The 139137-nt window shown below is 47.5% G+C and overlaps 9 protein-coding genes across 18 annotated transcripts in view; 6 read left to right on the forward strand and 3 right to left on the reverse strand.

The window, feature by feature from the left end:
- Positions 1–19159: 19159 nt before the first annotated feature.
- PVRIG (PVR related immunoglobulin domain containing) lies at positions 19160–20798 on the reverse strand. The gene is made up of 5 exons (XM_027961230.3): positions 20699–20798; positions 20260–20613; positions 20051–20174; positions 19891–19951; positions 19160–19789 (listed from the first exon to the last, which is right to left on the reverse strand). Exons 1-5 carry the CDS (start codon positions 20757–20759, stop codon positions 19454–19456), a joined length of 936 nt encoding a protein of 311 aa, XP_027817031.1. The 5' UTR covers positions 20760–20798; the 3' UTR covers positions 19160–19453.
- A 1945-nt stretch (positions 20799–22743) lies between these two features.
- Positions 22744–40154, forward strand: LOC121817855 (fatty acid-binding protein, brain-like). The gene is made up of 4 exons (XM_060405651.1): positions 22744–30538; positions 31423–31519; positions 31669–39164; positions 39276–40154. Exon 1 carries the CDS (start codon positions 22843–22845, stop codon positions 23239–23241), a length of 399 nt encoding a protein of 132 aa, XP_060261634.1. The 5' UTR covers positions 22744–22842; the 3' UTR covers positions 23242–30538; positions 31423–31519; positions 31669–39164; positions 39276–40154.
- On the reverse strand, positions 32521–61279 carry STAG3 (STAG3 cohesin complex component). Of its 7 annotated transcripts, XM_042240228.2 has the most exons (34): positions 61106–61279; positions 59477–59665; positions 58096–58198; positions 57611–57724; positions 54717–54813; positions 53944–54020; positions 53463–53667; positions 52936–53087; positions 46964–47037; positions 45993–46116; positions 45404–45502; positions 45120–45199; positions 44691–44798; positions 44336–44450; positions 44087–44192; positions 43803–43906; positions 43470–43562; positions 43271–43360; positions 42818–43018; positions 42627–42697; positions 42447–42534; positions 41900–41980; positions 41722–41814; positions 41410–41578; positions 41168–41304; positions 40305–40406; positions 39648–39796; positions 39274–39402; positions 39017–39174; positions 34921–35095; positions 34569–34670; positions 34184–34262; positions 33133–33192; positions 32521–32923 (listed from the first exon to the last, which is right to left on the reverse strand). In XM_042240228.2, the coding sequence occupies exons 2-34, from the start codon at positions 59653–59655 to the stop codon at positions 32915–32917; spliced, it is 3723 nt and encodes a 1240-aa protein (XP_042096162.1). In that variant the 5' UTR covers positions 59656–59665; positions 61106–61279; the 3' UTR covers positions 32521–32914. The 7 variants fall into 7 exon arrangements, with proteins under 7 accessions (XP_042096162.1, XP_060261630.1, XP_060261629.1 ...); XM_060405647.1 differs by having other exon boundaries at positions 59477–61279; XM_060405646.1 differs by having other exon boundaries at positions 41722–41829; positions 59477–61279.
- Positions 61280–61766: 487 nt separating this feature from the next.
- Positions 61767–74545, forward strand: GPC2 (glypican 2). Its single transcript, XM_027961984.3, has 11 exons — positions 61767–62112; positions 62766–62924; positions 63242–63564; positions 64372–64452; positions 65186–65348; positions 65600–65730; positions 65953–66102; positions 66214–66353; positions 66450–66622; positions 67376–68911; positions 70084–74545. The coding sequence occupies exons 1-10, from the start codon at positions 61947–61949 to the stop codon at positions 67618–67620; spliced, it is 1731 nt and encodes a 576-aa protein (XP_027817785.1). The 5' UTR covers positions 61767–61946; the 3' UTR covers positions 67621–68911; positions 70084–74545.
- Positions 68805–74545, forward strand: GAL3ST4 (galactose-3-O-sulfotransferase 4). The gene is made up of 4 exons (XM_004021022.5): positions 68805–68911; positions 70084–70396; positions 70571–70874; positions 73107–74545. Exons 2-4 carry the CDS (start codon positions 70272–70274, stop codon positions 74127–74129), a joined length of 1452 nt encoding a protein of 483 aa, XP_004021071.3. The 5' UTR covers positions 68805–68911; positions 70084–70271; the 3' UTR covers positions 74130–74545.
- Positions 74546–74755: 210 nt separating this feature from the next.
- Positions 74756–79153, forward strand: TRAPPC14 (trafficking protein particle complex subunit 14). Of its 3 annotated transcripts, XM_027961982.3 has the most exons (11): positions 74756–75370; positions 75584–75679; positions 75773–75902; positions 76069–76155; positions 76311–76431; positions 76535–76682; positions 76829–76911; positions 77016–77179; positions 77697–77851; positions 78062–78255; positions 78368–79153. In XM_027961982.3, exons 1-11 carry the CDS (start codon positions 74960–74962, stop codon positions 78519–78521), a joined length of 1743 nt encoding a protein of 580 aa, XP_027817783.1. In that variant the 5' UTR covers positions 74756–74959; the 3' UTR covers positions 78522–79153. The 3 variants fall into 3 exon arrangements, with proteins under 3 accessions (XP_027817783.1, XP_060261633.1, XP_042096164.1); XM_060405650.1 differs by lacking the exon at positions 75773–75902 and having other exon boundaries at positions 75274–75370; XM_042240230.2 differs by lacking the exon at positions 75773–75902 and having other exon boundaries at positions 75274–75679.
- Positions 79154–79369: 216 nt separating this feature from the next.
- LAMTOR4 (late endosomal/lysosomal adaptor, MAPK and MTOR activator 4) lies at positions 79370–82628 on the reverse strand. 2 transcript variants are annotated; one of them, XM_004021023.5, is made up of 4 exons: positions 82571–82628; positions 81998–82078; positions 80048–80165; positions 79370–79699 (listed from the first exon to the last, which is right to left on the reverse strand). In XM_004021023.5, exons 1-4 carry the CDS (start codon positions 82571–82573, stop codon positions 79602–79604), a joined length of 300 nt encoding a protein of 99 aa, XP_004021072.1. In that variant the 5' UTR covers positions 82574–82628; the 3' UTR covers positions 79370–79601. The 2 variants fall into 2 exon arrangements, with proteins under 2 accessions (XP_004021072.1, XP_060261635.1); XM_060405652.1 differs by having other exon boundaries at positions 79370–80165.
- A 12035-nt stretch (positions 82629–94663) lies between these two features.
- Positions 94664–112837, forward strand: LOC105604792 (NXPE family member 3-like). The gene is made up of 6 exons (XM_027961694.2): positions 94664–94943; positions 102013–102127; positions 107860–108584; positions 110859–110932; positions 111038–111250; positions 111906–112837. Exons 1-6 carry the CDS (start codon positions 94939–94941, stop codon positions 112436–112438), a joined length of 1665 nt encoding a protein of 554 aa, XP_027817495.1. The 5' UTR covers positions 94664–94938; the 3' UTR covers positions 112439–112837.
- Positions 112838–136438: 23601 nt separating this feature from the next.
- Positions 136439–139137, forward strand: part of LOC105604793 (paired immunoglobin like type 2 receptor beta) — a 14614-nt gene continuing 11915 nt past the window's right edge. The window contains 2 exon segments of the mRNA XM_042240138.2: positions 136439–136623; positions 136935–137324. Of these exon segments, the coding sequence (XP_042096072.1) occupies positions 136569–136623; positions 136935–137324 (445 nt within the window). The 5' untranslated portion in view covers positions 136439–136568.

A 139137-nucleotide genomic window follows, 5' to 3' on the forward strand; every position in this document is an offset into this window, starting at 1 on the left:
TTAACCAATCTGATGTGTGTGAAAATGGCCATTGACATGTCTTTGATTGCTAGAAAGAAGAGCATCCCTCATGTTTTCACCATTTTAGCCTTCTCTTCTGTGAACTGCCTCTTTGTATTGTGTATGTTGGAAATCTCAGGGTGATCATTAGTTAGATCCGTCACACCTGCCCTCACTGAGCAAGCTCATTTTGTTGCTACAGAAGGTTTGCATGGCCTCCAAGCTTCACGTAGCCTATAGAATAAAGATATTTGCCCAAGTTGGTTTTTTAGTAGCTTGGAGTCAGCTGTGTCCAGTTTGAGCTTGAACCAGTTACGACTGTTAAGACCACTGACCCTCTAACTGGGGCATGTTCAGCGAGTGACCACTCAGGGAACTTTAGATGACAGAGGGCCCAAACCGCACCGCCTCCCCCTACCCCAGCATGGTAGCACAATCATTTTCTGCGCGTGTGCCCCGCGAAGCAGCCTTGGCTTAGCTATGCCTGCGCAGAAGGACAACTGCCTCACCCCTTTCTCTCCAGTCACGTTCCCCATGTTCCCCAGTGCTCAGCTTTATCCCATCAGTCTCCTGAGCCCCTCCCGTTCCCGGAGGCAGATTTGGGGTGTTCGCCGCTCTGCTGGCATGGCTGCCTCCTGAAGATGCTTTTTCTCAGCTCTAAACCTCGGAGTCTCAGTGTTTGGTTTGCTGCCTGTTGGGTGAACAAACCAGGTTCGGTACTGTGTCTTTCTATTTTTTTTAAAGTTAGTTAATATATTTTTGGCTGTGCTGGGTCTTCGTTGCTGGTTGGGCTTTTCGCTAGCTGTAGCAAGCAGGGTCTGTTCTTCGCGGCTTTGCTCAGGGCTTCTCACGGCAGGGGGCTTCTCTTGTTGCAGAGCACAGACTCTAGGCACGAGGGCCTTCAGCAGTTGCAACGCACAGGCTCAGCAGCTGTGGCGCACAGGCTCAGTTGCTCCCATGGCCTGTGGGATCTTCGCAGATCAGGGATTGAACCCATTTCTCTTGCATTGGCAGGGGGATTTACCACTGAGCCACGAAGGAAGCCCGTTTTTCTATTTTAAAATTGGTTTGCCAATCATTAGATATTTGGAATTTTAATTGTCAGTCATATGTGTTACAAATGTCCTCTTTCTGTCTGTTTCACTTATCTGACTTTTGAGTTATAGAAATTTAAACCTGATCTCAGGTTCATCCATCTCCCTTTATGTGTCTTTGTAAGAAATCCTGTCCAACTCTTAAGGTCATAAAGACAGTCTCCTGTATTTTGCATTAAAGACTGAAAGTTTGCTTTTCATATTTAAGTTTTTCATCCAGTTAGAACTGGTTTTTGTGTAAGGTATGAAGTTGTAACTTTTTTATTTTTTCCCCCAGATGAATAGCCAGTTGTCCTGGTCATCCCTGCCCATAGAATTGTAATACCATCTCAAAGTTTCCAAAAGCACAGGGATCTGTTTCCAGGTTCTCATTTCCCATTGCTCTGTGTCTGTCTCTATGCAAAGCCACATCTTGTCTTTTTTAAAAATTATTTTAAAAACTGATTGAAATATAATAGATTTACAATGTTGTGTTAATTTCTTCTGTACAGCACAGTGATTCAGCTGTTGTTCAGTCACTAAGTCATGTCTGACTCCTTGCCACCCCGTGGACTGCAGCACCCCAGGCTTCCCTGTCCTTCACCATCTCCTGGAGTTTGTTTAAATTTATGTCCATTGAGTTGGTAATGCCATCCAACCATCTCATCCTCTGTCGCCCCCTTCTCCTCCTGCCCTCAATCTTTCCCAAAATCAGGGTCTTTTCAGTGAGTCAGTTTTTCCCATCAGGTGGCCAAAGCATTGTCAGCTTCAATCCTTCCAATGAATATTCAGTATGTATATTCTTTTTCATATTCTTTTCTATTGTGGTTTATCACAGGATATTGAATATAAGCTTCTGCTATACAACAGGCCCTGTTGTTTATCCAGTCTTCATATAACAGTTTGCATGTGTTAATCCAAGAGGGCTTCCCAGGCGGCCCTAGTGGTAAAGAATCCGCCTGCCAGTGCAGGAGACATAAGCGATGTGAGTTAAATCCCTGGGTTGGGAAGAGCCTCTGGAGGAGAGCATGGCAACCCACTCCAGTCTTCTTGCCTGGAGAATCCCATGGATAAAGAAGCCTGGCAGGCTATGGCCCACAGGGTTGCAAAGAGTCTGACGAGACTGAAGAGGCTTAGGATGCATGCGCCATCCCAAACTCCCAATCCTTCCCTCCCCCACCCCTTCAACCTCCTTGGCAACCACACGTCTGTTCTCTCTGTCTGCAAGCCTGTTTCTGCTTTGTAAATTTTCATTTGTATCATTTTTTGAGATGCCACATATTAATGATATCATACAGTATTCGTCTGTCTCTGACTTTGTTTTTACTGGTATGTCCTTGATGGCTAGAGAGAACGTGTCTCACGTTTCCCCCGTTTTAGTTTTCTGTATTTATACTCTTTTAGAAATACTCTTTGTATTTATCTTGTTTATACTGGAAACTGAGGGTGATCGTTAGTTAGGTTCACTACACCTGTAACCTGCCCTCACCGCTCAAGCTCCTTTAACTGTCGCTGCAGAAGGTTTGCATGTCCTCCAAGCTTCCCTGTAGCCTAAAGAATGAAGGTGTTTGCCTAAGTTGGTCTTTTAGTAACCTGGAGTCAGCTGTGTCCATTTCAAGCTTGAGCAGGTTATTAAGACCGCTGACCTTCCAGCTGGGCATGTCCAGCGAGTGTTCACTCAGGGACCTTCAGCCACGAGAGGACCCAACCACGCCCCCTGCCCCCGCATGCTAAAGCCATCATTCTCTGCAGTTGCCTCCAGTGAAGCCGCTTTGGCTTGACTGCGCCTGTGCAGAAGGACAATTGCCTTACCCATTTCTCTCCAGTCACCTTCCGCGTGCTCCCCAGCCTCAGCTTGGTCGCATCAGCATCAGACTCCTGAGCCGCTCCGCTTCCCTTTCCGGAGGCAGATTTGGGATGTTCTCCCCTCTGCTGGCGTGGCTGCCTCATGAATACACAAACCTCAGAGTCTCATTTTTCTGCCAGTTACCTGTCCAGCAAACAAACCAGGTTCAGTAACGTATTTCCCTATTTATAAACTGGGTTTGCCGTTCACTAGGTATTTGGAATTTTAATTATTTGTTAATCTTATATGTTACAAATGTCCTCTTCGGTCGGTGGCTTGTTATTTCACTTGACGTTTTTATTTGGCTGGGCTGCGTCATTGCTGTGCACGGGTTTTCTCTAGTTGCGGGGAGCCAAGGCTACTCTCGAGTTGGGGTGGGCTAGATTCTCGTTGTGGTGGCTTCTTCGTTGCACAGCACAGGCTCTAGGGCAGCGATTGTGGCCCATGGGCCTCGTTGCCCCTCGGCATATGGGATCTTCCCAGACCAGGGACTGAACCCGTGTCTCCTGCATTGGAGGACAGACTCTTAACCACTGGACCATGAGTAAAGCCCTTCACTTTACTTTTGAACTATAGAAATTTAAATCAGATCTCAGATTCATCCGTCTCTCTTTGTGTGTCTCTGTAAGAAATTTTGACTGCTCTTAAGGTCATAAACACAACCTCCTGTATTTTGTGTTAAAGATGAAAGGTTTGCTTTTCACATTTAAGTTTTTCATCCAGTTAACTTGGTTCTTGTGTATGGTGTGAAGTCGGGATTTAACTTTTTCCAGATGGATAGCCAATTGTCCTGGCTATTTTCCCCGTTGAATTATAATGCCATCTCTCTAATACATGAAGTTTCCATTTCTGGGCTCTCTTCTCATTGCTCTATTTGTGCCAAAGCCGCATTGTCTTAATTTCAATAACTTAAAGTAATATCAGTATATGAGACCTGGTATTTGAGACCCTCATCTAATTCTGGTTCTTCAAAATCTCATTTAGTCTAGGTGTTTTGTTCTTCTATTTGCATTTCAGAATCTGCTTGTTGATTTCCGTGACAAGACCTGTTGGGATTTTTATTGAAACAGTGTGCATTCATGGACTAATTTGAGAAGAATTGACGTATTTATGATATTGTCTCTATCCATGACCATGGTGTAAAATTAAATTTCAATAGTTTCATACATTTTCCAAAAAGGTCTTACATATCTTTTGACTTATTCATTTTATTCCTATTAGCATTTTTTAAAGATAATTCTATCTTTATTAATTCAGGTCTGTCCTGTACTTTACATAGAGTAAACTGTATCTGTTTTAGGTGTTACAATTCATTGAACTTTTAAAAGGTATAAGGTTCTGTAGCCACCATCACAGTCAAGACATGGAGAGCCCCACTGCCCCGAGGTCCTTCATGCCCCCGTGTCGTCAGTACTCTCCTCCCATTTCTAGCTGTTGGCAGTCACTGCCCTGAATTCTGTGTCTGTACTTTTGCCTTTTCCAGAATGTCACATAAATGGAATCATGCAGTATGTAGCCTCTTGAGTTTGGCTTTTTTTTCACTTAGCAAAATACTTCTGAGATTTGCCTACATCTTTGTGTATTGGTAGTTGATGTCTTTTTACTGCTGACTTGTATTCACTGTTTGGATGTGCTGTGACTTACTGACCCACTCACCAGTTGCTCAGCTGAGGGACAATCTTCCCTTCATTGTGAATAATTATGAGTAAAGTTGGAATGAACATTGGTGAACAGATTTGCACGAGAACGTGTTTTCATTTCCTGGCATAAATACCTGGCAGTGTGGTTGTTGGGTCATATGATAACATATATTTACATTTATAAGAAACTGTCAAAATGTTTTTCAAACTGGTTGTGCCATTTTTCATCCCTATCAGTAAAGTATGAGAATTCTAGTTGCTTTCCATTCTCACCAATTCTTGGTACTATAGTCTTGTCTCTTTGTGGTTTTATTCTGCATTTTCCTAATGACTTATAACTTTGAACTTCCTTTTATGTGATTGTCATCTGTATCTCTTCTTTGATAGAATAGCTGTTCAAGTATTTTTCCAGTTTTTAAAACTTGGGATTTTTGTGATTGAGTATTGAAGTCTACATGTTGTGTTACAAGTTCTTTATCAGGTGTGTGTTTTATAGTATTTTCTCCAGTTTGTAGGTGGTTTTTTAATTTTCTTAATAGCATCTTTTGAAAAGCGGAAGTTATTAATTTTGAAAAAGTTCAGTTGATCCATGTTTTTTTTTAATGGATGGTGGTTTTGGTATTGAATCTAAGAAATCTTTGCCTAATTCAAGGTCACAAAGATTTTCTATTTTTCCCTCTAAAAGTCTTAAGTTTTTACATTGCCTATAGTCTGTTGTTACATTGTCTGTAATCTATCTTAAATTTTTTAAAATATAAAATGGAAAGCATGGGTCAAGGTTCAGTTTTATTTCTTTGCACCTGGACATCCAGTTGGTTCAGCACCACTTGTTAAAAACACTACCCTTAAAAAAAAAAAAAACAAAAAAAAACAAACCACTATTCTTAACTTATTTAAAACCTTGGCACTTTTGCTGAAAATCAATTGAATACACAGTCCTTTGGTATCTGTGGGCTTTTCTGATAGTTCAGTTGGTAAAGGATCTGCCTGCAATGCAGGAGACCCTGGTTGGATTCCTGGGTCGGGAAGATCCGCTGGAGAAGGGATAGGCTACCCACTCCAGTATTCTTGGGCTTCCCTTGTGGCTCAGCTGGTAATGAATCTGCCTGCAATGCAGGAGACCTGGGTTCAATCCCTAGGTTGGAAGATCCCCTGGAGAAGGGAAAGGCTAACCCACTCCAGTATTCTGGCCTGGAGAATTCCATGGACTGCATAGACCATGGGGTTGCAAGGAGTCAGACACAACTCTTTGCATATCTGTGGAGGTGATTGGTTCCGGGACCCACCCTGTGAATACAAAAATCTCAGGATGTTCAAGTCCCTTATATAAAATGACATAGTATTTGTATATAACCTACACAGTCTTCTCATACATCTTAATCTTAATTATTTTATACTTAAATACAACTGACATACAGTTTGTTTCAGGTGTACATAATTATTTGACATTTGCATACATTATGAAATAATAACCTTAAGTCTAGTAACCATCTGTCTCCATACAAAAGTTTTACAATATTATTGAAAGTAAAGTTAGCCATTTAGTCACATCCAGTTCTTTGCAACGCTATGGACTGTAGCCTGCCAGACTCCCCTTTCCATGGAATTCTCCAGGCAAGAATACTGGAGTGTGGGTAGCCGTTCCCTTCTCCAGGGGATCTTCCTGACCCAGGCATGGAACCTAGGCCTCCTACATTGCAGGCAGATTCTTTACTGTCTGAGTCATCAGAGAAGCATGCCCATGATTTATAGCTGAAAGTATGTACCTCTTCATCTCCTTCCCCCATTTTGTCCCCACCCTCAACCTTCTCTTCTCTGGTAACCATCAGTGTGTTGTTTGATTCAATTTGTCTTTCATTTTGTCTTGTTTTTTAGATTCCATATATAAGTGAGGTCATGTACTATCAGTCTTCCTCGGATTTATTTCACTTAGCGTCATGCCCTCTCCATGCATCCATGTTGCTGCAGATGGCAAGATGTCATTTTGTTACGGCTGGGTAATACTCCATTGTTTAAATATACCACATCTCGATTCATCTGTTGATGGACACTTCGGCTGCTTCCATATCTCGGCTACTGTAGCCCTGCAGTGAACATAGGCATGCAAATGCTGTTTCCAATCAGTGTTTCCATTCAGATAAATACCCAGAAGTGAAATTGCTGTATCATATCCAGTTCTGTTTTTTAGTATTTTGAGGAACCTCCACCCTATTTATAGTGGTTACACTCTTACATTCTCAGCAGCAGTTCACAAAAGAGTCCTTTTCTCCACATTTTCACCAATACTTCATTTTTATATTCTTGATGATGGCCATTGTGGCAGATGTGTTTTTTGTCATTTCGTTGTGGTTTGATTTGCGTTTCTCTTATTAGTCATATTGAGCTTTTCCCCATGCGTCTGGAGGCCATCTGTAGGTCTTCTTTGGAAAAATGTCTATTCAGATCTCCTGCCCACTAAAATTTTTTCAATTGGATTGTTTGATTTTTGATATTGAGTTGTGTGAGTTCTTTGTATATTTGGATATTAACCCCTTATCAGATGTACCATTTGCAGTGATCATTTCCTGATTCAGTAGGAGATCTTTATGTTTTGTTGATAGTTTCCTTCTCTGTAAAATAGCTTTTCAATTCAGGGTAGCCCCATTTGTTTACTTTTGCTTTTGTTTCCTTTGCCTGAGGAGACAGATCCAAAAAAAAAAAAATTGCCAAGACTGATGTCAGAGAGTCTACTGACTATATTTTCTACTAGAAGTTTTGGTTTCAGGTCTTGCATTTAAGACCTGCATTTGTGTTTATTTTCATACGTGGTGTGAGAAACTAATCCAGTGTGTTTCCTTAGCATGTTACCTTGCTGCTGAGTTTCCCCAATGCCATTTATTGAAGATTCTGACTTTTTCCCCGTTGTATAGTCTTGCCTCCTTTTTGATATATTTATTGCCTGTATAAATGTGAGCTCATTTTCTGGTCTCTATTCTGTCCCACTGATCTAGGTTTCTGTTTTTATGCCGTGCCATACCGTTTCAGTTACTGCAGCTTTGCAGTATGGTTTGAAATCAGGGCATGTGATACCTTCAACTTTGTTCTTACTCAGGATTGCTTTGGCTATTGGGGTCTTTTGTGTTTCACTGCAGATTTTAGAATTATTTGTTCTAGTTCTGTGAAAAAAGTCATGGGTATTTTGATAGAGATTGCACTGAATCTGTAGATTTCGTCTGGTCATTTTAACAGTGTTAATTCTTTCATTCCATGAGCATAGTGTATCTTTACATTTGTGTCAGCTTATATGTCTTTTATCAGTGTCTTACAGTTTTCAGAGTACAAGTCTGGTTAGATTTATTCCTAAGTGCTTTATTCTCTTTAATGCAGTTGTAAATGGGATTGTTTCAATGTGTTTTTCTCACAGTTCATTTCTAGTCTATAGAAATGCTGCATATTTTGTTCTATTTTTTATATTGCACTTCACTGAATTCACTTATTCTAGTAAAGTTGATTTTTGCTATCATCTTTAGGATTTTCTGTATATAGTATCATATCATATGAAAACAGTGACAGAGTTACTATTTCCTTTCCAATCTGGATTTTTGTTTTCTTTCCTGACTTCTGCAGCTAGGATTTATAATATACTATGTTGAAAACAAGTGGTACGAGTGGGCATGCTTGTCTTGTTTCTGATCTTAGAGGAAGGGCTTTTAGTCTTTCACCATTGAGTATAAAGTTGGCTGTGGGTTTGTCATATATGGCCTTTATTATACTGAAGTAAGTTCCCTCTGTACCAACTCTGTGGAGACTTTTTATTGTAAATGAATGTTGAATTTTGTCAAAAGATTTCCTGCATCTGTTGAGGTTATCATGTGATTTTTATCACTCAATTTGTTACTGTAATGTAACACATTGATTTAATGACATTGAATCATCCTTCCATCCCTGGAATCAACCCCATTGATTTTTGGGTTTGATGCTTTTAATGTGTTGTGTTTGGTTTGCTAATATTTTGAAGACTTTGCACCTATGTTCATCAGGGATATTGCCCTGGAATCTTCTTTTTTGTGGTTCATTTATCTGGTTTGTGTATCAGCGTGATTCTGGGCTTCTAGAATGACTTCAGAAGCATTTCTTCAATGTTTTGGGATAGTTTGAGGAAGATAGGTTCCTAAATGTTTGGTAGACTCCACCTGTGAAGCCATCTGACTCTGAACTTACATTTATTGGGAGGGTTTCTTTGCTTTTATTACTTAACTCAATTTCATTACTGGTAATCTGTTCATGTTTTCTATTTCTTCCTGATTCAGTCTTGGGAGATTATACTTTCTAGGAATTGGTCCGTTTCCTCTAGATAGCCCATTTTATTGACGTAAGTTGTTCATAGTAATCTCTATTGTGATCTTTTATCTTGTATATTATATCCTTTTTGCTCATTTATTTCATGCACAGTACTTTGTATCTTTTAATCTCTTACCCCTGTCTTGCACTACCCCCCGCCACTTCCTACTGGTAACCACTAATAACATCTGTGAGTCTGTTTTGTTATATTCATTTATTTTATTTTTTTAGATTCCTCATACAAATGTTAACACACAGTATTTGTCTTTCTCTGTCTGGCTTATTTCATTGAAGAGAATGCCCTCTATTTCTGTCCACGTTGTTGCAAATGGCAGAATTCCCTTCTTTTTATTGCTGAGTAATAAATTCACTGTGACGTGTACGTGCGTAGGGGCTTCCTGGTGGCTCCGTGGTAGAGAATCTGCCTGCTAATGTGGGAGATGCAGGTTTGATCCCTCCGTCAGGAAGATTCCTCTGGAGAAGGAATTGACAACCCACTTCAGTATTCTTGCCTGGGAAACCCCATGGACAAAGGAACCTGGTGGGCACAGAGTTTCATGGGGTCACAAAAGAAACACGACTTAGAGACTAAACAGCAACTGTTCATAGTACTCACTTATGATTTTTTGTGTGTGTCTCTGTAACACTAGTTGTTATTTCTCCTTCCATTTCTTATTTTGTTTATTGGGTCCTTTTTCTTGATGAGCCTGTGTAAATGCTTATCAATTTTGTCTTTCAAAAAACCAGTCTTTTGTTTCATTGATTTTTTTTTTTTCTTTTGGGTCTCTATTTTATTTCCTCTCTGGTCTTTCTTTCTGCCAAATTTGGGCTATGGTTATTATAATTCCTTTAGATGGTAAGTAAGGTTGTTTGAGAGCTTGTTGTTTCTTGAGGAAGGCCTATGTAGCTATAAACTTCCCTCTTAGAATTGCTTTTCTGTATCCCCTAGATTATGGAAAGTTGTTTCCCTCTTCATTTGGCTGGAGGTATTTTCTGATTTCCCTTTTGGTTTCTTCAACCCATTTCTTTTTTTTTTAGTAGCATGTTGTTTAGTCTCCGTGTGTTTGTGATATTCCCTTTTTTCTTCCTGTTATTGTTTTCTGGTTTCATACCATTGTGGTTAGAAAAAATGCTTGATATAATGTCTTTACTCTTTGTTGACACTTCTTTTCTGGCCTAGTGTATGATCTGTCTTGGAGAATGTTTCATGTGCACTGAAGTGTTGGGTAGTCTATTCTTTTTGGATGTAATGTCCTATAGATATCTATGAAGTCTAACTGGTGTAAGGTGTCATTTAAGACCATTCAGTTCAGTTCAGTCACTCAGTCATGTCCAACTCTTTGCAACCCCATGAATTGCAGCACGCCATGCCTCCCTGTCCATCACCAACTCCCGGAGTTCACGCAGACTCACGTCCATTGAGTCGGTGATGCCATCCAGCCATCTCATCCTCTGTCGTCCCCTTTTCCTCCTGCCCCAAATCCCTCCCAGCATCAGAGTCTTTTCCAATGAGTCAACTCTTTGCATGAGGTGGCCAGAGTACTGGAGTTTCAGCTTCAGCATCATTCCTTCCAAAGAACACCCAGGACCTATCTCTTTTAGAATGGACTGGTTGGATCTCCTTGCAGTCCAAGGGACTCTCAAGAGTCTTCTCCAACACCACAGTTCAAAAGCATCAATTCTTTGGCGCTCAGCTTTCTTCACAGTCCATCTCTCACATCCATACATGACCACTGGAAAAACTATAGCCTTGACCGGATGGATCTTTGTTGGCAAAGCAATGTCTCTGCTTTTGAATATGCTATCTAGGTTGGTCATAACTTTCCTTCCGAGGAGTAAGCGTCTTTCAATTTCATGGCTGCAATCACCATCTGCAGTGATTTTGGAGCCCAAAAAAATAAAGTCTGACACTGTTTCCACTGTTTCCCCATCTATTTGCCATGAAGTGATGGGACCAGATGCCATGATCTTTGTTTTCTGAATGTTGAACTTTAAGCCAACGTTTTCACTCTCCTCTTTCACTTTCATCAAGAAGCTTTTTAGTTCCTCTTCACTTTCTGCCATGAGGGTGGTGTCATCTGCATATCTGAGGTTATTGAAGACCATTTTTTCCTTATTATTTTTCTGTTCGAACAGAATGTCCATTGATGTGATGTGTTGAAAGTTTCCTACTGTTTCCTTATTATATTGTCAGTTTCTACTCCTAAGTTTAATATTTGCTGTGTATAAATGGTGCTCTTATATTAGATGAATATATGTTAATGAATGTTATAGTTTCTCGTATTAATCCCCTTACCATTATATAATGCCCTTCTTTGTCCTTTGTTATAGACTTTGTTTTAAAATTTATTTTGTCTGATGTGAGTATCGCTACTTTTTTGTCATTTCCATTTGCTTGAAATATCTTTTTCCGTTCCTTCACTCAATTTGAATGTTTTCAGCTCTGAAGCAAATCTCTTATAAAGAGCATATAGATGAGTCTTTTTAAATCCAACCAGCCACTCTTTGATTGGAGCATTCACTGACATTTAAAGTGATTTTTTTTTTTTCGTTCTACCAGTTTATTGCTACCAACCCGTCTCCCTCCACCCTCATGCATGCTCAGTCATGTAACCCCGTGGACTGCAGCCCGCCAGGCTCCTCTGGCCATGGACTTTTCCAGGTGAGAATACTGGAGTGGGTTGCCATTTCCTTCTGCATAAAGTGGTTGCCGCTCTGTGTTACTTACTGCCATTTGTCCCTTGTTGTCCAGTTGTTTTTGCACTTCTGTCCTTTCGGCTTCTTCCCCTTCGGCTGGTTTTCTTTAGTGGGGTGGTTGTATTCCTTTCTCTCTAGTGTTTGTGTGTGTGTTGTAGATTTTTGACTTGTGGTTCCCACGGAGTTCATATATGTTGACCTATAACTAGACTCACTTGTTTTAGACTGGTAGTCATTCAAGTTCACATGAATCCTAAAAGATCTACATTTAAAAAATTCCCATATGTAGGAGATGTTCAGTGGGGCCCAGCAGCATGCTCCCCTCTGGTCACCAGACCTGTGTGTTCTGGGGTGGCCCCTACGTACACGCCTGGGCCCTTCCACTGCAGCAAAAATACTGCAGTGTGCTGGTCGGCACAGCATCCCCGCCCAGCGGCTACCAGGCCCACTGGCGGGTGGGGGAGACGTATCCTGCGGTTGGCCTCTTGGCCTGGGGTAGGGCCTAAGGCCGCTGCTGGCCTGTTGGCAGACAGGGCCTCGGCCCCGGTGCTCGTAGGCTAGAGGGAGGATTCCGAAAAGGTGCCCGCCAGCGCACGTGTTACCCTGGTGGAGTGAACTCCGGAAAAGGCGGCTGCCAGCATCTCTGTCCTTAGGGGGAGACCCGGTTGCCTTCAGCCTCTCTAGGCGGCTCACCAAGATCAGTGCGTGGGACTGACCCAGGCTCCTTTCGAGCTGGGTCAGTTGTTTTCTGGTTGTTCCTTGTTTTCTGGTTGTTTTTGTAGTTCTGTTCTTCTTTTTGTTTCTTCCCCTTTGGCTGGTTTTCTTTAGTGGTGTGGTTGTATTCCTTTCTAGTTTTTGTGGGTCTGTTGTAGATTTTTGTGTATCTGCCTCCCTACTAGGACTCAGTGTGAGGTTTTGCACTTGCCCTTTAAGAATGGCGTCTCTTTCCTATGGCCTTCATGCTGTCCTGAACAGAAGTCCCACTGGTTTTCAAAGCCAGCTGTTCTGGGGGACTCGTCTTCCCCGTGTAGGACCTCTGGGATTGGGGAGCCTGATGTGGGCCTTGGACCTCTTACTCCTTGGGGAGGACCTCCAGGATTGTGATATTCCTTCCATGGGTGGGTTGTCAGCCTGGGGGTCTGGGTCCTGACTGTACTGCGTTTCTGCCCCTCCTATCCAGCTCAGTGTGGTTCCTTCTTTGTCTTCAGTTGTGGGGAATCTTTTCTGCGCATTCTCATAGATAGTGGCTCTGTAGGTAGTTTGGATTCTGGTGTATTCATGGGTGGAGGTGAGTTCAGGGTATTCCTTCTCCACCATCTCAGTCACCTCTCTCCTGTATAGTTCATTTTTAAAAATTTTTATTGTGATAGTTTCAGATGTATAGCAAAGTGGGTGATTCAATTATATGTGTAAATAAATACATGTATTCTTCTTTTACATTCTCTTCCATTATAGGTTATTCTAAGATATTTCATATAGTTCCCTGTGTTATACAGCAGGTCCTTGTTGATTATTTGTTGTATATATAAAGTGTATCTGTTAACCCCAAACTCCTAATTTATCTCTCTCTACCCTTCCCCTTTGGTAACCATAAGCTTATTTTCCGAGTCTGTTTTATAAATGAGTTCATTTATATCATTTTTTTTTGATTCCACATACAAGCACTATCATATGATATTTGTCTTTCTCTGTTTGACTTACTTCACATAGTGTGATAATCTCTAGGTCTATCACGGTTGCTGCAAATGGCATTATTGCATTCTTGTTATGGCTGAGTAATATTCCATTGAGTATATGTCCTGCATCTTTATCCATTCATTGTTGATGGACATTTAGGTTGCTTCCATGTCTTGGATATTGTGAGTAGTGCTGCAGTGAACATAGAGGTGGATGTATCTTTTAAAAGTATGGTTTCATCCAGATATATGCCCAGGAGCAGGACTGAAGGATCGTATGGTAGCTCTGTTTTTAGTTTTTTAAGGAAGCTTCATGATATTCTCCAGTTTACACTCCCACCAACAGTGTAGGAGGGTTCTTTTTCTCCACGTCCTTTCCAGCATTTATTATTTGTAGACTCTTTCCTGTTCTATACTTTCTTCTCAACCGTCTTGGCCACCTCCCTCCTGTACACTGTAAATCATCTCTGGGTTACTTATAATACCTCATACAATATAAATGTTATGTAGAGTTGCAAACACGTGGCTAATTCAACTGTTGCTTTGTTGAAATTTCTTAAAATTTTTTTCCAAATACCTTTGATCCACAGTTAGTTGAATCTGCAGTTGTGGAGGGCTGACTGTAAATATACACGTGAGGGGGTCTATTTAAGACTATTCTGTTCCATTAACCTACATCTGTTCTTCCCCCAATATTCCTCACTGGCCTGATTACTTTAGCTTTACATAAGTTTTGAATTCGATAATATGAGTCTCCAACTTCATTTTTTTCAGAATTGTTTTACTTTTTCCAAATAAATTAAAGATATAATTGCCACATGATATAGGAATTTTACTTCTGTATTTTCCAAATACAGTTTAAGTTTTAAAATCAGCTGGGCCGTTTCTACAATGCAGCCTGCTGGAATATCAATTACGAATGCTTTGACTCTGTAGATACGTTGCATGCTATGCTGAGTCGCTTCAGTCGTGTCCGACTCTATGCGACTCCATGGACAGCAGCCCACCAGGCTCCTCTGTCCACAGGACTCTCCAGGCAAGAACACTGGAGTGGGTTGCCATTTCCTGCTCCGGTAGATACATTAGATAGAGATAGTCTTTAAACAATGAGTCTTCTGATCTATAAACATGGTATATCTTACCATTTACTTAGAACTTTTATTTCTTCCCAACATTTTGCATGTAATTCTTGTCCCTTCCAAAGATGCTGCCTGGGCTGTTAGGAGGCGCTGACATACCTGCACCCAGTTTGAGCCCAGGCATCTCAGCTATCTCAACTTAAGTGTTTACTGGCCCCTTAATCACCCTTTCCCTGGGACGTGCTGCTGTCGATCTTCCATCTCAGTGAATGGCATCTCGCCCTACCTAGTTGCTCAAGCTGGAAAACTGGGCTTTACCCATAAGACCATCCCGATCCCTTCTTTCCACAGCCGGGAACAACCCTCTGCCTCCAAAACACATTTTTAATCCATCCACTACTTTTAATCTTTCCATCTACTTTTCACCATCCTTGACTCAGACACTCCATCTCCTACCTGGATTATGTGGTAGCTTCCTAATTGTTCTTTATTCTCCCTCTCATGCAAGTGTTCTCTACTCAGCACCAGAATGATATTTGTATAATGTAACTCTGATCATCTTACTGTTCTGCTTAAAGCCCAGCAGGAGTGACTCCTGCCCTAACAGTAAAATCCAAATCCCTGTTCTGGGCTTTGCTTACTGCTCTCTTTCTCACCTCGTTTTCTGACCTGCCTTGGGCCATGCTAGTGCCAAGCTCTTTTTAACCATGGCGCCTTTGTACGTACTTTTTCCTGCCTGGAATGATCTTGCCACAATCTTTGGATAGAGAACTACCACTCGTGTTCAGGGTTAATTTTAATTTGGGGGGCGGGTGCTGCACCGTGTGGCAGGTGGGATTCTAGTTCCCTAACCAGGGATCGGGCTTCCCTGGTGGCTCAGAGGGTAAAGCATCTGCCTGTGATGTGGAAGACCCAGGTTCGATCCCTGGGTCAGGAAGATCCCCTGGAGAAGGAAATGGCAACCCACTCCAGTATTCTTGCCTGGAGAATCCCATGGACAGAGGAGCCTGGTGGGCTACAGTCTATGGGGTCGCAAAGAGTTAGACATGACTGAGCGACTACACTTATACTTAACCAGGGATCGAACCTGTGCCCTCTTCCTGGGAATCGTGGAGTCCCAACCAGGGACCAGGGAAGTCCCTCAGATTTTATTTTAAATGTCATCTTGCAAATCAAAATGACTATGAGATACCACCTTAATGCCTGTCAGAATGACTGTCACCAAAAGGACAACAAATAGCAAATGCTGGCAAGGATATGGAGAGAAGGGAACACTTAGGCACTGTTGGTAGGAATGTAAATTGGTGCAACCACTGTGCAAACCAGTATGGAGGATCCTCAAAAAATTAAAGAGATAGTTGCCATATGCCCTCAATCTTTCCCAGCATCAGGGTCTTTTCCAATGAGTCAGCTCTTTCAGCTTCAACACCAGTCCTTCCAACGAACACCCAGGACTGATCTTTAGGATGCACTGGTTGGATGTCCTTGCAGTCCAAGGGACTCTCAAAAGTCTTCTCCGACACCACAGTTCAAAAGCATCAATCAGTACACCTGGAATTACCGTAATATTGTTCCTCAACTGCATTTCAACTTTTCCCTTAAAAATGACTCATGTGGTAAATTTTGTATATTTTGCCACAAGAAAAAAAAAATTGGGGAAAAAAGGTCATCCCAGAGGAGCCCTCCTCCTCCTCCTCAGAGCATCCCAATCTTTTGTAATGTCTGTTTATTTTATCCAAATAGCTTTTTGACCCATTTCATGGATGCTGAAATGAAGCTGTTGAGGGGTCACTAATGGAAATTCCAGATGTCATGCCCACCCTCAGCAGGGTTTGAGTGGAACCTGAGGTTGGAGAGCCTTCCCACCCCTGGCTGCGCCAGCAGACAGTATCCTGTGCTTTGGGGCATCCCCGTGTTGGGGATGGGGCACAGCCTGTGCTTTCTCTCTGGAGAGTCACTCCCCAGGGGCCTAGGAGAGGCCCAGAGACCAGCAGGGAGGCCAGAGGCTCCCCTAACTCTTCAACTCTGCCCCTTCCAGCCCCCGGCTCATCCAGGCCAGCCCTTCTCTCTGGAGGTGCTGGGGCTGGTTAAGCCCTCAGACACCACGTCCGATTTCTGCTCCCTAGGTCCCAGACCCCTCCCTTCCTTTGCTAAGGTCAACCCCAGCTGGTGGGCGCCTGGACTGGACTAGGGGCGAGGCCACGACGTTGCCCAGCCCCTGCAGCGAACCAGCAAGGGTGTGAGGCTCCCCGGACCCACAGGAAGCCCGAGGTCACACCCGGCAGGTGGTGGTGATGCCCAGGGTCCAGCGCTCCGTCTGGGCGGGCAGCAGCACTGGGCCCTGGCAGCCGAGAGTCGGAAGCCTAGAAAAGCCGTCGCCGTGGGCTCCCCGGAGGGAGGGTGGGAGCTGCGGCGCACCGGGTGGCAGGCCGGCTGGGGGGTGGTGTGCTCCCGAGCGCTGGGGTCGGGGGGCGGTCTCAGGGCGGGGCCGCGGGGCGAGCCCGGGGCTGGGTGGGGCTGAACTGCAGAAGGGGCGCTTGTGGGTCGCCGAGGGGGAGAAGGTCGGGTGCGCCCCCAGGGGCCCCTGCCCGCTGTGGTGGGATGGCGGCGGGAGGAGGAGCCGGTGGCCGGGGGTGGCAGGCAGTCACGGGGAGGAAGGGTCCCGAGGGCTGAGGGTTGGGCTGGGGTCGCAGGCTCTGGGGCGGGCTCCTGGGCCAGGCATGCGGGGCGGGCTAGAGAGGATGGGGTCCCGGGTCGGCGCTGGGCCCACAGCTCTGTCGCGCCTGGAGTCCGCCCTTCGCTCCCGCGGGCTGGGCAGGCGGCTGCTGCGGAGGGGCCTCCGGGCCGCCTCGCGTGGCCGCACAGTCGCGTCAGTGGCGCCACCTGGTGGCCCCCGCACGCCCGGCCCGCGTCTCCGCCGCGGGCTTTCTGCCGCTGCCCGAGCCCAGCGGCGGGCGTCTCCCCTCTTCCCACTAAGAACGCCTCTGCCTCCCAGCTGTGGGACCTGGGGCTCTGGCTCCACATCTGTTAAGTGGGTGGGCTGTTAAACACCCCGAGGGGCAGGTGTTTTCAAAGTAGTAAATAGGATGCTCCGGGCGGAGTTGCTTAGTACCTGGGCCTGGTTCACCATCTCCTCATGCCCCTCGGGCCTTACCTCCCCGGGAGGCGCAAAGTGAGCCTCTTAGAGGTGAAGTGAGCCCCCCGGGCCTCCCAGGCGGGGCGCGGCGTCTGGGGTCAGAACCCAAGCCTTACTCCGGATCGGCTGAGGGCATGTCCCTGATGCCCAGGGGAAGTGCTGGGGCTGGCTAAGTCCTGTCCCCTGGCGCCAGTCCTTGCCCCTTTGGGCCTCAGGGACCCCGCATGTTGAACGAAGGCTGGGTTTTGAGGGGACTGTGCGCAGCCACATCTCGGCTCTCAGCCGGGCCCCTCCCCACCCCTGGCTCTGACTTCGGGCCGGCTAGGAACAGGCCCGAGGCCCAGACCTCCTGGGTCCCGAGGATGAGGGTTTCATCGCCTCCTGAGCTGGCAGACTCTCCTGACTCTGATGGGCTGGTGGCCTGGCTGGGGGCCCAGGAGCCCTCAGAGTGGCCCTCTCCTCCCATGAACAGTCTCTTCTAGGCAAGTGAGCCTTCCTTCAAGGCCTCCCCTCAGCCCCACTGCCCACCCCTCTGTCCTTGGTCTTGATGTGGTCCCAAGGCTGCCGGGCCCCAAGCTACTCCCTTGCTTACATCTGTCTACCTTGGCTTACCATCAGGGACCTCCTCAGCACCCCCACCTCTTGCCCATGAGCCCCCAATCCTACATGGACCACTGAGCTGACCAGGCCAGTGCTGCAGGCTCCTCAGAGGATGCCGATGACCCTCAACTAACCCCTCGCCCTGTCTGGTTCACCCTCTCCCCTGTGTGGTGTAGATCTGCTGGCTGGTGGGGCTCCTATGGGTTCCTTGAACAATACCTGCAGGAGTAAGTGAGGTTTCTGGAAGATTCTGTGGTCGTAGCCTCTGAGCCAGGCAGAGGAGGCGGTTCCTGGGATGGAGGTGGCGCTCCTGGGGTTTCCCACAGGCAGGACCCAGGAAGGGGCCAAGCAGCAGGTGCCCCCGCCTGGCTGGGTGCTGTCCGAGCCCGGCTCCAGGCCCATTCTGCGGCCCCCCACCCTGCCACCCAGAATCCGTCACGGCCGGTGAGTCCTTGCGGTTGCAGGGCTCTCACCATGTCTCCTGTGGGAAAGGCGTGAGGAGGCCCAGGCCCAGCTGAGGGCCGTTGGGCCTGTTTACAGGAGGAAAACTGCTTGGGGGGTGGGGGGGGGGAAGCGTGGGTTCAGGCCGTGTCTGAGCGGCCTCTGCCTGCCCCCACCACCCTTCAAGGAGGCCAGTGGGGAGCAATCCTGGTGCCCAGGTACCAGAGAGGAGCCAGAGGAAGCTGGTGTGGGCAGAGCTGAGGTGGGTCCCCTGCCTCTGAATGTCAGCTCTGGAGGAAGGGCATCAGGGCCCCACCTCCAGGCCATCTCGGGGAGCCCCTGACCCGGGCACTTTTCTGAGGTTGAAGCCCCAGAAGCCTTTGCTGCGGTCCCAGAACATAGTGGGATTTGAGGTTGGGCCACCAGACCCCCAACCTGTCTTTCCACCTGGCTTCCCTCAGCCAGACCTGCAGGGCCAGGACACCCCCACCCGCTACCCCCGCCGGGGGTGGGGCAGAGGAGAGGTCCCCATGCTGACACCCCCTCCCCTCCGGTCCTAACCTGGCCCCTCACAGGGGTTGAAACGCGGCTAAGCTCTTACAAACCTGCCCCCCCACACCACCCGCACCCCCAAAGAAGAAAAGGCCCAGGTCAGAGAAACCATTTTTGTTGACAGTTATCGCCCTCACCTGGGGAGCTGAGGACTTAAAAACAGGAAACCACGTGGGATGGGGTTTTGTCACCTCACACATACACCCGCGTGCCCACGCTTGCACACGTGCTGCCCACATCCGCAGCCCGCGGGGTCTGTGTGGAGACGCTCGCTGGAAGCCTAAGGATAAAACAAGCTGTGCAAAGACGGTGGCCCCCGGAACGCAGACATCCAGCAGAGGGGGGCGTCCCAGAGGCCCGGAGAGGAGAAAGGCAGATGACCCGGGGTCCCTCTCATCGCACTCCTGAAGGCCCCAAAGCGGCTCTGCGCCCCAGACGGTCCGGGAGCGGGATGCGGTCGGCGCGGGCGTGGAGCGGCCGCTTTTCCGTCTGAGCGTAGAGTCGGTTCTCGACCGAGACGAAGCTGCTGCGCGCGGAGGCCGGCGGGGGCGCCCAGGCGCCGGGGCTCTGGGGTCGGCGCGCGGCGTAGGGGGGGAGCGGCACCCACCCGGGCAGTGGCTGGGGTGGGGGGACCGGGTGCAGGGTTGCCGGGCTGAAGTAGTTGGTGGTCGTGGCGGCGGCGGCGGCGGAGGGGACGTGGAAGGAGGTCAGGGAGGCTTGGCCGGCTGCCTGCAGGGGTGATGGGGACGGAGGCCCGAGTGAGGCTCTATCTCCTGGCCCCCCAGCTGCAGTTCCCTCCGTTCCCCTCCGAAACCAGCCCCCATCCTCACACTGGCTCTCCCGTCTGTCTGGGGGCTGCTGTGTCTCGGCGGCTGAAGCTTCATGACCGACCTGGGGAGAGTGAGGGTGGTCAGAGGCAAAGCGTGTGGCCGGCCTGGGATGGGGGGAGATGGGGGCGGTGGACTGGGCTCAGCGGGGGCTGCGTCTCACCAGTGCCTCTGCCGACGCAGGAGGTAGAGAAGGTAGATGCAGCCAGAGAGGAGGACCCCCGAGACCCCCAGGATCCCAGCCAGGTCGGCCCGCAGCACGGGGGCTGGACTGGGAGCAGGGAGCTCTGTGCACAGAGAGACATACCAGTCAGGTGGCTGGCGCCCCAAGTCCCTCCCTGTCCCACCGGCCCCCCTCCTCATCCGCCCCACCTTGGTCTGTGCTGAGGGACAGATTCCCACAGGCCTCCTGGGAGCCCTCAGGGAAGGAAGTGAATTTGCAGCAGAAGGTGGTGTTGGAACTGGAGCCCCTCCCTGCCGTGGGAGCCCTTTCCAAGGTGAGGGAGACGCTGGTACTGGTTTCCCAGCGGGCCTGGCAGGCAGCTGTCCATTTCTTGGTGCCAAATATGGGGTGCAGCACAGCCAGCGTGGTCCCCCCAGCACCGTCGGGGCCCCCGTAGCTCACAGTCACCAGGGAGATGGAGCCCGAGCCCAGGAATCCACAGCGGACGGTGAAGGAGGCCTCGGTGGCCTCCCTCTGAACCTGCAGCCACACCTCCGGAGTCCCTGCGGGAGAAGGTGCAGGGACAAGGTCTGGGCCTGGGTCTCCACCCGCACCCAGGGCCTCTGCTCCTCTGCGGCCCCCACTCACCAGCAGTGAGGCAGAGAGTCAGCAGTGCCCAGAGCAGGCCCAGGGCCCGGGGCCTGTCCATGGCTCCCCTCTGGCCCGGGCTCCAGGGGGCTGTGGTCGTGGGGACAGCACTTGTATTTCCGGTGTCATCGCAGGAAGTTTTACGTATGAGGATGAGCCTGCCCTGGGAGCAGCTGCTGGGTACTCTCTGCAAACCTGCCCCACTTCCTTCTCTGAATCTGGGGTCGAGGAATGCCCCCCCGCCAAGAAATTTAAAGTGACAGTGACAAGGTTTTCCCTGTTCCCACGCTGAGCTCCTGTGTGAGCGGGACGGGGGCTCAGGTTCCCAGCCCTGCCCTGCCTGTGCGTACCAGCCCTGGGGGGAGATATGCTTCAGGGGGACCTGAGAAGATGTCCTTCCCTGGAGAGGGATGGACCCCCTGGTTTGTCTTTAGGAAGAAGGCTGAGACACACACCACCACCCCCAACCTCCCTGAATGGAATGTGGCAGAACTTGGGGAGAGGAAGCGGAGCCCACCAGGCACAGCTGGGCTGTGACCTGCCTGCAGAGCCCTGCTCCATCTGCGCCTTCCTCCCCACAGCTGAGGGCAACTGGCTTCCAGCTGCTAAGGCCAAAGGCGCAGTCGTCTGCAACTCTTCACTCATCTCCAGCCCATCAGGAAATTCTGAAGGCTTCCCGTCCTGACCACCTGGCCTCTCCTTAACCACCCTCACCCCCTCCCTGCCTCGGGCTCAAGCCGGCTCTCCCCCTCGGAATCGCTCTGGGTCGCTCTCCTGTCCATCTTCCTTTACGGAACACACACTGACAAGAGGGCTGCTGTCCCAGTGACAGGTGCTCAGAATGCTTTGTGTCCTGTCTTGTCTTCCGCTGAACTTGCACCTGGGCTGAGAGTGGCTTGTTGAGCTTAAGGGATAGAGCCACGGGTCTGTGTGGAGGACTCCTGTCCGGGGTGTGGTGACAACTCAGAGGGCAGTGGTGCCGAGGCCTGCCCTGCCCACATGCCCCTGATTCAGCATCTCTTCAGATTCCGTGGTGCCAGCCATCAGCCCCCCAGTCTTTCACATCCACACCGGAGAGCCAGAATAAGCAGGGCCTCCGGGCCCGTCGCTTCATGGCACCCAGCCCAGCTGGCGTGCATTCTCTTACCCTTCGACCTTCTCTCAGGCTGGGTGCCGGTCTCCAGACCTGACTCAGACCTGCTCTCTCACCCGCTTTCTCCCCTCCTGCTCCCCTGAGGTGAGGGAGACCTGTGCAGAGCTCGCCCACTTCACGGAGGCCCAGCCCAGCGCGAGTGCCGAGCACCAGGGCACACGGGGCGGACTTCAGCCTCTCTAGCCGGGAGGATCCTTTTCTTCTCCCCACTTTGCGAGGCCCAGGTCAGGCCCCCCCAACTCTAGGAAGCCCCCCCACTCTAGGAAGCTGTCTCGAGAGTGCTTTTCCTTCACGGATAGCCACCCGCCCAGATGGCGGGCCCTGGGTGGTGGCTCTTTTATTAGCCTCCACACGGTCAAATACTGGGTGACGGATGAATGAAAAGCCCCGGCACAAAGTTAGCCATTCACCAGCTTTTTGCTGTTTTTTCAGTCTTGTAAGTCACGTCGTCCCCAGTAGGTTCTCATCGTGTGGGATTCGGACTCCACATGTGGTGGTGGTTGTGTTTGAAGAGTAGAGAACGTTACTGTTCTTCGCCAGCCGCCCACTCCCTTTTCCCTCTGCGTGTTAATTTTCAGTAAGGTTAAGAATGTCCATCTTTTATTGTTTCTAGATTTTGTGTATTGCTTAGGAGGGCCAAATTATAACGTCATAGTTTTGTTTCTATGCTTAACTCTTATGAGAGTTTATGTTTGATCCATGAAGAATTTTAATTTGGAGCTGGTGTTATTTTACAATTTAGGATGCCAGCCAATGTCCCCAAGCCCCTGTTGAATAGTCACTTGCAATCTTTTAAAATTATTATTGGTGGTTGATTTATAACATTAGTTTCAGGCATACAGCATAGTGATTTAAATTTTTTATAGATTATGCTCCATTTAAAGTTACAAAACAGAAAAGGGGTCTTTGGAATTGCAGTGGCCCTGCGATCCGGAGATCCCCGTTTCCGCCGCTTTTATCTGCTTCTGAAGCAAACGGGGAAAGGGCAAGGATGGTGGAGGCTTTCTGTGCTACCTGGAAGCTGACGGAGAGTCAGAACTTTGATGAGTACATGAAGGCGCTTGGTGTGGGCTTTGCCACTAGGCAGGTGGGCAATGTGACTAAACCAACAGTGATCATCAGTCAGGAGGGGGACAGAGTGGTGATCAGGACTCAAAGCACATTCAAGAACACAGAGATTAGTTTCCACCTGGGAGAAGAGTTTGATGAAACCACCGCTGATGACAGAAACTGTAAGTCTGTTGTTAGCCTGGATGGAGAGAAACTTGTTCATGTACAGAAATGGGATGGCAAAGAAACAAATTTTGTAAGAGAGATTAAGGATGGCAAAATGGTCATGACTCTTACTTTTGGCGATGTGGTTGCTGTTCGCCATTATGAGAAGGCGTAGAAAACATCCTGACCTGGGGCTGGAGAAGCTCTACAATATTTCTGTTTACTCAAGTCTCAGTGTTAAACTGCGATTACAGTGCGGCTGATCACTAATTAGAAGGTTATCTTGGTGTGGAGGTGGAAAATGATGACTTTAAATCTTGTTTTAAAAACTTGTTGCTGCAAGCAATCAAAGCTATCTTTGATCTGCAAATTTATCACATTTTATAATTCACGTTAAATTTTTAAGCTACTGTTTTTAAAATCAAGAAGGGAATATGTGCTATAATTTCCATTGGAATGCAAAGCGAATTGGAATAAAAAAATCTTACACCCGTGAAAAAAAAATAAATAAAAATAAAGTTACAAAACATTGGCTATATTCCCTGTGCTGTACAAACCTTGTAGCCTTATGTTTTTAAATTGAGGTATAGTTTATGTCCAATATTATATGTTTCAGGTGTACAACAATGATTCACAATTTTAAAGGTTATATTCCATTTCTAATTATAAAATATTGGCTATATTCCCTGTATTACATACTAATATCATTCTAGCTTATTTAATTCATAGTAGTTTGTACCCCTTAGTCGCCCACCCCTGTCTTACCCCTCTGCCATCCCTCTCCCCACTGGTAACCACTAGTTGTTTTCTCCATGAGTGCTTTTTTGTTATAGTCACTGGTCTGTTGCATTTTTTAAATCCCATTTATAAGCGGTACTGCCCAGTACTTGACTCTCTCTGGCTCATTTCGCTGAGCGTTCGTGCCCTCCAGGCCCATCTGTTGTGATGCTGTCACCTCCCCCCTTATGCCGGTCGCTATTAGTTTGTGCGTCTAGGCGCTCCTGTGCCGGGTGCATGTGTATCTGCAGTTATTGCTCTTGGAGTGACCCCTCGATCATGACATAATGCCCTCCTTTGCCTCCTATTCGGTCTTTGTTGTGAAGCTGGCTTTGTCTGCCATTAAGTATTGGTGCCTCAGCTTTCTTTTGATCCATTTGCATGGATACCTTTTTCCATCCCCTCTCTTGGTCTCTCTCTCCTCAGATTAGAAGTGAGTCTTGCAGGCAGCATATATACGGGTCTTGTATCCATTTAGCCACTCTATGTCTTTTGATTCAAACATTTAGTCTGTTGACATTAAAGTAATTACTGATAGGTATGCACTTATTGCTGTTTTATTAACACATTACTGACTGGGGAATTTCTGCAGAAACTAACACCTGTGGTGTTAATGTTGACGGGGATTTTTGCAGAAACTTAACACCTGTGGCATTAATGTGTCTCCAGTCCAAGTGGTGTTTTCTGCTTGTTTTTGTAGTTCTTTTGTTCTTTTTTTGCCTTATTCCCTTGTGAACTGATGACTATCTTTAGTATTTGAATTTCTGTGTGTGTGTGTGATAGATTTTTGGTTTGTTGTTACCATGAGGTTTACGAATAGCAATCTATATATATATATGTGATTAAGTTGCTGATCTCTTGATTTCAGACACATTTTAATATCTTTTTGTTGTGCATCTCTTAACTACTTATTGTGAGTATAGATGATTTTTACTACTTTTGTCTTTTAATCTTACTAATAGCTTTGTGTGTGGTTAACTTACTACTTTTCCGGTATACTTGCCTTTACTAATGAGGTTTTTCCTTTTGTAATGTTCATGTTTCCAGTAGTTAGCTTTTTCTCGCTTGGGCAAGCCCCTTTCAGGTTTCTGTTTGGTAGTGCTGAACTTGTCCAGCTTTTGCTTGTCTATAAAACTTTTGATCTCTCCATCAAATCTGAACAAAAGCCTCGCCGGGTAAAGTATTCTTAGTTGTAGGTTTTTCTCTTTGACCGCCATATCACGCATCTCCCTTCTGGCCTGCAAAATTCCTGAAAACTCAGCTGATAGCCTTACGAGAGTTCCCTTGTATGAATCTGGTTGCTTTCCCTTACTGCTTTTAATGTTCTCGTTCTGCCAGTTTAATTACAGTGTGTCCTGGTGTCGTCCTCTTTGGGTTGATCCTGTTTGGGACTCTGTGTTTCTTGGACCTGAATGTCTGTTGCTGTCCCCAGATTATGGATGTTTTCAGCTCTTATGTCTTCAAATATGTTTCCTGCCCCTTCCCCCCTCTCTCTCTCCGCCTTCTGGGACCTCTGTATGTACATGTTAGTGTGCTCCATGTTGTCCTGGAGGTCTCTTAAAACCGTCCTCATTTTTTATTTTCTTCTGTTCAGCTCTAGCAATTTCCACTGCTGTCTTCCAGCTCTCTGGTCCATTCCTCTGTATCATTTAATCTGTTTTTTTCTAGTGTATTTTTCTCTTTATTTATTACTCAGTTCCTCTTTATATTTTCTAACTCTTCCTTAAAAACTTCTAACTTCTTACTCTGCTTTTCTATTTTTCTCTGAAGTTCTTTGCTCGTCTTTATGGCCATTACCTTCAACTTTTTACTGAGTAGATTGTCTCCACTTCACGTACTTCTGCAACTTTGTCTTTTTCCTTCTTTTGTAACATGTTGCTGTGTCTGTCACCTTCCTCCGCTTAATTTGCTGTTTTTATTTCTATGTAGGGCCAGACTCTTTTTCATGAATGTATTGGAATTCCTGGGCTTCCCTGGTGGCTCAGACAGTAAAGAATATGCCTGCAGTGCAGGAGACCTGGGTCGGATCCCTAAGTTGGGAAGATCCCCTGGAGAGGGAATAGCAACCCACTCCAGTATTTTTGCCTGGAGAAGTCCATGGACAGAGGAGCCCAGTGGGCTACAGCCCATGGAGTTGCAGAGTTGGACATGACTTGAGTGACCAACACACCATCTGGTAGATGGCTTACGTTTTCTGGTCTTGGAGAAGTGGCCTTTGGAGGAGACGTCCTATGTATCCCAGCAGCACACTCCCCTCTGGTCACCAGGGATACACGCTCTAGGGGTGGCCCTGTGTGGGTTATGGTGGCAGGCTAATTACTGTGGGCAGTCTGGTAGGCATAGCTGGCCCCTAGTTGCGCTGGCTTCTAGGCCCTGTCTTGTGCAGTCTACCAGCTCCTAGTTGGGGCCTGATCACAAGGCAGCTAGCTGACTGCAGAACCCCAGGGGTCCTGGGACCAGTGCTGGTTTACTGGTGGGCAGAGATGGGTCCCAGGGTCTCTGGTTACTGGGCCCTGTGGATCCTGACACTGGTGTCAACCTGCTTGCTGGGTGGTGCTAAATCCCAAGTTCTCTGGTCAAGGGGCCCAAGGTGTCCTAGAATTGGTGAGCAGGGTCCAGGGGGATGCCAGGGCTGGTGCCTACCTGCCTGCTGATGGGCGGGCTGGGTCCCACTATGGCAGACTATGGGGTTAGCACTGGTCTGGGGCTAATATCTACCTGTCGGCAGGTGGGGCTAGGACTTGCCAGCTCGCTACTAGCTGGACCCAGAGCCCAGGGGTCTTGGGGCTGGTACTTGCTGACTGATGGGTGGAATTGCGTCCCAGAGGGAGGAGTCCACATGGGACTTGCCAGCGCCAGTGTCCTTGTGGTAGAACAAGCTCTTCTGCCAGCACTTATATCCCCAGGGTGGATGCCGGTTGCCACCTGCCTCTCTGGGAGACTCTCCGAGGTGGCCTGCCTCAGACTCTTCTGCCCGGAGTCCCCCACCGTGTGTTTCTATGTGCCCTTTAAGAGTGGAGTCCATTTCCCACAGCCCTCTGGCCCCTACAAGCAAGCCCCACCAGCCTTCAAGGCCATTCTGCAGGCCCATCTTCCCAATGGCTTTGGCGCCTGATGTGGGCCGCCAACCCCATGGTCCATGGGGAGAACCTCTGCAACCATAGTTACTTTTGTATCTGAGGGTTGCTTGCTCTGGGTCGACTCTGTCCTAATTCTGCCCCTTACCCATTTTGTGGTTCCTTCTTTATATCTTTAGTTGTAGATCTTTTCTGGTCTTTCTCATTAATTCTTCTGTGGTTAATTTTGGTGTGCCCATGAGAAGAGGTAACTAAGAGCCTTTCTACTCCATCTTGCCAAGTCCCCTCGGTCTCTTGGTGTCCTAATCACTAATTCTTACAAAGGGGCCTACTTCTGGGTTCTTTCCTCATCTACCCATTGATTTGATTATTCCAGTGTCAATATCACATGGTCCTAAGTAGAATGCTTTTCTGTTCTGATGTATGTGAAGGTGCTCATCCTTTCTCAGAACTTCCTTGGCTATTCCTGAACAGTCTCCAGAATTTTGCGCTCTGGAGACACAGAGGTCATTAAAATCTTAAGTACAGTGAGCCCTGTATTCACACCACTGTTGGCCTTTGCCCTCTGGCCTGGAGGTACAGGTTAGATAACACAGGTCTGGTACTGGCCACCTCCTGCTCTGACATCTCCTGGTGAAACCCCTGTGGTCACAGCCCTAGTCCTCCTGCAGAGCAAGCAGCGCCTGTGATCAGTCTCTGGAAACCTCGAGGGTTTGAACTGGGGCTAGGATTTCCCAGGTCTTCACGATCAGGCAAAGCAGCGGGAAAGCTGCTTGAGTGTGACTGGAGGACCAGGTGAATGGCACGGGGGCAGCACTCTGCCCACGACAGGCTCCAGCCCTCAGTGGATCCTGGTGACCATCCACAATGACGACCATCCTCATTTTGAGTTTGTAGAGACAGACTCATTTTTACATCTATTTAAAATGTGTATAATAGGCCACTTAAGTTCTTGCATCAAAATAATGTAAAATATTATATCTGAGTGTATCAGTTCAGTTCAGTCACTCAGTCGTGTCCGACCCTTTGTGACCCCATGAATCGCAGCACGCCAGGCCTCCCTGTCCATCACCAACTCCTGGAGTTCACTCAGACTCAAGTCCATCGAGTCCGTGATGCCATCCAGCCATCTCATCCTGTCATCCCCTTCTCCTCCTGCCCCCAATCCCTCCCAGCATCAGTCTTTTCCAATGAGTCAACTCTTCACATGAGGTGGCCCAAGTACTGGAGTTTCAGCTTTAGCATCAGTCCTTCCAAAGAAATCCCAGGGTTGATCTCCTTCAGAATGGACTGGTTGGATCTCCTTGCAGTCCAAGGGACTCTCAAGAGTCTTCTCCAACACCACAGTTCAAAAGCATCAATTCTTCGGTGCTCAGCCTTCTTCACAGTCCAACTCTAACATCCATACATGACTACCGGAAAAACCATAGCCTTGACTAGACCGTAGCCAGCAAAGTAATGTCTCTGCTACTATGTGCTAAATTTGTTAACTATGAAACTAACATATGTGAATTGCTCCTAACAACTGCCTTAAGAGCAAATACTTTATCCAGCATCACAAAGCTAGCAGTACACAGTGAACAAAAGTTGTAGTTCCCAAACTGACTCTAACCACTACGCTCAGCAGCTTGTCCCAGTGAAAAATTTAAGTGGAATAATGTTTTTGTCCCGAAAGCCGCAGCATCTGCCACCTCAGCAGAAAACCTGTGCTGAGTCCCCACCTCAGGTGCCCTTGCCATCCTGATGGGGGAGGCCAATGCACGACCCTGTTTTTCTGCTTCTGCCACACCACTCAGCCCATGACCAGTCTAATCTCCTGAAGTAAATGGACTGTCCTTTAGGTCTCCCCAGCATCCTGAGCCCTGCCCTCTAGTTTCCTGAGGTCCCTGGGTTCATCTTTGGCGAGTTTGCTGGCTTTCCATTTCTCCCCTCCTGCCTGAGCACTCTTCAGGGCCTATTTCTCAGCAATCCCACTCCACACACAGGGTTTTCAGGGAATCTGAGCTAGAGAATTGCTTTGTGGCCTCTTCTCAGGATCCTGATGTTCCCCCCTTTTCCCTGGGAAGGAACTACACAGAAGGCCTTAAAATGTATTTATGAAAATACCATCCCATTCTCTCACGTCACCCAAGCACAAATTCTTACATCCTGTAACCCCCAGGGTCAGTGTTGCCTGGAGTTCAAAGGACAAAGTGAAAACTTTAAATGTTTCTTAGTGGAAGGCTTTTCTCAACAAACTGGAAAAACCCTCTTCACTTTAGGAGAGAACACCAACTCTTCCAGGGCTTCCCTGGCGGCTCAGATAGTGAAGAATCTGCCCACAGTGTAGGAGACCTGGGCTCTATCCCTGGGTTGGGAAGATCCCCTGGCGGAGGGCATAGCAACCCACTCCAGTATTCTTGCCTGGAGAATCCCATGGACAGAGGAGCCTGTACAGTCCATGGGGTCACAAAGAGCTAGACATGACTGACACTTTTTCAACAACTCACCTTCTGGCAGAGTTCATGGTTGCAAAGGAAGAAAAAGTCTTACTGAAAAATATTTAAAATGATTTAAGCAGTGATTCAGCAGACAGGCCAGGCACAGCAACGCCAGTCCCCTGCAAACATTCGTGTCACTGTCAACACGGGAAGGTTCAGCCGTGCAGAGGCCTCCACCTCTCCTGCCCGAACTGGCCTCAGCTATGGTTCCATCCTGACCTGGGCCTGACTGTCTGGAGCTGCTGCTTAGGAAGCCCCAGCCCTACCTGAGCCAGCATGGGGCTTACTGGCACAGAACCCTCCAGAGCTGCAGCTGTCAAGGTGGGGTGCCTGCAAACTCAGGTGGTACAAAATATCCACTGGTGTCACGTAGGAAAAATGGACATTTCTAAAGATAACTAATAAAAAGTTAACTTCATTGTATTTTCAAGTGACACTGGTGCCCTCACTTGGGTACACCTGCCACGGTTCACCACTAACAAGGGCAGTATCATGAGGTCAGAGAAGTAAACTCAGCTCGCGTGACCAACTGCAACTTAACGTGCTACAGGATGTAGGGAGTTTTTGTCCCAAACAATGTGTTTTTCCCTCTAAGAATGCTGTTATTTCAACTTCGAAATCACTTTCTCACCTGTTGACAAGTCTTCCAAATGAAGAATCTCAGTGGGTTTTGATTCATCTGTTTAAAAAGTAACAAATGCAGCCAAAGCAGCACTGGTTCCATTTGGATTTAAATCTGTTAGAAAGATACTCTTTTCGATGACCCAGAGAGATGTTATGGGGAGGGAGGTGGGAGGGGGGTTCAAGTTTGGGAACGCATGTACACCTGTGGTGGATTCATGTCAATGTATGGCAAAACCAATACAGTATTGTAAAATAAAGTAAAAATAAAAATTAAAAAAAAAAGTTTATTTTGATAGTTTTAAACACACTTTTAACTAGAACTTCAGAAAATAAGCCATGATTTAAAAAATGTTTCTCATAACAGGGGCGGAGATAAGATGGTGGAGAAGGACATGAGTTTACCTCCTCTTATAAAAATACCAAAATTGCAGTGAACTGCTAAACAGCCAGTGGCAAACGCTGGGACCTACCAAAGATATCCTGCATCCAAAGACCAAGTAACCACAAGGAGACGGTAGGAGGGGTGCAACTGCAATCAAAATGCTTCCTCGTTGTTTCTCACTGTGCTCAGTATAATGTTTCTTTTAGAGCAAAAAAGGGGTTTTTGTACTGTTAACCAATAAAATACTTTAAAACATTCCATAAATTCATCCATTACACGTGAATGCATAATAAAAGAGGTGGTAAATTTTTACTTTATAAATAATTTTTAAACTGACAAATATGTCCAAAGCATCTTGTGACTCTAAGGTTCTGTTTCAGTTACTAATGATGCATAATGAACCCCCCAAAATGGTGTAAACACCACTGTTCAGTTATGCTCTTGGATTCTGTGGGTCAGGAATCTGGAAAAGGTACTGGGAAGATGGCTTGTCTCTGTTCCCTGATGTCTGGGACCTTAACTAGAAGACTCAAAAGCTGAGCATTAGAATCACCTGATTCACATCTGAACCCCGTCTGGCGGCTGGTGCTCAGTACAGGCTAGGACCTCAGGGCTGCTGGAGGGACAACTCCATGTGACCTCTCCACGTGGCTGCTGGAGCACCAAGAGTGAGTATCTCAAGAAACAGGATGTGGAAGCTGCCAGTTTATTCACGGTCTGGGCTTAGAAATTGGCCCAGCATCACTCCACCATATTCTGTTTACCTAGCACTCACAGAGCCCATGTTCAAAGGAAAAGGATGTAGATGCAAACTCTCAATATATGGAGAGTGGCAAAGAATTCGGGGAACATGATGTAAAGCATGCACAGATTCTAAGGCTGGGACTCAGGCTCCTACACTGGTCTGTTGGCTGCATAAAGATCTCCGCATTTACAGAGCTTCCAACTTTCTTTTGATCTCATGAAATACCAGCTTGACTGGTATTTAAGTAACTTGGGATTCTTTCTCCTCCTAGACCCCTGGTGACCTCTGTATCTTCACCTTGGTCTTCCCACTCTGCTCCCAGACCCCTCAGAAAAGGCTCCTCTCTGGACCCGCTCCACTGAATACAGGTAAAGGTGCCCAGGGCACTGGCACTCTGCCTTTCTAAAATGGGACTCACAAACCCAACTTCTAGCTTTTATCTGGAGGGACGGAGAAGGAGGAAGAAATTAGTTTGGTTGAGTGACCTCATCACAGGAAACCATGCATCCTTCTGCAGAAACCATTAGACTGGTTGGATGACTGTGTCCACCCTGGGACGCCACACAGCGAGAACGTGAGATTGATTACAGCAGATGGGCAGGACGGGGAAGAACTGAAGTTGTATCTAAAAGGAGAGGCTGAAGAGTTCCTTAAACCACACAAGGAAGCAGTCACAGCAGAAAAGTGACAACAGTTTTCAGGTATTCGATTACTTGTTAGAGGGAATGGAGAACAGTGTTTCAAGAAGCAAAATGAGAACAAGTCAGTTCCTAGAAGTCCAGTAGCCAGAGGCTATTCTATGGAGTCTGGGTGAGAGATGACGGCAGCACTGACAGGAGAGAGATGAGAGAAATTCTGGAGAATGACTTGCCAGGACTTGGTGAGGAACTAGCTGGGGAATGAAAGGATGAGGAGAGGGTGGTGGTGAGGGTTTGGGGTTGGACATTCAGAATATCTTCTGAGTTTCTTCCCAACTCTCAGATACTGAGGTTCTATAATAAAGTTCAAGTTACAACAGCTGTCTCTGGGATGAGGGCATGAAATTATCCCTAGAAAGAAGGACATGGGTGAGGGCTACCAAGACACGGAAACTGGCCTGGTCTCAGTGGAGGCACACGGTCCGCCCTTCGGGATACTTCCCCTACCTTCCCTCTTCGACCTAAACTCGTTCCACCAGGCAAGCTGCTCGGAGGCAGCGAGTCTCCCATTGACTAAGCAACACATCCCTGAGAGCCAGTGCACAAAGCACCTGCCAGGGGCAGGGGCAACGCCAGCACCTGTACATGGGACCACAGGGCTGGGGAGAGCTGCTTAAGGCTCCAGCAAAGAACCTGACCTCCCATCAGTTTAACAGTCTCAAGCCACATCCTGCAACTGACTCATACATGTTTATTGAGCTAAATCAATAGGGCACAAAAGAAGCTCAGAAACTTTCCCACAATACAGAAAAATATATGGGCTCCTTATTTTCAACACAGGTGTGCAGTGCCCCTCTCCACAACTGAGGTGATGTCCCCCGCCAATTCCAAACAGCAGAAAATAGACACTCTGCTCAAAGAAAGGGACGGAGCCCCAGGAAGGACAGGAGCTTGTGACTGCTCCAGTCTAGCATCGCCAGAGAAGGCCAGGGTAGCAAGGCACAGCCCACCTCTTTCCCCTCAGAGACCAGGGGTGGGGAAGCAATGATTCCTTTCATTCCATCTTTTCTGCTGGCCTTTTCTAAGTGGTCATGTCCTGGAGATGGGGAAGGACCTAGGGTTACATCAGAAATCCTGTAATGAGAAAGAGGAAAGTAATTTACAGAGACCTAACAATGGACCAGAGGTCAAAGAGATGATTGCAACGTCCTCCAGGTGACAAACACTCCTCTTCCGGTACTGCCCCTCCCCCAGGACACGCTAAAGCCCCAAGCGACTGAGACGGCAGCCCAAGGCTGCGGCCTCTTAACTTGCCTTCTGCAGTCTGTTCTGGGGACACTCACCTCCATGTTCAGCTCTGTAGAATCTAAAAGGTCCAGCCTGTGCTCACTGGAGGAGGAGGACTAGAGAGAACGGGGTCAAATGTCAGAACAGTCCCTCCCCACTCCCATCACCTACAGACAACAGAGGGTCCTTTCTCTCTCATGTGGCAAATTTCAGGCCGAGTGGGTTCCTGAAGCCAGGGAGGGCAGAGGAGCAAAGTGAGAGTCATCAGGGCAGTGCCCCCTCTCCTGGCCTGCCGGAGACCTTACATTTGCTCAGCTCTGGAACCAGAGATTGGGTTTTCCTGGGGGAACTTTAGCACTAAACACCTAACAGAGGTCCTGCTGTCTAGGCTCTGGGTGGAGCATTTTGTCTGGTTTTGCCTTCGTGCACAAGACCCCCTCAACCTCCACCCTGCTCCGCTATGCCCGTTCCTCCTCAAAGAGCGGAGAAGGGAACAGCAGCAGAAACACAATCCTCTTCTGTTTATAAGGTGCCTTTTCTCTGTATCTTATGTAAAGGTCCATTTTAAAGATGAGGCTTAGAGGGGTTATGGAGTTAACTTGATAAAGCAGGGGAACCTAGGACTCCTACGAGACATCTCATTTGAATTCCATGTGTTTCCTACTGAACTGGCAGCATTTCTTCCTGCGGAAACAGGCAGGCAAGAGCAGTGGAGTGAGTGGGGGAGGGGCTCGGGCAGCCCTCTCAGGAGCAGAGGTTGGTTGAGCCTGCGCTGGGACACGAGAGACTTGCTGCCAGGCTCCAAGCACTGGGTAACCTCCCATTTCTCTCTAGCTTGAGGGCTTCCTTTAATTCTGGGGCAATTAAGAAACAAAATACTTACATGGGGACTGAGAATGGGAGTGTGGTTCCAGTCCTTTTTGGTACTTAAAGTCCAAGCAAAGTGAACAGAAACTTACAAACCCTTACTCTTTTATGACTCTTTCAAAGCGTCTGGGGCAGCTTCCAGGGACAAGGCATCACAGGACAAAGGAGAATCACTCTAGGTTCTGTCCCTCGCATCTGCTTCCAGTTCTAAAGGGAGAAGGGACTACTGGGTCCACTCACCTTGCCTGAACCTTGCCAATCTTCACTTGAGTCGTTCTGAACTTCTAATTCTTCCTCATCCTCTTCCATCAAGCTGAGCCTGGAAGCAGTGGCCAAGAGTAGAGGTTTTCAAGGACCCAAGAGGAATGGGGCACCCCAGGGGAATGGGGAAGCAGGGGCAGGGCAGTAAGCAGACCAGGGGTCCAGATTCGCACCCCTGCTCCCATCAGAGCAGCTCTACTTCTGTCCATTTTATACACTAGGGCTCCACATTACACTGGAAGGAAGTGCTGTGTGGTTAGAGCCAGTCCAGAAAGCACCAGCACAGCAGCACTGATGAGGGAGAATCCCCTCGTGACGGGGGACAGACTTGAAGTGAAGACAGAAGATGACGAGAAAAGCTCACCGGGTCAGCTGCTTGCCCAGACCAGGACCTGAAGGGTTGAGCGGAGTCTGGAAATGCTGTGGACTCAAGGACCTTGACCTTGGGTTGCCTAAAATGTATAGGCTGTTGGGAATGAAGTTGGATTAGTGACAAGGGATAAAAATATAGGGTAAAAAGAGGAGGTAAAGTGGCCAGCATTAAAGCCAGCACAAAGTTCAGAGTGGAGGGGAAAAGAGAAAATGAAAAGCTGAAAAACGGGGAAAGGACCTGAGAAGAACCAAGAATGAGGGGGTCCTGTGGCAGGCAACAACACAACACAGACAGGGAGACACCAGACTGGGGAATCAGAGCCAGGTTTCCCCGGGGGACACACCCTTGGGGAAATGCCAGTTCTGAGCTGCTGCCTTCTTCCATCTCCTCCGACGCCCCAAGGGGCTGCCCACTCTTCACAGCTGTGGAGGTGAGGGCAGGTGTGGCCGGGATGCTGTTCGGCTGTAGGCTTTCCTCCTGGGATGCAGAGACATCTTCTCTGTGCTGCCTGGAGGGCCCTGAAAAGCAGCAGAGGCACATGCTTACTGGAGACCAGGTACCACTAGACACTTCAGATTTTCAAGATCTGCTCAGGATTTGGTAAGAAAAAGTTAAGTAAGAAGGCAACAGAAAATCTAGACGGTCTCATTACGACATGACTAAAACTGAGCACAGCCCTACGTATTAAAAAGTAGGGGTTATAGAATTGTATCAAGGGCTTGTCCAGGAGAAATTCATACACACCTTAGAAAATAAGATGGAAAGAGACATACATTCCACAGATAAACAGTAATGTACAAACACAAATGTGACACAAGGCTGGAGTCGCTGAGACTGAGAGGTCTCAGGTAATCAATGAAGAAATCTGAGATTCCATTCATTCAAGGTTTCTGTAGTGAGAAAAAGTTTAGAATGGCCTGAAACTAGGCAGGAAGCATGAGAGTTAAGGAGAAACAGAAAAATGAAAGACTGGATTTTCTAAAAGCCAGAAAAAAAATGAAATGACCGTAATGTCAGCCTAGTTCTAATATGAAGGATAAAAGGAAAACCTGGGGCTCAAAATATTAAGGACTGTCTCTTATAGAGACTGAGGAAGGCAAAGGAGAAAGAAGCCAAAACGTTTAGAAAACCCAGGTAATGCTATTTTAAAACATAAGTCAAATTGATATTAGTATTCATCAACTGGAAATACTCATACACCTATTGTCTCCCTCCCCACAGCCTTGTTTGCACTCTGAAACCAATAACCAGAGAGTGAGCTGCTTCTGGTGTAAAGCAGAACATCCCCTAAACAGGGAAGAGCCACACCTGTGAGCTTGTCTTCCGAGAATAAACCTGAGCCGCCATATGACTCCTAATCTCCCAGCCTATTTAACTGGTGTAATGTCCAAGGATTCAGCCCTAGGACCTCTCCCCATCTCCATCCTCAGTGGCTTTCTTCGCCCTTCAGGTTCATGACTTTAAGCACCAACTCCTGCATCTATCTCAAGCTTCTGCCCCCATCCCACCTGCACTCCAGACTCCTGTCTCCAGCATCTCCCCCGTAACATACCAAAGTCCTGGTCTCACTTCTTACAGACTTCCCCATCTCAGCTGCTATCAACTCCAGTCTTCCAACTGTTAGGCCAAAACCCTTGGAGTCATCTGCAACTCCTTTCTCACAACTCCTTTCTCTCATATTTTACATTCTCTTATTATGAGGCCCTGTTAGTGATAGCTTGGAAATATGTCCAGAGTCTAGTCACTTCTCACATCTGTCTCTCCCCAGTTCACCTGCTCCCTGCTGTCTGGGCCCCTGCAGCAGGCCTCCTCAGCAGTTCTTTGCCTTCAAGCCCTGCCTCTCCTTCAGTCCGTTCTCCACACAGCACCCAGGAACCCCTTAAAATATAAGGCGGATCCTGTCACTCCTCTGCTCAAATCCCTCAATGTTTACCCACTTCACTCTGAGTAAAAGCCAGAGCTTTTATTCTGACTTACGCTTGGGACCCTGACAACCTCTTTGGTCCTATATCCTACACAATCTCCACTCAGCAATACTGGCCTTCTTAGCTATTCCTTGAACAAGCCAGAGACACCCCACCATGGTCTCCGGACTACTTGCACCCGCCTGTATGCTATTCCCTTAACTGCCCCCTTTTTTTTTTTTAACTTTTTGGCTGTGTTGTATGTGGGATCTTAGTTCTTTGACCAGGGATTGAACCCACAGCCGCTGCATTGAAAGCACAGAGTCTTAACCACTGGACTGCCAGGTTAAGTCCTCATCTGCTATTCTGATAGACACCAGGCACCCCCCTCACTCTGTCCAGTTTTTGCCCTGCATTCATACTCTCTGTGGCTTTCCCCGATCACTTTTTGTAAGACTCTCCCCACCCTCCTCCACAGCACATCGCTATCTGACACTATTCCAAAGAAAGCTCACTCCTGGGTTCCAAGCACGACTGAATGCAAGGCGCGCAGTAAGTATGATGAATGAGCAATGGAACCAATTTTTTCAGTTTTATCCTAACTTTACAAACCCTCTGTTTTAGGCAAACCAATCTATCTATTCACGTGCTTTGGCAAACACTGACCTGTTTTGCTTGTGCTGTTCTGCTGGTCCATGGTACTTATTCTTCCTCTGTTCAGCTTATATAAATCTTACCCATTTTTTAATATCTAGCTTAAATACCATCTTCTTGATAAAGCCTTCATAGATCAACTGAACATAAAATGATACCTTTCTTCTCTGAATTCTATAGCAGTCATCTGTCCAACCCCGGGGAAGTTATCACTTACTGGTGACTTCACAGCTCAGATTTTCTATAAATGTATTTTCTTTCTTTTCTATTAGATGGTAAGCTGCTTGAGAATCTGTCATGGCCTCTAAAACACCTAATACAGTATCTTGCGTATGGTAGGTCCTTAACAAGTATTACTTTACTGATTAAAAGCAGAGTTTCCTAGTGGTATGAAAGATAACTTTAGGTGGTATACAGAAGACCTTAAAAAGAATTCACACCATATTTCACACCACACACAAAAATTAACTCAAAATGGATCATAGACCTAAATGTATTAGCTAAAATTAGAAAACCCTCAGAAGAAAACACAGGAATATATTTTCTTGACTTTAGATGAGGAAAGTTTAAGATATGACATCAAAAGCACAAACAACAAAAAAACAGCTAAGTTGAATTTCATCAAAATTAAGAACTTTTGTATTTCAAGGACACCATCAAGAAAATGAAAAGACAAAAAATGGGAGAAATTTTTTCTGTTTATCTGGTAAGAGACAACTCAACAATAAAAAGACAACCCTATTTTTAAATGAGCAAAGAATTTGAATAGGTATTTCTCTAAAGAAGATATACAAATAGCAAATAAGCATGTGAAAAGATGCTCAACAGTATTAGTACTTAAGGAAATACAAATTTAAGCTAAAATGGATGAGATACCAATTCAGTCACTAAGAGATGGATAAAATAAAAGACAGACAATAACAAGTTTGGCATGTAGAGAAACTGGGGCCCTTGTCAACTGCTGTAGGAATTGCAAAACAATGTAGGCACTTTGGAAAAGTTTGGTAATTCCTCATAAAGTTACACATAGAGTTACCACATAATCCAGCAATTTCATTCCTACATATATCTAAAGAGAAGTGAAATCCTACATCCACGAGAAAACTTACACATGAATGTTCACAGTAGCATCATGTGTTACAGTCAGAAAGTTGAAACAATCTAAATGTCAATTAACTGATGAATGGATAAAAGGACATTTCCATACAAATGGGATATTATTCAGCCATGAAAAGTTATGAGGTACTGATAAATGCTAAGAATGGGTGAACCCTAAAAACATGCTCATTAAAAGAAGACACAGGCCACAGACTATGATTCCAGTTACACAAAATGTCAAAGTAAGCAAACCCAGAGACAAGAAATAGGTAAGTATACCACCTAGACCTGGGGGAATGGGGTATGACTACTAGTATTTTAAAATGTACACTAGAAAACTAACTTACACCTCAAATTTGTGATTTCTAGGGTATTATCACAAGATGAAACTGCATTTGAAAAAATTCACTTTAAAGAAAAAACTTATGTAAATATGACAGGTAATGATCTGAAGACTATAAAAATCATGAAGACTGTATAAAATTTTTAAAAATTGCAAAATAACAATATGTCAACAAGAGGCATCATAAATGTACAGATTTTTTAGTTCAATCTTTGGTTTTATCATTAGTTTCTATTTAATTTTTCATAGAAGTTGGCTATTTTTACTTGGCTAGATAAACCCTGAAGAAAATGAGTAGCCTTAATGATAGTAGGGGCGCCATGAATATTTGACCAAACGCAAGACTGTGAAAGAGGAAGACGACTGCGTGCTGCTTTGCTCAGCAGCGGCAATCAAGGCAGTAGCTGAGCACCCTGACACCCACACTCAGAGCACTTCACCTTCAACTCGCCTCTTCTTGGAGCGGGGGTAGCGCTGAGGGCTGACCTCTGCCGTGTTCTCTCCGGGGCTGAGGGAGTGGCAGTAAGTGGTGACTGGACCCCAGGGATGACCAGGTGCCTGGGAGGCACGCTGCAGACACTTTTCCAGGTAGGACAGTCTAAGAGAGAGGCGGGATGGAGCCTGGCTGAAGTGGTCACAGCCCTCACCACACCCTTCCTCTCTCACCCACATCTTTATCCACCCACCCCTAACTTACAGCAGCTGCTTGTCCTGATGGAAGAGTCGGGGGGAGAACTCCGAAAGGAGCTCCAGGAATGCCAGATTTGGGGGCTGACTGGAGGAGCCAGCTGGAGGAAGCTCAGACAAGGAGAACTTGATGCCTTCCCTTGGTTGAGAAGAATCATTTTAGGAAGACAGGCCCCTCCCAACTCTCTCCCAGGGCTGAGGCATCCTGTCCAAATGCTTCTTCCTCCCCCTGGACCCAGCCTGTCCCCCAGGGATACCCGCTCACCCGTGTGACTGCTACTCCTGGGACCCGATGACCCTCCCTCTGAGACCTCACTCCCAGCCAGTCCTGTACACAGACTCCGGAAGATTCAAGTACCTTGCCTTCTATCAATACTTCCTTACTTGTGTAGCATGACCACAAGGTCACGGTTCTGTAACTGCTGGGGTCCAAAGCTCAAGGCAAATCTCCTGGCCAGGTCCCTCATCTCGATGAAAGCTGGAAGCTCACTCAGGCCCTGGGGCCCTTGTTCCTGCAGCAGTTCTGTGTATAACTGAGACATGGCACACGGAAAGGGAGGAACAAGATAGAACAAGCAAGTACAGCATTCCTTTCTCTGTCCAGAAATTCTAAAGGGCTTGGGACGCCATCTGCTGTTTTTACTTTCTTTCCTCCGAGGACACTGACCCTATCCCTGACTGCCTTGCACCAGAGAAGGCTTCACTATGCTCTGTAACAATAACTTAAAATGTCTGTAGTAACTGAAGGAGCTGAGAGACAACAGACTACAAGAAAATCAGGAACTGGCTATCACTTTATTGCTGGTGCTCCCAGGTACTAACTCACATAGGAGTTCTATGGGAGTGGGGTAGAAACTGCCCCGACAGTTAAAATAAATTACTTTTTATGGATCTACTAGTTATGAAGGAGACTGTCATGTGAAATAAAAGTCAAAATAAGTTAGAAACGTCCTGCTCTGAAAGAGCTCACGTTCTGAACAGCTAGGGGTGGGCCACAGAGGGGGGACAGAAGGTCTGAGGCCCCCCAGGCAGAAGGGGTACCTGCTTGAGGCTGAGCAGCAGGATTCGGGAACAGTGGCTTCGGTCAATCTGCCTTGCTCTAGTTAATGTTTCCTTGATAATATCACCATAGTCATTGTAGAACTGATGGGAAAGAAGTAGAGAAAATGATGTTGACCACAGGAAAGGACTGTTTGTGTTTTGATTTTTTCTTCACAGCCCTATTACCTCCTTCCAAAAGGACATGAGGTAGGGAATGTGAATCTAAGCATGAAACAACTCATACTAGACCACAACTCCAGCCAGTAGGGACAAAGCCCCAGAGAAATCACGGTTTAGGCAAATAATGAAGGGAAGAAACCCTGCCTGGAGTCCATTTCTCAGAGAAGAGTAGGAACCTGCCAGAACACACTGCTACCACACTGAAACCTTCGCTGTTTGTCTCCCCTGGAACAGAGGCTCCAGGGGGCAGGAACAGTTGACTTTTGTTCACTGAGGAGCCCTTAGTGCCTGGGATACTAGGTACTCAATAAACAGAAATCAGCACGATGGTGGGTTGAGGAGACCAAGGTAGGTATCTAGGTACCTTGGAAGGACTGAACCCTCTTCTGTTCTTTTTATTCCCCTTCTTACATCACCCCATTCCACAGACTAGGCTCACAGAAAGAAAAATTTCTGGACAGGAAGATTAAGGTATTTTCCTTCCAATGAATTTCTTCCTAACAGCTTTTTCTCCACAATTATTTACTACTAAGTCTCTTTTCTTTGTCCCTTTATTCTAAACTACGGGCCTTCCCCTGACTTCTCCTTTAAGCTTGGTACTATCATCTCCCCACCCTTTCTATAGCGCTACAATGTCTGAGGTCAGGGGTCAGAGCCATTCTCAGCCTGGCGCCATGCTGTACCTTGTTGTAGTGTTTGAAAACATCCGAGGCTGCGTCCATCTCCAGCACCCCATAAAGCAACAGCTTGCAGAACCCAGCCAGGAGGCGGCGCCGCTGGTGCAGCTGCTCAATCTGTAAGCGATCCTCCTGGGAATGACCTGGCTCCCCGCAAGTGCAGAGTGGAAGCGTCAGAATCACAATTCAGGCCTCTTGCCCTCCAAGGCCGCAGGCCTGAGCCTCAAACCCTTCCCAAGCCCCGGTACCACTGCTCAGCTCCCCAGGCTGGATGAAGACGTGGTCCATGAGGAAGCTGGCCAGCTCAGACTGCAGAGTGGCTTCAGGAATAAAGACAAGAGGCCTAAGGAACTCTCGTCCCCCTACAGTCATCTGAGGACTGAAGATGAGAAGCAGGTCACTTAACAAGACAAAAGCCTGTCGGGGGAAAAAAAGAATGCTTAAAAAGGACAGAAAATTGACCACAACAGAAATTATATTGCTAATTTCCCCTCAGAATGGGTTTCCTCAGACCATGGGAGTGGGGCTACAGACGACATGCATCCTTGACAAATGCTCACTTGCTCCTGGATCTCAGAATCCACGTCTGAGAGGCAGCTCTGGCAGAGTTCACAGAAGGCCACCATCCTGCCCTTCAAATCCAACAGCTGCTTCTGTGGAGACAATGACTTCAGGGGAAGGAATGAAGGAAGACATTGGTACTCCATTCCTGTTCCCCCTCCTCAGACCCATATTCACCTGGGAAGCATCTGATCCAGAAATGTGGGTTAGTGTCCAAAGAATGGAAAAATAGACCAGAGTCAAGGCTGGCAGGGTCACCTGTAAGAACCACATGTTAAAGAGCAAAGATCAGCAGAGTAACGGGCAGGCGCGGAGAGACACAGATAGGCAGATACACATGAAGGAAACAAGGAAGAAAAAAGCAGACCAGGAGAGAGAATGAGATGAGGAGAGACCTACTTCCTTTTCTGGTGAGGAAAAAAGTGATTCTGGACAGTCTTCAGAGGATTCTATCCTGAGCAGGAATGCCATCTCTTCCTGATTTAAAGTCTCCTATAATCCCTCAATATTATCCTTGACTCCCCAGAAGCCAAAGAGAATGACTGTTTTCAGGTGCTGAAAAGTACATTCACGTTCCAAGAGTGGGACAGAGGAACAACATGCACGACGGAGCTCTCTCGTCCACTCCACGTCCCTGGGGCTGGAACCACCTGCAAGGTGGCCACCTAGGACATGGGGCCCTTACAACTCCACTTGACTCCACATTTCCAACTTGTCTACTTGCCTGGTGAGGAACCTCTCCTGTGTCCACAGCCTTTCGGAGGAGTTGGTAGCAGGGCTCATAAAGCTCCCAGCGGGTTAGGTCGTGGGCACTTGGTGGGGGGTGGAGGCAGGAAGAGGGAAATGTTACACTCCAACAGACACCGGCAGCAATAGAAGAGGGAGCAGGAGGGGAGCTGCTCACTTGTAGAAGGCAGAGAGGCGCTTCAGAGTGGCTGCCAGACTGTATACCTCATCTTCATCTAGGAAGGACGACTGAGGAAGAAAGGAGGTCCACGTGGCATTTCCCCGAGAACTCGCGGATGCACACCCCCATATCTCGTGGCCTCTCCCACACAGGTCTGGGGAGTCCTGTCACGTGGCCCTACTTCCAACCTGAAGCAGTTCTTCGAGCTCCTGCTGGAAGCGGTCGGTCAGGAGATCCACCAGCTGGCTGCGGGCAAAGTCCACCCGGGTGAAGAACGTGAACTCAGGATTACACAGCAGATAGAGGGCGTGAGCACCAGCCTCAAGCACTGCAGGCTCCGCGTGCTTTACCACCACCTCCTGGAGCTGCTGCAGGAGCAGCTCCAGATGCTGAGAGAGAAAAGGTGGGAGAACAGTGTCGTGGGGTAGCTGGGGAAGAGAACTCCTCCTGAGGGGACTAGAGACAGGAGAAAGGAAAAAGCATTGACATTAAACTTCAAGGATAAGATGCCTAAGAGAAGGAAGGCTTATTGGTTTTTCTAGAATCTATGTCCTTAAGAAAAACCAGGTACTGGCGGTGGAATCTCTGGCTCTGGGACAAAAGCAGCAAGCCAGAGGGAATGTGTTGTCCTCTCCCCTCACTTTCTCCAAACGCCTGGTACAGTAGATGTTGAGGTCGAAGTAGTTGAGAAGCTGCAGCAGGGGAGCCACCTTCTCTGCGTCAGCTGAGAACTGCAGTGATTCAGAGGGAAGCCTGCTTACAACCTGCCACACTGCTAATTTGGAGGCCACTTCCTTCCACCCGCTCTTTCCCAGTGGCTGAGCAATGAGGCACCTCTACCTTGGCCAGGAGCTGGGGGAGCAGGGGGATGAGATGCTCAGTCAGCTTCACCTTGTCGTCGGCTTGGATCTTACGTTCTTTGGGGGTTAAGCCCTGAAATTAATCATTTGGGATGGGGGAAAGGTGTATGTATGTGTATTCCTCTGCGTGATAATCTTATCTTCCTAGGAAGATAAGCAGCTCCCTTCAGATTTCTTTTGCTAGAAATGGAAATCTTTTGAGAGGCAGAGGAAGGAGCATCCTTAGGGTGCTCCTCAAAAGATGAGGACAGACAGTACCTGCCTGGATTTAACACTGCCAACACCCCTCAACCCCGCACCCCTCACGCTGTACCTTCCTCCCTGTGACCCGTCCCACAGGTGGGTGGCCCTCTGAAGCTTGCCGGACACTGGACACAAGGATTTCTATCAGCGTGCTCTCCTGTACATCGCCCAGGTCTGGGTTGGCAGGCGGATGGAAAACAGATTCATAGATTAGCCACACCCAATCCCTAAGAACCCCCTCAAGCACCCCCATCACCCATGACCTATTCCTTTTACAAGTCAAGAGAGAAATCTCTCCTGGTTTCCTATAAGGAGGGGAGAGGGCCCCTTCCCTGGCTATCAGCTGGCACGCACTCTGGTCCTTCTCCAGCAGCAGGCTTGTTAGACTCTCCCAGTCCTTCAGCAGAGGCCCCGCACAGTCCCACAGGCTGTCAACTAAGTATGCGGCGTGGTCATGGAGCTGTGGGAGAAGGTAGATGTTAAGTGATATGTTAACACGCTAGAAGTGGCTCCTGATGAATCATTTCTCCCCTTTGTGTAGAGCCAGCTCCCATCCTTCTCTACCTGCACATCTTAGTACAACAGTTCCTTTCCATACGTCACCTCACTCTCCACAAAAAAGGACAGCAGAAGGTAGAAGAAAGTCCTCCGGGGGCGTGGACTTCGGCGTCGCTCCCTCCCGCCCAGCGCTCTTGTCTCACACTCAGGGTAGAAGAGCCTGGTGGAAGGGACACAGGGAAAAGGCACAGCAAAGGAGAAAGGAAGAGTCCAAATTACCACGGAGGGAGGGGCTTAACGGAGAAAGCGACACAGAGCTAAGGGAAATCTCCAGGGATTGAGGAGGGAAGGAGGCACCAAGGGAGACTAAGGGGTTGGGGAGGGGAGCTTAGAGCAGCAGCAGATGATGGAGAGAAACCAAGATGGTGTTAAAGAAACAAAGAAAAGGAGCCCCACTCACTTCCAGTACAGAAACTCCCCTGCAGCAGAGGCCAGGGCTCTGTTAGAGGCGTACACGACAGGGTAGATGCTCTCACAGTCTGCATCTGTCAGCACCCCGTCCATGCTCCTGCCAGGAGAAAAGCAGAACGAGCAGGTGGATATCGATGTTGTCCTCTGGCACAACTGAGGTTAGAAGGGAGGCAAAGCCAACAAGGATTAACTCACAAAGAACTTGCAAATAGAAGAATGGGAGACAGAGGGATATGGAGTTAGAGAAGACAGGAAATTTCCCCCTGAGCTCTTGCAACTTGGGGATGATCTCGGTCTTTCAACCTGTACACAGACAGGAGTCAACCTACAATGGGTGAAGAGAAAGAGACTCCGGAAGGGCCTGTCTGATACTGAAAAAAACCCTGAGATGCCTGTCTCTCCACTTCCCAGGACTCACTTGAGGATAAGTATCAGCAACCTAACGGCCTCCACTGCCACGTCATACTCCCGGTCCATGACCATGGAAACCATCCGGTCCTGTAAGGAGAACATCACTTAGTACCTCCTTGTATCCATCCCCAAACACCATCCTCTTAGAATTTGAGAGATTCCTAAAGAGAGGGTGTAGAAGCAGACAGTGGGACAGCCACAGATCCGTAGAAGCAAGAGAAGTGGGAAAATGAGGTGAGGAAATGGGAACCACAGACAGAGCCAAGCACAGGAGCACGGTCCTGATTTTACCTTAAAGCGGCTGGTAAAGAGCTCCAGGCGCGCAGTCAAGTCTTGGTTGCCATACAGCCCCTTGAGAGCCTTCAAGCACTTCAGACGCACATCTCGATGCTACCGAGGAGAATGGAAACATGAATGACTCCTCCTCTCCTTACCCCTGCTGGATCTCCATCGTTCCCCCTCAGCTTGCTTATCCTGGGCCTGGGGTCCTCGATATTGAAGACTCTGAGATGTCTCAAAGAGAATGAACAACTGTCTTCTCACTTAAAACCCCAAACTCTCCTTTTCAGCAGAATTAAGCAATCCTGATTAAGAGGATCTTTTGGCTACCACCCCAGCACTTGTATTACCACCCTATCAATAACTTTCTTGCCCTTTCATAGGGAAAGTCTTTCTCCCCTCAACTCTGTTTTAAGGCATTTACTCCCCTAAATACACCCTTCCTTCCCCTAACTTCTCTTACCCTCCCCAGTACTAGGGGAGTTTTGAGGTTCAGTGTCTTGATGAGTTCATCACTGATCACTAGTGAAACACCCAAGTGGCAAGATCAGGAAAAGCTGAAGCATCCTGGGGCAGGGAAGAGGACTGACTCAACTCTCACCTTATCATGCAGGGTCCAGCCAATATATTTTAAGTAGCTGTCAGTGAGGAAAGAGGTGCTGTAGCTCTGCATCCAAGATCCAATCTCCTCGATGCAGATGGCACGGATCTCAGGAAGGACATCCCTAGGCACAGAGAGGAAACTGACCCTTTTCACCTTCTCTCCAAGCTGACTTTCTATCCTAGCAGATTATCTCTTTGTCACAGAAGAGTCTATTTTCTTGATTAAACATCAATTACTAGCTCTTTCACTTCCTCCTCCCAATGTAAATAAAATACATTAAAAAGTGAACAGTTCCCTTCTATAACCAATCATTAAAACTTATCCTCCATGCCCCTTTTAAACTGATTTCGGAATCTTAACTATCGGCCAAACTGCGTGTGTGGTGAACTGAGATACAGCTGATGTACAACATAATTTTCAGGTGTACAACAGTGATTCATAATTCTTAAAGATTATGTTTCATTTATCCTAAGACGATGAGTTATATTCTCTATGTTGTACAACATATCCACGTGTGTGTGTGGATTCCACTTCACGGACACTCCTTAATTCTACCAGTTGTTTACCCAGTATACAACTCCCCTGCCTCTAGCACAGTGAAAGGCAGGGTGAAGTGGGCTGGGAAAAGGCCTGTAGAGCTGTACACCCTCAGAAAGGCCCTGCTTTTGGCTCTCTCCTCTTGTCCTCTCAAGGCTCAAGCCCCAGGAAGATGGGGGAGGGGAGGTCTTAGGCAAAGTTTGAGCAGAATAATACTCATCAATGCCTGATGCTTTTATCTTCCCTCCCAGAAGAGTTTATACAATCCTTTGTAGGCAGGAATAAATTAAACCTAATTTGGAACATCTGTTAGAGTTTTTCCCGAGCTGTGGGACTAACCAGATAACAGGGTTAGCAGGGGACCTTGTTATTTCTACAGACTCCGTAACTGAGGACCCAGCTGCTTCAATGAGAGGAGCACAGTAACTCACCTGTACCGATGTACAAAGACACCCCTGAAAAGGGCATTCATCATCCCCTCAATCTCCTCTTGATGCTCTTGAAGCTGGAGGATGGGGAGGAACAGGTCAATCTCTCATGTCCCCCAGCAGTATAAGGCCACAAAAATATTAGAAAAATATGACATTCACCTGTTTCCTATTAATTACAGGGCACAGTCTGAACCTCTTGTATCCTATGTTCCCTTTTAAAGCTTTTCTTTTAAGTTTTCAGGTCATGTGGCTTTATTTCCCACATGTTCACAATACTTCTATCTCCCCAAATCACGTTTTTCTCCACATGAAAAATACACATCTATAAATAAGGTATGAAAGTTACAAGCTACTCTCTCTTTCCTTTGAGGGTATGGATTAGATACCTTGGAAAAGAATATCACCCACTCATCCACATGTGATAGTGGATACCGCAGTGAAGTTAGGCAGTCAGTAAGATACCTCTAAAACACAAAGCTGATGAGAAAGCTGGCAAATGAAAGTAATTAAGCTAATCAGTCTAAAGCAGAGAAAAAGAAAATGTAGCCAATAAGTTATCAGAATAGAAAAAGGTTAAACCTTCTAATTCTGGAAGAAGCTGTATAGTCAACTAATGCCTGAGATTTGTGTTTTGAAAAAATAATATCCTTCTGTGTCTTGTTATTTTACCATCTTTGGCTATTTAGAGGTCCTAGCTGGTGGTTATACAAGTTTTTTACAAACATCAATTGGGGAAATTTTTTTAATAAATGCAATTTGTTTGATAAAAGAAATGGAACAAAAAAAAGAGAAGGATGCAATTAAATTCAATTCAGTTCAGCTGCTCAGCTGTGTCTGACTCTTTGCGACGCCATGAATCGCAGCACGCCAGGCCTCCCTGTCCATCACCAACTCCCGGAGTTCACTCAAATTCACATCCATCGAGTCGGTGATGCCATCCAGTCATCTCATCCTCTGACAGAATGTGGTCCACTGGAGAAGGGAATGGCACACCACTTCAGTATTCTTGCCTTGAGAACCCCATGAACAGTATGAAAAGGCAAAATGATAGGATACTGAAAGAGGAACTCCCCAGGTTGGTAGGTGCCCAATATGCTACTGGAGATCAGTGGAGAAATAACTCCAGAAAGAATGAAGGGATACAGCCAAAGCAAAAACAATACCCAGCTGTGGATGTGACTGGTGATAGAAGCAAGGTCTGATGCTGTAAAGAGCAATATTGCATAGGAATCTGGAATGTCAGGTCCATGAATCCAGGCAAATTGGAAGCGGTCAAACAGGAGATGGGAAGAGTGAATGTCAACATTCTAGGAATCAGCAAACTAAAATGGACTGGAATGGGTGGATTTAACTCAGATGACCATTATATCTACTACTGCGGGCAGGAATCCCTTAGAAATGGAGTAGCCATCATGGTCAACAAGAGAGTCCGAAATGCAGTACTTGGATGCAATCTCAAAAACGACAGAATGATCTCTGTTCGTTTCCAAGGCAAACCATTCAATATCACAGTAATCCAAGTCTATGCCCCAACCAGTAATGCTGAAGAAGCTGAAGTTGAACGGTTCTATGAAGACCTACAAGACCTTTTAGAACATCCAAAAAAGATGTCCTTTACATTATAGGGAATGGAATGCAAAAGTAGGAAGTCAAGAAACACCTGGAGTAACAGGCAAATTTGGCCTTGGAATACGGAATGAAGCAGGGCAAAGGCTAATAGAGTTTTGTCAAGAGAATGCACTGGTCATAGCAAACAACCTCTTCCAACAACACAAGAGAAGACTCTACACATGGACATCACCAGATGGTCAACAGTGAAATCAAACTGATTATATTCTTTGCAGCCAAAGATGGAGAAGCTCTATACAGTCAGCAGAAACAAGACCGGGAGCTAACTGTGGCTTGGATCATGAACTCCTTATTGCCAAATTCAGACTTAAGTTGAAGAAAGTAGGGAAAACCACTAGACTATTCAGGTAGGACCTAAATCAAATCCCTTATGATTATACAGTGGAAGTGAGAAATAGATTTAAGGGACTAGATCTGATAGAGTGCCTGATGAACTATGGATGGAGGTTCGTGATATTGTACAGGAGACAGGGATCAAGACCATCCCCGTGGAAAAGAAATGCAAAAAAGCAAAATGGCTGTGTGGGGAGGCCTTACAAATAGCTCTGAAAAGAAGAGAAGCGAAAAGCAAAGGAGAAAAGGAAAGATATAAGCATCTGAATGCAGAGTTCCAAAGAATAGCAAGAAGAGATAGGAAAGCCTTCCTCAGCAATCAATGCAAAGAAAGAGGAAACCAACAGAATGGGAAGGACTAGAGATCTCTTCAAGAAAATCAGAGATAGCAAGGGAACATTTCACGCAAAGATGCACTCGATAAAGGACAGAAATGGTATGGACCTAACAGAAGCAGAAGATATTAAGAGGTGGCAAGAATACACAGAAGAACTGTACAGAAAAGATCTTCATGACCAAGATAATCACGATGGTGTGATCACTCACCTAGAGCCAGACATCCTGGAATGTGAAGTCAAGTGGGCCTTAGAAAGCATCACTACGAACAAAGCTAGTGCAGGTAATGGAATTCCAGTTGAGCTATTTCAAATCCTGAAAGATGATGCTGTGAAAGTGCTGCACTTAATATGCCAGCAAATTTGGAAAACTCAGCAGTGGCCACAGGACTGGAAAAGGTCGGCTTTCATTCCAATCCCAAAGAAAGGCAATGCCAAAGAATGCTCAAACTACTGCACAATTGCACTCATCTCACACACTAGTAAAGTAGTGCTCAAAATTCTCCAAGCCAGGCTTCAGCAATACGTGAACCGTGAACTTCCTGATGTTCAAGCTGGTTTTAGAAAAGGCAGAGGAACCAGAGATCAAATTGCCAACATCCGCTGGATCATGGAAAAGTAAGAGAGTTCCAGAAAAACATCTATTTCTGCTTTATTGACTAGGCCACAGCAATTAGATTAGTGATTCTCAATTTGGGGTTCCCACAGGACTTTATCAAAGTCTGAAGACAGTTTTGTTTACTACGGCCTGGGTACTACTGCCACCTAGTGGATACAGGCCAGGTATGCTGTGGGTTTGATCCCTGGGATGGGAGATCCCCTGGGGGAGGAAATCGCAACCCACTCCAGTATTCTTGCCTGAAAAATCCCATGGACAGAGGAGTCTGGCAGGCTACAATCCATGGTATGGCAAGGATTTGGACACAACTGAGCCCATATGCTGAAACAATGCCAGGACAGCCTCCTAAATGGCACTGTTGAGATTAGATGTTACCTGTTACCCTAACAGGTAACAGGGAAGCAGAATTGCAAGGCGACATTCTTGAAGACAACCGACCCAACTGAATAATTCAGTATCCTGAAGGGAAAGTGGAGGCCGGGGCAGAGGTTCTGTACAAGATTAAAGGAGACTTAAGAAACACAAAAGACCAAGTGAAATGCACAGTCCTTAACGAAGCCACAGTCTGGCTGGAACTAACCAGATATAAAAGGCATGGAAACAGTGAGAGATTTTATTTTCTTGGGCTCCAAAATCACTGCAGATGGTGACTGCAGCCATGAAATTAAAAGATGCTTCCTCCTTGGAAGACTAGCTATGACCAACCTAGACAGCATATTAAAAAGCAGAGACATTACTTTCCCAACAAAGGTTCATCTAGTCAAAGCCATGGTTTTTCCAGTGGTCATGTATGGATGTGAGAGTTGGATTATAAAGAAAGCTGAGCGCCAAAGAATTGATGCTTTTTAACTGTGGTGTTGGAGAAGACTATTCAGAGTACCTTGAACTGCAAGATCCAACCAGTCCATCCTAAAGGAGATCAGTCCTGAGTGTTCATTGGAAGGACTGATGGTGAAGCTGAAACTCCAATACTTTGGCCACCTGATGCAAAGAACTGACTCATTGGAAAAGACCCTGATGCTGGGAAAGATTGAAGAAAGGAGGAGAAGGGGACGACAGAGGATGAGATGGTTAAATGGCATCACTGACTCGATGGTCATGAGTTTGAGCAAACTCCGAGAGTTGGTGATGGACAGAGAAGTCTGGAGTGCTGCAGTCCATAGGGTTGCAAAGAGTTGGACGCAACTGAACTGAAAAGGCATTTTGGGGACAAATGGAAATTTTAAAATATGAGTTGGGATTAGAAAATATTAGGGAATCACTGTTAATGTTTTTGGATAGGAAAATAGTATTGGGATAATACAGGAACATGTTTTTTTAGAGGACATATTCAAATCTTTAGGTTAAAATATCTCCAGGTGGCGCTAGTGGTAAAGAACCTGCCTGCCGATTCAGGAGGTGCAAGAGATGCGGTTCGATCTCTGGGTTGGGAAGATGCCCTGATGTAAGAAATGGAAACTGGCTCCAGTATTCTTGCCTGGAAAATCCCATGGGCAGAGGAGCCTAAAGGACTACAGTCCATGGGTCACAGAGAATCGGACATGACTGAGAACACACATACACATCCACAATTTAGTAAAAAAATATCAAGGGAAAAAAAAATAGATGAAGTATAGTGAAATATATGACTGAGTGATTGAACGAAATAATAGTTGTTAGATCCAGATAGTTCATATGTTGTGTTCATTCTACCAATGTATCTTTTTGAACATTTGCATATTTTCATAATTAACGGAAAAGGAAAGAGAGGGAAGGAAGAAAGGTGGTCTATCAATACCAAATTTTACGTTAAGTCAAAAAGGGAGACTGAAAAAAGGCCATTGGCTATAGGGATTAAGAAGTTACTGGTTTGGAGAGAACAACTGGAAAGAAAAAAATGGGGATAGAAGCTAGGTGGCAAAAAGGATTCAGTTGGATATTAAGAAGGAAATACTAAAAGGATAGAAATGGAGTAACTTATAGAGAAGGATTAAGGATAGATTCAAACGCTTATATACATTTATAACTGGAGAGAGGAAACCAGTGGGGAGGGAGAAATTAAAGACAGAAAGTAAAACTACAACTGATGAAACAAGAGCCAGAGAAGTCCAAATAAACTAATCACACACGTGTATATAAGATTTGAGACAGACTTAATACATATACTGTTTAAGATCACACTGACAGTGAAAACAACAAAAGAGAATCCGGGAAGTAGAACGTTCCCTCCTCTAATGATTTAGCATGGAAGAGTTCTTTGATGAGAGCTGGAAAACAGTCAGTTGGCACAGTTAGACATGGTGAGTCCTGCCAACCTCATGGATGGGGAGGTCTCAGATACTCTGGAGAAGTAAGGGGAAAATCAGTGTTAAGTTTCATGACATACACAGCTGTTTGAAGGTTTGCACAGTGTAAGAGATTTTTTGGGGGGTTATGTCCTCTGGTGGTCTTCTTCAGGTTTAAAAGGAATCAAGGCAAGTACCTACTATGTGCTTAGGTAGGCAATTTACTTGTCTCATTTAGTCGTCACAAAAACAATTACCTCCTTTTAAAAGGAAAGGACACTGAAGCTTAGAGGTTACATAAGGCCATGGAGCTAGTAGCTAACTGGAACAGAATTTAAATCCAGGAGTGAACGACAGGCCTGTGTCCTTTCCATTCCTTGAAAACTTGGCTTCCTCCACCAGCAGTTGGCCTCCCAGCACTCCTGCACACCATACACTTGAGATAAAAGTCAATGCTCAATTCCTTGCACAACATGCAGGCACAACACTTAAACACTTGTGATAATGAATGCAGACAATAGAAACTGAGCAAAAATGGAATTACAGAGAACTTTTAAAATTTACTCTAAACTAGAGATGCTCTCTCGAACCCACATCCCAGAAACAAACTGAACATACAATGACCTCCAACAGGATGGGTCTATTAAACTACTGCCAGACTCCCTCATTCACTGTCTGAAAGCTTGCCTGGGCACTGTGCCGGGGAGAGAGAAGCTTGGGGGCTGATAAGGCGGTATGATAAGCAGCTGTGACGGAAGCGAGAGCGGAGCAGGAGGCAGGGAAACGTCTCACCTCTCTGCGTTTCTCCAGCAGGCTCTCGAGCCGCTCAGGCGCTCTCTGTCCCGGGCCCTTATTCCGTTCAGCCTCGTACTGACGCTGATTGTTGTCCTTGTGCAGACTCAGCTGGAGGGCAACTCTTACCAGGGAGGTCATCAGCTTCATGGCTTTGAGTCGGTAAAAACAAGATAAGAAAATCATTAAGTGAGAGGAGGGATGGTATGTTCAAAAAAGAAGGAAAAATCCTAAGACTCACTGTTCTGGAGTGGGCTTTTTCTCTCCCTCTTTTGGGCTTCTTTTAATCCTTAGCCTGTTTTCAGTGAGCTCTGAGAAACATGTTAAAGCTGGAAACTGTCACTATGATCTACCCTTTTTAACAATCCCACTAGTGAGAAACTGGATGAAGGTTCAGGACAGAATAAGCATGACCTTGAAATAAACAGCTAGAATGCAGGCAGGAAAGAAGATCCAGGACTAGAGAACAGAAGGACATTCTACCAACCCCCATGAGAACATTTACAGAGTTAACAGTGACCACTTACCAGCCAGGGTGCTAGTGTGACGGAAGGCACGGACCTGGGAGTCTGAGAGGCCAGTGAGCAGGGAGATGAGGTTGTCCATGGGGAAGCCATCGTAAAGGAGGCTGTACTGGCACTGGTAGACCAATGTTCTCACAAATTCACAGAAGCTGCCCTGGAACTTCTTCCAGGATGGGCCTGAAGCTGTCAGAGGATAGTCTCCTGAATCCTAAAGAAGAGTTCATGAAAAAGATGGGAGAGTTACTACCAGATCCATGGAGTCATAGGGACTGGATGTCAAAACCCAACCATATAGTAAAATGTACATCTTATTCTCAACTCTGTAGGCATATTTAGATAATATATATAGGTCCCTTTTGCTCCCAAGAGATTAAACCCCTCCTTCCGAAAGCTATCCTATTTCCCAGAATTGAAAAGAAGAGGGTAATGGGCCTTGTATTTTGCAATAACAGTGGCTAGAGGATCCTGGACAGTCTTCCTCCACCTCATTAAACTGTTCAGTTAGGTGCTGGATGATCTCTGAGTTAGACATCGTCTTGAACATCTCAGGGGTCACAGTGCCTGAGGAATGGAGGAGATGAGATACTTAGAAGGAAAATAACAGATACCATGACCATTTACATAACATTTGAAGATGATCTTAAAAATACATTGAAAAGAGATCAGGTGGGGAATCAGAAGACCTGAATCCTAGTCATAAATGTGCTACCATCTAACTGGAATATCTGATATAAGGCAACCTGTCTAAAAAACCCCAGGGAATCAAACAGCAGAAAACTACAGTTAAAAAAAAATATTCCAAACAAAAAGAAAGCAAGAAAACTATACCAGGTTCTTATAATACAACCTGCAGTCTTATAAGACTATCTGCCCCAGCAAATTAGGTCATGGCCTTTGGGGACCTGGGGCCACAGTTTAAGCAGAGAAATATGACATGAAATGGCTGAGAAATAAGGGATAAGAAAATAAAAGATTATTTAGAGAAAAGAAAAGTCTGATGGTCCAAATCTGTAAACATCATCACATTAGTATGTCTATTTTTCTCCAAAGGATTCTGTCTCCAAACCAATACATTTCATTACTGGATCACTTCCCTATTTACCAATCAACAGTGTAGTTGATACTAGTTAAATAAGGGAAACTTTTCTTACACTTTACCCTCTATTTATAGGAATGCCTAATTCTACTCATATTCACAAAGAAAAAGTTTTATAAAAGAAAAAGGCTGGGGGTTAGAAAAGCGTAAAGTTTCCTCACCTTTACATCCACAAGACCGGATGAAAAAGTTAACGAGCTCCAGGAATGCGGCATCCTGGTCTTGCTTGTAGCTATCCAGCCACTCATCTACCAAAGACTAGGAAAACAGTATGGATGATTTCTATTTCTGGCAATATGATAGACTAGAAATTCTGTATAAGCTTCCTAACTGACACATCTAAACTTCTGATTAAAATATTAAAAACATCTTTTAAATGAAAGGTAGAATTCCATAAAACCAAAAATGGAAGTGAAGGTAGCAACTCTGGGAGATAAGCAAGCTGACTTTTGCTGAGGGTCTACTAAACCCCGGGAACCCTAACTTTCTGTCCAGATGGATGCACAGAATGTAGAGCACAGGAGACAAAGGCTAAAGGGCTTCCAAAGTGAGTAGTCCAAAAGGAGGCTCCTGCAGAGAGGCATACCTTCATGAGAGCAAGAATGAGAAATAGATTTACAGGTCAGAAGAGAAGCAAGACAACTAGCTTGTTATGACCTTAGTGTGGGGTAGAAGAAAAAAAGAATTGTTCCTTCAGGATTCATAACCATAAGCCAGTTCCTGTATCTGGATTTGCAGTCCAGATCCACCTTACCAATAAAATAAAAATAATTTCAATCAGAATTTAATTAAAAGTGATTCTTCAGACTTCCCTGGTGGTCCAGTGGTTAAGAATCCACCTGGCAATGCAGGGGACGTTGGTTCAATCCCTAGTCTGGGAATATTCCACATGCCATGGGGCAAATAACCCTATGCATGCCACAACCACAGAAACCTGCACTCTACAGCCCGTGCTCTGCAACAAGAGAAGGCACCACAATGAAGAGCCTGCGCACCACAACTAGAGACCCGCCCCTGCCTGCCACCTCTAGAGAAAGCCTGCACACAGCAACAAAGACCCCAACAAAGAAACAAGGCACTAAAACTAACAACTAGCCGAAAAACAGACAGAATTACATTCACAGGCTTCAAACACTGGAGTTATCACAGATTATAAAATTATTATTTCCATGATTAAATAAAAGAGAAGCTTGAAAATACAAGCAAAGAACAATTAACTTTGGAAAGGGGTCAAACAAAATGTGTAGAGGTACAAAATATAATAAATAAAATTTGAAACATCAATGAATGGATTAAAAACAGATTAGATACAGCACAACATGAGTGAAGTAGAAGATTAAGTCAAAGAAAGTATCCGAAATGTAGCCCAGAGAGACAAATAAAAGTAAGGAAAAAAGTTATTAAGACATGGAGAAGAGAGAGAATTTCTAATGATGTCTAATTGAATTCCAGAAGGGGATTCACAGAATGAGAAAGAGGCAACATTGAAAAAGAATTCTGCATAGTTGTCAAAAGACACCAGTCCTCAGAGCCTGGAACCTAACTGATCTCAAGCATGAAAAGAAAAGTTTATACCTCTGAACATCTGATAATACATAAGAACACAAAAGCAAAACAGTCTTGAAAACTGTTAAACTAAATAAATTACTTACAAAGGACATGCATTTAACATTTACAAACAAAAGCATTTATAAGTTAGACATGCACAAAAACAGTCCCAGCCGTATATGGTTATTAAATTAAATCAAACATTAAAAATGTAGTTTCTCAGTCACACCAGCCACATATCAAAAATCCATGTGTGGCTGGTGGAATACTGTACCAGACAACAGTGATACAGACACCTCCATCATTAGAGATTGCTGTATTAGATAGCGCTTAGACTGATTGCTGACATTCAATAGCAACACAGGAAGTTAGAAGGCAATGGAATAATCTTTTTAATGTGCCGAGAGAAAAAAAATCATCTTAGAATTTGATACCCAGCAACCTTTTGAGAACAAGGGTAAAAGATATTTTATACAAGCAAACAATGAGTTTGTTAATAAACTCTATCTAAAAGAGATTTTAAAACATAAACTTTGGACAGCAAGAGAATGATTCTGTGTGGAAGATTTCAGATTTGAAAGGAAATGATGCAACTAAGAGTTTGCATACTGCAACGAAGACTGAAGATCCTGAGAGCTGCAACTAACACCCAGCACAGTCAAATAAGTATTTTTTAAAAGAAGAAATGATGAACAAAAAGTGATTAAAATGTAGATAAGTATAAACAAACATTATTTAAAACAATGATGTCTACTTGGAAGAGAAGGAAAGGACAGAACTAAAACCCTGCACAACAAACAGCATGTACGGGGGCTTCCCTGGCAGTCCAGTCATTAGGATTCTGCATTTCCACTGTATGCAGCCTGGGTTCAGTCCCTGGTCAGGGAACTAAGATCCCGAAAGTCATTTGGCACTGCCAAAAAAAAAACCAACAACAACAAAAAACCCAAACAGTATGTAAACTGTAAGGTCTAACTGGAATTAAAATGTGCTTAGGTTCTTGTATGAAATAAAACATTCAAAAGGAAAAAAAGAGAAGAGGAAAGAGAAACAGAAAAGGCAAGATAAAGAGAAACCACATAAGATGGTAGAAATAAATGGAAATATCTCAGTACTGACAATAAATATAAATCAATCTCTCTTGTTCAAGGAGACACAGGCAGAATGGATAGGTATAATTGTCCAAGTGGAGCTAAAAGTGACAGGGGTGAACACATTGCCACCGGAATCCAAGCTGCTTCTCTAAATTATCCAATGCCTTACCATGTCCCTTCCATCAATCAATAAAGGCAAGACCTACCCTCATCTGTGATACTATTAGGAAAGGAACATTGCCCCTCATGCAAGATCTCCCATACATCACTCTACGGATTCACCCTGTGGCCTAATCTGCCTTTCTTGATACCAGTTATGTTCACTAAATCAAGTTTGTAGACATTTGTTCTTATCATCCCACCCAGCAAGGAATGTGATGGTATCAAGAAACGGAGGTGAGATACTGTTTTACCTGCATGTCACTTTTGGCACCTTTCACAGCATCAAAGAGATCACTGGCTGGCGGCTCTGACTCTTTCTGACCATGAGCACGTACTGTTCGGGACCTCTTCTTTGGAAGTTTTGCCTAGTTAGTATAAAGAAATCATGAATGTTTTTAAAAAGTAAAGTGACATTAACACTTACTCTCATCAAAATCAGTTAGGCTTAAGCTGCCAATTCCACAGCAGAGTTACTGACTCAGCTTAGAAATCAAGGATTTTTATATTGTCAACTTTATTATTTCTAGCCTTATCTCCTTTTAAAAGTTCTGTAACCCAATTCCTATTCCTCTATACCCTAATACTGTATTCTCTGCTCTTCAAAATCTGCCTGCTTTCTACTTCTATCCCTTAATACTCTTTAAGCCCTGTCCTTTCATCAAGCATAACACCTGAGCCTCTTCTAGGTTTTCTTTCACTGCTTCCCAGACCAGGTTCAAAAACAAAACTGACTCACTGGGGTTGGTTTGAGTGGACGTTTTGCTGCTCTCTTCTTCCCATTTCGTCTCAAGCTGTCTTCGAAATCACTGCCTTCACCAGCTGACAAAGATTCACTATCCCTATGAAGGAGTGTGGTTCTGCTTAGATACAACACCCTAGTCCCTATATATAAAAGGGTAAATGAATTATAATTTCTCTAATTGTACACTCCTCTCCATGAGAAAAATATATTCAGATTTTAAGGAGAGATGAGCTGACTGTTGCCAGGAAGTAGAGACAATGTCTTAAAAGAAAACTTTCACTGAAAGAAAGCATTGGAAATGAAGAATGAGGCACTGAGGGAGATGAAGCAAAACTCCTGCTGCTGTTGCGTAGTCGCTTCAGTCATGTCCGCCTCTGTGTGACCCTATGGACAGCAGCCCACCAGGCTCCTCTGTCCACAGGATTCTCTAGGCAAGACACTGGAGTGGGTTGCCATTTCCTTCTCCAAACTCCTTCCTAATATCCACATTAAAAAGAAAAGATAAAGATATTCACATAGGCAGTCAGGGAGATCACTGCTGTGTAGAGAAAAATTAGCATGGGTCAGGAAGTCGTGTTTGATTAATACTAATACACAAACAGGAGATTAATGTGTGTCTGGTGTTAAATTTCAGCCCTTAAAACAAATTCACCTCTTACTGATTAAAATGTACAGAATATATATAACCTGGTCCTAAACAGCACAATGATTTTACAAGAAACTAAAATTACCAGGGGATATTTTTATAACTATAACTGAAATATAAACGTAAAAAATGATGAATCATTATGTTGTGTATCTAAAACTTATATAATATCATGCATCAACTATACCTCAATAAAAAAAATTACCAGGGGATAAATCAGACCTTGTATGAGACTTTTTTTCCTGCAAAGATTAAAAAAAATTTTTTTTTAAACCCAGGATGTACTCTTATAACTGTCACAGAATAAGCTCATAAATGCTAACAGGTGATGACTTGTTTCTATAACCCTAAATGAAGGAATTACAGGACACCAACTAAAAAGGATATATTAGTTTTCCGGCACCAAATAAAGAACTCTTTTCCCTTTTCCCCATGTCTGGGCCCTTACCAGAGGCTGTCCCTGCTGAACATACACAGACGTGTTCAAGAAAAGTTTAGACATGATGGATGATGGATTTGTAACAGGATGGATTATTCTTGACGATTCCAACACCTAGGGCAGCTGAAAGGGACTGAGCAGAGCTAGGGGCAGGCGTGGGTCACTGTTCTGAACCAGCACAGCATCTCCTACCTTTTCACAGTCACACACGTGTTGCCAGTTTGCTCGTTTGGAAAATGAAAATGCAAAAGCCGAGGACGACGCAACCATTTCTCACCAACTCCACTCACCCCTCTGAAGTCCGCTTCGAGTCCCCGTCATCACAGGGCATAGCGACAGACATAGAAGAACTAGAAGCAGCAGACACGCTCCTCCGTCCAGCTGCTACCGCTCTGCGCAGCGGCGAGGACGCGCTGCTCGGGGAGGAGGAGCTCTGGTATCGGGAGGACGACGACCGAAGGGTGGGCATGGTGGTCCAGCTTCGGGGAAGAGGGAAGAGGGAGGAAGGCGTCCTGACCCATCACGTCTCCATTCCCAGCTCCAATGATCCCCCTTCTTTACATGGGAATGGCTCTGGAACTCAGGGAGTGGGGGTGGGGGCGCAAAATAAGAGGGATAATACACTGTAGATCAACTATCCGTCAATTAAAAAAAAAAAAAAAACCAAACAGAAAAGCACAGCTTTATGGATAAACCATAACGGAAAAGACTAAAATTTTTTAAATGTGTATGTTTTGGACTTTCCCGTCGGGTCCAGTGGTTAAAACTTCACCTGCCAATGAGGGTCGGGGTGGGGGCGCGGGCAGCGGTTCTATCCCTGGTCAGGGACCTAAGATACCACATGCCTCCCAGCCAAAAAAACCAAAACATAAAACAGAAGCAATACTGTTACCAAAAAACACTTTAAAAATGGGGCTTCCCTGGTGGCTCCGTGATAAAGAATCCGCCAGCCAGTGCAGGTGGCATGGGTTCCATCCCTGGTCCAGGAAGACCCCACATGCTGTCGGGCAGCGAAGCCCATGCGCCACAACTACGGAACCTGTGCTCTAGATCCCAGGAGCCGCAACTACTAAAGCCCACTTAGCCTAGGGCCTGTGCTCCCCAACAAAAGCCACCGCAATGAGAAGCCCTGGTACGGCAACTAAAAAGTAGCGCCTGCTCGCGACAACTAGCGAAAAGCCTTGGCAGAAACGAAGGCCCAGCCAAAAATAAATAACGAATTATTTTTTAAAGACTTCAAAAATAATCCACGGCAAAAATAAAATGCATGTCTGTGTATAACTGAGTCACTCTGCTGTACAGCAGAGATTGGCACAACACGTTTAAAAAAAAAAAAAAAGCCTAAAAAACCACCGAGAGCTTCCTGACCCAAGGCATCAGGGAGTTCAAGACGCCACCGCCATCCTTGGGTTTGAAGATGTTCCCCAAGCCTCGAGCAAGGCACACACCAGGGTAGTTTAAAACACACCCTTCTCTCCCCACGATTCAGAGGAGCCTGTAAAACGGAACCAGCTCCCACGGGGCAAACAAAAGACAAGAAAAATAAGAAAATAACCCCTCATCCCCCTACAAAGGCACATAAACTTCCATTTCTGCAAGGTAAGAACCTCCCCCTGACAAGGACCAGACTGGGACGCGCTTAACGATTTGGGGCTGGAGGCGCCATCAAAACGTGGCCGGAAATGCTGAAGGAGTCACGGAAAGCTCGCGTTCTTCACTTCTCCAGAAGAGGCTCTGTACCCCACCCTGGTTTAGTTTATTTGGGTTACAGAGCCGTCTAACCGCTCAAAAGAGTGATTATCTGTCTTCCGGAGCTGGGATTCCTGGCCTCTGTGGAAGAAGCCATGGGGGAGGGAGGGTCTTCTTTCAGGGCTTCAGTGCGGGGGACGGAGAACGCCTGGGTGAAAGGGGAGCCTCACTGTGACAGCCCGGGACAGCGACTTCTGGCCGAGCAGCTTTGAGGAAAAGTCACCGTCTCCGGTCCCTCAGGTCTCTGTGGTCACGCCCCCGTCCCGCTGGGTGGCAGACGAATCCAGAAAAACGCGGGAAGGCGCGAGGCGTGTCGTGCGCAGGCGCTAGCCCAACGGCTCGTCCTAGGGTTGCAAGTTGTCGCGAGACTTGAGCGTGTGCTAGCTCGTGCTCACCACGTTCTAGCCACGCCACTCCAGCAGCCTCGTGCAGCCACGAGCTCTCAAGCTTGCAGCCGTATCACGTGGGCTCCCGCGCGCTGGCCACCTGCTTTAACTCGGCTCCTCCTGGCTCCACCCCAGCCCAGCCCCCAAATTCCCCCTCCATTGGCTGGGCTTCACACTGCCCTAGTAGTAACTCTTTTAGTCTGGCTTCTCAACTACCATAGGCTGGGTTCCACCCAGGCCCCGCCTTTCGATGTAGATAGCCACGCCTCAGAGGAAGACCACACCCCTCCCCTAACCTCCTAGTCCTGCCGAGTCCCGCCCCGCGGCCGAGCTTCCCCAGTACATTGGCTTAATTTCTCCTTGACCCCGCCCCTAAACTCGGCTCCTTACCATTATTGGCGGGGCCCCGCCCCGGGCCCCGCCTCCTGTCCGGCTCCGGGCTCCCATTGTCTCGGCAGATGCCGCCTTGGTCCAGCGATCGTGCTCCCGGTCCACTTTTCGGAGGTCGCGCTCTTTCTCTGGCCGGCGGTACGGTCCTGTGGCAGAGAACCGGCTTTCTGAATTCGGGCGGCTCTTCTTTCCTCCTTACGACCCGCTTTGCGGTCCCAAGGTGGCAGCAGCAGCTATGTACGCGCTGCGCTCTCTTCTGCTTCTGCTGTTGCCCCTCTGTCCCGGTCCTGGTCCTGGACCCGGTATCGAGGCAAAGATCACCCGGAGTTGCACTGAGACCCGGCAGATTCTGGGGGCCCGGGGATATAGCTTAAGCGTACTCCCTCCCGCCCTGATCTCAGGTGAGGAGAAAGAGGGAGACTAGAGAATTGGGGGCGAGGGAGGGGGCGGGGGCCGGTTCTCCCCATCTCACAATAACTCTCTTCCCTTTCAGAGTGGCCGTTATAGTAATCTTTTCCTCTCACGGTAATAATGTCTCTTCTCCTCCGGAACTTACCAGGATCACAATAACACTCCCCTTCACATAACAGCTCTCTTACTCCACCCTCACCCCAGGAATCCCTTTCTAATAATTAGCAACCCCTCTGTGTTTTTTTCTTCACCGCCTAATTTGTTTCCCTCGCTATTTCCATGAGTCCCTTGTATGATAATGCTTGCTTTCTTACCAGGTAGCCCCACCCCTCTAAACCCCATTCTTCCCATTGAAACCATCTGTATGTCCTTTGAGGCCTGGGGTGTGTGATGTTAGGCAGGCTACCTGAGGACCCTCTGATCACTAAATTGGCCCACTCCTATTTGATCCCATGCCTAAAGGCAGTGAACTTGGGATGGGTGAGGGGACAATAAGGAGGGGGTAGGACCAGGTAGGAATGAGGTGGCAGACAATAGAAAAGAAACCAGACACCTGGAAGAGAAAGGATGGCCCCCGGAGATGGGCAGGAGAAGGAAGGAATTTCACATCACTTCCCACCATTCCTTCATGTCTTGTGTCCAGGTGAACACCTCCGGATTTGTCCCCAGGAGTACACTTGCTGTTCCAGTGAGATAGAGCAGAGGCTGACCTGGGAAACTGAGGCCACCTTCCGAGGCCTGGTGGAGGAGAATGGTTCCTTCTTGGTTCACACACTGGCTGCCCGACACAGAAAATTTGATGGTGAGGAACTGGCGCCCCCAAACCTGGCTTTATACCTTCTCTCTGAGCTCATGACCCCCACAAGCTTCCTGTACCTACTCCTGACTCAACCCCAAGGCACTCCAGCCGCGGTTTAGCCCCCACATCCCCACCCTACGCTCTCACAGGGTACTGTCCCACCCCCCGTCTGCCCAGACCTCTAAGGGTTGTTTAATTTCTAACTCACTTGTCTTTCCTTTTTCTCCCCATGCCCATTTCTTCTTGCCTCTGCCTTTTCACTTTTCCGTCCTACCCTGGCTTCACCCCACCTCACATCTCTTTCTCTGCACTTGCCACAGAGGTTTTCCGGGAGATGCTCTCCTCAGCCGAGCACTCCCTGTCCACGCTCTCCCACCGCTCCTTCGGCCGCCTGTATGCCCAGCACACCCCCTTGTTCAGTGGTCTGTTCTCTCGGCTACGGGACTACTATGAGAGGTCCGGTGAGGGGTTAGATGATGCGTTGGTGGATTTCTGGGCTCAGCTCCTGGAGAAAATGTTCCCCCTGCTGCACCCACAGTACATCTTCTCCCCCGACTACCTGTTCTGCCTCACACGCCTGGCCTCTTCTGCTGATGACTCTCTGAAGCCTTTTGGGGACTCACCCCGCCGCCTACGCCTGCAGGTGAGGGGCCCCAAGGCCTGAGCTTCAGCCACCTTTGACCTAGTGACCTCTGAACTGTGTACCGCTCACCTCCAACTCAGTGACCCCCTTTTTATGCCCCAGTCACCCCTGACCTGATGATCCCTATCTGGAGCCCCAGTCACCTCTGCCTGACCCAGTTCTCCTTGGTTTCCTTTGACTGGAGCCCCACCTCCCAATTCTGTGTCTTAGTTTCATACTAGTGGTTCACCCACTCATCTGCTTTTGCTCCCTGCCCCATCCCTTTCTGATAACTCATCCGTATTCCCAATATCTTGATTTCCTCTGGTTCAGCTGTGTAGTATGAGTGTGAGTTGTGAGTGTATTGAACGCTGGTTCAACACTATTTAAGGATTTTCATTTATAGTGTCTCATTTAATCGTCATAACTCTATGAAGTAGATGTTCACATTCCTATTTTACCGATGAGAAAACTGAACCTTGAAGAGGTTAAGGTCTCACAGCCAGTAAGGGGTGGAGCTAGGTTTCACACCCAGGTCTCCTGGCTTCAGATTAAGCATTGTTCCAATATAAGTCCCTCTATCTCCAAGTCCTGTAAAATGTAATCCCTTCCACCTCTTCCCAAGCCCAGTTCCCCTTGGTCCTGCCAGACTCTGAATTCTTTGATATTCTTGAACATGCCTCCTGGAACCACCTGACATTCCTAATCACCCAAAGATAACCTACAAACCTTGCCCCCACTGCTCATCCCTTTGGTGCAGTCTCTTGGCCCCAGTGTTGACTGACCCTCAACAGTCTGGTGGTTTTTCTCACCTTTCCCTTCCTCCAGATAACCCGGGCCCTGGTGGCGGCCCGGGCCTTTGTCCAAGGCCTGGAGACTGGAAGAAACGTGGTCAGCGAAACACTTAAGGTTAGAAGGGCCTTGAGTATGGGTGGGGCCCAGGGAGGGAGAGAAGTGGGAGAGGCCCCATGAAGAAGAGTCAGGTGCCAGCTGGCAGGAGAGGCCCGGCCTTCCCTTATCAGCCATGAAGCCCTGGCATCCTGGGTAAATCAGGAAGACTGGAGTCTTTCTTGCATGATGACCCATGACTCTTCCCACCTCTGACCCTCTTCTGCCCTCTGATGACTCTTACCCTCTGCTAGCCTCTTGGGACCTGCTCATCTCCATAGCCTCTCTGAGATTGGCCCACTGGCCCCCCTGGTTTTCTCCAGGGCCCCTCAGTGGCTCCTTCCTAGAGGCCAGATTCCTGGCTTGGCCTTCAAGGCCCTCTCTCGACTGCCCATTCTCTCCTTGGCCTCCCAGCCTTACTTCCTGCATCCTCATTCTCCTCTCAACCATGATGGGCTCACTCTTGTCCTTGAACCTTTTCTCAGGCCCCTCACTGCCCCTCTGGTCCATCTCTCCCAAGAAGCAGGATGTGCAGCCCGGCCCCTAGGAGCCTCCCTCCTCAGGTCTGGCTCAGTCCTGGGGTCACTCCTGCTGCTGCGTGGGGTCATCAACCCTAGAGATTCACATCCAGCTCCACACTTAGAGCCTGGGAAAGGCGGGACGGGGTCTTTGATTTCTCTCTGTGCCTAGCACCAGGCTTGGCTGAGGGCAGCCAAGTGTTTGTGGATGACACAGCCCTGCTCTCTGCTCCCAGATGCCGCTGTCCGAAGGCTGCAAGCGGGCTGTGATGCGTCTGACAGGCTGCCCCCTTTGCCGGGGGGTCCCCTCGCTGCCACCCTGCCGGGGCTTCTGCCTCAACGTGGCCTATGGCTGTATCGGCAGCCAAGGACTGGATCCTGACTGGGGGCCCTATCTGGGTGAGGGGATTCAGGAAAGCCTGAGATGGCTGTCTGTGTGGGGTGGGCAGGGTGGACTGGGGAGGGAGTGTTCAGCAGTGTTGAGTGGAGAGGATGAGGGGGGCTCTTCTCATGTCAGTCCTCCCCCCAATCTAAGATCCGCTGCTCCCCTCCAAGGCCTGGGTCAGGATTTGTGGCAACATCCCACTTCAGTGAGTACCTCCCTGGATAGCCCGTCATTTAACCCTTTCTCTGTCTTACCCTCTTTCAAGATGGTCTCCTGTTCCTAGCCGACAAGATCCAAGGCCCCTTTTCTTTTGAGCTGGCAGCCCAGTCCATCGGGGTGAAGATCTCAGAAGGCTTGATGCATTTGCAGGAGAACAGTGTAGGGGTGTCAGCCCAGGTACAGGGGCCACAGGAAGAGTGGGAGTGTCAGACTGGGAGCTGGTGGGAAGACAGGAGGGAGAAGCATGGCGGGGAGGCCCTGGGGTGGGAGGACATGTGGGGTGTTAGGGAGACACTGTAGGGTCTCTGGATAAACTGGGGTGTCAAGGACGCTTGGCGTGTTGGGGTGTGGGTTTTACCGCGGGATGACTGTGTGTGGGGTCTCTTCCGGGTGCCGAAGGTATTCCAGGAATGCGGGAGCCCCCAGCCAGCGCGGGCTCGCGCCCGCCGTGCCCCAGCCCCAAGGGAGGAGGTGGGTCGCTTCTGGTCCGCGGCGGCGGCGGAGGAGGAGCGGCCGACGACGGCTGCAGGCGCCAGCCTGCCCCGGCTGGTGAGTGGCGGGCGGCCACGGCAGGGGCGCAAGAGCGGGGGACAGGGGCGCAAGCGCGGGGGACAGGGGCGCGCGCTCCATCTCCGCCTGGCCGGCTCTCTTTACGTCCAGGTGTGGGAGCTCCGCGAGCGTCTGGGCCGGGTGAGGGGCATCTGGGCCGGGCTGCCCCAGACTGTGTGCGGGGACCCCCGCGTGGCGGCGGACCTCTCGCAGGAGGCGGCGCCTTGCTGGACCGGAGCTGGACCCGGCCGGTGAGAGCCGGGCGGTGGGCTGCGGGCGCGCGGGCGGGCGAGGCTGACTCCGGGCCCGGAGTGGAGCGGGAACCTCCGGGGCTGCTCTGCTCGCAGGTACTTGTCGCCCGTGGTCGGCTTCCAGGCCGGGAAGCTCGACAACCCAGAGCTGGATGCAGAAGCCTCAAGCCCCGACCTCCAGACGCGGAGGCGGCGGCTGCAGCTCCGAGCCACCACGACCAGGATGAAAGCGGCCGCCCTGGGACGCGACCTGGAGCTGGAAGACTGGGGTGAGACCCGCGGACGCCCCGAGGACCTCGCTCCGCCGCGCTTTCATTGGACGCAAGCCAACCCGCAGCCCCGCCCCCTGCGTCTGTAGTCCCTCCCCTCGCGTCTCAGTTACCGTTCATTCATTCACTCACGCAGTTCACACGCCGGTATTGAGCGCTTACCTCAAAGGTAGGGAGTGGAAGACCAAGGAGATCTCTACGCTTGAGTTCACGGTCCCTTGGGGGAGACACCAAAGCATTCTTACAGAGGGAGGGGTGGGAAGCTCCCGAGGGTGGGCTGTGGGAAGAGACGGCAATCCAGGGAGGCGGGGAAGTGGGATGCGGGTGCCACAGGGCTGGCTCCCCAAAGTAGAATTTGCCAGAGATGCAAGGCACTGACATACATTTTTTTCCCTTCACTCCCACCGTCTCTTTTTGTCTCTTCTCCCCCACTCCTCTTCCCGTCTGCTCGCTGCTTCTGTGTCTGTTTTCTCTGTCTTTTCCTGTTTATCCTCTCTCCCCATCTGTCGCTCTTGTTTGTCTCTGTCTCTGTCTCGTCTCTTCCTGTGTCTCGTTGCCTTATTTCCATGTCTGTCTGATCTCTCTCTTCGCCTTCCTGTCACTCACTTTCTCCCTCCTCTCACCCTGCCTGCCCCTGCCCCAACCTTTCACTGTTTTTGTCTTTTCCGCCTTGCCTGTGGCTGTTTCTTGCACCTTCTCACGCTACTTCTCTTCACCATCCCTGTCTGTTTCCGATCCTCGCTCTCCCTCTAGAGGACGCTAGCGGCTCTGGAGAGGGACAACACTATGCAGATGACTGGATGGCTGGCGCGGCAGCTGTGGCCCCCCCAGCGCGAGCTCCGCGCCCTCCTCGAAGGGAAGGTGCTGGGGGCAAAGGAGGTGTCATTATCCGCCACAGCCAGGACCGAACCAGGACTGGAGGGACGTCTGTTGGTTTTCACACACAACCCCTCCTCATTCTCTTCCTCTTAGCCCTAGCCCTGCTTGGACCTCGATAACAGGGGAGGGGTGCCCTGGCATCGGGAGGGTTCATGGCCCTTCCCCTCTCCCCCATCAGCTGGGTTGGGAGAGAGGAGTCGAAGGCGGCTGCAGAGAGGATAGAGAGGGACGTTTTGGGTGAATGGCTGGGGCCCCAAATCCAGGAGATTTCCATTGGTGGGTTGGGGGTGGGTGTTCACAATATTTATTTTTTCATTTGCTATCTGGGGAGGAAGGACTGGGGGTATTTATTTAGGAAGGAGGTATGGTCTCTCCAACCCAGCCTCCGTGGTTAGGTTGGTGGTAAGCCCCAACAGGGAAAAAGGGAGGAGTTTTCGAGTTGCAGTTGGGAGGGGTGGGGTTTGAAAGAAGTTGAAGGTGGAATGGGTGGGGCACCCGGTCTCAGAAACTCAGAAATAGACAAAGCTGGGCGCTTATGGGGTGCAGGGCGGGGGAATAGGATGTCAGGATCTATGGGCCTGGGTTCTTTTGAGTTTTTCAGTATCACTTTCTTAAACTAAAATATCAAAAAACAAAGACCCACATCTCATGGTCTCTGCCACCCACATCCTTCACAAGCATCCCCATTTCATTCCAACTCAGTGTTTATCCTGTCAATAAATGGCTAGTTTGTTGGACCCGGTGTGTGACTTTCTGTACCTTTAGCCCCAGAGTCTCTGTGACCAGCAGTTCATTTTCTGCCTCCTTATCTTGGAACCTGTCCCCTGGGATTGAATTTGGGCAAGCTGTCCACTCTCTGAGTCTGAATACCTATCTGCAAAATGGGGAGAATTCTGGAGACTAGCAAAACTCTTTTGGACCCAAGGCATCATTAATATCACCATACTACCGCTCTCTGCCTTCAGGGTGGGTGGGCCCCCTCGGCCCCCACCTCATTCTTCTCTGTGAAGTTTTCTCTGGCTACCTTGTCATGTCTTTGATAAAGTCTGCTTTCAACTCTGTTACCGTCTTGTTTTCTTTTTTTCTTTCAGTCGCCTGAATGAGTCTTCTGTTCTGCAGAAAGCTGAAAGAAAAAGTACAATTGCAAAAGGAGGGTAGAAGTGTCTCCTAAGAGCAGGCTGGGTGCCCTAAAAGAGAAGGAAAGACTTGGGGAAGTAGAGACCCAGAGACGCTGAATTCGGTCAAAACCGAATCAGCTGCACAGACTGGCGGGACAAAGGGAGGGAGGGGGAGGAGCCTGGGCGCCGAGAAAGTTTATGGAGAAAGTAGAGCTGAGCGAGGAACCGGGCGGTGGCTGGGGCGGGCAGGAGGGCCGGACCCGGATTTCCCAGCTGCTCCTCAGGTGGCCTGGTGAGTCGGCAAGCGAAGCTGAGGCCTAGATCAGCGGAAGGACTCTAGAATTGATGGGAGGGGTCGTGAGGGGTTTCACAGAGAACCCCAGAGGGAGCCAACCCAGGGCTGGCAACAGACTGAGCAAATCCCCAAAGCTGGAGGGGTCTGAGGGCTGGAATTGGAGGCAGTGGGAGGAGACAGAGATGGATGGAAGGAAGACAAGAAATCTAAACTTGGGAGGGGGTGCGGTATGGGGCTGGACCCTGGGGCTGGGCTGGGGGAGGAAGCCGGGGGGAAGGTGATGCCAGAGGGGGCGGGTCTCTAGGTAGCAAGTGTGGGTTCTTTGCCTGGGGTCGCTTTGGGCTCATCCTGGAAGGGGGGCTGTCAGGGCTTGTTGGAAAGCGGGCTGTGGCCCGCGGCTGTGGATTGGAATGAAGGGGCAGGTCCGGACTCCCAAGTGATTGGGAAGCTGGGGCCTGAGAAGGAATTCAAAGCTCAGCGTCCGCTTTTTTTGTCTTGTTATCTTTGTGTCAAAGTTTCTCTCCCCAGCCCCACCCTCTCAATCCCCTCTGGGTGCCCTGCTGGGATTGGAAAGTGGGAACGGGGGTGTGTTTTTTTGGGGGGGTGGTTATGGCTGGGATCTGGGCTTCCTAAGCAACCCTACACCCCCCAGGTCGCTCTCACACACTGGGGTCTGCCCGCGGCGCCGCCGAGGGAGGGAAAGGATGCCTGAGCTTAAATGAGCCAGTCGACTCTTACTCCTTACAAAGTTCTTCCTGCGGTCTCAGTTCCCCGCGTTTCTAAGCCGTGTGCCCCGTCAGGCCCTCCTTAAGGCTTCCCCTCTCAGCCTCAGAGGGGGCCGCCACGTCCAGACCTGTCACAGTCGGAGGGGCAGAGGAGGCGGCCCGGGGCCTGGAGATGTCCATCTCCCTGGTATGAGTGGACTGGTCTGATCTGCCTCCCTTTCACTTCCAAATCCCTGGGGCTTGGGGCGAAACTGTCCTTGGAGGTTGGAGGGAGCTGCAGCTGACAGCAGAGCTGCAGTCATGGGGCACCTGGAAGCTCTGGGTGTAGAGACCGCTCCCCTCCTGCCCCCCTGCCTGCAATGAGGTCGCGGCTGCCCAGCAGCATGAGCGAAGGCTCTTACCCGCTCCTTAGATTCCCCTCCTTCCCCCTCATTTCCCTTCTAGACGCTGACGGAGGCAAAAATCTGCTAACTCAGGGGGCAGACTCAACCGGGGCTGCGAGCAGGCCTGGGGAATGAACCCCCGAACTCGAACGAGTGCCTTCCGCGGCTGCACGGTGGTCTCCAGCTGTCTCTGCCTCTGTGCCTGGCCCTTGCCCTGTCCCTCTCTAGTGTCACCCTTCCCTGTGCCACATGGGCGTTCTGTCTCCCAGCAGGACCATGCGCCTCTGGGGGCCCCGGAGCCTAGGGGTGGCTCTGGGAGTCTTCATGACCATCGGATTTGCCCTCCAGCTCTGGGGGGGTCCCTTCCAGAGGAGGTGAGTTCCCATCTTGTCCCAATGGCCCCCAGATGCCCCACGTGCTCTTGTCTGTCCCACCTGGGGCTGTGACTCTTGGGGACTCAGAGAACATGCCATGCCTTCCTGGCTCCACAAGACACCCATCCACCTGCTGGTGAGGGACAGGACGCTTCCCCTCCCATCTCTCCCCAGGCTACCCGGGCTGCAGCTCCGACATTTCTGGGCCTCATCCCCGGGACCGGCAGTTCCGTCCTGCCCACCGCGGCAGCGCCTTGTGTTCCTGAAGACACATAAATCCGGGAGCAGCTCTGTGCTGAGTCTGCTTCACCGCTATGGGGACCGACACGGGCTGCGCTTCGCCCTCCCCGCCCGCTACCAGTTCGGCTACCCAAGACTTTTCCAGGCCTCTCGGGTCAAAGGCTACCGGCCTCAGAGTGGAGGCACCCAGCCCCCTTTCCACATCCTCTGTCATCACATGAGGTTCAACCTGAAAGAGGTGAGGAGTGTTGAGGAGGTGGGAGGGACTGGGGAGAAATGGGCTCGGCCCTGTAGCCAAGACCACCAGGGGAGGAGACCCCAGGCCTGGGGGCTCCCCGGGCATCTCCTTACCCAAAAGTTGGGCTGGGGGGCGCGCCACAAAGGTGGCAGTCCTGTTCTCTTCAGCTGTCCCTTCCTCAGAATTTTCTGGCACCTGAAGTTCTGCCTTCTCCCATCTAGAATTTACTAGAGTCCCTTGCCTTGATCCATTTAGCCTGCTGGCATCAGTGCCCTGCCAACTCTCACCCCACTCCAACCCTCCCTCCAGGTGCCCCTGGCCCTTCCTGGCCTCTCCCACTGACCCACCAGGGTCCCTGCCATCACTGCCTTTGGAGCCATCTTCCTCTCACTCCCTTCACCATGTCTGCCAGATTCTGAGGATCAGCTATATGCCAAACTCTAGCCCAGTCCCGGTCTCCCTTCCCTGCCCCCAGCCTCAGTTCTAAACGGGGAGATGAGTGCACACACTCAGGTGTCATCTGCACACACACACAGGAACCTCAGAGCTCTCGGAGGAGGAAAATCAGTGGGCAAATGAAAACACACAGGTTAAGAGCGAACTTTCACTGAACACGTCTTGAGTGCTGGGTAGTCATCTTACCGTCACCCTGCCAGGAAGGCATAAGCGTCCCCACTACACAGATGAGGAGATTCACTCTCAGAAAGGCTAAGGGACTGGCCTCTGTTAACAGGAAGCTGCAGACTAGCATTTGAACCCAGGTCCAGCTGCTCCAAAGTGCCTTCTGTTGTATGTGTGTGCACGAACCTGTATTTGTTTTTTGGAATTGTGGTGAGAATATTCATCAAAAGAGGTGGGGTTTTCTCAAGAGGTGGGTTTTATAGGGAAGGATGGACGTGACTTTGTAGTAAAGGAACTATCGGGTGTTCTCAGAGCAAAACATCTCAAAGACACAGTAGCAGTGGGGTGTGTGTGTATGTGTGTGACAGTACTTCAGCGGTGGCTGCAAAGACAGTCCTGTTGGAGCTGGAGCTGAAGAAAGCAGCAGCAGCGTGAACTGATCTAACGGGCAGCGAGGGGCACTGCTGAGGGTTAAGCAAGGACAGCAATCACTGAGGCAGGCGTCTCTGGAGTTTAGGATGACTGTCACCACCATTTACTGCTGCCTCCCATGTTCCCTGCACTTCCACATTCTTCAGAGTGAGTATTAACCCAGATTTATTGATGGAGGAATAAAGGCTCTGAGAAGTACAATAACCTGCCCAAAGTTACACCAGTTGGTAAATGGCTGAATTGGAATTTTATTCCAGGTCCCTCTGATGCCACGGACTGTTCTCTGCACTCTTCCCCTACGCCTTCAAAGACACAGTTCACAGGCTTGTCCTTCAGACATGCCCACATCCATAGAACAGACTGGAGGACTTGTCAGGGAGTCACGATCAATGACCACAGCCACATTCAGAGGCAGAAATCCTTCAGGGAGTCCCAGACCTGGATTCTGGTGTGGATCTGCCTGCTGGACCACACTAGGGTGTGGCTCAGCCCAATGCCCACCTTCCTTCTTGCCAAGAAGTGGGATCTTACGTCCCAAGACTCAGAACAGCTCCTTATTGATTGGCCATGGCTCCCCAGTGCCCATTTCAGGGGTGTCTCTTGCTTTCCAAGACGCCAAGGAGCCTCACAAGTGCCCTGACCTTCAGCCATTCTGGGCTGGGCCTGCCCACCTGACGCTTGTACCTGAGATAGAATTATGGTTGCTATCTACTTGCTGCCAGTGATCCTCCTGAGGAGGCCTGAAGCCAGTTCCTTTCTTGGAGGTGTGACCAAGAATCCCAGGGTGGACATGTTATAGGTTTTTGTTGGAGAAGTGAACACAAGGCGTGATTCCTAGAAGTGTTACCAACCAAAGCAAACAGAAAGGCCTGAGGAAATTAATGTTCTCCAGGAGCTCCCCATATTCTGGGTTCCTTCCTATCCTTATCTCATGTAACCTCCATAAACACCTGGGAAGGAAGGTATGATGGTCCCCATTTTGCAGATACGTAAATGGAGTCTCGGAGATGTCAAGTACCTTACCAAGATCTGTGCAGCTAATGAAGGAAGCTGGGAGTTCCCAGCAGAGCTGTCAGGAGGAGGCTGGAAGAGGCCGGGGGGGTCAGTGGACACTGGGTTTGCTCTTAGTTTCCTCCTCCCTAGTTCACTCTCTCTATGCCCATTTCCTCTCCTCCCCAGGTACTTCAGGTCATGCCTTCTGACAGCTTCTTCTTTTCCATTGTCCGAGACCCAGCGGCTCTGGCCCGTTCTGCCTTCTCCTACTATAAATCCACATCATCAGCCTTCCGCAAAGCACCATCCTTGGCTGCCTTCTTGGCCAATCCTCGAGCCTTCTACAGACCCGGGGCCCGGGGGGACCACTATGCACGCAACTTGCTATGGTTTGACTTTGGCCTCCCCTTCCCCCCAGAGATGAGGACCAAGAGAGGGAATTCGCGTGTCTCCAGAGACCCCAACCCTCCCCAGTTGCCTTCTGGCGCTGGCCCTCCAGCCCACACCCTGGATCCCAATGCTCTCTTCCATCCTGTTCCCACTGTTGCTGATGGTCACAGCCAGATGTCCAGCCCTGCCTCTTTAGATTTGGGGTCTTCATCCTTCATCCAGTGGAATCTGGCCTGGCTGGACTCTGTCTTTGACCTGGTCTTGGTGGCCGAGTACTTTGATGAGTCACTGGTCCTGCTGGCAGATGCGCTGTGCTGGGGTCTAGATGATGTGGTGGGCTTTATGCACAACGCCCAGGCTGGAGGTGGGCAGGGCGGAAGCACCACTGACGATGGTGGACTGACCACTGAGGACAGGCAGCTGACTGCCCGGGCACGATCCTGGAACAACCTGGACTGGGCTCTCTATGTTCACTTCAACCGAAGTCTGTGGGCCCGGATAAAGCAGTATGGCCAGAGCCGGCTGGACAGTGCTGTGGCAGAGCTCCGGGCTCGCCGAGAGGCCCTGGCTAAACACTGTCTGGTGGGGGGTGAGGCTTTAGACCCCAAGTACATCACTGACCGGCGATTCCGCCCTTTCCAGTTTGGGTCAGGTAAGGTTTTGGGTTATGTGCTCCGCAGTGGGCTGAGCCTCCAAGACCAGGAGGAGTGTGAGCGCCTGGCTACCCCCGAGCTGCAGTACAAGGATAAGCTAGATGCCAAGCAGTTCCCCCCAACAGTCTCTCTGCCCCTCAAGACTTCAAGGCGACCCTCCCCCTAGGCATCAAACCACTGTCTTAGGCTGAAGAGCAGCTAAGCCATAGGGCGCCAGTGATGAGTGTGAGGAAGCCAGATGCCCTTTCGGCTTCCCTCAGAAAGCATGTCTGCTCCCCAGAGGACCAGTGGAACTTTGCAAGAATATGGGTCCTACATCCTCCAGCCCGTGCCAAGGAATCCCAGACCGAGAAGCAGGCTCCCTCCCATTTTTGCCCCTTCCCCTTTCCCACCCCCATCCCTGAAGGTTCAAGCCGCACTTTCGAAGGCCTTCTGGAGGAGCTAACCATGGAGTACGACAGAGAAACCCTGGGACACAAGGGATCGGAATAATACGTCCACCTCTCTATGAAACACTTGTTACTGGGCTATGCTCATTTCACTATGAATGAAAAGTTCAATGAATAAACAATTTGAAACTTCGACCTGCTCTAGAGCGGCAAGGGAAGGGGATGGAGCATCTTCCTGGGAGAAACGGGGTTGTCGGGGGTTCTTTCCGTAGTCCAAGAACCCTAGCCTTCTGCAGCAGCCTAACCCCTGCCGCACCCCCCTCTCTCCTCCAAAGTCCAGCCACCTACAAATTCCGGCGCCTCCGAAGCCACGCCCCTTCCCTTCCGCTTCCGGTTTCTCACCAGTCATTCGGTCCCGCACCCCGGTTCCGGCCCCGTGGGGTCTCGGTTCCGGGTTTGTTGCCCCGGTTCCTGGCCCCAGCTGGTCTGTCGGGCCGGGCCGGCCGCGCGCAGCACCAGTCGGGACTTGGGGCTCCCGGAACCACCCTAGCGGCCCCTCCGCCCTGCGCCGTCCCCGGCCCACCTCGCCCCCCGGCCCGCGCCGCCCATGGAGTCCCAGTGCGACTACTCGATGTACTTCCCGGCCGTGCCGCTGCCGCCGCGCGCGGAGCTGGCGGGGGACCCGGGCCGGTACCGGGCGCTGCCCCGGCGCAACCACCTCTACCTAGGGGAGACGGTTCGCTTCCTGCTGGTGCTGCGCTGCCGGGGCGGTGCGGGGTCCGGCGTCGGGGGCGGCCCAGGCTTGGGCTCCCGAGGGGCCTGGGCGGAACTGGCGACCGCCCTGGCCGCCCTGGCCTCGGTCAGCGCCGGAGGCGGGGCGCCCGGGGGCGGTGGCTCGGGCGACCAGGATCCCGAACCCCCGGGGGGCGGGGACCCTGGCGGTGGGGGGTTGTTTCGAGGCTGCAGCCCCCTCCTCACCCACGGCCCGGGCCCTGCTACCTCAGGGGGAGCGACCACGGTGAGGAGCCCAGAGCGCCACGACACAGGGCGGAGGGGCGGTTTGCTGGGCTCCCAAGATCGGAGGGGAGAGGGACGCTAGCGGGAAGCTGGAGGCCTATGACGGATGAGGAGAGGGGAGGGCGAGAACGACGTACCGTAGGTCTTAAAGGGGACGCGGGCGCGGCGGGCGGCCTTGACTCTCCTGACCTCTTCAACCCCTCTGGCAACCCAGCTGCCTGTGGAGGAACCAATTGTGTCCACAGATGAGGTCATCTTCCCACTCACCGTTTCACTGGATAGACTGCCCCCAGGGACACCTAAAGCCAAGGTAAGGCTGGCACGGGGTGGAGCTCTGTCTTAATTGAGACGCCCTTTCTGAGGCTGTTTCTCTTGACTGTGGTCCCGTGTCCCCTGTGCTTAGATTGTAGTAACCGTGTGGAAGCGGGAGGTTGAGGCACCAGAGGTCAGAGATCAAGGCTACCTGCGCTTGCTGCAGACTCGATCTCCTGGGGAGACCTTCAGGGGCGAGCAGAGCGCTTTCAAGGCCCAAGGTGGGGAGGAGAATGCAGACAGGACCTGCTAGTGTCTGAATTTTGTGGGGACGGTGGAGGGGGTGACACCAGCAAGTGCCCGATCCGAGGAGAGGAAGACTGGACCCGTGGGTTGGAGGTGAGGTGTGCCCAGTCCGTCATCTGGAGCCTCCGCCCTCTCCTGCAGTGAGCACCCTGCTGACTCTGCTGCCCCCTCCGGTTCTGAAGTGCCGCCAGTTCACTGTGGCTGGAAAACACTTGACGGTGCTCAAGGGTGAGCAGACTAGAGGCTCCTGTCTTGGGTGGCAGCAAGGGCACTGGCTGGGTGGCCCTGGACAATATGGTGGGGATAGATCCATTTTAGGGGGGGGGAATTGGTGTGGTCTGAGGAGTTCAGATTCTCTTAGCTGAGCTGGTTACCTCCCACAGTGCTGAACAGCTCCTCCCAGGAGGAAATTTCTGTCTGGGATATCCGCATTCTCCCAAACTTCAATGCCAGTTATCTACCTGTCATGCCCGACGGCTCTGTGCTGCTGGTGGACAATGTCTGGTGAGGTCCTGGGAGGGGCGGGGCCGCAGAGTGCTGGGCATGGTCGCAGGGCCCAGGGCTCTGGCAGGGAAAGTTCAGCTCTGGTCCCTTTCTTCTCAACTAGTCACCAATCTGGGGAAGTCTCCATGGGCTCCTTCTGCCGGCTCCCTGGTACCTCTGGCTGCTTCCCCTGCCCACTTAGTGCCCTGGAGGAACATAACTTCCTGTTTCAGCTCAGAGCGGGTGAGCAGCCCCCTCCAGGGGCCAAGGAGGTGAGTACAAGGGACTGGTGTGTTTAAGGAGAAAGGCTGAGAAAATGCAATGGGAAGAGAGAGGCCAGGGAGTTGACTAACGGGAGAGGGAACCTCTCCTTCAGGTCATCACATACAGGTGATGTTTCTGCTTGTCCCTCCAACAGGGCCTAGAGGTTCCCCTGATTGCTGTGGTTCAGTGGTCCACACCGAAGTTGCCCTTCACGCAGAGCATCTATACCCACTACCGGTGAGTTTGTGGGACACCCCCCCAAGCTCCCTGCTGGACACCATCCTGTTCATCTCTGTTTCGAAACACACACATCCTGCTTTCCTCTCTCTCACGGCTTCTAGCCTGCCCAGCATCCGCCTGGACCGCCCGTGCTTTGTGATGACTGCTTCTTGTGAGTCCCCTGTTCGGACCTATGAGCGTTTCACTGTTACCTATACGCTGCTCAACAATCTCCAAGACTTCCTTGCTGTAAGGCTCGTGTGGACCCCGGAGCACGCCCAGGCTGGTAGGTAGCTGCCAGGCTTGCCCAAGGAGGAGAGGGCAAAGGAAGATGTCATGGAGGCAGGTGACTTGTGCCAGGCTGCGTCAGCTGTGTACCTGGATGGTCTCCACAGTGTCATAACGGAGAGTTTAGAGAGGCCATGGGCAGAGATTTTAAGGGCACTGACACTGATGCTGGGTTCCCTGTTTGACTTGAATATCTCCCATTTCTTAGCTATGTGACCTTTAGTAGGTTACTTAACCTCTCTGACCTCAGATTTCTCATTTCTAAAATGGAGGAAATACTACTTCATGGCGGTGTTATAGCAATTTAGTAAGTTAATATGTGTGAAGTGGTTAGAATAGATCTCAGTACACAGTAACTATTACTGTTGTTTATAAAGTTTAGCAAACAATAGCATATACTCAGTTTACTCCACAGAGTGGCTCCGAGCATCAGGCAAGACTGTGCTCATGAAAGCCCTCTGCAGACTGAGAAAGGCTGCACAGAGCTGTTTCCCGGCCCTGTTTCTGCCCCTCAGGAAAGCAGCTGTGTGAGGAGGAGCGCCGGGCCATGCAGGCAGCCCTGGACTCCATCGTCTGCCACACACCCCTCAACAACCTCGGCTTCTCCCGGAAGGGCAGCGCGCTCACCTTCAGCGTGGCCTTCCAGGCTCTGCGGACTGGGCTCTTCGAGGTGGGCTGGGTGAGGCCTAGCATCGGGGTGGGAGGGGTCAGGGCCGCTGGCTTCTATGCTGAAGCATAAATGGGTGGGTGCTACAAAGCCGGGTGGAGGGAAGGTGGGCTTTAGATCTGACTTCGGCCTGTCACGTGGGGAAGATGACCTGAAAGGGGGTCGGGGGCCTGGCAGCCGAGCTGGCCGGTGATCTGTGTCTCCCCACCCCAGCTGAGCCAGCACATGAAGCTGAAGCTGCAGTTCACTGCCAGCGTGTCCCACCCGCCACCCGAGGCCCGACCCCTCTCGCGCAAGAGCAGCCCCAGCAGCCCTGCCGTCCGGGACTTGGTGGAGAGGCACCAGGCCAGCCTCGGCCGCTCTCAGTCCTTCTCCCACCAACAGCCCTCCCGCAGCCACCTCATGAGGTATGGAACTGCATGGGGAGGACCCCGAGGGCTTGGTAGAGGCCAGGATCGGGAAGGGAGAGGACGGGACCCTGGGGTCCGGCCAGAGCCCACAGCCTCCACTTTCCTCCAGGTCGGGCAGTGTGATGGAGCGCCGGGCCATCACTCCCCCTGTGGCCTCCCCTGTCGGCCGCCCCCTCTACCTGCCCCCGGACAAGGCTGTGCTCTCTCTGGACAAGATCGCCAAACGCGAGTGCAAGGTCCTGGTGGTGGAGCCGGTCAAGTAAACCATCCGGCCGCCTCCCTCTCACACTCCGGGAAATGGACAGCCCCCAGCGCGGGTGCTCCCTGCAGGCTGTGCCTCCCCGGGGAGCCTCCCACCAAGGGTGAGGGGGCCCCCCACAGAGCCGCCTGTCTGTGTCTACTGATGAGGGACGAGGGAAGAAGCTGTGAAATGGCCGGGGATGGCTGCAGTGTGAAGCCGACAGTATTTCCTGGACTTCCTGGGGGGGCTGGCCCCACCCCTTGGCCAGGGCAGTGGCTCCAGGAGCTCCCCTGCCCCCCGCCTTGCACCCTGGTTCTAAGTTTACAAAGTGTTTTCCTTGTTCCTCTTACGTTGTCTTCCCCGCCTCTGACATTCCCTCCCTCCCTCCCACCCGCAGGGCTGAGATCAGAGGGTGGTGATGGTAAAGGGACCCAACAATGACACGACCCTCCTGTCTCAGGTCAGGGGAGAGAGCTAGGTGGCCTCCCCTCGTCCTCATGTTTACGTCTGCAGCCTGAAGCACTTTAAGTTGTGTGGGATTTTTGATTTGGGTTTTGTTTTTTTTTTTGGTCTGTCTGTCCCTGTAACTTATTCTCCAACTACTGCTTCCAACTGAAATAAGACTATTAAATGCCTGTTCAGGAGGGAGAAAAAGACTGTTACTTGTGTGTTGGTGGCAGCGGCAGAGACCTAAGGGCTCAGAAAGATTCCCTCCAGCCTGTACACCAAATAGCTCCCTTCCCACTTGTTTTTTTTCTTCTGATTTCCAGTTTTATCTGTCCACCCCACGCCTCTGGGCTGAGGGCCCGGAAGCTGAAAGACACATGGGGTATGACTCTCCTCCCCCAATACACACAACACATCCCCAGGTCCAGGAACATCACACTTATGTTTATTAGGCAGGGTGAAAAGAAGGGAGGTCCCCTCACCTTCACTGTCCTTAACAGAGTACAAAGTCCCCGAGCCTCTGCCCTTCCAGGTCAGGGTGGGGAAGCCGGTGAGCAGACAGCTTTAGTTCTAGTGGCACCAAGAGAGAGGCCGTGGAGGTTCCCATCTTTCTCAGCACAGAGGTTCCTCCTCTGCCCCTCGCCCTCGGGCAGGCTCATACGTCAATGGGCTCCCGGCCTCGGTTCTGCCTCTTCACCACAAACACCCTCTGTCCCGACACGGTCACAAGCAGCGTGTGTTCTCCAAAGACCACTGGAGGGGAGACGCACCTTCCCCCAGCCCGGGAGAGGGAAGGGAGCAGAGAGTTAGTGGGTTATGGGGGCCTCAGTGGGGGTCGCACACAAACTGGCTAGGATCCAAAGCCAAAGGAATTCAACAGGTCAAAGCTCAGAGATTAGAAGATGGGAGGTCTCCATTAAATCCCCTCCCTTCTCTTGCTTTTCTCATAGTTCTGATACAGGGGTAAATACCACAGGGAAGACAAGGATTCCAGAGGAGATGGTGGGCAGCTGGTAGGAGACAGGTGTCTTTCCCTGAGAAGAGTGGCCTTGGGGAGCAGCACCCCACCCCCCTTCCCCACTACCAGAGGCCGGGGCTCACCCGACAGACGCTTGAAGGGTACGCTCATGCCTTGGTGCAGCCGGAAACCGCAGGCCGTGCTGACGAGCTCAGAGATGGCGCTGGCAGCCTGCTCGTCATTCTCCAGATCCCCGGATGACTGCACACAGAGGGAGGGGGGCAGGAATCAGGGACAGACTGGGAAGCAACTCCAAGAACCCTTCTGTGTAACCTGTCTCCACTTTCCAACACTGCAACATCACCCCTAGTATTGGAAAAACTTAAAACTTTCCTATGATATTGTTGCCCCTCTTGATGCCATCTTGTTCCAAAATACTGGGCTTCCCTGAGGAAGTAGGAACTCTCATCCATTTCTGTCCATTACTGACCCTGTTTCCCCAATCCCTGAATCTTCATTTCTCTCCCTGTCTCCACTTATTTGAAAAAAATCACATTCTTACAGATTAGTGCCCACCCACCACAGCTAGAGTCCCAGGCTCCATCTTTTCCCATTTCTCATTTGTCACCCTGTCTGCAGAACCTGAAACATAAACATCCCTTTTCTCTCTGAACCCCTTCGGACTACCTGGCCCTTGAATAATGACGTCACAGTGGCCTGGGCTTCCTCTTTTCTGGTAATGATCTCAACTTCTTACCTCCTCAAGGTGGCCCTCCTGCTGGATTCTATACCTGTTTCCTCATCTGTAAACTGGGGACATCAGTACCTATCTTACGTGCTTGTGAGTGTCACAAGAGTACTGGGGCAAGATGCTCAGATTAGCTCCTGGCATTATCTATTTAACGGCTATTCAGTTCAGTTCAGTTGCTCAGTTGTGTCTAACTCTTTGCAACCCCATGGACCGCAGCATGCCAGGCCTCCCTGTCCATCACTAACTCCTGGAGTTTACCCTATTATTCTATATCAAACTTAGTGTTTAAAGCTGCACTATCAAAATCCCCCCTATCTCTCCCCCTCTCCAGTCAACTTCCTTTCTTAAGTCCCTGCTGGTTAAGGCACCATCATTCTAGGCTTGAGGTCAAAGTCTTACAGGATAGAAAAGTATCCCCTTTATTACTGAACTCTAGTCATTACAAAGACAAACCAATTCTTCCTTTAAAAACCCCTTCTCTCCTTGCTTCTCATTGCAACCAGAGGTTTCATACCTACATTTTGGCAACAGCATCCCCGCTTTTGAATCCTGCCCCTTCTGTCTTACCTTTACGCCTAACAGAACAATGCTACTCAATCACTTCATCAGCTTGTTTCTGTTCAAAAACCCTTCAAGATTAATCCAAATGTGTTAACCTAGCCTTGAAAGTCCTTCACAATCGGACCTTTCCTCACCATATCCTCTTCTTCCCCCAAATGTTTCCAAATCTTTTCAACATAACCCCATCACCAATTCAGATAGGCTGGTGTTACACTCCTGCAAAATGTCCACCTCCCAACTCTGAATATTCTTTCTTTCCTGTCATCCATCCATCTTTTAAGCCCAGATGAATTCTTACCTCGTCCAAGGAAGGTTCCTTGCCAAAACACAAGTTATAGTATGAAGGGCTGAATCCTTCACTTTCTGGACTCCTTCAGCTGCGTTAACCACATGCACTACTTTGAACTTTTAGCCTTAAGCCTTGTCTCTAGCTAGATTGAAAACTTCTAGAGCTGACACTGTATTGTACTACAGAACAAAATACCAAGCCTCTTCAATAAATACCAAATAAAGACATACTCAAGAGTAACTTGGGGATTGTCAGTTATCAACAAACCTGTAACTTGCTTGACTTTGGTAAAGTCAGTAAACCTCTTTTACCTCAGGATAGTTACAAGACTGAGAGTCCAGAGATTGATTAATTGATTTAATTCCTACACGCCAGGCGTGATACCAGGGAAAGACAAGAACAGAGACCAATCGGGCCAAACAGGGCAACATTAGAAGGCATCCTAGAGTCATGTGTACTTGGAGCACCCCCCCTCCCGTTTCCAGAACGCACCGCCAGCACCGCGCCTTCACTCAGCACCAGGTAGCCAAGCTGGTCGGGGATTCGCTCCAGCCCCTGAGTCAGTGCCGAAGTCTGGTGGGTAAAGATGCAATTAGTGAGCAGTAGGCCGAAAGGATGGCCCTTGGGCAACCAGAGTGCCTCTCTTGACAGTGCCCCCTGCCCCCGCTCCAGGCCTCTTTACCCAGCCAGGGCCCTTCCAGACCCTCTTCCCTCTACACGGCCTTCAACACTGATGCTCCTGAGCCTCCGTCAGTCCTCTCCTCCGCCCGGGCGCCACCAGCTTTCCACACGTCACCTTTGCTACCCCAAGGGCCCCCTCCCCAAACGCACCTGTGGCCTGCGCCTCCCCCTCAGACTAGTCCCCAGCTTCTACACACCCTCCCAGCGACTTCTCCTTGGCCTTCTACGTCACCACCCCTCCCTTCTCCATTTCCTTCCAGTCCCAGGGAGAATAGGAGGTGAGGCCGGAGGGCACGCTCAGGACCCCGCAACCAAAGAGATTGGGGGACAGGGGTAAGGAACCGCCGGCGCGGCGCGTAACTCCGCGCATGCGTCCTCACTTACCATCGCAGCTCTAGGTGCTGGGGGAGCTTGTAGCCAGACCTAGTTCCGGCTCCAGACCGCGGTCACGTGCTTCCACCCAGCGGTCTCCTCCTCCGGCCCTGCCCTGCCCGACTTTAGTCCCGCCCCCAGGATGCCGATTGGAGAGTGGCTACGTCATCAGACTTACTCTGCCAGTGCGGAGCGCCGCTTCCGAGACGCTCGCGCATTGGCCGCACATCCTCTTGAACATTCATCTCCCTTCCCCTTAGCCCCAGAGCGCGAAGGAGGGGGGCGTGTCGGCGGGGGGCGGGTCTGGAGGCGGGGCCGGAGGGAGGCCGGGCTGAGAGTTTGCGCCTGCGCACACGGGGGCGGCGGGGGCAGACTCCAACAAGGCTAGGTGGCTCGCAAGTGGAATCCTGAGCGAGCCAAAAGACGTAGATAGAGAGCTATTCAGATGCTACTCTTGTGCCTACTTCAGGCAGCTCTCTGACAGGAATTTGTTCCAAAGCGATTTTTCGTCCCGGGATTCTGTAAGAAACTGTGTGATAGAGCATTATACCTCCCTAGTCCATGGGGCGCTAACGGTCGGACACGACTGAGCGACTTCACTCTCACTTTTCACTTTCATGCATTGGAGAAGGAAATGGCAACCTACTCCAGTCTTCTTGCCTGGAGAATCCCAGGGACGGGGAAGCCTGGTGGGCTGCCGTCTATGGGTCGCAGAGTCGGACAGGACTGAAGCGACTTAGCAGCAGCAGCAGCAGCCAAGGCAGCTGCAATACTGAATATTCTCTGCCAGGAATAATTAGAAAATGACCTTGGGGTAATTTTTTAAATATATGAGTGTCATTTAGAAATTTTTTGTTTTAATTTAAGTAGTTTTTAGACCTGCTGCAATATTAATGTGAGGCAAAATGATGATAAACTAATAAAAAAGCTTGATGAGGATTTGGAGACATTGGGGCTCTCATACATTGCTGGTAGGGATGTAAAATAGTGCAGTTGTAGTGGGAAACAGATTGGTGGTTCCTCTGAAAGTTAAATAGAGTTACTATATTTATAAATGAAAGTTAAATAGGACCTAAAAATTCCACTCCTTCATACATACCTAAGAGAACTGAAAACTATGTTTACACAAAAACTTGTACACAGATGTTATGGCAGCATCACTCATAATCGCCCCCAAATGGAAAGCAACCCAAATATTCATAAACTGAAGACCAGATAAAGCAATGCGGCATATCCATACAATGGAACATTGTCCAGTTGTAAAAAGGAGTGAAGTACTGATCTATGCTATCACACAGATAAACCTTGAAAACATGCTAAGTGAACCAGAGATCAAATTACCAACATCCACTGGATCATCGAAAAAGCAAGAGAGTTCCAGAAAAACATCTGTTTCTGCTTTATTGACTATGCCAAAGCCGCTGACTGTGTGGATCACAATGAACTGTGGAAAATTCTGAAAAGATGGGAATACCAGACCACCCGACCTGCCTCTTAAGAAACCTATATGCAGGTCAGGAATCAACAGTTAGAACTGGACATGGAACAACAGACTGATTCCAAATAGGAAAAGGAGTACGTCAAGGCTGTATATTGTCACCCTGCTTATTTAACTTCTATGCAGGGTACGTCATGAGACACGCTGGGCTGGAAGAAGCACAAGCTGCAATCAAGATTGCCAGGAGAAATATCAATAACCTCAGATATGCAGATGACACCACCCTTATGGCAGAAAGTGAAGAGGAACTAAAAAGCCTCTTGATGAAAGTGAAAGTGGAGAGTGAAAAAGTTGGCTTAAAGCTCAACATTGAGAAAACGAAGATCATGGCATGAAAAAGTTGGCTTAAAGCTCAACATTCAGAAAACAAAGATCATGGCATCTGGTCGCATCACTTCATGGCAAGTAGATGGGGAAACAGTGGAAACAGTGTCAGACTTTATTTTGGGGGGCTCCAAAATCACTGCAGATGGTGACTGCAGCCATGAAATTAAAAGATGCTTACTCCTTGGAAGAAAAGCTATGACCAACCTAGATAGCATATTCAAAAGCAGAGACATTACTTTGCCAACAAAGGTCTGTCTAGTCAAGGCTATGGTTTTTCCAGTGGTCATGTATGGGTGTGAGAGTTGGACTGTGAAGAAGGCTGAGCGCCGAAGAATTGATGCGTTTGAACTGTGGTGTTGGAGAAGACTCTTGAGAGTCCCTTGGACTGCAAGGAGATCCAACCAGTCCAATCTGAACGAGATCAGCCCTGGGATTTCTTTGGAAGGAATGATGCTGAAGCTGAAACTCCAGTACTTTGGACACCTCATGAGAAGAGTTGACTCATTGGAAAAGACTCTGATGCCTGGAGGGACTGGGGGCAGGAGGAGAAGGGGATGACAGAGAATGAGATGGCTGGATGGCATCACTGACTCGATAGACTTGAGTCTGAGTGAACTCCGGGAGTTGGTGATGGACAGGGAGGCCTCGCGTGCTGCAACTCATGGGGTCGCAAAGAGTCGGACACAACTGAGCGACTGAACTGAACTGACCTGAAGTGAAGGAACTCAGACAATCCAGGCCACATATCATCTGGGTGTATCTGTGAGATGTCTACACTGGGCAAATTCATAGAGACAGAAAGCAAATTAGTGGTTGCCGGGGGGTGAGCAGAGGGGGAAATGGGGAGTGACTGCCAACAGGTGTGTTGGATGATGAAAATGTCTTGGAATTACAGAGTTATGATGGTTTCACAACCTTGTGGATGTAATGAAAACCACTGAATTGTACAGTTTAAAAGGGTGAATTTTACAGTATGTGAATCATATCAATAAAATTAAGTGCTGTTGCTTGAGGAGAAAACCAGTTAGAGAAGATGGATGCCTTTTTACAAATCAGGTATGATTATAATATAAAATTTAAATTGGAAGGGGATTTAGAGAGAGAAAGTTCTGTGGAGATGCTTGGTCTGCAAAACCTTCCGTGGCCTTGTGGAATCTTTTTTTTTTTTCTCAGCACACACTGGTTCCAAGCATTTTCATCTATACACTGGCCAAACCCTCATTAACCATCTTTGTAATAATATCCCAAGATACTATATAGATGAGGAAGTGGAAACTTGAGAGAGATTGAGCCTTGCTCATAGCACACAGCTGGCAAATGACAGCCAGATTCCAGTCTAAGTCTGCTGTTGCTGAGGCTGATGCTTTTTCCATTGCTCCCCTGGCCAACTTTTTTTTTTTTTGAAGTTACACTTGATTTTACCTCAGAAATTGCCGGTTCTCATTGTTCTTGACACAGAGGAACCTTTCACAGGACAATGCTCAGCAGCCATTGCTAGAATTGTTTCATTTTCACAAACAGCTTGAAACATGCTACTTATGAAGGGAGCAAAGTCTTTCATTCAACCAGTGTTTATTGAGTGCCTTCTATGTACCACACACTGTTCTTGAAACTAGAGATAATAGCAGTGAATACAAATAAGACATTTTTTTAAATTGTTTTCAAGGAGCCGTGGGGCAGAGGGTGAGCCCAGATAATAAATTAATAAATAAGAAAATAAGTATATTGACCAGTGAGAAATGCTATGCAGAGCAGAGTTCCATTTACAGGACTTAGAGCTAGAGAATTCTCTAAAACAGACCTTATTGAAATAATTTCTATCTTTCCTTAGGCTCCCCACAGCTTAGTCACTTTTCCTCAGTTGCCTCTTTTTCTTCTACCTGCTATAAAAAGCACGTAGATTCGTCCATTTCATTGGGTCTTCATTTCCTTGTGAGGGCTCCCATGTCATATAAAACTTGTATTGAGTAAATTTGTATGCTTTTCTCCTGCTAATCTGTCTTCTGTCAAGTTAATTCTCAGGCCCAGCTGAAAACCCTAAGAGGGTAGAGGTTAAAAAAAAAATGCCTCCCCTACACTGTGAAGGTGCTTTTAAGGTAGGAAAAATATTCAGTTTTGAATAAAGCACATTAGCTTCCATGATGTGGATGGCCTTCATCCAATCCACGGAAGGTCTTAAGAGAAAAGACTGAGGTTTCTGGAGAAGAAGAAATTCTCATCAAGAATTTAATTACATAGAAATATTAGGGGAAGCACACTGATTGAAACTGCCCACCCTGCCCAGGCACCATAGTAACTATTTGCATGAGTACAGAAACACTGCTGAGTTCCAGCCTGTTGCCCAGCAGATTTCAGACTCAAAACTGCAACATCAGCCCTTCCCTGAATTTCCAGTCTGCTGGCCTAGCCTACAGATTCAAGACTTACCAGTCCCCACATATTGTGAGCTAATTCCTCAAATTAAATATGCTCTCTCCCACCAAACCCATCCCCTTATTCTCTTGAGAACGCTGACTAACACAGTGGTTAACTTATGGCTGGTTCCTGTGGGTTTGGCATCTTTGCTGCCTCCCTTTGCATTCTTTTTCTGTTTGATTCTGATTTTGGGGAGTCGTCGTTTGCTTTGAAACTAGACCTCCTTGCCTGTCACACACAACCTCCTTTTCTCTTATTTTCCTAGAACCAATTATTACCCTATCAAACAGCCATCAACTCTGCCTTTCTCGGTTCTCTTCACCCTGATGACACCAGTTCAACCAGCACTTTTCAAGGACTACAGGGTAAGCATCATGTGCTTTGGGAATAAAATGGTGAAAACACACAGCCCTGAGCTGTGAGTGCTCAGCTTGCAAGTGAACAAGGCAGGCGCGGAGTCACGTGAAGTGTAGTAAGAGTAACACTTGAGAGATGAGCCCCTTCAGTCCTCTGGGACAAGCCGTGTGCACTGGGAGGGGTTGAGTTAAGGGTGAATAAAAGAATGCGTGGTTTCCAGTCAGGAGGCTCTGCTAGGCTGAGGGGTGGGGGGGTATTGTGATCTTTTGGCAACGGACTCAGACAGGAAGGAGCAGGCCAGCTCTGCCTCTGGGATGGATGAAAATATGTTATTTTACACGTCAGGATTTGTTCCCTCCTTTTCAAAAGAAGGGCAAGAGCAGAGTTAGAGATCCAGAGGCCAAAATAAAAACTAAAAACTAGAAGGAAGTCCTGGGAGAAAAGCCAGGACAATGTAGGAAAAAAATCATTTAATTTGCAACTCAGCATAGATTCTGGGGATCTAGAGGTGAATGCTTAAATGGAAACTGTTCAATTCTCCAAGCCCTAACTAAAGGAATGGCCTTATTTAAAATCAAGAAAATGGTGCCCCAAATTATACACACCTTTGTAAGTCTTGGAAACATATTTATCCTTGGCAATTAATAAATTACAATTTGGCATATAGGAAAAAAGTTTTGTAGGTAGCAATGTGCTAGGTATTGAGGTAGACCCCGGAATTTCAAAGGTGCACTAGGTCCTCATCTTCAAGGAACTCACTGTCAAGAAGCTCAGTGAGCACTCACAGGATATTATTTTTTTATATGTATTTACATTTTTGAAAAATTAAACTGTGTATATTACAAATGCTATGTGTCATCCCTTTGGGCTCTGCCAGTGCCACCCTGGTGTAAGTGGAGCACCAGTTCTCATGGCCTTGTTGCCTTCAGATGAAGGTGCAAGTTCAGGTCCACACCTTGCCCTACTGATGTCAGGTGGGGGAGTGCAGTGCCAACCAGTGTTTCTTCATTCCACTTTTTCCTGCTGTTTTGTTGCCATGTGGGAACAGACACTTAGATCCCTCCTGGAGTCAATTTTATTTTGATTAACATGTATGTTACTTTGCATTCTTTACACCCTACAGAGAACCCATTAGCGAGCTTGCAAATGGAAATATTCTTTAAGAATACTCAGTGGATGGAATACATAGCAGAAGGGATATCACTTTAGAGTGAATTAGTAAGGTTAAGAATTACTCCAGAACTCACCAGTGTTCTTCAGAACACTGTTACAGTTAATAATTCTTTACATTAACTTTCCCTGTTCAGATTAACATGTGATTTCTTTTTCTCCTGATTGAACATAAATGAAAACACTAGTAATTCCTAGTAAATCACCTTTTGACATTTCTATTTTTCTCAGTAATAAAAATAGCCCTGGAATTTCAGTGGCTGTTTGACACAAGTAAAGTTTATTTCCAACTCACCTGAAGTCCCGCTAGTGTCTGGGAACAGGCTTTTACACTGCTGTCCTGCAAGCTGCCACATGGGAACCCAGGTCCCTTTCATCCTGCAACTCCACTGTCCCCTTGGGTCTCCCCAGAGGTCACTACTGGGTCCTCCGCACTCAGCACACTGGTGAGCTGAGAGAGACAGAGACAGAGAACAAAAGGTTGCATGAGATGTTTTGATGCCAGGCATGAAAATGGTGTGCATCTTCACTGCCCAAGTTCCAATGACCACAGCCGACTCGTGGTCCAAACAGGGAATTTGGGAAGCATTGTCTTCAGGAAAAGAAGATGCAACTAGCTAGCTCCTCCTTCCCATCTTTCTAATGTATTTACATTAATTTTGTGTTGTTATTGTTCAGTTGCTAAGTTGTATCTGACTCTTTGCAACCTGCATGGACTGCAGCATGCCAGGCTCCTCTGACCTCTATTATCTCCCAGAGTTTGCAAATTCAAATTCATGTCCATTGAGTCAGTGATGCTATCTAACCATCCCAGCCTCTTAGACATAGTAATCTGTGTTTATATTTTATAATTATATAAGTATTTTCCTCTTCGTAGTCAAAACAAATACTGTCATTTAGTTTCTTGTGTTTCCTTGGCTCTCTCTCTTTTTTCCTCTCTCCCTTCCTTCCTTTCTACTTTTCATGAGTAAATAGCACCTGTGGTGTCCAGGCATTCTTCTAGGTTCTAGGAACATAGCAGTGACCAACAACAACAAAAGATTCCTGTGTTATGGTGCACACACTCCAGTGAAAAGACTCAGAAACAGGTAACAAAATAAATATACATAAGATTCTGAAGAATGAAAATTTTTCTGCAAGAAAAAAAATAATGTGAAAGTGCAAGATGGTGAGGAGGAGGAAGATAGTCAGATTAGATGGTCAGGAAAGATGCTTCTGAAGCAGTTTCATCTGGGCTGGGCCCAGAGATAAGAGGGCTTTCCTGGTAGCTCAGACGGTAAAGAATCCATCTGCAGTGCAGGAGACCTGGGTTCGATCCCTGGGTTGAGAAGATCCCCTGGAGAAGGGCATGGCAACCCACTCCAGTGTTCTCACCTGGAGAATCCCCATGGACATAGGAGCCTGGAGAGCTACAGTCCGTGGGGTCACAAAGAGTCAGACTCGACTGAGTGACCAAGCACACACATGCATTCGGATAAGAAGCAGCCAGCTCTGTGATGATCTTGGTGATCATCTCTGGTTCATTCAGCCCTCTGCCTCTTTTGCAACTGCACCTGTGCATCGGAACACACTTGGAGAAAAAGTTGTCTGAACTTTCTCACTGACTGTTCTCACTCTAGAGTCTGACCACAAACCTCAGGGGGCCCTACTGCTGCACAGTAATCACAGTGGTTCTCAGAATGTGATCCCCAGGCCGGCAGCGTCAGCCTCACCTGCGGCTTGTTAGATATACAGCTTCTCAGGGCCCACCCCAAACCTACAGAACCAGGAATCCTGGAGTCAGGACCGCCAGAATCAGGAGGAGCTGAAGCTTCCCAGGTGATTCATGGTAAGAGAATCCTGCCAATCAATGCAGGAGATGCAAGTTCCATTCCTGGGTCTGGAAGATCCCCTGGAGGAGGAGATGGGAACCCACTCTAGTATCCGGTGAGCTACAGTCCAGGGGGTCGCAAAGAGTTGGACATGACTGATCGACTGAGCCCGCATACACGGGGAGGAGCTCAGTCTGTTTCAAAAAGTCCTCCAGGTGATTCTGACGTGCACTGAAGTTTGAGCCACCGCCCCGGTGCCCCTGTATTTCTCCTCTCTCTTGAAACCTTCTGCATCCCCACACTCAGCTGATGACCTAACCTACTTTCTTGAACAAAATGAAGCAATAACTTTCCACACTCCCATCTGCGACTTCATCTCTACACCTTATCCCCTTGTGCCTACTCAAGAACATCACTCAGCCAGTTTCTCCCTCTTCCTCCTAAATCATCTTTCCTTTCAACAGCCTTCTTTTCATCACATTCCCATCAGCATATAAACATGTTATTCTTTACTTTATTTGCATGTGCTTAAGTATTTTTGAGTGAATTTCAGACATCACGATGTTCCACCCCCAAATATTTCAGTGCTGCTGCTGCTGCTAAGTCACTTTGTCTGACTCTGTGTGACCCTATAGACGGCAGCCCACCAGGCTCCCCCGTCCCTGGGATTCTCCAGGCAAGAACACTGGAGTGGGTTGCCATTTCCTGCATGAAAGTGAAAAGTGAAAGGGAAGTTGCTCAGTCGTGTCCGACTCTTAGAGACCCCATGGACTGCAGCCCACCAGGCTCCTCCGTCCATGGGATTTTCCAGGCCAGAGTACTGGAGTGGGATGCCATAGCCTTCTCTGAAATATTTCAGTATAAACCTCTAAAAATAAGGATAACCAAAAGTAGATTCTACATAACCAAAACTAGATTCTTTTCATTTAGTATCCAGTTCATAATTGAGTTTCTTCAATTGTCCTTTAAGAGTTTATGCAATTGTTTTTTCAAAGCCAAATCCATTCTGGAATCTGGCTGTTTTGTCCCTTGACTTTTAAAATTTATTTTTATTTACTTATTATGTGACTGTGCTATAAGCTCCCAGCACGTGGGAGCTTAATTCCCTGACCAGGGATTCAACTCATGTCCTCTGCACTGGAAGGTGGATTCTTAACCACTGGACCACCAGGGAGGTCCCTAGTTTGTGCTTTTTAATGAATTGGTTTATTCATCAGTTCAGTTCAGTTCAGTCACTCAGTCATATCCAACTCTTTGTGACCCCATGGACTGCAGCACACCAGGCCTCCCTGTCCATCATCAACTCCTGGAATTTACTCAAGCTCATGTCCATTGAGTCGGTGATGTCATCCAACCATCTAATCCTCAGTCGTCCCCTTCTCCTGCCCTCAATCTTTCCCAGCATCAGGGTCTTTTCAAATGAGTCAGCTTTCCACATCAGGTGGCCAAAGTATTGGAGCTTCAGCTTCAACATCAGTCGTTCCAATGAACACTCAGGACTGATTTTCTTTAGGATGGACTGGTTGGATCTGCTTGCAGTCCAAGGGACTCTCAAGAGTCTTCTCCAACACCACAGTTCAAAACCATCAATTCTTCAGTGCTCAGCTTTCTTTATAATCCAACTCTCACATCCATACATGACTACTGGAAAAACCATAGCCTTGACTAGATGGGCCTTTGTTGGCAAAGTAATGTCTCTGCTTTTTAATGTGCTGTCTAGGTTGGTCATAACTTTCCTTCCAAAGAGTAAGTGTCTTTTAATTACATGGCTGCAGTCACCATCTGTAGTGATTTTGGAGCCCCCCAAAATAAAGTCAGCCACTGTTTCCACTGTTTCCCCATCTATTTGCCATGAAGTGATGGGACCGGATGCCATGATCTTTGTTTTCTGAATGTTGAGCTTTAAGCCAACCTTTTCACTCTCCTCTTTCACTTTCGTCAAGAGGCTCTTTAGTTCTTCTTCACTTTCTGCCATAAGGGTGGTGTCATCTGCATATCTGAGGTGATTGATATTTCTCCCAGCAATCTTGATTCCAGCTTGTGCTTCTTCAGCCGAGCATTTCTCATGATGTACTCTGCATATAAGTTAAATAAGCAGGGTGACAGTATACAGCCTGACGTACTCCTTTTCCTATTCGGAACCAGTCTGTTGTTCCATGTCCATTTCTAACTGTTGCTTCCTGACCTGCATACAGATTTCTCAAGAGGCAAGTCAGGTGGTCTGGTATTCCCGTCTCTTTCAGAATTTTCCACAGTTTATTGTGATCCACACAGTCAAAGGCTTTGGCATAGTCAATAAAGCAGAAATAGATCTCAGATGTCAAATTTACGTGCATGGAGCTGTTTGCAATATTCCCTTATTTTGATGTCTGCAGAGCCTGTAGCCATAGCCTCTGTTTCCTTCCTGGCATTGGTTATTTTTGTCTTCTCTGTTTTTTCATTTGATTTTCCTATATTTTCAATCAAATGTTATTAGGTATGGGTTTTTCAAAAATTTCTGTTTTGGCTTTGTTGAGATATTTGAGACAGTAGATCCCTCATTGTCTTTATTTCTGGGAAATTCTCAGCCATTATCTCTTCAAACTTTTTTTTCTCACTGTTTTCTCCAAGCTCAATTAGATTCTGTTTATTTTTGCTTTTATTTTCTTTACCTTAGGAGATGGATCCAAAAAACCCTTGTGAATTATGTCAAAGAGTGTTTGTCTAAGTTTTTATGAATGAAGAGACAACCTACTGAATGGGGGAAAATATTTGCAAATCATATGACCAATAATAAATTAATATTCAACATATCTACACTGATCATATAACTCAACACCAAACAAACAACCCGATTAAAAAATGGGCAGAACTGAATAGACACTTTTCCAAAGAGGAACTGCAGATGGCTAACAGGCGTATGAAAAGATCCTCAACATTGTTCATCATCAGGGAAATGAAAATAAAAACCACAATGAGATATCATCTCACACCTGTCAGAATGACCACCATCATAAATAACACGAATAACAAATGTTGGCAAGGATGTTGAGAAAAAGGAACCCTCATACACTGTTGGGATGTAAACTGGTGCAGCCACTGTGGAAAACAGTATGGAGGCCTCTCAAAAACGACAAATAGAACTACTCCATGACCCAGCAGTTCTACTCCTGGGTATATGTCTGGAAAAAAAGGCACTAATTTGAAAAGATATACACAACCCCTGTGTTCATAGCAGCATTATTTACAATCACCAAGATATGGAACCAGCCTAAGTGTCCATCAATAGATAAATGGATAAAGAAGATACGGTGTATATATACACAATAGAATACTACTCAGCCACAAGAAATAATGAAAATGTTGCCATTTGCAGTGGCATGGATGGACTTGCAGGGCATTCCACGAAGTACTCAGCTGGTAAAGAATCTGCCTGCAACTTGGGAGACCTGGGTTCCCTCCCTGGGTTGGGAAGATCCCCTGAAGAAGGGAAAGGCTACCCACTCCAGTATTCTGGCCTGGAGAATTGCATGGAGTCCATGGGTCACAAGGAGTCAGACGTGACCGAGTGACTTTCACTTCACTTCACTTCACACTAAGTGAAATAAGTCAGATAGAGAAAGATAAGGACTGTATGCTATCATTTATATGTGAAATCTAAAAAAATACAACAAACTGGTGAATATAACAAAAAAGAACTGGACTCACAGGTGTAGAGAACAAACCAGTGGTTACCAGAGGTGGTGGGGTGGGGGTAGGGGGAGCATTGTAGAGGCAGATAGGGGAGTGGGAGGTATAAATTACTGGATGTAAGATAGGCTACAAGGATGTATTATATAACACGGGAAATATAGCCAGTATTTTGTCATGGCTGTTAACTGAAGTATAAGCTTTAAAGATTGTATTAAAAAATAAAACCAAAATATAATGCTGTTGGAAAAATGGCACCAACAGACTTGCTTGACACAGGGTTCCACCAATCTTTAATTTGTAATAAATACAGTATCTGCAAAGTGCAATAAAATGAGGTATGCCTGTGTACTACCCTCTCTGCTCTCTGAACTTTTTCTTGGTAAATCGTTATCTGGTCTAATCAAATAATTTGCATAATATCTTTTGGAAACAGAATCGAAATAATGTTTTCCTCTGTGAACCTTGGAATTTAAAATGTCTCTTTTCTCCCAACCTCTCCCCCATTTCCTGCAGCCACAGCGTTTGGAATCCTTCTGCCGGCTTCCAGCTTGAGCCACCTCTCTCCTGTTAGTGCTGAGTGCTACATAGAAGACAATGAAAATTGGTGGGGAAAGCAAGAGCACCATATCTCATCCCTGCACTTCCCTCATCCGCTGAGGTATGGACTTCAAGTCTAGTTTCTTTGTAGAAAGGAGAGATGTATGGCCCTCTCCCAGGGTATTGCTTTGTTCCTCAGACATCAGTAGAAAAGGCTCCCCGGTGAGTGGGAAGAGGAAGTCATTCCGCTTTGTCTGGGGTTTGGACCACAGCGTTCTATGGTGATTAATTTCCTCCTGCTGCAGCCTTATTCCCACGTTCGTTTTTGACTGTGTTCTCAGCCTCTGAGTTTATTCTGCTAAGGAGCCTGGCTCTCTCTTTCCTACTGCAGCTGCCCTTGCTCTACATTTGACCTCATTCTGGGGGCCTGACTGGCCATATCATCCTCCTGTGTGGCGATGCCGTACTTTGCCAGTGGCCGCAGCATCAATAAGATGTTATCCTGTGAGGTACTGTGAAGAGAGGAAACAAGACTTTGGGGGTTTTGCAGAGGACGGAGAGAAAGAACAAGAAGAGTCGAGGGGTATCCTGCGATGAGGTAAGAGGGCTTAGGTTTCAGAAAGGAAATGTGAGTTGGGGGAGTAGACTCCTGGCAGAATCAGGTTTAGGGAACAGGGCACTTAGTCCATCTGTCGTGCAACCAGTATGGATTGAGATCACAATCCAGGCAAATTTCTGTCCTTGGTATTGTGTGGGATACAGCGAAGTTCACAAGATGTGGTGCCTGATTTTGACAAAGTGATATGTACAGGGCTTAACAAAGAGGACATGGGGTCATATCCACAGATGAGTGGTCAGGAAGACAGGAGACTCAGGTGCTCATGAAAACCAGAACTGGGCAGGGCTTCTGGTTGGAGAAAGTGGTCAACAGTTTAAAATAGTGCTGAGAATTTGAGAAAGATACTGGAGAAAGAGACCTCAGAGATGACAGTTAACACTGGTAAACCTGAGGAGAACTGGAAGTAGATTTGTGGTTGGGAGAGGGGTAGGATGGATCTTTTGTTTCCAGAAGATTTGGAATATCTGGGATTTAGGGATTCCCAGGTGGTGCTAGTGGTAAAGAGCCTACCTGCCAATGGAGGAGACTTAAGGGACGAAGGTTTGATCCCTGGGTCGGGAAGATCCCCTGGAGGAGGAAATGGCACCCCACTCCAGTATTCTTGCCTGGAGAATCCCATGGACAGAGGAGCCTGGTCGTCTACAGTCCATGCGGTTGCAAAGAGTCAGACATGACTGAAGTGACATAACACGCATGCACATAGGATGGGATACTGGGTGTCTGCCTGCCAAAGCCACTAGCCAGTGTTCAACTGGGTAGAGTCTGGAATGATGGCAAGGCATCCTCCCTGACTTGGGGCTGTACCATCAGGCCCATAGCTGACCCTTGGTTCTGTAGGCCATGCCATGATATCCCTGTGTGCTCATTCTTATACATGAACTAGGCCACAAGGAAGAGGAAGGTGACATTGGGTGGTGGTAGGGCACCCAGACACTATGGTTCCCTTTTCCCTTTTGGCTGCTACTGACCACTGCCTGATGTACAGCAATGTCTGGATGGTCCTGAACACAGCGCTGGCTGGGGAACCATGCACGCTGATTGCCACCAAAATTCCAACAGTGAGCTCAGGTCTACGTAAGGCAGTGACTTCATCCATCAGCGGAACAGGCTTCCCGGAGATGGCTTTCTTTGCTGCTTATCCCTTTGTGGTTTGCGTTATAGTATCAAACTGATTCTGCCCTGACCATCACTTATAACCACGCAGTCTTCTCTAGCTCAATGTACCTACCTCCGTCCTGGGGCTGTGCTGGGGTGAAAATGAGGCCTGCGACCTAGTCCTAGGGGTGAAAAGGGTCAACTGAGTGGTAGGATGGCTGGAATTTCTAAGGGATGATGGTCTGGATTCCTGGGTTCTTACTTCCCAGTGCATGCTTAGGAGAACCTAATCTTCCTACTTGAAGATGGGCTGAAAGGGGAAAAATAATAGGTAGCAGTTGCTTTATGAATCTGGTGAAGAGACCACTGGCTCTGTCGCAGGTTAAATTTTCTCACTAGTATTTGCCTTAGGCTTGTTAGGATGCTGGATAAACATGATGCTGTGATTCTGGAAGCAGACAGTGTAGGAAGACCGGATTTGTTAGAGCGCTGTGGGTGGCTTTCTTTCTTTAAGGAAGTCTGTCCAACATTACAGGTACAAGGAAGCAGCGGTAAATTTCTAGGTGCTTAAATGGAGGTGAGGGAGGTGAGTAGGTGGGTAGAACTTATGAGCTAAGATTCCTGTGTTTCAAGGCAAGAAGGAAAACGGGAGCCTGTGTGGAGTTTGTAGTAGCAGCCGGGGGACTGGATCTCTTTCCTACACTTCTCCCTGCCTTCCATCCTCATTTGGGTGGACGCTAAAATCTGCCCAGGTGCCTTGTATTGCTGCTACTACTGTATTACCGCTGTTGCTCTTGCTTTACATTTTTATGGGACCTCGTAATTTTAATTGTGCTGGCATATGGGGAAGATCCCCTGGAGGAAGGCATGGCAACCCACTCCAGTATTCTTGCCTAGAGAACCCCATAGACTGAACCTGGCGGGCTATAGTCCATGGGGTTGCAAAGAATCGGACACGAGTGAAGAGACTGCACGCACGCACGCATTATATGCTTACTCAGCGCCCACAGGGACACTGCTGGAATCAATTATATGGATAGTTACAGTGACGTTGGTGACACTACTCAATTGCCGTGTGACCCTCGGGCCCAGAGTTCTTTGATGCTTTGGATTAGAGGACAGGCAGAAATCAGTGCAGAAGGTCAAGGAGTCTTGGTCTATTCTCCAGCTTGCTGGTCCCCCATCCTCTTAAATAGCCAGGTTGTCATCGAATCTGGCAGCATTAGCTCTTTGCCACTCAGGATGAGCAGCGGAAGGCCTGCTTCTCAAGCTCCAGGCCAGGATTCCAATGGATATATAGATCTATATATATCCATATATATAGATCTATATATCTAGTTCTAGACAGTCTTAAAGAGCCCTCATACCCATATGCCGCATGTAAGTAGCCCTCTGAACTCTCCCTCAGCTTTGCTCCTAGGCCCTCAGGTCCTTCTCCAGCTCCTTCCTCAAGTACCTGGTCCTCCCCTACTTAAACATGTCACCAGCCACCAAGGCAGTACATAGGGTTATGCTTGTCTTTGTCCCCACTTAATTCTGCCCTTCTCTGGGATCCAGCCTCAAAGAAGGAAGAAAACAATTCCTCCGTGAAAGTATACTTTTTAGTTTGAGAGGTTGGGTATGGTAAACCTGGCTCTTTCTCTGTGTTTTCTGGGGAGGTGAGATGTTCACTGAGGGCATATGTTCTTTTTTCTTTTTTTTTTTTTTTCTCAAATTTTATTTTTGGGCTGTGCCTTGAGGCCTGTGGGAACTTAGTTCCCTGGCCAGGGTCACGTCCCTGCAGTGGAAGCACGGAGTCTTAACCACTGGACCGCTAGGCAAGTCCCAAGAGTATATGTTCTTGATTGCATTCTGACTAATTGGTTAGTTTAACTCATTTACATTAACAAAATTTTACTGGAATACAGTTGCTTTACAATGTTATGTTAGTTTCTGCAGTACAAGGAAGTAAATCAGCTGTGCACATATCCTCTCCCTCTCGGACCTCCCTCCCGCCTCTCCAGTTAGAGCACCTAGCTGGGCTCCCTGCGCTATACAGCAGCTTCCCACCTGCTGTCTATTTCACACACGGTAGTGTGTATATATCAATGCTACTCTCCTAATGTCACACCCTTTTCTTCTCGCTGCTGCTGCTGCTACTGCTAAGTCACTTCAGTCGTGTCCGACTCTTCGCGACCCCATGGACTGCAGCCTACCAGGCTCCTCCGTCCATGGGATTTTCCAGGCAAGAGTACTGGAGTTCTTCCCCCTAAACCTCTTTACATTTATTGCAATGATAGTTTCTTGTTTCTTCCAACTTGTTTCAAGTTCCCCATTTATTGTACTTTCTTTTTTTCCTCTTTCCCTACTTTTCAATAGGTGAATCAAATGTTTTTCAGATTTAAACATTTTACATTCTATTTTTAGTCTTATATTGGTTACTTATGTTTACTTACACCTGTTGATTTATCTTATCAATATCTCTCTATTTCTCCCTGAACCCATAAGAGTACTTTAATATACTCTCACATCTCTTAATCGTACCCAATGCACCGCCTCTAGATGTTGATATTGCCTGGAATTTAGGCAATAGTTTTATGAATGTACTTATTTGTCTTTTCTATTATCCTGTTTTTAAAAATCCTTTATTTCTATAAAGTCAAATGCACAGATCTTAAGAGTATAATTAATTTGGACAAATGTATATACCCATATAACCATCACCCAATTAAAGATAGAGGGGTTTCCAGAATCCCATAAGTTTCTCTCATGCTGCCTTCCAGTCAACCCCCTCCCCCAGTGCCAACTGGTCTTCTGATTTCTATCACCATAGATTGACTTATCTCTTCTAGAATTTCTTATTAAAGGAATCATATCACATGATTCTTCTGTGTTTGTTTTTTTTTTTCACTCAACCTGATTTTTTTCTGCGAATCATTCATATTGTTGGATTTATCAGTAATTGTTTTCTTTTTATTGCTAAGTGGTATTCAATTGCACGAATATCCCAGACTTGCTTATCTATTCTTCCACTGGTGGATATTTTTCTTTTTTTAAATTTGGAAATATTATGAATAAGGCTGCTATTGATGGGACGAGTAGGTGATTAAATAGTTAATCCCACTAGGGGATTGTAAGTAGGAAAAATTATGGGAGACCCCTGTAAGTTAATGATTGTTAATGATTAATAATAATGATCATGATTAATGATTATTCAAGGAAGTAGGTTTGCTTAACCACAAAACCAAGCAGGCTTGGAATTCCCTGGTGGCGCAGCAGTGAAGAGTCTCTCTTTACCAGGGTTCAGTTCAGTTCAGTTCAGTTCAGTTGCTCAGTCGATTCCGACTCTTTGCAACCCATGAATCGCAGCACACCAGGCCTCCCTGTCCATCACCAACTCCCGGAGTTCACTCAGACTCACGTCCAGCGAGTCAGTGATGCCATCCAGCCATCTCATCCTCTGTCGTCCCCTTCTCCTCCTGCCCTCAATCCCTCCCAGCATCAGAGTCTTTACCAATGAGTCAACTCTTCGCATGAGGTGGCCAAAGTACTGGAGTTTCAGCTTTAGCATCATTCCTTCCAAAGAAATCCCAGAGCTGATCTCCTTCAGAATGGACTGGTTGGATCTCCTTGCAGTCCAAGGGACTCTCAAGAGTCTTCTCCAACACCTCAGATCAAAAGCATCAATTCTTCGGCACTGAGCCTTCTTCACAGTCCAACTCACACACCCATACATGACCACTGGAAAAACCATAGCCTTGACTAGACAAACCTTAGTCAGCAAAGTAATGTCTCTGCTTTTGAATATACTATCTAGGTTGGTCATAACTTTTCTTCCAAGGAGTAAGCGTCTTTTAATTTCATGGCTGCAGTCACCATCTGCAGTGATTTTGGAGCCCAAAAAATAAAGTCTGACACTGTTTCCACTGTTTCCCCATGTATTTCCCATGAAGTGATTGGATCAGATGTCATGATCTTTGTTTTCTGAATGTTGAGCTTTAATCCAACTTTTTCACTCTCCACTTTCATTTTCATCAAGAGGCTTTTAGTTCCTCTTCACTTTCTGCCATAAGGGTGGTGTCATCTGCATATCTGAGGTTATGGATATTTCTCCCACCAATCTTGATTCCAGCTTGTGTTTCTTCCAGCCCAGTGTTTCTCATGATGTACTCTGCATAGAAGTTAAATAAGCAGGGTGACAATATACAGCCTTGACGTACTCCTTTTCCTATTTGGAACCAGTCTGTTGTTCCATGTCCAGTTCTAACTGTTGATTCCTGACCTGCATATAGATTTCTCAAGAGGCAGGTCAGGTGGTCTGGTATTCCCATCTCTTTCAGAATTTTCCACAGTTTATTGTGATCCACACAGTCAGCGGCTTTGGCATAGTCAATAAAGCAGAAGTAGATGTTTTTCTGGAACTCTCTTGCTTTTTCCATGATCCAGCAGATGTTGGCAATTTGATCTCTGGTTCCTCTGCCTTTTCTAAAACGAGCTTGAACATCAGGAAGTTCATGGTTCACATATTGCTGAAGCCTGGGTTAGTTAGTGGCAACTAACTCTCTGCACTGCAACCAGTGAAGCTTGCACACGCTACAGCCTGTGCTCCACAGCAAGAGAAGTGAGCACAATGAGGAACCTGAGCAGTGCAACCAGAGAGTAGCCCCCACTCGCTGCAACTGGAGAAAGTCTGTGTGCAGCAACCAAGGCCCAGTGCAGCAAAAAAAAAAAAAAAAAAGGCAAATTTTCATAGCAACAAAACCATGCAACAGAAGCACAAGGCAGGGCCCCAAATAATAAAACAATGGCGGCATGAGCCCCGCATGCCCAGTGGGCTCAGTAAGTTAATGATCCTTAGGGCATGTTCTCTAAGTGCCTGACAACAGTAATTTATGGGGATTCCCCTGGGGGTTCAGTGGCTAAGACTCCATGCTCCCAATGCAGGGGCTCTAGATTTGATCCCGGATCAGGGAACTATGAATAGATCCCACATGCCACAACTAAAGACCTTGTATGCCTCAACGAAGACCTGGCACAGCCAAATAAATAAATACTTTAAAAAAAACAATAATTTATGAAAGGTGACATTTCAAAATGAGAGGCGCTCATTGTACTGAGACCTGAAATGATTTTTGCACAGCCCCATGGAAGTCCTGGCTTGACCATGTAGGGACAGAAACACTCCCCTCCCCACCGGGAAGAGGAGTTGATGATGGAAGCATGGTATCTACCCAAGAATGAGGAAGAAAGTGGTTTTTGCCTCTTGTACACTTTTCCTCTGATTTTAAAACTGTAGCCCACTACGTTCTCTGGGTGGTACCCTCTCACTTGCCCACCTGTAAGCCTCACAAGAGTCCTGTTCTAATAATTCACTTCTTATCTACCACTTTGCCTCTCACTGAGTTTTTTCTGCATTGAGACATAAAGGATAAGAGCTCTTCAGAGGCCTCCAGAAACTCTAACTGGCTGTTTCACTATGGACATTCTCGTGTATGATTTTGTACATACACGAGAATTGCTGGATCATAATTGCCCCAAGTATGTGCTGGAACTTCTTCACTGAACACCCAAACTTCTGCAAAAGCCCTATCAGCCATATGGGTGATGTTGTTGCTGCTGCTGCTGCTGCTGCTGCTAAGTCGCTTCAGTCGTGTCCGACTCTGTGCGACCCGAGAGACGGCAGCCCACCAGGCTCCCTCGTCCCTGGGATTCTCCAGGCAAGAACACTGGAGTGGGTTGCCATTTCCTTCTCCAATGCATGAAAGTGAAAAGTGAAAGTGAAGTTGCTCAGTCATGTCCGACTTAGCAACCCCATGGACTGCAGCCCCCCAGGCTCCTCCATCCATGGGATTTTCCAGGCAAGAGCACTGGAGTGGGTTGCCAAACTATTGTTCTTCAGTGGGGAAATGGTAGGAAAGTCACACTGCATCATTATGACCTCACTCCTTTTACTTTTACACTTTTATCTACCTAGGGTCTTGGTCACATACCAGATGTCTAATAAACAACTCCAAGCTTCCACAGACCTATTCATCAGACAGTTCAAGTGGCCCAGGATTGTGGCTGTGGCATCAGTCATTGCAATTTGTGTAAGTATACATCTTTCTGCCTGTCCTATCATCCACAGAACCTGAACCAGTTACTTTCATCTAGAAGGAGAAGGCTGTCCTCTAGACAAACTAATCAGGAAAACAGAATAAAAACACAAATTATCCATATCAGGGATGCAAGAGGTGTCATCAGTACATACCTTACAGATGTTAAGATAATAATGAGATACTATGAACAAATATAAGCCAAGAAATTATAAATCTTTGATGCAGTTAACAAATTTCTTGAAAGACAAAAAACAAAAATGACTCAAAAGAAATATAATTCATGAATAGTCCTGTATATATTGTGGGAATTGAATTTGTAGTTTAAAAATCTTCCAGAGAGAATACATCATTATCAAGTGGTTTACCCTAGGTGTACAGGGCTGATGCAACATTCAAAGATCAACAGGGATTTTAAGTGTATTCCACCATATTAAAAACAAATAATCATCTCAATAGACACAGAAAAAGCATTTGATGAATCTCAACATCGATTCATGATTAAAAATCTTAGCAAACTATAAATAGAAGGGACTATACTTAAGATAATAGAAGGAATCTACTTAATCATTCTTAATAGTGAAAGACTGAAAGCTTTCCCCCAAAATCAGGAACACAGCAAGGATGTCTGCTCTCGAAACTTCCCTTCAATGTTGTACTAGAAGTCTTCAGTTCAGTTCAGTCGCTCAGTCGTGTCCGACTCTTTGCGACCCCACAAATCTCAGCACGCCAGGCCTCCCTGTCCATCACCAACTCCCGGAGTTCACTCAGATTCATGTCCATCGAGTCAGTGATGCTATCCAGCCATCTCATCCTCAGTCATCCCCTTCTCCTCCTGTCCCCAATCCCTCCCAGCATCAGAGTCTTTTCCAATGAGTCAACTCTTTGCATGAGGTGGCCAAAGTACTGGAGTTTCAGCTTTAGCATCATTCCTTCCAAAGAAATTCCAGGGCTGATCTCCTTCAGAATGGACTGGTTGGATCTCCTTGCAGTCCAAGGGACTCTCAAGAGTCTTCTCCAACGCCACAGTTCAAAAGCATCAATTCTTCGGCACTCAGCCTTCTTCACAGTCCAACTCTCACATCCATACATGACCACTGGAAAAACCATAGCCTTGACTAGACGGGCCTTTGTTGGCAAAGTAATGTCTCTGCTTTTGAATATGCTATCTAGGTTGGTCATAGCTTTCCTTCCAAAGAGTAAGCATCTTTTAATTTCATGGCTGCAATCACCATCTGCAGTGATTTTGGAGCCCAAAAAATAAAGTCTGACACTGTTTCCACTGTTTCCCCATCTATTTGCCATGAAGTGATGGGACCGGATGCCATGATCTTCGTTTTCTGAATGTTGAGCTTTAAGCCAACTTTTTCACTCTCCACTTTCACTTTCATCAAGAGGCTTTTTAGTTCCTCTTCACTTTCTGCCATAAGGGTGGTGTCATCTGCATATCTGAGGTTATGGATATTTCTCCTGGCAATCTTGATTCCAGCTTGTGTTTCTTCCAGCCCAGCGTTTCTCATGATGTACTCTGCATAGAAGTTAAATAAGCAAGGTGACAATATACAGCCTTGACATACTCTTTTTCCTATTTGAAACCAGTCTGTAGTTCCATGTCCAGTTCTAAATGTCGCTTCCTGACCTGCATATAGGTTTCTCAAGAGGCAGATCAGGTGGTCTGGTATTCCCATCTCTTTCAGAATTTTCCACAGTTTATTGTGATCCACACAGTCAAAGGCTTTGGCATAGTCAATAAAGCAGAAATAGATGTTTTTCTGGAACTCTCTTGCTTTTTCGATGATCCAGTGGATGTTGGCAATTTGATCTGTGGTTCTTCTGCCTTTTCTAAAACCAGCTTGAACATCTGAAAGTTCACGGTTCACGTACTGCTGAAACTAGAAGTCTTAGCCAGTGCAATAAGGCAAGGGGAAAAAAAGTATAGAGTTTGGGAAGGAAGTAATAAAACTTTCTATTCATGGAAGATATTTTCTACATAGAAAACCACAAGAAACCTACCAAAGACTCCTAGAATTAATAAATATGCTTAACCCTTGATGTTCTATTTCAGACATCTTGTCATGTGAGAAAAATAAGACCATCATTCTTAAGTCACTGTGTGTGGGGGTTTCTTTAATTTGCAGCTAAACTATTCCTAGATCGTATAACATAGTTGAGCATTTTTTTCCTCGTGTTTATTTTATCTTTATAGTTCTGTTTCTGTACATTGTCTATTCATACACTGTGCATATTTTTCTATTGACCTATTTTTCCGTGTTGACTTGTGACCATCCTTCCTATTTTTGGAGTCCTTTGGTTATAATATATGTTGCAAATACCATATTTGATCAGTTCTAAGATGAACATCACATTTCATTGATCAGTTCTAAAATCAGTTCACATTTGAACATCTCTGAAATTGAGACGTCGTCTTGTAAATTATAGTATATCACATTGCAGTCAGCTGGGGGCAGAGTTGGCATTGCTGTGATTACAACCTGAGGCATATTTGCCAAGAGGCTCATGGTTCAGAGTCCTTCCCTTGCAAAGACCCCTTCTGAGGCCCTGGGAGAGGCACTATGTGTCAATGTGTTTTTGTAAAATTTACAACAGTAAAATATTTTAACCTTGTTCTGTTAAGGTTATGTATCTTTCCATTACAACTTCCTCCATGTCAGATGATGTTGGAGTGGTCACAGGCATTTTTTTTAGAGCCTGATAAGGGGAATTTGAGTTGAGGAATATTTAGTTTTGACTTAACATGGTTTTCAGTCATTCCTGTGTATAGTTCAGTTACAGCTAAACGTCTCAGTATACGAACAGCTTCCAGGAACTCTCCTATGCCACACAGTGCCAACTCAGCATCATGAGCTGAAGAGACAGCCAGAGGTCCCATCACAACATGTATGTTTCCTGACACCCAGCACCAGAAGCATGTGGGCAGTGGAGGAGAAACCAGGTTTGAAATGGCCTTTCCCTTCTTATCTTGAGAAGGTTGATGCATTGCTACACACTGAATCCACATCCCAGGTGGAAATAATATAGTTCCAGCTTCATTGGTCCTTTTTATTAGGTGACTGAAAGCTGGCCCTGGTATTTCTCATCAGACCCCTCCTTATGCCTTATTGGAACTCAGAAACTGCGAAGATTGGGAAAGTGTGGGATGTGGATGCCATGACTGAGTGAGACCAATAATAATATATTACATGATAATAATGTGTCACCTGTGGCTACATTCTGCTCCAAACCGAAATGAGGTCTTGGCTAGGCAACAACAGTGTCTGACATAAACAGCTCCCCCAAGTCTAGACCCCAGGAAACCTGCCTGCAGGAGAGCCTGGATCCACACAAGAGACACACTTAGAGAATCACGGTCTCACGTACACCAGCCCTGAGGGTTCAGAGATGGAGCAGGAGAGAGAAGGACGAGAACCAGCTGCAGTTGGCAGGACTCTGCAGTCATCATTGCCCCAGGCCCACCCTGCGCGAAGTCAGAGAATGATAGCAAATTCCCATCCCTCTGAGCAGTTAGCCCAGAAAACAGTGTTCCCAGAGCCCAGTACTTATCACAACCCACTCTCTTGTTTTGCCAAAGAGGGGAGCTGAACTTCAGAGGGAGCTGAAACCAGGTGAGGAGCAAAGAAGAGAAAAGCTTCTCAGGTTCAGCCTCATCCGATCACCAGTTGGCCTGCACTGGTTGTCCAACGCCTACAACCTATGAACCTAAATTTCCCTGGGAGGACTTCCCTGGGGGTGCAGTGGGTAAGAATCCGCCTGTCAGTACAGGGGACACGGGTTCGATCCCTGGTCAGAGAGATCCTACATGCTGCGGGCCGCTAAAGCCAGTGCGCCACACCTACTGAGCCCACGTTGTAGAGTCCCCAAGTCGCAACTACTGAAGCCCGCGGGCTGCAACTGATGAAGCCTGTGCACCCAGAGCCTGTGCTCCGCAGCAAGAGAAACCACCACGACGAGAAGCCTGTGCTCCGCAACAAGGGAAACCGCCGCGACGAGAAGCCTGTGCACCGCAGTGAAGAGTAGCCCCTGTTCGCCACGACTAGAGAAAGCCTGAGTGCAGCAACAAAGACCCAGCGCAATCAGATAAATGAATAAATGTCATTGGAAATGAGAGTGATTGTTTCCTGAGTGTACAGTCGTAGAGGAAACCCACATCTGTGTGCTGCCTCCTTCACAAGAGAATGGAGTGTGGGACATTCCTTTCTTTTTGAAGAATGTGGAAATGTGCATTAACAAAACCCTCATCATCAGATCACTTGAGGGGCCCATCGTCCCCTACTGTCATGTCTGCTTAAAATATTTTGATTTCCTGTTCCCCATCAGCTTCCATGGTCCAGACATTCAATTGCTGCATAAGGTGTGGGTTCTGCAAATAGCGCGACAGAGACAAATATATTGCCGTACCTTGTGTGTAGGCATCCTCTGTGCCCGGTTCAAAGGCTGTGGCCTCTTCTTCTCTTCGATGTTTCACGTGACAGAGCATTGCTTTGTCGCGTGAAACATGCCTCCTGGCTGTGGCTTCTCTCTCAGCCCCCACTGATTTCACTTTCAGCAGATCTCTAGAGTACATCTTGTAGCTTCACGGCTTTTGCCTCCTTTTAGCATTTAGAGATATGCTCCCATTCTTCCTTACCAGCAGGGAAAAGGGGGAGGGCCCTACATCCAGACTCCTTCGCAGGCACAAGGGGCCCAATGATTTACAAACAAAAGTTGTTGGGTGGGATTTTGAAAGCTATTTTGGTGCTCTGCTTTTCCTCTTCCTGCTGCTCCAAAAGTAAATATGATGGCTGGTGCTCCAGCAGTCTTCTTGGGACCATGAGAGAAATGCCAAGAGAATCACAGAGACCTTGCCCTGACTTCCTTAAGAAACTGAACCGGACACTCACTGTGAGAAAAGTAAGCCCTTCTTTGCTCACACCACTGAAGTCCTATAGTCTCTGTTACTACCAGCCAAAAGCAATTCCTAACTAACACGTATGCTTTTCTGCTTTTGAATTTTCCAGTGTTGGAGTAACGTGTTATTTCTCTGTGTCACATCTTTCTTTGTAGAAGAGGGTTTATTTCTGGTGTTATCTTCCTCTCTACTGTTCCCTAATCATTTCAAAAAGCTTCAAATAAGTTTCTAATATTCTTACATGCTTTTCAGATTAGTCCATTTTCCTCTCCTTCATCACAGCCTTTACATGTCATCTTTTCCTTTGCATTCTTTTTTTAACAAATCCTAATGTCCCCCTAAAAGCAGGATCTTGAATCTTTGTTGCAGCATGCAGGATCTTTTAATCACAGGTATGTGAACTCCTAGTTGCAGCATGTGGGATCTAGTTCCCTGACCAGGGATTAAACCCAGGCCCCCTGCATCGGGAGTGCAGTCTTTAGTTGCTGGACCATGAGGGAAGTCCCTATAATAACTTTAAATGGAGTATAATCTATAAATATATAGAATCACCATGCTGTACATTTGAAACTAATATAACATTGTAAATCAACTAGATGTCAATAAAAATTATTAAAAAATACAAAATAAACACAAGGTGGTTTCTGCAGATGTGTGTGGTAGTGGCTCAGACACCAGCTTTGGGTCAGAGCAGCATGAAGCAGGGCAGGTGGGACTTCTGCCTGAGACCACCAGGCACTAAGTCTGGTGAACTGAGAACTTCTTCCCAGAAGGAGAAGAGACACAAGCCACTGATGGGCTCCTCTTTCTCTGCCCACAGATCTCCTGCATCGGGGTTTCCTGGCCTGACCGCGCTGTCCCTCTGCCCCCAGGGCCCCGCCCTGCCCCCAAGTCTCCTGGCTCTCTCCCCCAGGGGTTCTCAGGCCTGACCCATCTTCTGCACTGGCCTCTGACCCCAGGAGATGGGGGGGACCTTCTGGCTTCCACCAGCCCCCAGACTTCCACCTACCACCTGAGGAGTCCTGCTCAGACCAGCTACACCCTGGGAGGCTACCTGGAGGCCATCCTCATCGCCAGAGACCACCAGGGCAGGCCCAAGGCCCACGGTGGGGATCTATTTCGGGCACAGCTGCTGGGTCCTGACCTGAAGGCAGGTGTCCCTGGAGATGTCACGGACCTGGAGAACGGCACGTACCTGCTGACGCTCCCCCTGCTCTGGGCTGGGCAGGCCCAGGTGCAAGTGCGGCTGATCCACTCCAGCGAGGCAGTCGGGGTTCTGCGGGGGATCTGGAGAGACCAATGGGCCACAGTTGATTTCACGGGCTATTTCCGGGGGCCCACGGGATACGAAGAAACTGTGACTTGCAATGTTAACCCCCTGTTAATTGGGGAGGAAGAGGGCACCTGTTACTACAGGGATGAAGATTCAGGTGAGCTCTGGTTCTGTGCTCGACCTCCGACCCTGCCCTGTGACTCACTGGTAGGACATTCAAGTGGACGCTACTGGAACGTGACCACACCACATGAGGAGGCCCTGCTGGCACGGTAGGAGACCCAGTGTCATCCGGATGTCTGACCCCTGAATCCAGTCCCTGTGGTCATTCTGCCTGAGTCTGTACCCTTATCATTCATCTACTCACTTCTATTAAACATATTTGCGAGAACCTACTATATACCAGGTCTGATGCTAAGTGCTGAAAACTTTTATGTAATGGTTGGCATCCCTGCCCTCTAGTTTTCAGTGAGGGAACACAGGACCTTTTAAAACATGCACTGGAGTGAGCGCTTAACTTCAGCATGCACTGAGGGGGTCTAAGGTCAGCATGTAAGGGGTCTAAGGATACGGAACAGAGTACCCCACCTGGTGTAGGATGGTCAGAGCAAGTGACAGGTGAGCTGAAGCTTGAAGGAGACCTGCAGATCTCCTGCCACAGAGCAGTGTCCTGGCCCCTCTGCCATGCTGATGGCCTGCAGGGAGAAGTGTCCGTTGAAAATTACCAGCAGGTGTGGTCAGGGAGCAGGGGGGGATTGATGTGAGCCCACTGAGTGAGAGTGGAGCAGAGGTTGCAGCCTAGAAACCAAGTGAAATCAAAGCTGCAAATCGTCCTCAGTCCCAGGGGACGATTGGGACAGGCAAGACTGGGAGTGATGGGGAGGAGACAGTGAAACTGGACTGGCTTCTGCCCCCAGGATCCGAGGCTGGGACTGGGCTAGAGAGACCCCAGAGAGGAAATAAGCATTTTTAAAGATAGGAGCAGCTGGGCATCTGGTCTCTGGGAGAGACAGTAGGGGAAGGAGGCAAAAACAGGGTCCCAGAGGATGGTTGGGGGTGGGGCAGATGGGGAGGGACACCCACTCTGGAGGCAGATGGGGGAGAAGGAGCTCTGGGAGAGGTGGAGGTGGGCAGGTGGGAGGAGGTGCAGCTCTGAGGCCCAGGGAGCGTGGAGGTTCCCACCGGCTCTATGAGGACGGGAGAGGCAGGTGGGCTTGAAGCACTGAGGCAGCTAAGCTGGAGACCCCCGAGGCGCCAGCTCCACCAGACACCCATCGCCAGAGGCTCTCTGCATTGATTAGTCACTTCCCACAGCATTTAGGGACTTCCCTCATAGCTCAGTTGGTAAAGAATCTGCCTGCAATGCAGGAGACTTGGGTTCAACTCCTGGGTTGGGAAGATCCCCTGGAGAAGGAAATGGCAATCCACTCCAGTATTCTTGCCTGGAAAATCCCATGGACAGAGGAGCCTGGTGGGCTTCAGTCCATGGGGTCACAAGAGTCGGACACGACTTAGTGACTAAACCACCACCAACCACAGCATTTAGGATTCCGCACCAGGAAACCTGGTTCATTCCAAACCAAATTTTGTACTCCCTTTGGTCAGAAGAAAATAACCACACATCCTTTTTTGCATTGATCAGTGGGAAATAAGTCTAAGATTCAATACAGGAGCCATCTCAGGATGTCTTTTGAGGTAAAGACCAGCCATCTCTGGAGTGAGACTGCCTGGCTTCAAATTCCTGCTCCACCTGTTACTATACTCCAGCTTCTGTTCGTGGGATCTCTGGCAAGCTACTTAACCTGTCTGCACCTCCAGTCTCTCACTGGTAGAGGAGGATAACTTTAGTTCCTCCCCTGTCGAGTTGTGGTGAGGTTCAAATAAGTTGCTGTATGGTGTGTGCTTAGATCAGGGACAGCACAGCAGGCCCTGTTGGCTCTGAGAACCTGCTCTCAGGCATTTGCTGCTTTTGAGCGGCACCCCTGAAACCGCCTCTGTACCAGACACTGTCCAGGGTCCTGGGCAGGAGAGCAGGGCAGCGGGGCCCTGTCCCTCAGGAGCCAACACTGTGCCCATTGAAGACAGCCATTCAACGGGCAACCACACACGCATGAGTGTGTAGTGGACATGGATTTGCAACCCCAAGGTCAGGTGTTTTCTTTACAACAACCTTTTAAAAAGTATTTACGTATTTGGCTGCGCTGGGTCTTAGTTGCAGCATATGGGATTGTCAGTTGCAGCATGACCGGGGATTGAACCTGAGCCCCCTGCACTGAGAGCAGCGTGGACCACCAGGGAAGTCCCCAGGGTACATTTTAAAATAATTCTGCTTTCTGCACGGATGCAATCCCTGAGGTTCTGAAATGTCTGACCTCCAGTTTCCAGTCCCTCCCCAGGGCCCTAACGCGCTGTGTCCCAGGAGCCCTGACACTGGACAGATGACCTTCACCCTTGAAAACTTCCTTTCCTCCAAGGACCCCTCCTTCACCTCAGTCCAGGATTCCTTCTCATCACACATTCCCCTCTGCCCACCGGTTTCTCTCCAGGAATGTGACAAACAAGACCCTCCCTCAGGGCATTCCTCCAGTCTGGGTGGCTCAGGAGAACAACAGAAGTCTGGGTGAGTGGCCCCGGGGCTGGCGGGAAGGGCAGCCCTGATTCAGGGTCGTGGCCTTAACCTCCTGTGTTCTCACTGATTGTTTCACTCCTGAACAATGGCTTACAGTCCTGTCGCCTGCGCAACCCTGCCGCCCTGGGATCCCAGCCCCGAGGCCCTCTGGATTCTACCACCAAAATGTGTGGCACTCACTCTCCTGCTCCAGCCGCTCCTTCTCCACCGCCGACAGCATCCTGCGCTGCCTGGCTGGCCACGTCGTCCACATGATGGGGGACTCCACGGTCCGGCAGTGGTGGGAGTACCTGCGAGACACCGTGCCCGGTGAGCACCCGCGAGGGGGCATGGCAGCACTGGTCTGCTGTCCCTGAGCTAGAATGCTGCCAGGGACTTCCTGGCTACCAAGTCTGAGGACCCAGTCCTAGCTCTTGGGCTCCCCGGCCCCCTGGAGCATTTTGTGCCATTGACTTTTTTGGGGAACCATCTCCTTCTTTGTGGTGTCTTGTCCCTCTCTGCTTTCTGACTGAGCACTCCCACTTGGATTCATCCTAAAGACTGGCCTCAGGCTAGAGATTCTGGTTGCCCAGTTTATGCACTTTCCCAGTGGTGACTAGGCTCAGGCCAGGCCAGAAGGTCTGGAGACCCAGTGTGTTCACTCAGCTGCGTGTTCTGACCCGAAAGGGAGGGAAAAAGTGGGATGATGTAGTGTGACAGGAGGCAAGAAAGGAAGGTTTCAGGAGAAAGGCAACCAGCATAGGGAATTAAACGCCAGAGAATTAAAAGCCAACTGAATAGGAGTTTGGATGGATAATAGGGAGATCCTTGGCAACCCTGAAAACTTGAGCCGGGGGCAGCCCTAGAGCTTGGGGGGAGAAGGTTTATGTCCTGGGAAGTGGGGGCTATCGTTAGCATTCCATCCAGGAGGATGGTGCAGGGTCTTGTATTCACCCCTAAGCCTCCTCTCTTGTCCTCCATGTAGCCCTGAAGCCGGTGGATCTACATGCCACATATCACACGGGGCCGCTGATGGCCGTGGACACCACCCGGGCCATAGTGCTGCACTGGCGCACACACAGCTGGCCCCTGCGTTCTCTTCGCACCCCTGTGGCTGCCCTGCACTCCGTGGTCCGGGAACTGGGGGGCCTGGCTGGGGGCCCCCACACTGTGGTGGTGCTGAGCCTGGGTGCCCACTTCACCACCTTCCCTCCATCCATCTTCGTGCAACGACTGGCAGGGGTCCGGGCTGCTGTGGCTGCACTGCTGGCCCGGGAGCCCGGCACCCTGGTGGTCATCAAACTGGCCAACACCGGCTACAAGTCCGTGTATGGCAGCGACTGGTTCACCCTCCAGGTGAACCGGCTCCTCCGAGCTGCCTTTGTCGACCTCCGTGTGGCCTTTGTGGATGCTTGGGAAATGACCTCCAGCCTGGCCCTGCCTGACAGCATCCACCCGGGGAGGTGCATCGTCCGAAACGAGGTGGACTTCCTGCTCTCCCATGTCTGCCCCACCTGAGCGCTCCTGCCGGTCCTGAGGCTGTGGATGAAGAAACTGGTAGGATGATCAAGCCTGGAAGCCCTTCCCCTCAGCTGTCGGTATGTCTTCTCTCACCACCTTCCAATGCAGGAAGCCTGGCAGTCCTCCAATGCGTCTTAAGAGCTTCTGTCCCCATGTGAAAAGCCGCGTGCAGGGGATGAGAGTCCGGGGGCAGAAGCCGCGCCTGCTCCATCAGTGAGCATGAGCACTGTGACAGTCCGTTTGGGTCTTTCTGTTTAGAGCATCAAGGAGCCTTGCAAAGATAGGAGATGGGTTCCATTTCAGTTATCAGAGGCCACCCAAGTGGAAAGCCTGACTCTCTATATAAAGACTTTTATATATTGATTTGTAAAATAAAATATGTCTCCTAACTGTAAATAGTAACCATATGCTCTTTGTAAAAAAACTGAAAAAGTACCAAAAAATGAACAAGGAAATCTTTGATTGCCATCCAGAGAGTGAACTGATATGCTCAGGTGAAAGATGCATGCTGTTTTCCTTACAGGGAATCCATAGATGATGTGTTGATAACCCTTGTTGCTCCAGTGAACCATACAGCCGCTGTTTTCTAATAGATACGGATGAAATGTTGAAGAATCAGGTTACAGAAGAATCCCTAGGGTGTGCTGGCTCCCGTTCCCTGCCTAAGCATTAAAGTCTAGGCATTTTATAATATTAGAGAAAGAAACAGAAATGGATCCCATATTTTTACATTCACTAAAAAAAGTCTTTTTGGCTACGTCACACAGCATGTGCGATCTTAATTCCGTGAAAGTGAAGTCGCTCAGTCCTGTCTGACTCTTTGTGACCCCATGGACTGTAGCCTACAGGCTCCTCTAGGCAAGAATACTGGAGTGGTTACCATTTCCTTCTCCAGATCTTAGTTCCATGACCAGGGCTCAAACCCACATCCCCAGCAGTGGAAGCGCAGAGCCTTAACCACTGCACCATCAGGGAAGTCCCCTACTTTCACTAAAATTTCTGCTGTGGAGCCACTGTGTCCATATAGCCCCAGTGTGAATCTGATTAAGGATGATCAAGGCTTCCTGAGAATCTGCCCTGTGATGAATCAAGGCATCGCCAGTCAACCAACGAATCCTGGGCAAAGCAAATGAAACTGACCGCAGAAATATTTATTGAAAGTCTCTATGCACACAGGGTAGCTAGGAGGTTTTCTGCTTGTTACACGAATGGTACAGAATCGCATTGCAGCAGAAAATTAAGGAACAGTTCATGAATCATAAACAAGAATTAATTACATTAGGGAAAATTACATTTCCAAAGTTAAGCATTGTTACGGTTGTTTCCTTAGGGACTGATTTCTGATCCAATTATTATGTTCCTTCTTTCAGATCATTTTATAAATTCACATATTTTTATTTTCTGTAAGATGAACCCAGTGTGTTATGGAGGCTAGAAAGTAAATAAAGTCTGCACGTGAATCCCCTCAGAAAAGTATTTGGTGTAAAAGCCGCATTTGCTAGACTTCCTCACAACCAGGGGTTACGCCATGTGACATACTTCAAGCCAGTGACATTTCTGAGTTGGGCTTCAGGAAAGCTCTGTAACAGGCAGAGAGTCTTGGCTGGAGAATCTTTTGCCCTTTTCTCTTTCTCTTCTTGACCTCCTAAGATGCAGTTATGGTGCTGGGAGGGAGCAGACATCTTGGGGCCACAGGAAACAAAGCAACGCTAACCCCCAACCACTTCATGGTGGGTCCCTCAGCCCCACCCCCACCCGCTGCAGCTGGCCCGGACAGACACTGTATGATATTACTTATACGTGGTATCTAAAAAGATGATGCAAACGACCTTGTCTGCAGAACAAAAACAGATTCTCAGACATAGAAAACAAACTTATGGTTACCAAAGGGGAAAGAGGAGGGAAGGATAAATTAGGAGTTTCGAATTAGCAGATACAAACTTCTATGTATAAAATAGATACACAACAAGGGCTTACAGCATAGCACAGGGAACTAAATTCAGTATCTTTTAGGGCTTCATTCTTGGCTCAGTGGTAAAGAAACTGCCTGCCGATGCAGGAGACGTGGGTTTGATCGTTGAGCCAGGAAGATCCCACATGCTGCAGAGCAACTAAGCCCAAGGGCCACAACTGTTGAGCCTGTTGTGCTCTACAGCCCGGGGGGGCTGTAGCTTCTGAGCTCACATGCCGCAACTACTGAAGCCCGAGCGTTGGAGAGCCCGTGCTCTGCAACAACAGAAGTCACCACGATGAGAAGCCCATGCACCACAGCTAGACAGTAGCCCCCATTTGCTGCAGCTAGAGGCAAGTCCGTGCGGCAACAAAGACCCAGCACAGCCAGAAATAAATACACAGATACTTTTTAAAAAAATCTTGCAATAAAGTATAACGGAAAAGAATCTGAAAAAGAATATATGTATAACTGAATCACTTTGCTGTACACCAGAAACTAACATAACGTAAGCCAACTATACTTCAAGGAAAAAAAGGTAAATTACGGTCAATGTTAAGTACATCACCAAGTGCGTAACAAGGCACACTGATTGGGTTTGGGGGATCAGGAAGACTTCCCTGAGGTGGTGATATTTGTGTTAAGGTCTAAAGAAACCACAGGAGTTAGTAACAGGAGAAAGCGGATTAGAGAGGAGAGGCATTTCAGGTAATGCAAACATCAGACAAGAACCTTGTGGCAGGAAGCTGCATGAAAGTGCGAAGAAGTGGAAAAGCAGGCTGCCTGGACCCAGAGAACAAGGGGAAGGATGGGGAGATGAAGGGAGGGGTGACGAAGGTGAGACAAGCACGGACACTGAAGGCCATGGCTTTTAAGGTTTGGTCTTTCGCGTCATAGGAAACCCTTAAAGAGTTTTTAGCAGGGGAAGTTGAGGCTCATGCTCAGAACTCTCTGTATTTGGTAAACCTAAAACTGCTCTTTAAAGAAGTCTATTAAGGGCTTCCCTGGTGGTTCAGTGGTAAAGAATCCGCAAACCAATGCAGGAGACATGGGTTCAATCCCTGACCCAGGAAGATCCTCACATGCCTCCAAGTGCCTAAGTCTGTGCACCACAACTATTGAACCTGTGCTCCAGAGCCCGGGAACCACAATTACCGAAGCCTTCACGCCCTAGAGCCTGTGCTCTGCAACAGAAGAAGCCGCAAGAAACCCAAGCACCGCAAGCAGAGAGTAGCCCCCACTTGCTGCAACTAGAGAAAGGCCCAGGCAGCAACGAAGACCCAGCAGAGCCAAAAAAGAAAAGTCTATTAAACTGCTTTAATTAAGGAGGAAAAAAAATGCTAAGATTCCCATTTGCGTCTTCTCCCACCCATCCACTCTCCCAACTTTTCCACCTTACACTCCCCAGGAGGCTCATTCCTGTGGACCACGTCACCCAGGTGCCCTCACCCTCTGGCTTCCTACTGGGACCTGCCAGTGGAAGGCACCTGCTGATCAGGGGGAGAAGACCACCCTCCTCACTGAATCACCCTGGGTTGCTGTTCTCCTCCACCAATGTCCCTCTCACTATACCTGGGGCTACTTATTGCCCGTTCTGGTAACTGTTCCCTCTCTTTGCTCCTTCAAGCATATGGGCAACAGGGCCTCCACCCTTGTCCATCCAATGTGCTCCACCTCCCCTGCCGGAATCCCATACTCCTTCCCACTCCTTTGGAAATGATCCCCTTATTAAACTCTCCTCCAATCCCTCCATTTGAGAATGTCATCTGTCTGCTCCCCTGACTGATTACAAATATAGAAACTAATTTCCCAGAATTTACTAAAGTCACTTTACTTAATTAAAAAGAGAAATGACTTGATTTCAAGGCCCTGTTGAGTACCAACTAGGAGAAGTAAGAGAAACATGTAAATGCATTATAACAAAAGATAAGCACATCAAAGAAAACTCTTAAGAACTTTCCAAGTGAGAGCAAGTCATTTACATAGAAATAAGATTAAAATTGTTATCACACAATGACATAAAGTATTGTATTTAGGTTGGTACAAAAGTAATTGGGGTTTTTGCATTGTGAAATTTGCCATTTGACATTGGAATACACTCTTAAGTAAACGTGGTTATGTTGTACATTATTTTAATGCACATTTCTCACTTTATTTCTTTGCTAATGACTAATTAATTGCTATTTATTTTACATGTATTTTAGACTATGGATATGATGTTAGACAAAAAGCATATTTGAGCAATTTTCTTATTCGAGTTCAAAATGGGTCATAAAACACTGGAGACATCTCGTGACATCAACAACGCAATTGGCTCAGGAACAACACAGTGGTAGTTCAAGCAGTATTGCAAAGGAGACCAGAACCTGGAAGAGGAGCATGTCTTGGCCAGACATCAGAAGCTGACAGTGACCAGTTAGAGCAATCATTGAAAGTTACCTCTTACAACTACATGACAAGTTGGCAAAGAACTCGACATGGACCATTCTATGATCATTCTGCATTTGAAGCAAATTGGAAGAGTGGAAAAGCTCAATATGTGTGTGCCTCATGAGCCGAACAGAAGTTGAGCATACCTCTCAGATGTAATGGTTTCACTCTGATTCAGAAAGCTATAGTGGATCAGAAATGCAGCAGCCCACCATCAGTGACCATGACCTTTTCATTGAAAAGTGGATCTTACACAGCTGGTGATGACCAGCTCAGTGGCTGGACTGAGAAGAAGCTACGAATCACTGCCCAAAGCTAAACTTGCACCAAAAGAAAAGGTCATGGCCACTGACGGTGGGCTGCTGCCTGTCTGGTCCACTATAGCTTTCTAAATCAGAGCGAAACCATTACCTCTGAGAAGTATGCTCAACAAATTGATGAGATGCATGGAAAACTGCAATAAATGCAGCCAGCATTGGTCAACAGAATGGCCCCAATTCTCCATGACAATGTCTGACCACGCGTCGCACACAAGTCGCACAGCCAATGCTTCAGAAGTTGAACGAATTGGGCTACGAAGTTTAGACTCATCGGTCATACTCACCTGACCCCTTGCCAACAATTTACCACTTCTCCAAGCATCTTGACAACTTTTTGCAGGTAAAACACTTCCACAACCAGCTGGAGGCAGAAAATGCTTTACATTTCGAGTTCATTGAATCCCAAAGCACGGATTTTTACGCTACAGGAATAAATCACTTTATTTTTTGTTGGCAAAAATGTGTTGATTTTAATGGTTCCTATTTTGATTAATAAATATGTGTTTGAGCCTAGTTATAGTAATTTAAAATTTAAGGTCTGAAATCACAATTATTTTGCAACCAACCTAATTAAGAAGAATCTTGAACCGGGTGCCCAGAGCCAGCTGTGGGACACCACTAGGTGGCGCTACTGACACCCGCCGGGAAGTGGTCACTTGGGGCAGGCACCCAAGAGTTCACTGGAGGTCCCTCTGCAGAGGGCGCCAGCTCCGCCGTGGGTGAGAAGAGCATCCTGGGAGCCACTGTGGGAGTTGTGGGGTTGGGGGTTAGGCCAAAATTTACAATGGCTGTTGAAAAATATAAGCCAAAATGTCATTTAAAGTGACCCTAGATGGGTGTACATTTGCACCCAGCAGATGTCAATAAAGATCACCTCTGGAGGAGGGCACTTACACCAAGGTCTCAAAGAATTCACAGGGAATAGTTCAATGTAAGATGAAATATAAATTTAAAAAATCATCAAACACAACAAAACGAGTGATCATGAGCAAAAGAACTACAGAAACAATTAACTGCAGAGTTAGACCTTTAAAGGCTGCTAATATTAGTATTATCTGACACTGTTCATAAATCAATAAATAGGTGTGAAGAAATAAGATATTGGAAGTATGATGAAATGAGAGAATATAAAACTGACCAGGCAGGTTTGGGGGTGGGGGGAAGCACAAATAGAAACTCTTCAAATGTAAAATATAAAAATTGAAATAATAATAGGCGAATTAAATACAATGGGAGACAAAATTGTCAGAAGGCAGCCTGGATGCACAGAGAAGGAAAATACAAAGGAAAAAAAAAATAGATACGACAAATATAAAATAAAAAGCTATGGTTTTTCTAGTAGTCATGTAGAGATGTTATAATTGGACCGTAAAGAAGGTTGAGTGTCAAAGAATTGATGCTTTTGAACTGTGGTGCTGGAGAAGACTCTTGAGAGTCCCTTGGACAGCAAGGGGATCAAACCAGTCAATTCTAAAGGCAATCAACCCCGAATATTCACTGGAAGGACTGATACTAAAGCTCCAAAATCTTGGAATTTCCTGATGGGAAGAGCCAACTCACTGGAAAAGACCTTCATGGTGGGAAAGAGTGAGGGCAGGATGAGCCAGGGGCAACAGAGGATGAGATGGTTGGATAACATTACTGACTCAATGGTCATGAGTTTGAGCAAATTCCAGGAGATAGTGAAGGACAGGGAAGCCTGGTGTGCTGCAGTCCATGGGATTGCAAGAGTCAGACACAACTTAGCAACTGAACAACAACAACAACAAAAGACAGAGTGAAAAAGGTCTGATGTGTCAAATAATATGACTTCAGAAATATGGACTCTAGAAACTGGGAAATAAACAGTATTTGATGAGACAATAGATTTTCTAGTATTGACTCAGGAAGCCCAATAAATTCCAAGCATAACAAATAAAAAAAGTCACAACCAGAAACATTCTAGTTTAATGGTAAAATACCAAAGACCAAGAGGAGATGTTAATAATAGGCAAAATAAACCCAGTATCTACAGAAGCACCACAAACAGACAACTAACTTCTCACTGGAACCCAAAAGAAAGTGCAAAATTATCTTTGAAGTGTTGAGAAAAAAAAAAAATAAAACTATGCCAACCTTTAATTATGTACCCAAATAAGCTATTTTCAAGAACATTAGCAAAATAAAGATATTTCTAAACAAAATAAGAAACAACAGAAAGAAGTAAGCTCTGAGGTACAAAAGAGAATGGTGAGAAAAAAGAAGCAAGTTCAGTTCAGTTCAGTCGCTCAGTCGTGTCCAACTCTTTGCGACCCCATGAATCGCAGCACGCCAGGCCTTCCTGTCCATCACCAACTCCTGAAGTTCACGCAAACTCATGTCCATCGAGTTGGTGATACCATCCAGCCATCTCATCCTCTGTTGTCCCCTTCTCCTCCTGCCTCCAATCCCTCCCAGCATCAGAGTCTTTTCCAATGAGTCAACTCTTCGCATGAGGTGGTATTGGAGTTTCAGCTTTAGCATCATTCCTTCCAAAGAACACTCAGGACTGATCTTTAGAGTGGACTGGTTGGATCTCCTTGCAGTCCAAGGGACTCTCAAGAGTCTTCTCCAACACCACAGTTCAAAAGCATCAATTCTTTGGCACTCAGCTTTCTTCACAGTCCAACTCTCACGTCCATACATGACCACTGGAAAAACCATAGCCTTGACTAGACGGACCTTTGTTGGCAAAGGAATGTCTCTGCTTTTGAATATGCTATCTAGGTTGGTCATAACGTTCCTTCCAAGGAGTAAGCATCTTTTAACTTCATGGCTGCAATCACCATCTGCAGTGATTTTGGAGCCCCCAAAAATAAAGTCTGATGCTGTTTCCACTGTTTCCCCATCTATTTGCCATGAAGTGATGGGACTGGATGCCATGATCTTAGTTTTCTGAATGTTGAGCTTTAAGCCAACATTTTCACTCTCCACTTTCACTTTCATCAAGAGGCTTTTTAGTTCCTCTTCACTTTCTGCCATAAGGGTGGTGTCATCTGTGTATCTGAGGTTATTGATATTTCTCCTGGCAATCTTGATTCCAGCTTGTGCTTCTTCCAGCCCAGCATTTCTCATGATGTACTCTGCATATAAGTTAGCATGCAGGTAAATCAAAAGCAATACTGAGCTTATAAAACAGTAACATGATATCTAATTTTTGTGATTGAAAATACCAAGGTAGGAGTCCCAGGTCTAGTTAGGTGAGTAAACACACTCCACCCTGTCTCTCCCCCAGATTACCACTAAAGCCTTGGACAGAATACATGAAATTATTGGAGGACTCTGAAAATCAATTACAGCAGACTGGGAGAGAGAAATCAGAACTCATGGAAAGGTATGGTGGTGAGTTTCTGGTTTGGTTTTGTTTTATCTTCCCGTGTCTCTCATCCCAGACTCAGAGCATCCTGAATCCCAGAACTGCACAGCAGACACAGGAAGAAAAACTCCAACAGAAACCGTCCTTTACTGATCAGAGGACTACAACAGACAGACTAGAAGGAGAACCGTGGTTTTTTTGTAATCACACCCTGCCCTGCCCTGGGGTAAGACCCAAAAAAGCACACTCATGCAGTAGGGGCGACCCAGTCACAGAGCAGCCATGACCACTGAGAGAAAAACTAGGAGAAGGATAGGTGCTAACTCTTCTCTAAATTTTTGGTAGAATTCAGCTGTGAAGCCACCTGGTCCTGGGCTTTTGTTTGCTGGTAGATTTCTGATTACAGTTTCAATTTTCATGCTTGTGATGGGTCTGTTAAAATTTTCTATTACTTCCTGGTTCAGTTTTGGAAAGTCATACTTTTCTAAGAATTTGTCCATTTCTTCCAAGTTGTCCATTTTATTGGCATATAGTTGCTGATAGTAGTCTCTTATGATCCTTTGTATTTCTGTGTTGTCTGTGATCTCTCCATATTCATTTCTAATTGTGTTGATTTGATTCTTCTCCCTTTGTTTCTTGATGAGTCTGGCTAATGGTTTGTCAATTTTATTTATCTTCTCAAAGAACCAGCTTTTGGCTTTGTTGATTTTTGCTAAGGTCTCTTTTGTTTCTTTTGCACTTATTTTTGCCCTAATTTTTAAGATTTCTTTCCTTCTACTAACCCTGGAGTTCTTCATTTCTTCCTTTTCTAGTTGCTTTAGGTGTAGAATTAGGTTATTTATTTGAATTTTTTCTTGTTTCTTGAGGTAAGCCTGTATTGCTATGAGCCTTCCCCTTAGCACTGCTTTTACAGTGTCCCATAGGTTTTGGGTTGCTGTGTTTTCATTTTCATTCATTTTTATGCATATGTTGATTTCTTTTTGGATTTCTTCTGTGATTTCTTGGTTATTCAGCAGTGTGTTGTTCAGCCTCCATATGTTGGAATTTTTAATAGTTTTTCTCCTATAATTGACATCTAATCTTACTGCATGGTGGTCAGAAAAGATGCTTGGAATGATTTGAGTTTTTTTGAATTTACTAAGGCTAGATTTATGGCCCAGGATGTGATCTATCCTGGAGAAGGTTCCATGTGCACTTGAGAAAAAGGTGAAATTCATTGTTTTGGGGTGAAATGTCCTATAGATATCAATTAGGTCTAACTGGTCTATTGTATCATTTAAAGTTTGTGTTTCTTTGTTAATTTGCTGTTTAGTTGATCTATCCATAGGTGTGAGAGGGGTATTAAAGTCTCCCACTATTATTGTGTTATTGTTAATTTCCCTTTCATACTTGTTAGCATTTGCCTTACATATTGCAGTGTTCCTATTTTGGGTGCATATATATTTATAATTGTTATATCTTCTTGGATTGATCCTTTGATCATTATGTAGTGTCCTTCTTTGTCTCTTTTCACAGCCTTTATTTTAAAGTCTATTTTATCTGATATGAGTATTACTACTCCTCCTTTCTTTTGGTCTCTTTTTGCGTGGAATATCTTTTTCCAGCCCTTCACTTTCAGTCTGTATGTGTCCCTTGTTTTGAGGTGGATCTCTTGTAGACAACATACATAGGGGTCTTGTTTTTGTATCTACTCAGCCAGTCTTTGTCTTTTGGTTGGGGCATTCAACCCATTTACATGTAAGGTAATTATTGATAAGTATGATCCCATTGCCATTTACTTTGTTGTTTTGGGTTTGAGTTTATACACCCTTTCTGTGTTTCCTGTCTAGAGAAGATCCTTTAGCAATTGTTGGAGAGCTGGTTTGGTGGTGCCAAATTCTCTCAGCTTTTGCTTGTCTGTAAAGCTTTTGGTTTCTCCTTCGCATTTGAATGAGATCCTTGCTGGGTACAGTAATCTGGGCTATAGGTTTTTCACTTTCATCACTTTAAGTATGTCCTGCCATTCCCTTCTGGCCTGAAGAGTTTCTATTGAAAGGTCAGCTGTTATCCTTATGGGAATCCCCTTGTGTGTTATTTGCTGTTTTTCCCTTGCTGCTTTTAATATTTCTTCTTTGTGCTTGATCTTTGTTAATTTGATTACTATGTGTCTTGGGGTGTTTTGCCTTGGGTTTATTCTGTTTGGGACTCTCTGGGTTTCTTGGACTTGGGTGACTATTTCCTTTCCCATTTTAGGAAGTTTTCAACTATTATCTCCTCAAGTATTTTCTCATGATCTTTCTTTTTGTCTTCTTCTTCTGGGACTCTTATGATTCAAATGTTGGGGCATTTAACATCGTCCCAGAGGTCTCTGAGTTTGTCCTCATTTCTTTTAATTCTTTTTTCCTCTCTGTTTCATTTATTTCTAATATTCTATCTTCCACCTCACTTATCCTATCTTCTGCCTCTGTTGTTCTACTGTTGGTTCCCTCCAGAGTGTTTTTGATCTCATTTAATGCATTATTCATTATATATTGACTTTTTAATTTCTTCTAGGTTCTTGTTAAACATTTCTTGCATCTTCTCAATCCTTGTCTCCAGGCTATTTATCTGTAACTCCATTTTGTTTTCAAGATTTTGGATCATTTTCACTGTCATTATTCAGAATTCTTTATCAGGTAGATTCCCTATCTCTTCCTCTTTTGTTTGGTTTGGTGGGCATTTATCTTGTTCCTTTACCTGCTGAGTATTTCTCTGCCTTTTCATCTTGTTTACATTGCTGTGTTTGGGGTGGCCTTTCCTTATTATTGCAGTTTGTGGTTCCTCTTTATTGTTGAGGTTCCTTGCTGTGGGTGGGGTTGGATGGGTGGCTTGTCAAGATTTCCTGGTTAGGGAAGCTTGTGTCGGTGTTCTGGTGAGTGGAGCTTGATTTCTTCTCTCTAGAGTGCAAAGAAGTGTCCAGTAGTGAGTTTTGAGATGTCAGTGGGTTTGGTGTGACTTTGGGCAGCCTGTATATTGAAGCTCAGGGCCATGTTCCTACTCAAACTCTTCCAGAAAATTGCAGAGGAAGGTAAACTTCCAAACTCATTCTATGAGGCCACCATCACCCTAATACAAAAACCAGACAAAGATGCCACAAAAAAGGAAAACTACAGGCCAATATCACTGATGAACATGGATGCAAAGATCCTTAACAAATTCTAGCAAACAGAATGCAACAACATATTAAAAAAGATCATACATCATGACCAAGTGGGCTTTATCCCAGGGATGCAGGATTTTTCAATATCCGTAAATCAATCAATGTAATACACCACATTAACAAATTGAAAGATAAAAACCATATGATTATCTCAATAGATGCAGATAAAGCTTTTGACAAAATTCAACATCCATTTATGATAAAAACCCCTCCAGAAAGCAGGAATAGAAGGAATATACCTTAACATAATATAAGCTATATATGACAAATCCACAGCAAACACTGTCCTTAATGGTGAAAAATTGAAAGTATTTTCCCTAAAGTCAGGAACAAGACAAGGGTGCCCACTCTTACCACTACTATTCAATATAGTTTTGGAAGTTTTGGCCACAGCAATCAGAGCAGAAAAAGAAATAAAAGGAATCCAGATTGGAAAAGAAGAAGTAAAACTCTCACTGTTTGCAGATGACATAATCCTCTACATAGAAAACCCTAAAGACTCCACCAGAAAATTACTAGAGCTAATCAATGAATATAGTAAAGTTGCAGGATATAAAATTAACACACAGAAATCTCTTGCATTCCTATACACTAACAATGAGAAAACAGAAAGAGAAATTAAGGAAACAATTCCATTCACCATTGCAATGAAAAGAATAAAATACTTAGGAATATATCTACCTAAAGAAACAAAAGACCTATATATAGAAAACTAAAAACACTGGTGAAAGAAATCAAAGAGGACACAGATAGATGGAGAAATATACCATGTTCATGGATTGGAAGAATCAATATAGTGAAAATGAATATACTATCCAAAGCAATCTGTAGATTCAATGTAATCCCTATCAAGCTACCAATGGTATTTTTCATAGAACAAATAATTTCATAATTTGTATGAAAATACAAAAAACTTCAAATAGCCAAAGCAATCTTGAGAAAGAAGAATGGAACTGGAGGAATCAACCTGCCTGACCTCAGGCTCTACTACAAAGCCACAGTCATCAAGACAGTATGGTACTGGCACAAAGACAGAAATATAGATCAATGGAACAAAATCAAAAGCCCAGAGATAAATCCATGCACCTATGGACACCTTATCTTTGACAAAGGAGGCAAGAATATACAATGGAGAAAAGACAATCTCTTTAACAAGTGGTGCTGGGAAAACTGGTCAACCACTTCTAAAAGAATGAAACTAGAACACTTTCTAACACCATACGCAAAAATAAACTCAAAATGGATTAAAGATCTAAATGTAAGACCAGAAACTATAAAACTCCTAAAGGAAAACATAGGCAAAATACTCTCTGACATAAACCACAGCAGGATCTTCTATGACCCACCTCCCAAAGTATTGGAAATAAAAGCAAAAATAAACAAATGGGACCTAATTAAACTTAAAAGCTTTTGCACAACAAAGGAAACTATAAGCAAGGTGAAAAGATAGCCTTCAGAATGGGAGAAAATAATAGCAAATGAAACAACTGACAAAGAATCAATCTCAAAAATATACAAGCAACTCCTGCAGCTCAATTCCAGAAAAATAAATGACCCAATCAAAAAATGAACCAAAGAACTAAACAGACATTTCTCCAAAGAAGACATACAGATGGCTAACAAACACATGAAAAGATGCTCAACATCACTCATTATCAGAGAAATGCAAATCAAAACCACAGTGAGGTACTATTTCATGCCAGTCAGAATGGCTGCTATCCAACAGTCTATAAGCAATAAATGCTGGAAAGGGTATGGAGAAAAGGAACCCTCTTACACTGTTGGTGGGAGTGCAAACTAGTACAGCCACTATGGAGAACAGTGTGAAGATTCCTTAAAAAACTGGAAATAGAACTGCCTTATGATCCAGCAATCCCACCACTGCTGGGCATACACACTGAGGAAACTAGAATTGAAAGAGACACATGTACCCCAATGTTCATCACAGCACTGTTTATAATAGCCAGGACATGGAAGCAACCTAGATGTCCATCAGCAGAGGAATGGATAAGAAAGCTGTGGTACATATACACAATGGACTATTACTCAGACATTAAAAAGAATACATTTGAATCAGTTCTAATGAGATGGATGAAACTGGAGCCTATTATACAGAGTATTATACACAAAAGTAAGCCAGAAAGAAAAACACCAATACAATATACTAATGCATATATATGGAATTTAGAAAGATGGTAATGATAACCCTATATGTGAGACAGCAAAAGAGACACAGATGTATAGAACAGTCTTTTGGACTCTGTGGGGGAGGGCGAGGGTGGGATCATTTGGGAGAAAGGCATTGAAATATGTATATTATCATATGTGAAACGAATTGCCAGTCCAGGTTTGATGCATGAGACAGGGTGCTCAGGGCTGGTGCACTGGGATGGGGAGGGAGGTGGGAGGGGGGTTCAGGATGGGGAACACATGTACACCCATGGTGGATTCATGTCAATGTACAGCAAAACCAATACAATATTGTATAGTAATTAGCCTCTACTTAAAATAAATAAACTTATATATATAAAAAAAAAGAAAGAAACACTAGGAGAGAGAGAGAGAAAAAAAAAAAAACAACTCTTCTCTCTGACCACAGAAACTAAGAAAGGGAGACCCTGTGGTTGAAGGAGCTTGAGAGGAACTCCCTTGCTTTTCTCCCTCCCCTCCCTCTCACTGTTGCCCTGAAAGGCAGATGCAGTCACAGAAAGTGCATGTAAGAAGTGATGAGGAAGCTAAAACCTGGGCTTTCTATCTCTAAGAGGAAGAAGCTTGAAAGAGGGATTCCATCAGCTGCATATGGAGTCCCAAGTTCTCACCCAAGATAAACATCAATGGAACTGATCCTAAAGAACATACTAAAGGCTTTGAGAACTAAACTGTGATGTAGAGCCCCACCCCAGTCCCAGGGTGGCTCGTGGGCAGTGGAGGGGCAGGGCGAGAAGGAGAGGAAGTGGGTGAAGGAGAGGAAGGGGGTGGGTGCACACACAGGACAAACTCCACAGCCAAGTGTTTGAAAATGGAAATGGCTTTGGAACCACAGCCCATAGCAGACATGTTGGGACTCTGGGCTGAAGACTCAGGGCAACTCATTGCCTAAACAGAAATCAACACTCTCCAAAAGATTGTAACAGGACCCAGCATCTCATAGAACAATAGTTACAATGTCCAGGATATAAAGCAAAATTACTGGAGGTAGAAATAAAGAGAAAAATCTCAACAACCCACAAGGCACACCCACCTCGATGACACAGATGTTGGAATTGCTAGACAAAGACTTTAACACAGCGATGACAACCTTGCTCTACGAAATAAAGGTGAACAGTCTTGAAATGAATAGAAAGACAGACATTCTCAGCAGAAAATAAAATCCGTAAGAGCCAAATGAAAACATTCAAGTTGACAAACAGGATCTTGCTGGAACAAAAAGCTAACTGGAAGAGTTCAGTAGCAGAATGGAGATAACAGAGGAAAGAGTCAGTAAACTTAAAAATAAATAAAAAGAAATTATCCAACCTGAACAGCCAGGAAAAATAAGATTTATAAAAATGAACAGAGCCTATAGACCTAAGGGACAATATACAAAGGTCTGACGCATGTGTCACTGGAATTCTGGAAGCAGAGGAGAAAGGGATCGATGCAGAAGAAAACACTTGAACAAACAATGGCTGCAAACTTCTCAAATGCTTGAAAGAGATCCATTTAAAGATGTAAGAAGCTCGGTGAACTCCAGAGCGGACAAACTCAAAGAAAACCATGTCCAGACACATCATAATCAAACCAGAGAAAACTAAAGATAGAGAAATCTTACAAGTTGCCAGAAAATCACAAAGCACTACACACAGTGGACAGATTCAAATGACCACAGATTTCTCATCAGAAGCCGTGGAGGACAGAAGACAGCAGAACTGCATGTTCAAAGTACTGAACGAAAAGCGCTGTCAACCCGGATTCCACCTCCAGCAAAAACATCCTTCAGTAATAAAAATGAAATAGGTGCTCTCAAATAGAGAAAAACTGAATGGACTCCTGGCCAGCAAACCTGCCCTAAAAGAGATGCTAAAGGAAGTTCTTCACAGGGAGGGAAACGAAATTCCAGGGAAACTTGGTGTGATTCTAGATCCCTAGGTGACAAAAGTGGTAATTATCCAGGTGAATAGAAGAGGTGGTTTTCTCCTCTTAAGTTCTTTAAAATATATATGACTATTGAAAGCAAAATTACAACATTGTTGGTGGGATTTTCCGTGATTATAGATATAATAATTACCACATAAAGTGAATGGTAAAGAAACCTCCATGGTTGTGAGGTGTCTTCATGTCACTTGAAATGTTAAAATATTTTTAATTTTAACTAAACTGAAAAATTAAGTACTCATATTATCATCCTAGAGCAACTACTAAAAACTACACATGTTTTCTTTAATAAATGGTGCTGGGAGAACTGAATATCTACATGCAAAAGAAGGAAGTCTCTGTATGGTGTAATGGAAAACTTGTAAAGAGGTAGTGGTGATGGCTGTACAACATTGTGAGTGTAAGAATGCCACTGAGTTGTACTCTAAAAAAGGGTTAAAATGTAAAATTTTTATGTTGTGTATATTTTACCACAAGTATTAAAACCTAATAATGTAGTATACCAAAATCATAGAACTATACACCATTCGTGAGGCTGATTTTTTGTTTTAATGGGACCAAAAAATCTTAACTACATATACTGGGAAACGAAGAGTTGTTTTGTTCTCATTGTTTATTCACCAAGTCATGTCCAACTCTTTTGCAACCCCATGGACTGTAGCCCACCAGGCTCCTTTGTCCATGGGATTTTCCAAGCAAGAATACTGGAGTGGGTTGCCATTTCCTCTTCCAGAGGATCTTCCTGATCCAGGGATCAAACCCATGTCTCTTGAATCTCCTGCCTTGGAAGATGGATTCTCTACTGCTGAGCCACCAGGGAAGCCAGGAAATGAAGAGACACACTCTTAAATAACTCTGGGATTAAAAAGAAATTAAAAGGGAAATAACAAACCTCTCAGGAAGCAGTAAAAAGGACAACATGTCATCAAGACCTTACCCACAATGAGCGTGTATGCAGAGGAAAGTGTCCTGAGTTAAAGGCATTTGTGATCAAAGAAGAAAGATGAGGGATTTCCGTGGCAGTTCAGTGGTTAAGGCTGCTTCCAGTGCATGGGGCGCAGGCTCGATCCCTGGACAGGGAACTAAGATCCCACATTTGGTGTGTTGAGGCCAAAAAATAAAAAAGGAGAAAGATGAAATAAGTAAAGGATGAGAATACTTTGGGCTCTAAGATGATAATATGTACTTAATTTTTTAGTTTACTTAAAATTAATATTTTACAATTTTAAGTGACACGAAGACATCTCACAACAATAGAGTTTTCTTTACCATTCACTTTTTGTGGTAATTATCATATGTATTAAACCTATAATCATGGAAAATCCCACCAACAAATTTTATAATTTTGCTTTGAATAGTCATAAAGTGTGGGGGTTTGGCAGAGACTCTTATGTGTTCCTTAAGATCTAGCTCCCTTTCCTATCAGACACACAGGAGTGTGGGCCTTGAGGTACACGCTTTCATGTGCTTTAAAAAAATATTGTCTTGGACACACCACATGGCAGGTGGGATCTTGGTTCCCCAACCAGGGATGGCAAGCAGGGAGTCTTAACCACAGCGCAGTCAGGGAAGTCCATCACCTATATTTAATGGATAACTTTTAACAGAATACCAAAGAGTTGAAAAAATATTGAAAAATTGAAAAGGTCTATTAAAACTCACATTATTTTAAGTTTCGTTTCTATTTATACCAAAACCAGAATTTATTATAATTTGAAGCCCTGGCTTTAATGGAAGAAAGCACCAGTAAGACACCCAAAGCAGACTGAGTTCTTTGGCATTCCCTGAAACCCTCAGTCTGGGGTGAGGGCTCCGCCTGCCTCACCCTAATCCCGTTCCCACATCTAAACACATTTCCCAGCCTCTCTACACACAGACTGCGGTGAGGCGTCTGATCCCTGGCTGATGCAGTGTGGAAGGAAGGGAAGTATGTAACCTCCACAGGAAGTGGTGCAGGCTCCCCCGAGCAGCCCTCCAAGCTCTGTCCCCCATTTGCCAGGTGAACAGAGAGGACGCGAAGGAACCAGAGAAGGTGAGACGGAAGGAGCCTGGCTCCCTGAGTCACCGATGGGAGCAGAGACCCCTGCAAGCCTGTGACCAGGAGCATCCGCACTGGAGCGTTGCAGGACCCAGGGCAGAGCGCCCGCTGTGCTCCGCCGCGGGCATCCTGGGCTGTCCGTCACCCGCGGGCATCCTGGGCTGTCCGTCACCCGCGGGCATCCTGGGCTGTCCGTCACCCGCGGGCATCCTGGGCTGTCCGTCACCCGCGGGCATCCTGGGCTGTCCGTCACACACTCGGACGCGTTTGCCGTACCCGAGCGCTCCAGGTCTGAGACTGAAGAAACACAGCCGCCATTTCTTCAGGAGGCTCCAGAGCCCTTTCCTTCCTGGCTACACTCCCAGTCTACATTGTGCTCTCGTGCAGCGGGGGTTTTCAGCAACAAATAAGACAAAAATCGGAGCACCTCTCTCTCTACCTACCACACACTGGCCAACGGTGAATTCAGACTCTGTCATGAAGTTGGGGGGGTGGGTCCTGGCTGGAACCAAGTGGCTCTCTCAGATGAAGGCAGTTGAAGAGAGCTGAAGAAAGGGGTGCTTAGAGAAGAAGGGGTGGGCAGGGTGCTGTTGTTTAGTTGTGAAGTTGTGTCTGACTCTTCTGAGATCCCATGGATGGTAGTCTGCCAGGCTCCTCTGTCCATGGGATTTCCCAGCCAAGAATACTGGAGTGGGTTGCTATTTCTTTTTCCGGGGGATCTTCCTGACTCAGGGATCGAACTTGCGTCTCCTGCATGGGCAGGCGGCTTCCTTACCACTGAGCCACCAGCGGACGCTGAGAGACAGGGCGGTGGGCCACGCTGAGGGGGAGGAGCGAGAGCTGTGTGGGGGCCGCTACTTCATGGGTCTCTCCCAACGTTCAGGCATCATCCCTGGGCTTCGGAGAAGCCTTTCTCCCCTTGGTCCTCGGTGTTGCTGCCCTCACTCACTCGTCTCTGCGGAAGCAAACTCCCTCCCTGCTCCCCCGGGTCTCCTCAGCTTTCACACGCCTGTGTTGTCTGCAGTTCAGGGTTAACTATTTTCCTCACAATTTCGATTTGCCCTTCAGAGGATCACGCTAGAGCCATTGGTCCAGTTTTGTGAACCAGGAATGCAACGAAGCCCAGTCGTAACACTCGAGTAGACCTGGGGACCTCCCTGGGGTCCATTGGTTAAGAATCCTCCTGCCAGTGCAGGGGACACGGGCTCTATCCCTGGTCTGGGAGGAGCCCACCAGGCGTGAGGGAACCAAGCCTGAGTGCCACGAATACTTAGCCCGCGTCCAGAGCCCAAGGGCAGCAACTCCTGAAACCCGAGCGCCTTCGAGTCCAGAGAAGCCAGTGCCGTGAGAAGCCGGTGTACCGCAGTTAGAGGGCAGCCCCTGCTCGCTGCCTAGAGAAAGCCCCCGCGCAGCAAGGGAGCGCCTGTGCACCCCACCAAAGACACAGAGCAGCCAAATAATGATACTACTTCCAAAAAGAGGCGTGGGAGATGGAGACTGAAGCTATGCATCTACAAGCCGAGCAGTGCTGAGGACGCTGGAAGAACCAGCAGCTGGAAGAGGCTGGGAGGCATCTTCCTCCCAGGTGCTGTTGGGAGGCATATGGCACTGCTAGCCTTGTGATTGTGGATTCTGGCCTCCAGAATTGTGACAGAACAAATTTCTGTTGTCTTAAACCAAAACCAGATAAATATGAGGGGCCAGCGACATGCAATAACACGACATTTTGTGGGCTGAGATGAAATATATCTGGGGTCCAGGACCTTGGCTGAGATCCATTTGCCAATCAGGCCTTGTAAGCAACTCTCACTCAGCTGTTCAGAATGAGAGTTTACTTAAAAAGATATTATAAAGAAAGAAGGAGAGGTTGGGAGAGAGGGAGGAAGAAAAGGGGAAGAGGAAGAAAAAAGAGGATTTTTATGTCAATCATAATTCATCATAAATTTGAATTCTTTGAAATGCACATAAACAAGATAATTTCATGGCTTTTTATCCTAAATTTGTCAACCAACCTGAGGATTGGTGGGGAGACCACATTGACAGGGTTGTGCTGGAGCTGATTATTAAATTTGTGGGAATGTTGAAAGCCAGTTGTTAAACACAGCCTTATTAAAAATTAAATAGTACCTGTACAACGTGGCTTAATGCCACTTAAATGGTGAAAATGGTAAATTTTATGCTAGGTATATTTTACATAACAAAAAATCTTAATCAAGAAAAAATATGAACTTACAGTTAAATGTGTTCATGTGCTAAGTCAATTCAGTCCTGTCTGACTCTTTGTGACTCCATGGACAGTAGCCCACCGGGCTCCTCTGTCCATGAGATTCTCCAGGCAAGAATACTGGAGTGGGTTGCCATGCCCTCCTCCAGGAGATCTTCCCGACCCAGGGATCAAACCCGCGTCTCTTAAGTCTCCTGCACTGGCAGGTGGGTTCTTTACCACTAGTGCCACCTGGGAAGCCCTACAATTAAACAAATCGTATTAAAAATGAGGGACGCTCATCCCTGCCTACTTACTCCATCATATTCCTCTACTTTCTGTGCTTTCGAGGTTGCTGCGCTACTTACTGTACCTGCGTGGTGGGAGGCTGCACGTGGCACGTACTGCACGTTGCTTCCCGACTCACGTTCAGTGACTTCCTGTTGGTGGCTGTATTGCCTGCTTAGGCTGCCAGGGCAAAATACCACAGACAGGGTGGCTAAAAATGAGACATTGATTTCCACAGTTCTGGAAGGTGGGAAGCCCAAGACTCTGGTGCTCACAAGGCAGGTCTCACTCTGAGGCCTCTTCCCCTTGGTGTGTAGGCGGCCACCTTCTTGCCATGTGTTCACATGACCTGAGTGTAGGGGCTGCTCTGGGCTCACTTCTGATGAGGACACTGATCCTATTGGGCCGGGGCCCCCTCCTTATGACCTTATTAAACCTCCAGTATTTCTTTAGGGCCCTCCTTTCCAAATACACACGGAGGGGTTAGGCGTTCAACATATGAATTTGGGGTAGGGGGGACACAGTCCACACAATAGTTAACTTGACTCTGTGGGAGTATTTACACATGGACACTGTAAAAACCTACAAATCAGGACACCTTTTCTGAAAACTGGCGAACACTCACCAGCACACTGCTCTGAGGGGAAGTGCAGACAACCCCCTGGTCCCACTCTTGTGATTGTCCTTCACGTCTCCCAGCCCGGAAGCTCAGCAAGGTCAGGGGTCAGCCTGTACTCCCCAGTTCTTTGCCCTCTGTTCTCATCTCCTGGAAGCCCAAGCAGCATTTGTCAGGTGGATCAGGAGCTGAAACGCATCCTAGTGACATGAGGAAACCTAGTCACACAGAGATGAACCTCGTGAATATGGCAGAGGCAGGAACTGCAGATGCAGGCTCTGGAGCCAACTGTGGGGCAGAGGACTTCCCTCCTCTGAGCTTCTGGTTTCTCATCTGCAAAGTGGGGGTAGTAACAGGACCTCCCTTGGCGGGGCCCAGTGAGGACAGGATAACACAGAGGGCTCTGCACACGGCCTGGATAGCTACATGGATCATCACACCGATACCCGTCCTTTAAAGATCTCTCCTTCTTTCCATAAACTTTAGGTCAGCACCGACTACCCCACACCCTGTGCTGGGTGGCAAGGACCCAAAGCCCCCTGAGCCACTGTCCCATTAGATCCTCAAGCATCTCCGTGTGTAGCAGGAAGACAATACAGAAAAGGGAAGCATTGGTTGTTAATGTGGCCAGAGGGCTGCTGATCTTTGTCACTGCATGGGGAAGTGGTCAGGAGCATGGGCTCTGGGTTCAGACCCAACGCCACCACCGACATTCACTTGCAGTGTGACTTCGGTTGAATCTCATAGTCTCACCTGGGGCCCAAGTTCCTTCCCGCACAAAATGAGGATCAAAATAGACCCTGCCTACTTCCTGGGGTTGGTGGGAGAGTTAAGAGAAGTTGTTTATTTTGATGAACTCTAATTCTTAAATATTTTCTTTTATGGGTCATACTTTGGGCCTTGAATATAAGAAATCTTTGCCTAAGATCTCAATGACTTTCTTCTGTTTTCTTTTTCTTCAGTTGTATAATTTTAGGACTTACATTGATATTATTAAAATACTAATAGAAAATATTTTTATATTTTAAAATAAAACCTGGATCTGTTTTAAAAAGGTATGCTAAGACAAGCACACAAATAACTGTTATGAAGGAAGCAGTTTATATTTGCAACTCCTTAAAAATGAGATGCCCATCACTCAATGCATGGAAGCACCAGGATCAGTCAGGAAGCAGAGAGAGGAAGGGGGAATCATGGGCAGGAGCCTTTGCTGTAGGCTCTTTGAGAAAATCAGGCAAGGGTGGGCAGGGAGATTTAGGATTGGCTGGTTTGAACAACGTCTGCAGGCTCTGGGGATTAGGGCCTCTCACTGGTAGCCTGGTACCTGGCCCTGGAGTGAATAAGGCAGAAGAATATGGGCCTCACGGAGCATAAGAGCCAAATGGAGGAAGTGGTGGGAAGCATGGGCTCTGGACTGGTTGGTTTGTATTTGACAGGTGAGCTCCTGGGCACGTCCATTGCTCTTCTAAGAACTGGCAGCCCTGGCAGGGACAGTCTCTCCCTGGTCACTGAGGCCCCAGATGTCAGAGCATCAGGAACACAGTGAATAAGAAAACACAGTCAATGTGAGTACAAGGCACCCAGCACACAGTAAGTGGGAGATGCCATTCCTGCCTGTTTCAACATTAACTTTGTGGGGCCTGGGTCTCCCTCTGCTTGTTTCATGCTGTGGGTCTTCCCTTCCCAGCTGGACTGTAGGTCCTGGAGGGCTCACTGCATACCTGCACCCAACCAAGGCAGGACAAGCCTTCTCTGGGCCCCTTCCCCAGGGAAAACTAGAGGAAATAAAGGGTGCTGATGTCAGCAGAGGCCCGCAGACCATCCATGGGAGAGAGTAGGGACCAAGACCTTGACCCTCCTCTCCCTCCGTCCTTGTCCTTCTGAGAACCTCTTGTCATCTTTCTGTGCCTCGTGTATCCTGCCTTGCCTGGGCCTGGACCTTGCTCACATCCCTCCTGCCTTTGTTTCCCCACACCCTGAGAAGTGGGCAGCTGAATGGAGCACAATGAATGACCCCCTCTAGCCTGGGCTATGGGAGGAAGGGGACATGCGGGAGGTTAACTGGAGGTGATTGATGGGGGAGGGGCAGTCTGGGTAAGAGCCAAGTTCACAAGGCAGACAGACCTGAGTGTGGCCCAAGTCCAGTCCTGGAGGAAGCAAGAGCCTTCAAGGTGACCTCTCTGTGGATCTTGAAGATGTTTGGGCTGAATTGATAACAGGAATTCATCTTCCCTTCCCACGATAGGAATGGGAGAGTTGGGGACTTGCTATGACATTAAGGTCTGTGTCTCAGTTTCCCCCAGGGATAAAAGGGATATAAGGATGCATCCACCAAAGAATGTCCTAAAGCTGGAAGTGAGAAAAAACATGTTTAGGACTTGAGTCAGATAAGAGGGTTCCATGGAAGCGCAGAATCTGTCCTCTCCAGCCTGGAAACACAGGTACATAGAGATAGCACGGCTGCCTGGCTGGCCACGAGAGAAGTGTGGAAAAATCTACTAGGACGGCGTGGGGGGAACTGAGGAAAGGAGAAAGGAAGTCAAAACCGTGTCTTCCCACCACCATGGTCTGTTCAGTACGCAATGCCAAGCTCATCGTGGAGGTGGTGAGCGGAGCCTCCTTCACAGGCAGCCCTGGGGTCACCAAGATCACCAGCCCCCAGTCTCTCACCCCACCCACCACCAGTCACAGCTGGCAATGTCTTCCTCAGAGATGATCCCAGGGACTGTCACCAGGATGACCCATGACTGCTCTGACCTTCCTCCCATTTGTCCAGGAAGGCCCTGGATGAGCCAGGGACTCACAGCTGCAGATAGATTCCCTAGGAATGTTATTAACGACAGCCTCCTGGGAGTCACCTCCCAGAGCTCTGCACTCAGAGGGTGAGGCCCAGAGATTCTGAGGTGCGACCAGGAGGAAGCTTCCAGAGGGAGCAGACGGTTCTGTGGGCTCAGCAGAACTGGAGCTCAAGTGCTGGTCCCACTCTCGGAGTCCTGGCCGTGGACCTTGGTTCTGCCTGAAGACTGAGCGAGGAGACACTGCAGGGGAGCCCCTGCCTGGAGAGATAGGGGCCCAGAGCCAGCTGGCGCCCCGTGTCTGAGGCGGGCTGAGCTTGACCACCAGCGGCTCCCCCTGCTCCTCCCTGAGGGGCTGCAGCTGGGCAGGGACTTGGCCCCCACCTCTCCCTGAAGGAGCCTCAGCTGGTCCTGCTGCCGCCCCTTCCCCTGGGAGGAGAGACGCTCAGAGAAGCAGAGACAGGAGAGACGCAGAGGCCGACTGCCAGGGAGCTGCGAGGGGGGCGGGCAGCGGCTGAGGGGGAGGAGGCCCCGCGGGCGCGGGTCAGGCCCAGCCCCTCAGCGTGAAGACGGGGGCGGGGGGCCCCAGATCACGGCTCCCTGTGCACTGACCACAGGGAGGCCCTTTTGCAATAAAGGAAAAGAAGAAGCCAGGTTGATAAAGGAAGTGCCTGTCACTGTCGGGGTGGGCGGGTTTGGGGAAGGCCCCCACCCTCCTCCGTCCTCTGAAGGAGCCTGGTCCTCACTCCCGGTGCTGAGACTCCCCCAGGGGCCCCCCAAGGCCTCCCGTCTGGCCTTGAGGGCTCTGCCTGTCTTCTCACCCGGGAGGAGGGCAAGGCCATGGGGCTGCCCCTGCTGCTGCCCCTGCTGCTGCTGCCGGCGTCTCTGCAGGCTGGTGAGTGGCCGGCACTGTCCTGCTCTGCCAGGGACCCCAGGGAGGGGCTGCGGCTGGGTGTGTGTAGAAGGGTCCCCTGGGGTAGCCGGCCAGGCCTCCCACCCCCAACAAACAAAGGGCGGCTCCCACAGTGCTGGGTCCCCCAACCCTTCACCCTCCTGCCTGCCCCAAGCCTGGAGAGGGGATCACGCAGGCCAGAGGGCCAGTCCTACCCCGTCACACATGCCCCTGCAGGTGAGGGTGCCCGATGGTCTGGGGTCACCTTCTGTGTCTCTCCTCGTGGCTTCAGAGTCTCTCCCTCCCTCCTCTAGGTCACAGGTCACAAAGAAATTCAGAGCCTCACCCTGAGATGAAGCAACCAACGGATCTCTCAGCCCCCGAGGGTGGCTCCATCCTCATCCCCTTCTCCTTCTCTCACTCCTGGGAATTAGCCAAGGTTCCCAACATGAAAATATCCTGGAGATGGAAACAGTTCCATGGGGAGTTCATCTACAACACGACTCCTCTGTTCATCCATAAGAATTTTAAGAACCGGCTCTCCCTAAACTGGACAGAGCCTGAGAAGAACGGCTCCCTCCGGATCTCAAACCTGCGGAGGGAGGACCAGTCTGTGTACTTCTGCCGGGTGCAGTTGGACACACTGAGACACAGGAAGCAGCAGTTGCAGTCCATCGAGGGGACCACTCTCACCATCACCCCCCGTGAGTCCAGGTGTCCTGCCTGAGGCTCTTGGAGGCCACTGGTGCCTTGGGCCCCAGGCCTGGCTCAGGCACCCTCTTCCTGACTCTCCTCTCTCAAACTCTTCTCCCTGCCCACCCCCTACTCCTCCCCAGGGCTCTGCCAACTTTACCCTTTTCACCTTAATCTTCCCCAACCCAGGACCACCTCCCTTGCCCATCCCCCTCTCCGCCCTCCAGATCCAGCCCCTCCCCTATCCCAGGCCCCCACACCCTTTGTGCTCCCAGCTGTCCTCCCTTCCTGCTCCAAGCTGGGCTGCACCTGGCCCCCTGCCCTCGCCCCACGTCCTCCAGGTGACTTGACACCCTCGGAGTGTGGCTCCTCCCCTTTGTCCTGAGTCCTGTGTGGAGCCACAGCTACCCCATGTCTGTCCCCCTACAGCCATGAGCTCAGCCCCCACACACAGCAGGTGCCGAGGGGCCCATGTCCCCATCACCTGTTTTCCCATCTCCCTTTCCTTCTCTGCTCTGAACCCCAGGACATCAGTTCAACCATCCTTCCCTCGGTTCATCTCTCCTCGCTTTCCATCTCCTTCTCCCTCCTTCCATCCCCTTTACCTCCTTCCCTCTCTCTCCACCCGCATCCCCCCATGTGGTTCCAGTCACCCTGTCCCCGTGTCCACCCTGACCATGCCCCTCTGTCCTGGTCATGACGAGGCAGCAGGCCCAGCAGCTCCCCTGACTGTGCCCTGCATCCCAGGTGGACACCTTGGCAGCATCGCCCCAGCTGACCTTCCCCAAGACCCCCAGTACAGCGGTCCTGCTGCTGTCCTCCCATCACAGGAAGGGGAACTGAGGCTCGCACAGCAAACACCTGCCCCAAGTCACTCCTGGTGCAGGTGGGGTTTGACCCCAGTTTAATCCCAGAACCTCTTCTCTAAACCATGAGCCTCTCAACCTCACCTACTGACCTGTCATTTCGTTGTCTTGAGTATTTTTAACCTAACAGTGGACAAGTTGCATTAACAGATCTCCCTCTGTCACTCAATGGGCTGTCGGAACTTGAACCTCAGTTTATTTAACCTCAATTTATTTGTCCCCAGAGCAACGAGGGTGGGTTCTCTCTGACAGTCACAGGCAGTAAGGGGGTTGTTGTCTATAACTTTTTAGAAAACTAGTGATTGACTAAGAGAGTTTGTTTTATATAATCACTTGTGCTGGAAATTCTAAACAGTGTCCACAAGGGATGATGGCTCTGGGCTGGGAAGGGCACTCTCTCTGACTCCTGCCTTGGAACACGACTGCCCCTTTTTGACCACTATGCTGATTTCAAAGCAAACAGATAGTGACTCAGAATCTGAATTCACCGAGACAGCCTTGGATTAATATTTCCTGTGTCTCCTCCATGTTTCCTTAAATGACATTTTCTGAGAGGTTTTTGGCCTCTTTAGATCCCTCTTCTTCCTTTTCTAATTCCCTAACTTCCTCTCTATTCTTTGTTTTTATTATCAGTGTGTAACAGTATCTTTTGAATGTTTACTTTTTATAATTAAAGTTGTAGAAGTAAAGCATAAGTTTTGACCAAGATGGAGAGTTATATGCACATGGGTATCTCCACTCCCTCTCAAAATCTAATGAATGACAGCGAAGGGAGTTTTTAAGACAAAAACTAGCAACAACAAAAAATTTGTGATCTAGGAGGACAAAAACAAAATTGGGGAAGCTGGAAATAGATGTATGTAACTCACTCAGGAGATCACAGGAGTTAAACCCTAAGCCAGCAATAGGGACAACCAGGAGGAAAGCAATTCACGCTACAAACCCCCTTCAGTTCAGT

The sequence above is a fragment of the Ovis aries genome, chromosome 24 (assembly GCF_016772045.2).
Source record: "Ovis aries strain OAR_USU_Benz2616 breed Rambouillet chromosome 24, ARS-UI_Ramb_v3.0, whole genome shotgun sequence".
Lineage (NCBI taxonomy): Eukaryota > Metazoa > Chordata > Mammalia > Artiodactyla > Bovidae > Ovis > Ovis aries.

What these genes read in the sequence shown, in the direction of transcription:
- PVRIG (XM_027961230.3), bottom strand. Translation starts at nt 20,759, where the DNA reads ATGGACAGGCCCCGGGCCCTGGGCCTGCTCTGGGCACTGCTGACTCTC. An exon ending in CTGCGTCGGCAGAGGCACTG is followed by an intron (nt 19,952 to 20,050) that starts GTGAGACGCAGC and finishes CACTCTCCCCAG; the next exon opens with GTCGGTCATGAAGCTTCAGC. An exon ending in AGACAGACGGGAGAGCCAGT is followed by an intron (nt 19,790 to 19,890) that starts GTGAGGATGGGG and finishes TCACCCCTGCAG; the next exon opens with GCAGCCGGCCAAGCCTCCCT.
- LOC121817855 (XM_060405651.1), top strand. Translation starts at nt 22,843, where the DNA reads ATGGTGGAGGCTTTCTGTGCTACCTGGAAGCTGACGGAGAGTCAGAAC.
- STAG3 (XM_060405644.1), bottom strand. Translation starts at nt 59,655, where the DNA reads ATGCCCACCCTTCGGTCGTCGTCCTCCCGATACCAGAGCTCCTCCTCC. An exon ending in CCTTTTTTGTGGAGAGTGAG is followed by an intron (nt 44,193 to 44,335) that starts GTGACGTATGGA and finishes CTTCTCCCACAG; the next exon opens with CTCCATGACCACGCCGCATA. An exon ending in GCTGCTGGAGAAGGACCAGA is followed by an intron (nt 43,907 to 44,086) that starts GTGCGTGCCAGC and finishes CTGCCAACCCAG; the next exon opens with ACCTGGGCGATGTACAGGAG.
- GPC2 (XM_027961984.3), top strand. Translation starts at nt 61,947, where the DNA reads ATGTACGCGCTGCGCTCTCTTCTGCTTCTGCTGTTGCCCCTCTGTCCC. An exon ending in CCCTCCCGCCCTGATCTCAG is followed by an intron (nt 62,113 to 62,765) that starts GTGAGGAGAAAG and finishes TCTTGTGTCCAG; the next exon opens with GTGAACACCTCCGGATTTGT. An exon ending in GCGCCAGCCTGCCCCGGCTG is followed by an intron (nt 66,103 to 66,213) that starts GTGAGTGGCGGG and finishes CTTTACGTCCAG; the next exon opens with GTGTGGGAGCTCCGCGAGCG.
- GAL3ST4 (XM_004021022.5), top strand. Translation starts at nt 70,272, where the DNA reads ATGGGCGTTCTGTCTCCCAGCAGGACCATGCGCCTCTGGGGGCCCCGG. An exon ending in GGGGGTCCCTTCCAGAGGAG is followed by an intron (nt 70,397 to 70,570) that starts GTGAGTTCCCAT and finishes ATCTCTCCCCAG; the next exon opens with GCTACCCGGGCTGCAGCTCC. An exon ending in TGAGGTTCAACCTGAAAGAG is followed by an intron (nt 70,875 to 73,106) that starts GTGAGGAGTGTT and finishes TCTCCTCCCCAG; the next exon opens with GTACTTCAGGTCATGCCTTC.
- TRAPPC14 (XM_027961982.3), top strand. Translation starts at nt 74,960, where the DNA reads ATGGAGTCCCAGTGCGACTACTCGATGTACTTCCCGGCCGTGCCGCTG. An exon ending in GAGCGCTTTCAAGGCCCAAG is followed by an intron (nt 75,903 to 76,068) that starts GTGGGGAGGAGA and finishes CCTCTCCTGCAG; the next exon opens with TGAGCACCCTGCTGACTCTG. An exon ending in TGCGGACTGGGCTCTTCGAG is followed by an intron (nt 77,852 to 78,061) that starts GTGGGCTGGGTG and finishes TCCCCACCCCAG; the next exon opens with CTGAGCCAGCACATGAAGCT.
- LAMTOR4 (XM_060405652.1), bottom strand. An exon ending in GTGAAGGCGCGGTGCTGGCG is followed by an intron (nt 80,166 to 81,997) that starts GTGCGTTCTGGA and finishes CTCTGTGTGCAG; the next exon opens with TCATCCGGGGATCTGGAGAA.
- LOC105604792 (XM_027961694.2), top strand. An exon ending in GAGGAGGCCCTGCTGGCACG is followed by an intron (nt 108,585 to 110,858) that starts GTAGGAGACCCA and finishes GTTTCTCTCCAG; the next exon opens with GAATGTGACAAACAAGACCC. An exon ending in CCTGCGAGACACCGTGCCCG is followed by an intron (nt 111,251 to 111,905) that starts GTGAGCACCCGC and finishes TCCTCCATGTAG; the next exon opens with CCCTGAAGCCGGTGGATCTA.